Source organism: Drosophila mojavensis, unplaced genomic scaffold (assembly GCF_018153725.1).
Source record: "Drosophila mojavensis isolate 15081-1352.22 unplaced genomic scaffold, ASM1815372v1 contig_36, whole genome shotgun sequence".
In the NCBI taxonomy this organism is placed as follows: domain Eukaryota; kingdom Metazoa; phylum Arthropoda; class Insecta; order Diptera; family Drosophilidae; genus Drosophila; species Drosophila mojavensis.
This window is the reverse complement of record NW_025318858.1, coordinates 20,687,688-20,831,866: the sequence shown is the minus strand read 5'-3', so window position 1 is coordinate 20,831,866 and position 144,179 is coordinate 20,687,688. Positions and strand designations below refer to the sequence as shown.

Here is a 144,179-nt window from a genome sequence, read left to right as displayed (position 1 = left end):
AGCATGTGCGCAAGGAAACCTTGAGGCGGAAACCAAAAAAAAAAAAAAAAAAAAAAAAAAAAAAACTTTACGTAATTAAGCAAAGAACGTCGCGCTAATGTCGCACATAAGTCACACGGACAGCGTGGACAGAATCGCAGACAACGGACAAAACGGTTAATGTTTTGGCCAAATTTGCCTGGCAAGTACGAGCACAAATACCAGCAGCCAGTTGCTCGACAGTTGTTGCTGTTGCTGTGGCTGTTTCGGCTCATTCACGCGAATTTGTTTGCCAATTGAACTTGGCTCTTGGAACTTAACGTTTCGCCATCGATTTTTGGGGCCAGTCTGCATTGGTTGTGGCTGCGGCGGCGGTGGTAACGTCGGCGTCGCCGTCAGCGTCAGCGTCGTGGTCGCAACGCGTTTTTGATTAGCTTTCCGCATTTTAGCGGCATTTGTTAACCAATGCAGAGAGTTCGGACCACAGCGGCCAACAAATGATGCTTATCAGGAATCACGAATATTTGTTTGCCGCTGTTGCAAACAAACTCAAGAAGTGCTGTTCGAATGCTTTTCGTCGTATTCTCTTGAAACGTACCGAGCAAGAGAAAGATACAATGTGAGAGTGAGAGGAAGAGTGAGGGAGTAAGCATGATGTTTCCAATGGCTGTAGCTAAACGATGCAACCGAAATCCTAAACTTTACTCACGACGCATTTTCTATATGCACCCGTATATATATTCAATTTCAACGGACGGCGTCAAGTGTATCGAATGGCCAGAATACAGCAACAGCACAAGCAAAAATGCCAAGTATTATAAAATACTAGACGACTCAAGGATACACTGTAAAAAATTGGTTTACCTAAAAAAGAGAGGGAAGAAAGTGGAAAGCTGATTCTGATTTGAAGACTGAAAAGAAGAGGCAGACAATTTATAATTCTTAGAGGATAAAACAGAATATGATTAACGAAAATTGTAGAAATGAGGGAGACAAAGACAGAGAGAGAGAGAGAGGACGAGAGGGAGTAGCTGCCTCATAGAGCATGATGAGTTGGTAGAGAGGACGACAAGATCTTGAGTAGACAAATTGATACAATAACTACGTTTAAGTATCAAAGAGAGACGGAGAGATATCCTAGTTGAGAGGAAGTTGAAGAAAGCGGACATAACAGATCAGGGGAAACACAAATATGAGCATAATTGAACTCACAGTAACTTCTTGAACAAACAGTAAGAGTGAGCCATCATCACTTCTAATTAAAATAAAAATCAAATCAAAAATAGAATATACTGTCACTATTAGGCATGCTTCATCGATAACATCCTCATTTAGAACGTTGAAAGGCCTCTCCAGTCTCCAACAACCTAAAACCTGCAACCCATGCGGCTAGCAATTCACTGTGGCCCACTAGAAAGTAAGAGTATATAAACAGTTGCATAAACTGATTACAGATTTGGTATTTTTCTCTTTTTATTTTGGCGCCTGGGCAGCAACAGCTACCCACGCGATACGGGGGCCACTCAGCGGCGTTGTGAACGGCGGCTGTGGCGTTGCGGCGTTGCCACATCGTCGCAATCGCAGCGTGGGCGACTGTTGGGTTACAAATGATTTCGCCAAAATATTCAACGTATGCATATTTTTTATAATTTTCACAAATTGATAAACCAAATTGCAAGTGATTTTTCATAGTTGTCGCACAGCGAATTGTGGCCTTTCCTTCGCCAGAGCAGTGACTCACTCAGGCGCTGCATAATTATGATGCCAGATAATGTGATATTAAATAATTTAGCTTCGCCAAAAGTCTCTTTTCAGTTTATTTGCCACTCGGTGGCAATCTCTGACAGCTGCACATAGACACTTCGCCCAGGCGACAACCACAATAATCAAAACCGAAAAAAATACAATAAAAATCAAACAAAAAGCAAAAGTTGGACGCAAACACTTGAACAACGCCTCCCACCCCGTTTGTCTATTTCATTGGTCTTTCAACTTTTGTCGCACTGATTTGCAATTGCAAACGCGAGCAGGAGGCGCGAGGGAGCGCAAGTTGTCCACCATCTGCCCCAATGGGCATATGCTCATGTGGGTCCAGACTCGGTAAGTGCATAATGCGGTCCATTGTCTGCTTCGGACCTACTTTTTACGAGCGGCTTTGTTTGCGCTTTGAGAATTATTATGTCATAAATTAATAGGCGCAATGTTTACTACCATTTTGGCCCTCTACCCTCTCCCCTGCGGGTACCCACACAATGCTCACATTTAGCCTAGTGAAAAATGCGATGCTGGCGCTGCATTAGCCTAATGGCTGCTGATTTTGTTCGCGAACGTGTGTTAGATCTGCCAGATATAACCGAAATCATGTGGCCAGGATACCAGGCAGATAGATAAACTTGCAAATGCTGCCCCAGTTGCCTAAACTGCCAACTTTTTCAGCGATATCTCATAGAGTATTGGATTGATTGGATCAGACATCACGACTGCCCTGTATATTGTTTAAATAACTTGCGTAATTTGTATTGAATGTATTTTTTCTTTGGTATTTCCGTCAGACAGAAAAATCGATTGAAGAATAATAAGAGCGACTAAGAAATATAAATATATTTATAAATATTTTCCATGCATTTCACATAGCATCAAGCCATCTCAATATGCACTTTCATAGAAGTGTTCCGTAGAAACATTTTGTGTAATTCATTAGCCACATTCATTATTAAAATTCGCTTCACCCAGGGTTTTAATTAGTTGTGAGCTAGATGTTTTCTGACATCGTCGGCAGCAATGTAAAGATGTATATATCGCGGCTTTCGTTGATTCTTATACAGTTGTTGTGCCTGCTGTCGCCATGTGCTGCATGCAATGCTTTCTGCTGCAATTGTATGAGCGGCTGCTAACCGCGTGAGAAGTCCATAAGAAAACACTTTTTCCGAAAACATTTCGCAAAATCGCCAAAAAAAATAAATTATATATAAATATATTTTTGTATATGCTGAGCCCATTGGAAATGTGAATCCAGGTAATATTGTTTTCTTGAAATGTATACAACAGCCGGAAGGCGGCGTGGCAGTTCTCTTAAAATAGTCTGTATTTCCACCTCTAGAATTTTATTCTTCTCCAATAAAATGATCTATTAATTCCTTATTGAAGGAAGTACAATATTAAATTAACAATAATTTACAATAAATACTTTTCACTTGTCTGCAGCCTTTTGATTTTTCAACAGGATATAAAAATATTATTGATATTATTATTTATAATTATTATTTTTATTTATATTATTATTATTATTATTATTATTATTTATTTATTTATTTTTTTTTATTATATTTATTATTATTATTATTATTTTTTTTTTTTTTTTTTTCAAATATTTTTACATTTTATTCGAATATGGTTCTTCATTCTTCGTTTTGCAGCAATTGATTCGTTCTCACACTTTGATACGCTTCATTTAAATTAGTATAAATATTATTATATTTGCTTTACAGTTTCCGTCAAGAGCCAGTGCTAACTAGTTTAAGCTAAACATATATTTAAGTCGTCTGGCATTATAAGCATGTTCTCAACGTATCTTTTATTCCTCCTCATGCAACTTTTATTGCTGCTGTGGCACACCGAGGCGATATGCTGCAAAAGAGTTTTAATCACTTTCAATATACCACGTCCGTATACGTTGAAATGCGAGGATATCTACCCGGCCTACTCGAACGGTTACGACGAGGAGCACGCATGCAGGGCATATCTCTGTGGAAGCCTACATGTTCCGAAACCGTGCTGCGGCATCGGTAAATGCAATTATTTCTGCTGCAAGTGCGAGCGAGGCTGTTGGGAACCGAATGAGTTTATATACAGAGATTTTATGAGACGACGATTTCCAATAGCTTACGCAATGGACGAATTAGAAGAAGAATATACCATAACTACTACATAACTACTCTAACTTCAACTATGTTCTTTCTTTATTGACTATAATTAAAATCGGAGTATTCAATAATGTAAATAAATGAAAATGATCTCCAAGTAAATTCCAAGTGACTCTCTCAATCTCATTTCCGAAACAATCTGATGACGTTTGGATTGATCTCATCAATCTAGCTTAATATTCACTTATTATTTTATAAACTTCCCTTAGATTGTCTATTGTTTTTTTTTTTTATTTATTTTTTTTATTTTTTTTACAGCCAACAAGTCGTATCGAATGCTTCATCTAATACCTAGCTGGAGTACACATTGCTTTGCATGTTGTGTTTCGCTGTGGCAAGTATTTGCCTCAAAGCGCGCATGTTTGTTGCACATTTTATATAGCATACATATATATATATATATTGATATATATAAATATGTATATATATATATATTTTTTTTTTTGCATAGACTTTAAACACGCCCCGTAGCACCAGACAGACAGATCGCATGCACCAACTCCGCTTGCCCCTCTCCATCTGCCAAACTGGGCCGCTTAGTCTGTGCAGCTGTCTGGGCCAAGAGTGTTTGCCTGCTGCCGCATGACTCATTGGGGTCTCTGTGCTGCATACATATATGATTTTATTAGTTGCATGAATATTTCGTCTTGGTTCTTAACTATGTTTGCGCTGCTTTCGACTGCGAGTGCAACTACAGCAAAACGCCGCTGGTTGTTGGCCAGCCTGTCGCCGTCAGAGTGTGTGTTTTGTCAATTAAGCAGCAAATTGCTGAACAAATTCAAAAATCGCGTTTTACACACATTTTTCGAGAAAATCAAATCAAAATGTGTTCGTTATGAATGTGTGTGCATGTATGTGTGTGTGTGTACATTGCTCATGTGCATTCATAGCAACTAAAGGTGGCCCACTCTCTAATCAGAGCCACGCCATCGTCAAGCTAAATGACCATTATTAGCGGTAAATAAGCCAACCTACCCGGTGGCACCAGCTTCCAACCAAACACATAGACAACAGTAAGTACTCGCAATAAAAGATCATGTTAACACTCTGCTAACAGCAACAGCAACAATAATAATAATAATAAAAGAATAGTATAGAAGCACGGAAAATAGTCAAGTTCTTACATTGAATTTCAAATACGCTTTGATATAAAAATATTGAAAATTATATATAAATTTCATGCTAAAATAAATCTAATAGCTCCCTAGTTAAAGATCATTTCATGTATGACAAATGTTTTTACAACAAAGTGCTCTTATATTAGATTTGTCCAGACTTCTTGCCAAGCTTGTAGCATTCGCCATGTCCAAAGTAATATAACCACTGTTAGTGTATTAACACTGAATGGCAATGGTAAAGTCAAAGCCAATACGACCATGAAACTTACATCTGATAAGTGATATAGGAGCTCGCATTGCCAGCTAAGCAAACGCAGCGCAAAATATTGTCATAGAAATATACAGAGAGGAGGTAAAGAGGGCTCTCGCAGCTCGTTTGGGGGCAAAGCTGCCAAAGAGCAGGCCACTTAGAGGATCGTTCTATTGTTCTGCCGTTAGAAGGACCAGGTGAGCAGCGAGCTTATGGACTTATCTAGCTGGGCCTCTTTAAGCCCGGCAGCCAATTAGGCGACATTTCTGGCACCATCTGCCGGGGCAATTATGAAAATGGCAATTTTTATTGCAGCCAAAGCGCGCCAGGAATCTGAACTTGAACGGGAACGTTTGTTGTTGTTGTCGACCACATCGGGGGCGATCCGCAGCTCACATAGTAGAATCCTTATTATTTACGCTAATTGGCAGCCAGGTGCATAACTGAGAGATTTCGACTTACTCGTACGAAATTAATTTCGCATGCCGCTGCACGTTCCAGACCCGAGCAGAAATCTACTAATGGTCATGTATCAAACCGTGATTCACTTTGACCTCCAAGCTACCGAGACAGCAGATGCTACAGTCTCTTTGTCCCGTGCCCGTACCCGTACCCGTGCCCGTGCCTGTGCCTGTGCCCGTGCCGCGTGTGTCATGCTCCAAATTTACATAAATCTGTATCCGAATTTCGCCAGCCAAACGAATATGGATGCAATCCATGTCCAGGTGAGGAGTGAGCCAGGTTTCTGGTTCAACCATCCAGCTTTGTTCAAATCTCTGCCTTGTGCGCCTGCCGGCACTGTACGAGTAATGCGGAAGAATCCATGGACTGCATTTCGAATGGGCTTTGCTATTCGATTTATTAAAATGAATTAATTTGAAAATTTCAGCTAACTTTCTTGGCCAATGTGCGGCATTTTAATGATGTCGCCCAACTCCATAGAGTATGGGCATAATTTGCATTTGCATTCACTTAACCTTTCTGCTCTGCCCACAGAGCAAACAGAGCTAAATCAAGCAGCATAACTTTGCTGGCAATGATTACTAGAGTATATAGTCCCTATATTCTATGTATTCTTCTGCAATTGAAGAATGACTGATTGGAATGTTACCATACATAATCTGGGAAGGGATGGCATAGTTATTTAGATAACTGGATGACGCGATCTGCGTAAGATGTCTATTGAAATGAATAAATATAAACCTTCACAAATTAAAAACAAAATAATTATAAGATTCTAACATTTATTAATTCAATATCTGATAACTAATATTATTATTTTTTATATTTTTGAAAACTGACACTGTTTAGCAGAATGTCAAACATTCGGTGATTATATTGAACCAATCCCCAATGAAACTAGGACATCAACCTCATTCATATCGTATTAAGAGCATTCGTTTAATTAGCTTCACTAACATTGAGCCAATTGGTCTATATTCAGTTAACAGCCTTCTAATCTCACTCATACATATATAGCCTCGATCGTTTGGCCACTCCCATGGCTAATCAACACACACACAAATCATAATCCCCCCTACTAATTTTCGGCGAACACCTGATGCAATTTGCCAATAGCAATGGTCCAGAGCGAAGAAAAACAAAAATAAAGCCCCGAAAATCACATATAAAAGGAAACAACATATTCGACAGAGCAACAATCACAATTGCTTAGCAATTTCACACTTTCAATCGATACAACAACCGATTGCAACCGGCGGGCAATCGATTTTATTTTTGTCTTATTTTTTGGCTTTTTGGCTTTATAGCTCACAGTGGTTTTAGTTTTGGTGGTGCAGCACTACCCACTGTGCAATTAACACCTCAGCGTCTAGTTGAGTGCGACTAAAATTATATATACGGCTCTTAAACGAGCTGCGGAACGTTGCGGAGCGTAACGATTTTTTTTTATTTCTAATTAATAAATTCGCAAAAAACTCAGTCAATCCCCATGCAGAGAAAAAAATCGAAAAATTTAAATATAAAATTTTATTACTCAGACACGGCAATGCACTTTGAATTTGCTAGCCCAGTCATAAATACCTATTTGGTCGATACATAACTACATACATGCCACATATTTCTATTTCACCTGCAGTCCGAAACTGTTTATGAGTCCACTTTTTTAATACCCTGCGCTTAATTAGATTTGCTTTGAGGGTATATCACAAAGCTCTATAAGTTTGCCTAATAACTGGCATTCGAATAGCTTAAAATACTTTAATAACTATTTCTTAATGTTTCCTTTCTTATTTAGTACCTAAAACGCATAAAAATGAAAACTTTTTATAACAAAACATAAAAATAATTTTATATTTCAATTAAATGAAATAAATTAAGTTAAAATAAAATATTAAAATATATTTACTTATATAAATACATCAATATCTAAAACACTTAAACTAAATTAATTATAGCAAGTAAAAACATAATAATGATACCTAAAACAAAAATACAATGAAACAAAAATATGTATATTTCGTGAAATGAAATAAAAACAAAATTAAATTTAAACTTAAATTATTTTACTTATTTTGTTTCTTCCTCTTTTTTTAAATTAATAATAATAATAATTAATATTTAAAATATATCTCTAATCAAATTACTGGATATCTATTGGTATATATTCTCCTTCGCTCTTTATTACTCGATGTTTGGGTGCATTATTAATAATCACAATTTGGCCATAAATGTCGCCATGGATTGCTGGCCAATTGCCAGCCATTTGCCAATTGGCAGTTGACAATAATTCAATGCATGCGTTTAATGGCATTTCATTGGGCCTGTCGGCAATGGCAGCGGCAAAAGCAACGGCAACTCGCGTCTAATTGATTTTCAATTAATTTATGCCAGCCCGAGCGGCAGCTCGTGACACCTTTGTTTAGCTCTCTGTGTATAATTAAAAGTGCAACTGGCAAATTTTGCAGAAATGATTTATAACGCGCGATAATAAATCGACACAAAATAGAGTAACTAACTATGGATAACTTGACAAATATTTAATACGCTGGCAGACAAAATAATTGATTAAATCTATAAAAATATCTAGATGGACTTTGACTGGCCAAAAAGTACTAAGGCTTAAAACGTTATACAGTTAGCTTTTCATCCTAGAATATGTAAATATTATTACTTTGGTAAATCTTTCTAATGCCTGTCAAAATCTTACTAAAGAAAGCAGATAAATAGCCGACTCGACTTTAATTAACATAACTGAGTTTCCTCTTCAATTGATTCGATCGGTATTCATCATTGAAATTATCTTTAGTCTCTGCACATTTGATGACCAAATTGCAAATGCTTTTGACAACAGGCTATCGAAATTGAATAATGTGAACATGCTTGCAGTTTCCCAACTAGCAGGCCCCCAAGCTCCCAATGGAGCTCTACGACAGGCATCGATTATGGCATTGGGTAACCATTGTGTATATCCTTCTACATTTTTGTTTTTGTATTTTTCTAGCTCGCCCCTTGGCGCTGTTTCCAGAATCATGAAGCCATTGTCAGAGGCTGTTGCTCCTCTCACTTTGGCATATTAGTTTCAATTCATTTTAGTGTCCGCTTGTCCGATTTGTGGCTTTGTTTGCGCGTTGTAGTTTAATTTTTTTTTTCTTTCTTGGCTTCGAAGTGTTGCGCTCAATTGACAGTCCAACTGACAGAGCCGCCTGCAGGCCGCCAGTGCAGGACTTTTATGGTCGTCTGGCCGCCTGAGTGGGGCACAGTCTTATAAATTATAACTGCCTGCAACTTGGAACGCAGACTGACTGCAACTGCAGCGGCTGCCAACTGTGGCAGTGTGTGAGCTACTCTAGTGAGTGTGTGTGTGCTTGTGTGTGTGTGTGTGTGTCTGTGGCGCACTTGCCGTTGCCATTTGAAAATGAAAAGTGAGCTGCACTTGGACTGCGGCTGCATATATACATAAATGGCTTTTCTATATGGCCAGCTTATTACCTAATTTCATTTGGCCGCGACAATGCTTGAATCTCTGGCATTTTAAGTGCCTGCGCTTTTGACATTTGAAAGAGCGTTAGGGTTAGAGGATGTTTCTGTTGTTGTTGTTGTTGTTGTTTAACGAGAAAGTTGCTCATCGATTGAGATGTTGTAAGCAGCTATAGCACAAGTGCAGCACTTATACATTTGAGGCAATCAAATTAGAAATGAAGATGTATGATGAATGGCATTTTGGATGTAATTCATGTTATGCTAAACATGAAACCGTTCATAAGTAGAAAAAAATAAAAATAAAAATAAATGATTTTATATAGTAAATATTGAATTTTATAGATGATTAAAATGTGCATAAGTTTTGATTTCTATTACTTCGAGCAGTCAAAATAAATATTTAATCTAAGCAATCTTTTAGAAATAGGCTAGTCAAGGGAAAAATTTTAATTAAAACTCAACAGATCCAATTCAAACTTTTATTAATCTATATATAATGGGCTTAGAGCAAAGGTTATGGGGTGTTGTTGCCTTACCGTTTGATTGTGGAGAAAGTTATAAAAAAAAGAAATGAACTGAACAAAAAAGAAAAAAGCGCTTGAAGTTGTGATCCATTGATCACACAATCAGCAAAGGGTCTGGCCGCAGAAAGTGTTTTATTTATTTATTTAGATTTTTTTCTTTGGCGCATTTGCACGAGACGGTCGAAAATGCAATGCAATAAATTTAGTTTAATTTCTCATAAATTTGGGCTTTGCATATTTTGTTGGCCAGACAAAAGACAATAGGTTTCCTGCCTGCATTGGCTTTGGCTTTGGCTTTGGCAATGCGCGACTTGGGCGACTGGGCCAACACCCGCGCACATTTCCATGCAAATGAGATGGAGCCTGGATGGAGCCCTGTCTGGTCCATGGTGGGTGCCGCTAAGCACCATGTGACGCCAGCTACGGCTGGCCGCTCTTTGCACATGCCGCTAACTATAAATACATACATGTATATAGAGAGAAAGATATATACATATATGTGTATGGGTGTATGACACTTTTTGACTGGCCAACTGGCCGCAGACTAGCGACAAGATGTCCATCAACGCCTGCGTGTCTAACGAAGGCCCAAGATCTTGGCCGACATCACTTCAAAGCCTTTGGCGCCACCAGGACACGCGGATGCAGCAGGCGACGAGACGAGGCAACTTTATGGCTGACACCAATCAACTTTAGCGTCGCGCCAACTGACGTCTAATGCCTTTGTTTATGCGACTGCCCATGTCAGGCGGGAGTCCACTCAGACTGCCCTTTTGCCAGCTGCGCACCCACGTGGCCGGCGTGGCGTGGCGTGGCTTGGCCAGCTTGGCCAGCGCTCTGCATTTAATTTATTTTAATGATTTGCTGCCTGCCTAAATGTATCAAGTGCTGACGTCATCCGATACGCCTGACTCTGGCCACCAGCCCCCAGACGCCCACTACAATTTGCACTAATGCGGCTCATCAACTGCCATTGACAATCAAAAACTGCCACCTTTAAGTGGCCCTCATCGTTTTCTGCCCTATTCAGCTTTTGCCTTTGCCCTTGCCTTTGCTTTTCTTCTCTCTCAAATCTTTGACAAATCTGCACAGTGCAGTTTTATTAGTTGCCAGTTGCCATTTTTGGCGGCTGTCCTGACACGTGTCTCTAAGACGCAGCGGAAATGAGCGGCATTTGTTGAAGTCCGTACGGCAAGGGGGTCGCTTCACGAAATTGGCAAATATTTGCTGAAAGCTGTACACACAGCGAAATTACGAAGTATTCTTAAGAAATTGAATATATCTTGCATGGATCATATATTGTATATAATTATGCAGTAAAATTAAAATTCACTTTACTTTACTTTATACTTTAGATATTTAAATTAATTTGAAATAGAACGACTTAAGTTCTATTTAGTACCTGTCGATGAACTGTTAAATGTTACTTTTAAACTGCGATTACGGATTAGAGATCGTTGAATAAAGTAATAATTTATACTTTCAATAAATTCACGCTGCTATTTTAAAGTTATAAAATAATAAGATATATGGCATTAGGTAATAAAAGTCTAAAATTCTTGGCAAAAGTCTCTCAAGCTGAACTTAATATAAAATATGTTACTTCTCCTTACTACATGTGTACATGTAAACACATCTTCTTACCATCATTATCTACTCTCCCAAGAAAACCAACTCTCAGTGTATGCCGTGACATCGTTGCATCCCCCAGAGAGGCATCAAAAAGTAAAACCGAAATCTCGAATTCAACTTGAGCAATCGCATCAGCAAAATCCGAATCTGATAAACATACAAAAACCTCAAACGAGTTGGAGGGGAGGAGGCGAGCGAGCATTGTCTGCAGGGCGAAACAAATATTAATTTATATTATTTGCAATGCTGCAGCACGCCGCAAAGTGTGATTGTGACAGGTAGAGGACGACTGCCAAAATCCTGCCATGGCACGTGACCGACCCACAGCAAATATGCATAAAAATTGAAGATGCCAGCCGCCAGGCGAATTGATAGTGCAGCACCAGGCAGTGGGAGGGGAAGGGTGGCCTGTTTGGGTGGTTGTGGCATGGAAAAGCATATGCTCAGCTTCACATCGAACAGTTCCCACACACACACGCACACACACACTCACACACTGAGCACTTACCAGTTGGGCAACCAGTAGGCCGCAGGCTATTGACGACCAACCTAAAAATTCGATTGTAAAACTCAAGTGGTCCAAGGCACGCCACTCAGATAATAATAATAAGTGCCAGGACGTGGACCAGAGGCCAGGATAATGCGTGTATTGAGAAATTAAAGATACTCACGCAGACACAGGCGGCGCGCAGCCCACCCAACCCCTCGGCCACATCGACTGCCACCCCTCTGTGCAGGCATTACCAGCCAAATTGATGGCCAGCAGACGTTCGCTGTCTGCCACAGACTACAAATGTATCTTTTTCTCGGCCTAGTCAAACCGCCGACAGGCACTTCAGGTCTTCGGGTTCACAAAAGTTTCCCACGACCCAAACAGTGTTGCTTATGTCCTGCACTGTAACAACATAACGCCAAGGCGGCGAGGCAGCCGGAGGGTGGCAGGAAGCATATTGCGCTCCGTTTTAATTGCCGCCCCTGTTGCAGCAGCAGCTTAGCAGCCGGATCATCCCCTGTTGCCCTATGCGCTCAGCTTCTGGTTTAGCTGGTGCCACTGCCTCTGCCTCTACCTCTTCCTCTGCATCTACCGCTTCCCCTACCTCTACCTCTGCTGTCAGCTTCATTATTTGCTATTTTAGCAATTTGATGGTAAACTTTGGCTATGGCTGAATGCGCCGAGGACTGCCGTTGATAGGTTCAATATTTGCCAGCTACGCACAGGGTGCTGCCGGTGTTTTCCCTCCACTCTTCCCCTGTCTCACACTCTGTCAGCCCTCAGTGTGCAAACAATAACCCGCACCGATTGTTACAGTCGCATTGCTACTTTGAACGCTTTCTGTGCGTGGGAAGGGTATCCTTTAATTTGGCATGCCCGGGCCATTGTTAATTTGCTATGGACCAGCTCTATCTATCATAAATGATCACCTTGACCCCCGCCCACACAACCAGGCGAGAGTCTGGCTCTGGCCAGCTGACGCGCGTGCTAGGTGATTATTATAAAATGTTTCTTAGAGAATGCTTGAGTTATTTAATGTCTACATTATTATCTATTCGGTATTTGGGCTCTTATGGCAACAACTGGCCTTTCAAGGAATTGTTCATGGGATACAATTTATCTGTAGTAGATTCTATGCGAACGTTTAGTATGTGTGCTGGGGCTCTGAGTGATCAGCTTTTAATTAACATGATTCTAAAGTTACAAGTCCATCCGCTTTTATCTATTAATAAATACCAAAAAGTACTTCATTTTTTGCTTATCTCTTATTATTATACAAAATCTATTGATTATAAGTCAATTTGTTTAGATTAAAAATCTAAGGTTAGAGTTCATATCGATGCAACTTTAGCAAATCAAGTACATAAAATGTCAAGAAATTCGTTCTTGTCCATCCAAATTCTATTGCATTAATATGCAAGACTAGTTAATATTAGTCTTCAAACTAATTATAACAGAAAAGATTTCTCGACTGCTGTCGAACTCTTTGCAAAACTGTCAACATATGTACACACACACTTACACACGCACGCTCACACACTTACATCTAACTACAACGAAAAGAAACTCATCGTCACAGTTTGCCAATTGCTAGAAAATAAAACGTTGGCATTGTTATAGCATTGAGTTTATAGTGTGTGCTTTGTTGTTATGAGCAGCTATCGCCTTCATTCTCCAACCTCCCCCCGCCCACACCAGCAGCGTATGTAACAAGCGTTGTAAAGCAAACATTTGTTAACAAAACATTGATCATTGTTCAACATGTAAATTCACTAATTTGGCAACGAAAAAACCGCCAGCTATAAATGGTAACAGCCGCGAGACTGGGGACTGGGGACTGGAGACTCCTACCCTCACGACGGAGCCATAACAATTTTTTTCCTTCGTTTTTTTTTCTTCTTTTTGCATACAACAACGAAATGAATACGTGTTGTTATTGTTGTTGCCTGCACATTTTCCTTAACAAATAAAATAAAAATTTGCATAAAAATCAAGTAAATAAAATACGCATTGCTCTGGCCACAGTCTCGCGTCTAGAATCAGAACAGAGCTCAACAAAATCAGCGAGAGCTGCGAACTTATTAAAGTTGTTGGCGGCTGCTGGAGGCTGCTGTAGGCAGCACTTGACAAGGATCAAGGTTGTAGCATCGGTACTTGCAACCAGCAACCAGCAGCGAGCATCGAGCACAGAGTAACTTGCCTGGGTAGGGCAAGTTCTTGGCCGTTGCGTAAACTATGCTTCACATACCCTGCATGCCTTGAATGTGCGTGCAAATGGATATAACTCGATAGGAGAGTCGAATTGATTGAGTACATTTGTAAAATACATTTAAAGAAATGTCAAAAAATAATATACATTTTAAGCGCTGTTGATATATTGCTATTGAATATGCCTTAGTTTATTTATTTAAATCTATATATTAATGAAGAAATTTTATATTATTATGTAACCGATGTCTGTTATCAATTAATTAGCATAAGTATCGGAAATCGGATATACATAAAATAAATAAATAAGCTGTGGAATTTATTGGCAGTTTTTTTTTTTTTTTTTTTTCTTTTATCAATTTTTAATTTTTTTAAAATGTTTTAAAAATATTTTTGAAAATAAGTTAAAACTAGGAAATGACTTAACTGACTTAAATTTTATTGGTATTTCTATTAATTTGGGTTTTTTAGGTGTCACATTTTTTTTAATGCGTAAAATAAGCTGTGTATATTAAATACATTGACAATCATATTTTCTGCCTTTTTTAGGGTATCTTATAGTTCAGCTTAGCCTTTTATTGGCATTCGTACTTGTTTTGATTTTAGTGTGGGGTGTACGTAGAGCACGTCATTCTCCTTGCGGCTGTGCTCCAGCAATGGAAATTGCTTTATGGCTTGTATATGCAGATTGCCAGTCCGGCAGTCCTGAGCATTCGCAACTGAGCACTGAGAACTGAGAAGCGAGAACTGCGAACTGCGAACTGCTAGCTGCTAGCTGGCTGGCTTACTTGCCTGTTTGCCTGTTTGCCTGCAACCTGTCGCAGTTGCAAATGCTCTTTGTGAAATTTATGCGCAAGCGCGCTGATTCTTATTTTTTCGCCTTTAACAAGGCAAACGACAACAGCAGCAACAACAACGACAACAACAACAACAACTTCTTATACAGCCCCCGCCTCGCTGCCCGTTTTTGGGTTTTCTGCTGAAAATTCAATTTGCTACAAAATGTGCGCCGCTTTTGCATATCTGGCAGCAAAAATTCGTGATTTACAATTTTCGTTTCGTTTCGTTTGGTTTCGTTTTTGCCTGCGCCTCATCCTTGCCAACCAGGCTCCAGCTCCAACTCCAGCGTCAGCTCTGTCCCCAGCTCGAGCTCATTTGGCATACTCGTAGTTGAAACGTTTTGTGCTCTTCCCGTCTCTGATTTAATTTTGTTGTTGCTGGCCGGCCCTGGGTCTTCGGTTAGACTTGGTTCACCTGTTTATGCCAGATTCCTGGCATGCGATTAAAATCACCTGCGCAGGCATGCGCCCACGCAGCCTCACAGTTGCCCCAACTTCTCAGCTCGCTCAGTTCGCTCGGCTGAGTTGAGTTTGCCCCTCAGTTTGGCTTCTTCAGCTCACGGCCGTCGTCTTTGCAGCCTGCAGCTTCTCGTTTCGTTTCGCCTTGCTTTGATTTGGGGCTCGTTTCTTCTTATTATTTCTGTTTCTTGCTGCGGCTGCTGCCGCTGCTGCTGGTGCTGTTGCTGCCTTTAAAAGGCTGCGCCCGCGTCCTCGTTCATTTATTATGTACGATCTTTTTTTTTTGTGGGTTCTGGTTCTTTTTTAGTTTTTTATTTATTTATTTTTTTTTCTGTTTTTTATTTTTTATTTCTTTTTTTTTTTTTTTTGGTTACCTCTCGCTGTTTATTCAAACTAATTTAATTTGTGCTCGGCTTTCGTGGTGCGCCTGCAGGTAGGTTGGCTTCACGGACAGCACTGGACCCACTGGAAGCACTGGAACCGCTGGCAGCAGGTTGTTGCTGTATTATTTTGGCGTTTCACGCACTTGGCGCATGTTGCAGTCACGCCTTTTGTTGCTCGCTGTCCACTTGGACGGCATTCTTTTTTTGTTTTTTGCTTTTTTTGGAGTCGCAGCTAAAGCCAAAGCCAAAGCCACACGCAAAAAGTTGTTAAAATGCAAATTAAATTAGAGACAAACTGGGCAGGCAGACAACACACTCACTTGCACACACACACAATCACCTACACATCGAGGGGTGTGACAGTGTGTGTGTGTGTGGTTGCTTGTTGTTCGTGGGGTGGGGTTCGCCTTTCTGCTGTTGTCCACTGGATTAGCTGTCTGCAAATGACATGAACCATGCGGACAATGATTGGCGATATGCAAATACCCAACCAGGTGCAATATGTTGCACAGAGAGCCCCGCTAGCCACAAAAGTTGACAGCAATAAGCATTCCGAGAAAGCTTATATAATACCAAACGCTGGCGCTCAAAACTCATTTAGCAAGCAATATTTTGCGTTAGTTTTAGTTAGAAGTTTGCAAGATCTGCTTGGAGGATTATTCTTTTGATTGGGGCAATTCAAGTTTCCTGTCTTCATCAAAATTTCAAAAATTTATCATTACAATCTCACAATACCTTTATCTCTGTCTACCATGTCTCTCTGTCACTCTCTTGTTCACCCTCACTCACTCTTTCCCTCTCTCTTCTCTCACTCTCCCTATCTCTCTCTGTCTCTCTTCAATCACTCTCTTTGTCTTGCTCTTTTCTTTCAATCTGTCACTGTATCTTTCTATCTATCTCTTTGACAATGAGTCAAAATATCTGTCTCCTTTCCTCTATTTTATTTCCTATTTCCAATTTGAATATTCTCAAAATTGTCCATAAATTTTTTCGCATTTCCAGCTTCTAACTTTCTAACGAAACATTCTTTTCCTTGCAGTTCCTTAGAGCTTTCATCTGCATTGCCTGTTAGCCATTATCTCGCCGAACTGCAGATTATGCAACACCAACTGTTAAGCCCGCCTTTTGGCATTGCCACAATGAATCGGAGGCGAATCGTTAAGTCAGCCAGCAAACGCGTTATAAAACAAAGCAAAAATCGTCTTGCACAATGCAATGCGACAACGAAACAAAAAAGATGCTACCCAAAAATGGCCATAAAACAAATGCGGCAAATCGAAGAAAGAAGGAGAAAAAAAAATGAAAACAAACAACGAACCTTTGGCTTAACTTTGTTTTGTTTCTCACTTAGAGGAGCGGCAAAAGCAATCAGTGCACCCACTGCCAATGCCTGTCCCACTGTCTCCCCTACTGAATATCCCTTCTGCCCTCCTTCTACAGCGGCTGCAGCAGCAGCATCCGCAGCATCTGTGGTGGCTGCCACAACTTTAACACTTGTTTGCCCAGCTAATCGCGGCTGCATCGTCGCCTCGGATTTCAGAGCCAATATGTAAGGCATTTAAAAGCGCACAAAAAGGCCAGACAGAGTTTAAGTAGAATTAAGCATCCAAATTCATGAGTCAAGTTACCGCACGAAGGCTTCTTTATACATATATAAATAAATGTATATATCTACCTATATATTGTTTTTGTGTTTTTTTTTTTTTTTTTTTTGTGCTGAATGCCTTTGGTTTTTGATTTGTGTGGCTTAATAAAATACCGAGAAGTCGCCATCGTCGGCGACGCCGTTTGGGCTCCATTGGGAAACAATGAAATCTTCCGGCGCGCTGTCAATGATTCTACCCCAAAAAGCGCTGTAGCTCTGTATCTGTAGCTGTATCTGTTAGTGTGTGTGTGTGTGTTTTGGTGATTTATATGCCTCGTTTTTGGCCAATTTTCGTTTTTAGTTCAGTGCTGCGGTTAAATAATGCGCTTCCAAGAATATAAACACGCAGCAACAAAAACACACAAATACAAAAACTCAAAAGCCAAAGATACAAAAAATCAAGAAACAATAAAAAACTGTTGCACATTCCCATTGTGGGTTAGGAGAGCCTTGAATATGCATATAATGGTCATATCTATTCCATAATTCGTTATTTGTCATTGTTTGCCTCTTTATTTTCATTTTGATTCGTCTGTTTCTCTTTATACATACTTTTCAGTTGTTTTTTTTTTCTTTTTCGCTGACGGCTCAAATCAACATGTTGATTTTCTAAGCAATTAATTTGATTAACTGGCAAGCTGTGGCTGCGGTTTGGTGCGCCTTTGATCTGGCCACAGTAGAGTTCGATGTCAGTACAAACATATATCATGAGCATTAAGCATTAGGCATTAACCATTGAGCATTAAGCATTATTAATTAAAAGTTCTTTACAGCTAATTGCAGAGTATGATATAAGCCAAGGCAGCTGTCGACGATGAGCTATTGATTGTTCAACGGAATTGCCTGACTCAGTAGCTCCTTTGAGCTCACAAGATTGTGAACTTCATAAGCTTCTTATTATTTATGATGTCTAATTCATGTCAAGACAGAAACATAAAGGATAATTATTTTGTGGAAATTTCAATAATTACAGGGTATCAGAAAAATTTAATAAAAGCACAGAATCATATGCTATAGGTCACGCATTCATAAGTTTCAATTCGTTCTATTTGCAAAGAGGTGAAAAAAAAAAAATAATTTTAAACTTTCAAAAAAACAGCAGCATGCGGCAAGTTCGTTGCCTAAGTCTTTTGATTGCAATGGGATAGAAAAGTTAGTTCGTGGATTGCAAGTCATTTTTTGACAACAAACACATTGCAGCGATGTTATCAACAACAACAGGCAACAACAGCCACACAGTATGACCACCTGCCAGGCACACCTATGTATATATACATATATATTTTTGGGCGTATATGCGCCTGATTAGCTGTTACCAATATTTTTGTTAACGTTTTTCGCTGCACTAAAAATTAGTCGCAATTCACGAATATTTGCTCGAGTTTTTTTTTTTCGATTTTTTGGTTTTGTTTCTGTTTTTGTGGCACAACACATTTGTTGCATTTGCCACACATTTGAATGTTTTTCGGAATTGAAAACTCTTTCGACTGAGAGCTGCAACTGTCGAGGCACAAGCGGAGCGGCAACGTTAATTAATTACGATTTATTGACCAAATTTGTTGATTAGACAATTGACGTTTGCCGTTGTTACGGCTGTTTCAATTGCCGTTGCGCCTGATTTTGATGTTGCCACACAATTTGGCCACTTGCCACACAATTGTCGTCAATTAATTGCGCGCTTTGATTTCGTTGATTCGATATACCGCCCTGCACCTGCAGGTGGCATTTGGTATTTCGGCTAGATGTCAATACGTTCGCTGGCTAAATTTCATGGATGTCAAACAGCTTTATTTGGCTTTAAAGTTTTCTTAAAATATGTAGCAAAAAATAAGATTAGAAAGCTTACAGTTTTAGTTTTTAAATAAAAAATTGAATAAATGATACAATAAAAACTCTCTATATACTCCACATCAAACGAATGACTTAGGCAACGAACTTGATTATGCTACGCTTGTAGAAAATTGAATGTATAGAAAATGTGACTGACTGACAAGTGGCTAACAAAAAAATTTCCATAGATTACTGCTGTATATGTCATGGCTGTGGTGGCGGTGTTGGCGGTGGTGTTGGAGCTGGAGCTGGTGCTGGTGCTGGTGCTGCTTGGTGGTGTGAAATTCCTAACTGGCACTCTCTTGTGGAACGAACGCCGCATCAATCAGCGGCGGCAGCTTAAATGCTGCATCATGACAAAACCATTACACTTGACCAGAGAGCGCGCTCCGGGTACGTTGATGGCGTCGGCAGATGCTCAGATGACTAGGCGACTCGGTTCAGCTCTCGACGTGATTGATTGATTGGCAGCGTGAGCAGCGGGCACTGGGCAAATGGGCAAACCGGCAACGGCGGACAGGGCGATTGCACTGATGCTTTGTCTAAAAGCCGTTTAGAATAACACCAATCGACCAAGAATAACACCAACAACAACAACATCAACAACTGCAGCAGCAGCATCAGCATCAGCAGCCACATCCACATACTGCAATATAACGAGCCCAGCAGCGAGAAATTATGCATTGTGTTGGAAAAATGCTTAATCTGTGCAATGCCAATGCCAATGCTACATATCAAGGCACCCTCACCTGGCCATACACTCAGTGCGGCAGTCAGCCAGCCAGTCAGTCAGTCAGTCCGACAGTCAGCCATTCAAGCTGGCAGTTGGAGCCATCCAACGGCCGGCGGCCGTCAGTTGATTGCGCTTCATTATTAATGCCAAACTGTGCGCCGGCATTCGTTGAATTTGGCTTTTGCAATTTGCTCTCAATGCCGCCGCCGTCGCAGTTGCTCCAGACCCGCCTTGGCCTTCAGTTCGCTGCGGGGGCAGCGGAGACAGGCATTAAAAATGAGCTCGGCGTAACAGGTGGATGCCGCAGCCGCAGCCGCAGCCGCAGTCGCAGCCACGCCGATGATGGCGACGGCAACGTGATTTTCGCCAAATCGTTTAGATTATTTTGAGATTGCTTGCGCCAGTCGCTGCCAAAACAGTTGTCCGTCCGAGCCGTCCATACAGTCTGGCACTCCTTTTCACTCCCTCCCTCCCTCTCTCTTTCTCTCTCACTCTCTCGGTTGGCCAGCTCCGCACCTTGCATTTGAACTTGAAACATTTCATTTTGCTGGCTAGCTGGCTGGCGGCATCCGAGAGAGCTCGTAGTCGGACCGATCGATTAGTGGCATTCTATTGCGTTCAATTTTCATGTGCAACATTGAAGCGATCGCCGTTGGCACAATAAACACGCGATTTATTTCATGCCGAGCATTCAAGTGCCGCAGTCGGTCAGCTAAAGGAGGAGCAGCACCACCACCATCACCACCAACACTAACAACAACAGCACCACCAGGCAGCCTTGCTTTAGCTTGGCTTGGCTTGGCTTGGCTTGGCTCGGCTCGGCTCGGCTCGTCTTGTGGTATGTGATAATGGGATGATGGTATGATGATGCATGCGCGGCATACACAACATCCCAACAGAACAGCAACAAGTTGCGAAGGCTGAAACGCAAATAATACGAATTTCACATACTCTCTTATATAATGGGGATAAATCAAGCATATTTTTTAATATTACTGTATGTAGAATTTACTCCGGAAATCTGAAAGACCTACTTACAATTATAACATTAATATATTTCTTTTTGTTCAGATTGTTAATTTAAAATTGAAAATTAATATAAACTATTCGACTAGTTACAATACAAAAAAAATTGTTTTTAAATATTTTTTATTAAAAAAAGTAAATGATTTATAAAGTTTATTAAATACAAGATTAAATAGTCAAAAATGATTGTATTTTATGTTTCCAATAAAAACGAGTTTTTACTTGAATAATGAATAGAAATTATTGAGATGACAGTGAGCATATCATAAAATATTATTATAAATAACTTTTCCAAGATAATGCCAAATTGTTTAAACGAAAAAGTGAATTGGTTTGGCTTATATACAATAAAAAGTTAGTTTGTTGCAAAGATTTTACTATATAAACCAAACCAGTGTCAACTAAAGACCTTGTTCTACATTGAATCCCATAGAAACCCATAGAACTCTATGCTTATCGATATGCCTGGCAACTATCAAAGAGTATGAACAACAACAATAATAACAGCAACTTACTCTCTTACATATAAATATATATATATTTGTATTTTATTCGCTTTTTTTTTTTTTTTTTTGTTGGTTGCTTTTTTCCTCACTAGCGGCCAAGGTTAGTCGCTTGCCTTAGTCGTTGTCGAAGCTTACTCTGCCGCATTTTAGTCGGTAATTGCTTGTGATGTATGATTTTGAGTTCTAGTTTTGTGGCCTGGTCCAGCCTGGGAATATCTCACAGACAAACGCACGGACAGAGCGGAGCGGAGCGGAGTAGAGCTTTGTAGTCGTTTTGCTAGCTGATTGCTGACGATGCCTATATATGCGGGTGATGTATGTTATATAGCTACAGGTATAGGTAAAGGCCATAGATATTGATTTGACAGGGGGTATCGCATTGATGAGTGTGCTTTCGACCACTGTCACACTTTCTAAGCACTTTCACCCAATTAGGGCGATCAGTCATATCGCATATAAATATACATATATTTCTATATATAACTGCACACTTATATATTGCATGAGTGGATATATGCAGACTATCAAGGAGCTGCTGATCTTATGCAAAAACGAGAGAGCAATGAAAAACAAAAAAAATTTGAGTCTCTGCTCTCGATGACAATCTTTTGTTTTCACTTCTGCAGAAACAAAAGCCATAAAGGATAAGTTGTGAGTCGCAAGTCGGCTCCAATTCGACTTGTGCCTGCGACTGCGACTGCAACTCGGTTAGGTAGCCGCATTTAAAACAGTCGGCGGCAATCGTTGAACTTTTGGCTTCGACAAGTGCACAGCGGGGCGTCTTGGCCAGGAAACAAAAAGGAGGCGGCGCTGCTGGCAATTTTGTTTTCATTTCAGCTAAATGGAGTGGATGAGGCGGCTGCTGCTGCTCCTGCTGCCGATGGTGATGCTGCTGCTGCCTCTCAGCTGCTCTGGAGTGCTGCGATTATATCGAAAGACAAACGTAGGCCCATTGTTTGGCCAAGGCCCAATTGGGCCAAGTATTTAAGCTTCTATCGCATGATTGATTGACTGCATATACAACAGAACAAACACATTCATTTTACATACAATATTGAAAACAATTTCTCTCGATCTCCTCGAGTGACGTCTGCTGTTGCTGTTGTTGTTATTTGATTTGCTGTTGTTGTTGCTGTTGTTGTTCTTATGTGCCGTGCTTTTCATGCCATTTCGATACGGGCCTCATTTTTCTCGCCACAATTAAAGAAGAAAGTTGGCGGCGCAATTAGAAAACTCGCATCGATCAAATGGCCACAGACACAAACGTCATGGCTACGTAGTGTTTACTATCGAATACTGTGTCTAATTTTCAAGTCTTGTTCTCTTCTCGTCATCTCGTCATCTCGTCAAAATTATTTTAACTTTATTACCAAGAACTATGTCCAAACGATCCACCCAAACCGAATTGCCTCGTGATGCGCATGTGATGCAGGCACTGCGCCGCGAGCTCCATCGCAATTCTCGCCAGATAACGCAGACATTTTGGCAGGAATTTGAGCAGATACGTAATCGGCAGCGCAACCAGCTAATACAGGAGCGCAACCATCGCGAACGCCTTTCCCTGATGATGCGCGACGCGAATCTGGAGACACAGCAGCAGGCAGAAGCACTCAGTCGCAGCATCAGCTCCCATGGCGTTAATCCGATTGCGCCGTCGCCACGCATGTGCCGGGATGCACCTGCCATAATGCCCACGGCTGAGGAGATATCGAAAGAGCTAAAGAATTCACCAGTGTTTAAGCGGCCAAAGAGCCTGGCCAATGCGACGAACGATTCGCCGCTACGCCAACTACCTTCAACCTCATCGAATATGCCGCGAGCCCCACCCTCATCTAGGATGACCGTTATCCCGGACACCCCCAACATGCGTATGCCAGCCAGATCTGGCTCGACCATTTCCAAGCTGCAGTTGGCCTCAAAACCAAAGAAGTGAACGCTTATCGAAAACTAATTTTATTTTCAAATTAATCGCTATCAATAACCATTAAATAAGAGCTCATTATCAATTGCATATTGATTCTTATATATTGATTATATAGTGTTAATTGTTGATACACAAGCCAATCAAATTTTATGTAAAAATATGTCAAGAAATATTTTTTTGTTATAAATGAGCAATGCGACATTAAATGTAAAGTTGTTTGAGGCAGCAATAAATATATATTTCAAGCACATTAATTGCATAAAACATATCTTTACTGGAGACTAATGCATGACATGTATTTCAGCTTAGCAAGCAACGCTAAGACTCAGTTTAATATGAAGTACTTTTACAGGAAGCTAAGCATTTGACGCTTGAAAGAGCTCGAGCTCAAGAATTCATTTTTTACTCAAATCATTAATCAATTTTTAATACATATATATAAACTATTTAAATGCGATTTCATATATGTTTTTACACCAAATCATGTCTAATCACAATTTAAAGATTTCATCACTGCTAAACTCAAGTCGAACTGACCCCAAAAATTGAATGCTAGCGCATTAGCAAACAAATTCCAAAAAAAAAGAAACAACAAAAATAATAATAACAACAGCTTGCAAATTAATTAACGGTACACGGCCCTCATATATAAATAAAGACGATGCAAGTGTAAAAGAGAGAGAGAGAGAGAGATGGAAGGAGAGGTAGGGAGAGCCGGTGCCACACGCACCTGAGTAATCAACTTGATGTGGGCATGGCCAAGCGAATGTTACGTTACGTTAAATGATTCTGATGCTCGATTCCGCTGGTACAGCACAAATACGATAAATCACGCTGAACAACAACAACAACAAATGAAAACAATCAACAAAATGTAACGTTATTCATCACAGGTGGTAAATTTAACTGACAACAAACGCGCGCCGATCCCCCGACGCAGATTCGCGTTTTTTGTCTCCGATTCCGATACCGATACCTAATACTTAACACAGACACACACACATGGAAATCGAACAACGGCAATTTCTGGGTCAAAATAATTAATAAAAGCGAACGACTTTTCTGCGCATGACTTGGCCAAAATCAGGCGTTCGCCTTCTGCCAGCCGCCTGCTGCCTTGGTGGCCACAGAGTCAGACACCAATTTTGACAAGCTCAGCGCGAGGAAGCGTCGTGGCAGGAGGCGCAGACGTTCCAGCTTTCAGCTCACAACTGGGCAGTCGCAGTTTTGTCGTCGCTTTGGCGCATGCGCAAATAAAGCAACACAAGCCCAAAAAAAAGTGGAAATAATCAATCAAAATGTCTTAAGCAAATCACTCGCATTTCAACTACCCCCCAAAAAAAAGAGTAAGAAAAATTACAGAGCCGAGCACTAACTGATTAACTGAAATGGTCGACAAGTGCGTTTACACGTTGAGAAGTTTATGAAGTGAGGTATTAGGTATAGATCAATAATTCCTCGTACTCCTTGACATGGTGGAGATCGCTTCTTAACTTAGAGAGGGAGAAAGATAGAGAGAGAGAGAGTTTCTATGGTTCGATTTTTAAGAATCCATACTCAGAGTGATTTAGAGTGATTTAGAGAATAAGATCGAGCAAAATAACTATGAATTGAATTGCTGATTTAACGGGGTCCCTTGTATGACTCCCTACTCAGAGAGAGAGAGAGAGAGAGAGAGAGAGAGACAGTGCTAGAAGGGGAAAAGAGTCAAACTCATATATTGCATGTAATGTCCTTCATAGCTATGCAAACTATGCTCACTTGTGAGAAAGAGTCAGCATGCCTTATTCCTTTGGTCGACTCTCACTTCAATTCCGCCAGGCTTGAATCAAATTCATAAACGTTTCAAGCCTTATCGCAACAAGTTGCACTACATAAACGCCGCTTGGTACTAACTGACTGCCTGTGACTGACTGGCAAAGTTTGTTTGGCAACTTGTGATGGACGTCGGTTGGGCAACAGTCACGATTTGCATGTGCGACAACTGTTGCCAGCGCACAACAAACAGCAACAACACCAACAACAACAAAAGCAACAAATCGCGAGCACATTGAACTGTCATTGACACGGCAGCAACTGGGCACACGGACAGAACCAGGCTCAGCACAGACCATCAGCAAAACGCGAGACACCTGTAACTGAAGTTGAAAGGCAAAAGGCAAACGATGAATGCCTGGGTGGTGCAGCCGCAGCAGCAGCAGCAGCAACTGTTGCTGATGGGTGCAGCAAACAGTCGTCAGACGTTGTATAGTGTTTCGTAGTCCGGGTTCCCAGTTTTGCTGGCCAATTACTGCAAACAAATTCGAATGCGAATGCGCATTGAAAATTGTGGCAAGGTTGGTAATTTAAGACTCACGCCGCGAGACCGAAAAGCTCGAGCGCCGAACCGAAAACCGAGAATCGAGAACCGTATATTTTTGTCGCCATTCGCTCGCAGTTGTTGTTGGTGATTGAATTGCTGATTTAACGGTTGCTGTTGTCAAATTAATGACATTCATTCAATTCATACCATTGGCAAACGTGGCCAAAACGGTAGTTTTTATTGCTTGGCAAATTGCAATCACCAAACGGAGCGCGCGTGTTATTAAAGTTGTTGCTGCTTGCTGTTGCTATTGCCATTACTATTGCTGTTGTTGTCATTGTCATTGCGGCTGTTATTAATGTAGTTATTAAATATTTACAACTGCCGCCGCATAAAGCGTGCCAATAGTGGGTGCAGTACGGCGGCGGCGCTGCACCACCTGGTCCTGGGGGTTACCCAACCGATGTCAAAGTGCAAAAGTTTAGCGCAAAGTTCTTGTCATTATTTGCAATCGTTTCGTTTCGTTTCGTTTCATTCCGTTTCCGCTCCTTGCTGCCAACGCGCAAAGTGAAAGGCAACTCTAGTAGAAGTAGAATTGTAGCTAGACCTCGTTCTGTGCCGCTTTAATTAATGACTGTTTTATATAATTTAATTAGTTGTTAATGATTTGCTGATTGGCTGGCACGGTAGGACCATGAATCAAATGCTAAGTGAGTGTCGCCCACAACTCAGTTCAGTTTTTTTTTTTTTTTTTTTCGACTTTTGGCTTTTTGGCTTATGGGTGGGCTTGGCAGATGTCAGGGTTGCCGCCTGTCTCAAGATAGATAGCAACAGAAACATGGCGCTAACTAGTTAATTAGTTCGTGGCCAAGCGATACCAACTAATGGCCAAAAATAAATCTCTATATAATAGTTAAGAGCTTAACAAAAACAAAAAGCACCAGTGATATTGGATAGATCATTATTAGGATAGTGTAGTACATTAAGTTGACTCAACCTATGGCAACTTTTGAATTGAGTAGCTGTAGAATGGCTTTAGTAAGATATTGGCGAAGCTCCCTTCAGCCAAGCCAACTTAAAAGAACAAATCATGCTTAGACTATCTCAATAGCCCTTTCAGCATATCTTATCAGCAACTGAAAATATTGCTAAATTCTGTCAACTTCAATCATGACTCAAGCATTCTGCTTTTGCACAATCAATGCAAAATTTGGTCACTCGCTTCTAGAAGACATCAAAACCCCAAAAATTTCGATTTCAAGTTAAGGCCAAATCGAACATAACAGTCTAGACAAAATGCTTGTTGTTTCAGTACGAATCTTGAATCGCCCAAACCGAATAGGCGACAACAACGCCAACAGTCACTAGCCACAGCTTTGCAATTTGGCTATGTTGTGGCATGAGTTGCATATTTAGCATGCGTAAACTGCTCGATAAGAAATAATTTTAGAAATAGAAACCACCAGAAAAACCAACATCGTTTGCATGACCAAAATGCGAATCAGTCTCCAGCTTGGCGCCATAAATTACAATTACATTTAAGAGACGCCTTTATCGACCCTCGATTTACTCGCCAATTAGTCAAAGCTTATGGGAATGTAGGCGGACTTAGTTAAGTCCACAAATTTCTATGCCAGATGTGCCGATGATAGCGTCCATGTGCCGCCGCGATAAGGTGGATCCAAATTGTCGCCAGCCGGTGGCTTAACACATTCATGCGAACGACCTGCCAATGTTTGATTGATAATAGAGCACTAAGCCAACAAAGGCTAGCCGAAGCATATGCAATACTCCAATTCTCAGCTGTTCCAAAAATTACCTCAACATTTACTAATATTGTTGTGACTGTTGTATCTGTATCTGTATCTGTATCAGTATCTGTATCTGTATCTGTATCTGTATCTGTATCTGTATCTGTATCTGTATCTGTATCTGTATCTGTATCTGTATCTGTATCTGTATCTGTATCTGTATCTGTATCTGTATCTGTATCTGTATCTGTATCTGTATCTGTATCTGTATCTGTATCTGTATCTGTATCTGTATCTGTATCTGTATCTGTATCTGTATCTGTATCTGTATCTGTATCTGTATCTGTATCTGTATCTGTATCTGTATCTGTATCTGTATCTGTATCTGTATCTGTATCTGTATCTGTATCTGTATCTGTATCTGTATCTGTATCTGTATCTGTATCTGTATCTGTATCTGTATCTGTATCTGTATCTGTATCTGTATCTGTATCTGTATCTGTATCTGTATCTGTATCTGTATCTGTATCTGTATCTGTATCTGTATCTGTATCTGTATCTGTATCTGTATCTGTATCTGTATCTGTATCTGTATCTGTATCTGTATCTGTATCTGTATCTGTATCTGTATCTGTATCTGTATCTGTATCTGTATCTGTATCTGTATCTGTATCTGTATCTGTATCTGTATCTGTATCTGTATCTGTATCTGTATCTGTATCTGTATCTGTATCTGTATCTGTATCTGTATCTGTATCTGTATCTGTATCTGTATCTGTATCTGTATCTGTATCTGTATCTGTATCTGTATCTGTATCTGTATCTGTATCTGTATCTGTATCTGTATCTGTATCTGTATCTGTATCTGTATCTGTATCTGTATCTGTATCTGTATCTGTATCTGTATCTGTATCTGTATCTGTATCTGTATCTGTATCTGTATCTGTATCTGTATCTGTATCTGTATCTGTATCTGTATCTGTATCTGTATCTGTATCTGTATCTGTATCTGTATCTGTATCTGTATCTGTATCTGTATCTGTATCTGTAAATGTTCTCATTAAGCCAGAACATGCATGAAACACTTATTGCCACTGGCATATGCAAAAAAAGATGACAAGAAGAAGAAGCATCACAAGGAAGTTGACTTTGGCGTCCGGTTGATGTGACGTTGGCGGTAACTCAATATTTAAGCACTTATACGTTAATTTTGGCACAAATTGAATTAATAAACCATGTTGGACATTGTGTGCGGTCTCCTGTTACAGCATTCTCTGCTGTTGCTCCACAGCACACCGCCGAGAACGAGCTCCTGCTCCTCCTTTTCATAATTCATTAATTTATGCACGGAACGCGGCTCAATGAACCACGACAACAAGCGCAGCACTGACCAAGAGATTGGCAAAACGAACCACCGAACCGCCTCGATCGCCCCGAAAACAGAATTTGAATTTACAAGCACGTAACGTTGACCCGCTCGCCCGCTCTCCCGCTCGCCCCGCCCCATTCACTCCCCACTGTTGCTGCCGCCTCTCACGTGATTGGCTTACATTTGGCGCTGCTGTTGGGCTCCTTTTGGTGGTTCGACGATATTCGTCGCTCGGTTGTAAATTAGAACATGCTAAATGTAGTACCAAAATTGCGACCCAGCGGGACCCGTGACGAGTCTGAAATAATTGTTGTTGTTGCTGCGCATGTTGCTGTTCCGCGCCATAACCCACGGCAAGTGGACAACCACACAGAAAGAGAGAGAGCTGATAGTGTATGTGTATGGGCTTGGTAGTTAAAGGTGCGTAAATATTGTTTTCATTTACACCTTTGCTGGCCTCTTGGTACGTCAAATGCTGCAAGGGATGCGTTTGAAGTAGCCGATGCGATTTTCGAATTCCACAAGAGACGAATCCCGGCATGGACTAAGTAAGCTCGGGGAATGAGATTTTTGATATTAAAGCTTTTATATTTTGTTAAGGTGGGGAAACTAGAGGAAGAGCGAAGTAACAGAGAAAGAGCACATGAGAGAGAATGAGCAAGCGACTAAGACAGAGCTTGGATACTTACGACATTGTAATAGGGTATATCTAAGGCCATGAAGAACCATCATAATAATAACATCAAAATTTTCATTAAAAATAGGAAACGCACATTATGTATACGCCATGTATGCTAATTTATGCACAAATTGCTTTAAAACAATAAAAAAAATATGAAAAATAAGACAGAAGAACACCAAATTTTGATTTAAATCCATGCACACGAGTATTTAAAAATATATGAGGAATTCACTAAAAACTTTTGCAAACTTTCAACTTTTGTTGCTTTCAATGGCCGCCAATTGGAACTGCTTCCCTCCATTGCAGTGGCCGGTGCATTTGCATCGGCTGTGGACCATTTTCACATCCTTTTGGGTGCTCGTAACAACAATGCACCGACTCGACTCGTGCCATGCCAGCGACTTACATAAGGGGGTCCCAAACTCAAAATAAGCATATGATTTATTGTCATTTTGAGTTCAAGAATTTGCAAAAAGGTAAAGGTAATAAATTGTATGATTATTGTGCATTTGTGTTGTTGTTTTTCCGTTTCTTGTCTTTGTTTTTGTTTTGTGAACTGCCAGCGCCCGCTCACCCCTTTTCATTGGGCTGCCAAAGAAAGCAGGTACAACAAACGGTTTTAGCATTTTGGTAAATAAGCGATGGAAACGGCCCGGCTGTGGGGTTGAGGGGCAAACAGTTAACTTCATTCGCTCGTGGTTGGGTCAAGGGTTAAAATGTGGGAGTCACGATTCTGTGGGGCTAAGCGATTTTGCTCACTACGCGCTCGCATGAAATGAAGTTACCAAAAACAAAAATATCAAAAATACCTGGGAAGTACCGTTTGATACACACACACACAGAGGCACACCAACACACGTTAGCGCACACACATTAGCGTTTTAAGTCGACCTCTGCCTACAACTTTAACTGCAGCTATGGATTCAACATCGAAGCTTTATCAATAAATTATTGAGCCATTATTGTTATTACAATTTCTTTATAATGTTGGCAGCGTGCGCTGCAAGTTGCTTGTTGTTGTTGTAGTAGTTGCTGACCATTAGCGTGTAGTTGCTGGCCGCCAACGGGGCCGAGGTTTTAACCTCAACGACAGCCCCAACCTTACCAGAGCCTCATCATCATGTGCACAATGGAGAGCAGGTCGCGGTCAATGCGAAGACTTAGCTGCTAAGCGATGCCTCTGCCGCTGCCTGCGCTGCCGCCTCAGCTGCCACAGCCTCCACAGCTGCCGCCGCCTGGCAGGTTCATGACAAATGCATTAAAGCTTCAAACAGTTTTCCCGTTGCGAGTTCTATGGCGGCATTTTCTACTCAGTTTTCTTTTTTTCTGCCTTTTATTGTTATTGTATGAATATTGTAAATGATTTAATGAGTTTTAATTGAGCTGAGGCAATGGAAGAAGAAGAAAAGTAAGAAAATATTTAATGAGTTTAATTGATAGGAATAGACGCAGCTGAAACGAGGAGAAAGCCGGCACTCGCTTAACGGCTACGCCTGAAATTTCCCTTTGGGTAAGCAAATATGTACAAATAACACATATATACATATACAGGTGTTTGTCTGTATGCGTGTGAAAATATCTCTCTGCTGGCTGTCAGTTCACCGTTGTTAACCGTTGCACTGGCCGCTGATAACAGGCACGCGCCCCGCAAATCAAGGAATTGGCACAGCCTCTCAGATCGTAACTCAGGCCAATGAATCATGCACAGAGGCTTATTAAGAGTGCGGGGCTGACGGGTAGGAGGCACAGGCGAGGGTTGCCACAGAACGCAATCTCAGCTCTCAGTCACAAGTTGACCATTGATCTTTTGCCCAGCTGAGCAGATGCAGGGCAAAAGCAGCACAGACCAGCCAGCACCAACAACGTGTGGGCCATAATCAAAATCAGAAAAATAAAAAAAAAAATGAAACGTGTTGCTTGCCTTTTGACATTTTTTTGTTGTTATTTGCAGCTCGCGCTCGAGTGTTTTGCATGTTAACATTTTATTAGTCATAACAAACGGGCGAAAACAGAAAAAAAATCAACATATGCAAACAAACTGCAAACACTAACACAGTCAGGCTGACAGAGGTAAAGCAATTGGCCGTAGGCTTCATCATTGGCCAAAGTTGAGAAATTACCCAGGATCATAATATCCAAGTCGTGGTCTTGTTCAAATATGTTCACTCGAGCGATTTGTGTTTGCTAATGAACGTGCTAGCTATAAAATACATTTCTAATGAATTCCAACATGTTTATAGTCATAATTTCAATTGAAGTTCATACTATTTTATTTAAATAAAAATTTGTAATTTGAAGCTGGGTACAAACTGTGTATTATTATTAATTGACATAATTGAGAACCTGTTTTTAGCTGGTTTTCCTATTTAACATAGCTCAGGCGAAATATTTTAAGAATGTCGCCTCGCCCAATCTAAATATAACATATATACAATATACGAGCATATATGTATATAAATGTATTGTATATATAACTACTAATGATAATATTATCCGGAATTAAACCTAAGCTACCGCGAATAAGCTCATAGCCCCACTAAGGAGATATCGATTTAAGCCGTTTGAGGAGATAAAAATTTAATTGAATGAGGCCTGCATGGCCATTCAAGAACAATTTCTTTCTGACAGGATTCGAAGGCTGGAAAAATCAGTAGCATTGAAAACAATAATATATAAATATAATAATAGACTTGCTGGACAGTTTACTTCATACTATTTAACTTCTATGTTATATAACCAAATTTTCGTATGCTTTAAAAAAATATCCAAAATATAATTTAAAAAAAAAAAGAGGAAAAAAACAAATCAAAATTCTTTAGAAAGAAATGCAATTAATAGCTTTCTGAGCCTCGGTGTGTTTCATATGTGTTCATAAGGAAACAAGAAATTACAATTCTAAACAAAACTCATAGACTTCGTTTATCCAGTTAAACTTCACTTGCTAATCTATTGCGGATATGTAAATGCAGTTATTAATTATCTTGTTGTAAGTAAACAGAAGCATAAAATAATTTTTACTAAACAATGTGTGGAAACTAACAACTGGCTGGCTGCACGCTAGCAACGCATTGAGTCGAGAATCCGCATAAGGCGAAAACAAAAACTTTTTAATGGACTTGTCAATGGCCAATGCCAGCCATTAATTATATTTAAGCTGATTTCAGTCAAGAGTTAAATAATAAATACAAAATATATAAAAACGGTACCGTTGACAAATGCCCAACAACAACAGCAACAACAATAACGGCAAGAGCGACAGCAATGAAACACGTCACTCGATTTTAACCTGTTGCACATGCGGCGCAGCAAACACACCTTATAAACAAATGATCCAATTGTCTTCTGCATGACTTAATAATTTCAAAGTTTTTATCATCTTGTAGCTGTTGTTGTTGTTATTGTTTGAAACAAATTTTTCATAAGAAACCCTTGGATATCGAAAAATGAGACGGAGAAGTAAAAAAAAAAATGAGAAATAAAAATATTATGCGTGACGAAATCTTTTTGATGTGGGAAATGTCGCTTTGAGCCCCACCGACAAGTGTGTGTCCAGCAGCTACAACAACAACAACAACAAATGTTGAAGAACATGAGACACAAACGTTGCGCATGTCTCTGGGATTAGCCTGAAAGCATTTTCTCAATTTTGATTTTAATCCTTTTTAGTTTTTTTTTTTCTGTATTTTGGGATTTTGATTTTTTTTTTTTCTCGTTCATCTGGCAGCGAATTTCTGGCTTGGTAAATATTTTTTTAAATGTTGTTTTAGGTTTTTGTTAATTGGCGGCGACATGTGTTGTAGATAGGATAGTTTCGTCGTCTGATCTATGTTGTTGTTGCTGTTGCTGTGGTCTACTCTTTGGTCACTCAAATGTGCTTTCGTTGTAGGAAGTTTCTAGCTTGGAGATTTATTTATTGCGGTACAACATCAAAAACTGAACAACAAAGTTTTCTGTATTTTGTTGTTGTTGTTTATTTTTATTTTGAGTAGAGCTTCGTAAGATATTTGTTTGGACACATTTTGAAAAATGGGAGTATGTCGGCTTTGGGCCAGCAAATATACCGACGCAACGTTGTAGTCTAGAGATTTGGCTCAAATGTTATTTGGTTGCCGACAAGCCGACAAGTGATGGGAAAGTGACCAGAGATTTTGATCATTCGATGGGATTAGGGCTGCTGCGGCTGCCTAATTGTGTCATACGAAAGAGACCCAGCTTTCACGGCGAATGGTTCAAAGTTGAAACAATTATAGAGAAATTGTACCTGTTTGCCATCTGCCCTAATAATCGACTCGATCGCAAAGCTCGAAAATTTAGTACAACGTGCCACAAATTAAAACATCATAAAAATCAAAAGCAGATCCAACGGAAACGGACAAAAAGCCGCCACAAACAGAAGTTGAAGTTGAGCCGCGGCCACAAATTGGACACCGCCTCCAAAAAAGAAAAAAAAAAAAAAAAAAAAAAAACAAAACAGCCCAGCAAAACCAACTAACTAACTAACTAAGCCAACACACAGCCTGCCAATGGCTGTGCCTGTGCCTAATGATGACCTTTTCACTGCGGCACGACAACTTAAGGTCATAAACAATCAAAAGCTGCTCCAAGTGCTTCCAGTCCAGCCTCGGAGTCGTAGTCGCAGTTGCAGTCGCAAATGGTGGCAATTGCCGCACCGGCATCGGCTCCAAGCCTCATCTGTTTGGCTACCAGCCAACGCTAATAGTTAATAATAATTATTATTTCATTTCTGGCAAGCGCAACTCCCACCAGCTGACACCAACTGAAAGCCGGGCCAAAAACAATAAGCTGCCAAACGGCGCTGCCATCCATATGCCGACAATGGTATCAAAACTTTAGCGCATGCAACTAAAGCTTTAACTTGAATGGAGCTCATTTCAAATTTATTTAAAAATTTAAAAAAAAAAAAAAAAATATATATATATATATATATATATATATATATATATACATATATATATAAATAGAAATAGAAATAATTAATGCAGAAAAATGTTGCTCAGATATAATTTATTTCCATACGTATATAATTGAATATTCAAGTAAATAAATTACTTCTTTAAAAAATAAAAATGAAAATGTTTCTTAACATTCAATTTTAAAAAATATGTATAAAAATGTTTCAAATTTTGTTGATATAATATATATAATTATTGAATATTTACTATATGTCGATAAAAATATTTATATAGAACTAAAGAAAAGCTAGAATAAATTATAAGTAAATTATTTAAAATTATTTTTGCAACAGAAATATAATAATTATTGACAAATGTATCATTAACAAGTAAGAACGTTGCAGTCGGGCGTTACCGACTGCGGAATACTCATTCACATCCCATCAACAATTTAGTAGTTAAGTTTCGCTCTAATACTGTAGAATATACAGGGTTTTCCGATTTGCCACGCCCCAACTGGGCGTAGACACTTCATTTTTGGTCAGTTTTTAGAAAGAGATAACGGTACCCTAACTGCAAAGTTTGAATGCTTACCCTCAAAAAATGTGAAAATTACAGGGTATTTTTCAATATGCCACGCCCCTAAAGAAGCGTACAAATTATTTTTGGGGAATCGATAGAGGAGGCTACCAGTAACTCAACTATTCAAATTTGAAGCTTCTAGCTATTATACTTTAGGAGATATAAACTTTTGCGGTTTGCCACGCCCCCTGTGGGCGGACATATATCCGACAAAACTTTTTGGTCTTGGGTGATCAGTCCGAGTATATATACAAAATTTGAGGTCTCTGCCATCAATAGTGTCCAAAATATAGGAGAATTTAAAAAATCACTATATCTTCAGGTCCGATTTGCCACGCCCCCAATGGGCGTAGACTTGTAATTTATCTTCAGACTTTATAGAATCATACCATTAGCTGACGTGCAAAATTTCAGCATTCTAGGTTTACAACTTTAGGAGATACAGTTTTATCCGATTTGCCACGCCCCCAATGGGCGTAGATATATCCGCCATAGCTCGTGATCTTGGGTGGTCAACGCGGACCTACGTACCAAATTTCAGCTTTCTAGCTCTTCAACAAACATGATTTCTGGTATATCGGAAAATGCATTTTCCGATTTGCCACGCCCCTAGTGGGCGGATCGGGAAAATTTTAACACTTTATAAATCGGAGATATACACGAGTATGTGTTCCAAATTTCAAGTCTCTAGCTTCAATAGCGCCGAAATAGATTGCGTTCATACGGACAGACGGACAGACGGACAGACGGACGGACGGACAGACGGACAGACGGACAGACGGACGGACAGCAAGACGGACATTGCACAAAACCAATATACTGATTCACTTTCGTGAATGAGTATAAAAATGAACAAATAATAAAGTTCTCTATGAAATGATACTCAAATCTAATTTCTTTGCATCTGTAATCGAATTTCTGTTATGCGAAATATTCTATTATCTGTCAATATATAAATATAAAAATAAAGAAATTTAAATTTATTAACTAATGAATACCTAAAAGATTAACTCAATAAAATAAAAATTCTACTCCAATTGCAAAGACCTCTGCCGAAATCACACTCATTTTTGACTAATATTTAAGGAGCAGCATTCCACAGTGCTCTCGAATATCTCGCTCTCTCTCTCGGCTGCCAGACAACGGTAACGTGGCGTGTTTGTTTATTGCGCATGCGCGCCAATCGGCTTGCCAGAGATCTGCTGGAGCGGCAGCTGGAGCGTCGGCGTCGGCGTCAGCGTCGACTCATTACTTTAGCCCACTTAGCTGAGCGGAGCATCGGCAAGTCAGGATCGCTTGCCCTGGGAGCAGCACCCCACACACACCGTCTCTGGCCGCAACTCTCACGCGATAGTTATCCTAATGGTTGGGACTTTCGTTTGAGTCTTTGGCGGGCACATCTATCAGCTCGACTCGACTGCTGGCTCAGTTCAGAGAGCTCTTTTCGCTTGGCTTTTAAGTGAGATGTTGGTAATAAAGCCGCAATTTGTTAACTTTCGGGCAGCGGCGCTCATTTAGCTACCTCATTGGCGGCTGTGTTCGCTCGTTGCCACAAGATTCGTGATTGTTGTAGCAGTTGTTGTACGTTTGGGACATGAGCAGGCAGCTTGTTTGTTTTTTTCTTTTCCTTCGATTTTTTTCTTGTGTACTTTGGCCAGGGCTCAACTCATGTCCTGTGCACACATCGCAGTCAGAAATCTCACACACAATAAGAGGATTGGCGGAGGTAAGTGCAAGCAAGCAGTCAAGATTACATGCAAACAAACTATCCATTGTTCTAGCCAACAACAGCAACGATGTCTGAGGCAGCAAGTGCACAGTAGCCAAACTCCATAAAGAAATGCCCACAAACATGGCCAACGCGAAATGTGGGAAAAATGACGCTGCCTCTGCTGCTGCCGCTGCGGCTGCCGTTGACCACATGGCGGATGCGCATTAACACCCAGCAGCGAAAGAGACAAGGATTCTGTGCGATTATGACATAAGCTGCACGTTCTCAATGCCCATTTTGATATCTAGCTATATGTATATACATAGATATCTAAGAAACTGTGTGTGTGTGTGTGTGTGAGTGTGTGCCATGCGCATCTGGGAAATTGACACTTTACAACGTACAACCCATAAACGTGACCCAGCAGCGCATTATTTGCATAAACAGCCAGCAAGAATGGCCAAAAACAAATCTACTTTCTCAACTGAGAATCTTAAATACTCTAGGCTAAGCTGATGAACATTTGATGTATGTGAAATGGGTCAACTTATGTACTGATTGAAATGAGGAAGTTGCTGATAAGACATCCATAGGCCAAAGATGAAACTAAGACGATGTTGTAAAAAGAATTCTCACATTTAAGATAAGCCCAAATCTATAATTTAAATATATATATATAAATGTATATTTTAGAAATATTTAATTTATAGTTTTTAATCCTCTCAGCATAACATATCCTTCTTATAGAACTCGCATATATAAACAATCCTTACTTCATTAGATATCGTTGTCCGATTTCATTATCTTCACAGAAATCAAGACGTCTCATGCTGTCTTACGAATTCATAATACCTTCAGTTATGCATATAAAAAGATGCGTTATGCCAGCTACCAAACAAGAGTTTAAGGACACAGGCACGATCCCAGGCAAAAGAAAAAGAAAAAGAAGGAAAGAAAAACAAACTTACATTCTTTACAATGCGCAATGCGCAACAACAATAAAAATATGAAGCTACCAACGCGATCGCTCCAAAGTCGTGTAAAGTCAATGTTAATGTCGATGCCTGCCAATGTGGCTATTGTTCCACGCCAAGGAGTCTGGAGACGGAGTTGGGAGTCACTGCAGTTGCTATAGTCTCTCTCTATCTTTCTCTCTTTCCCCCTCTGACTACACTCTCTAGTGGCCTGCAGATCCACAGAGTTTTGGCTCAGAAATTATTGGCTCTGCGTGCGGAGAAAGTGCACGTTTTGCTTGTTAAAAAGCACGAATTGTAATGAAAACAACCTGTTAATCTAAATATCTCACTCGATTGTTGTTGCTGGCGGGGGCAACAACTATTATTATATATAGTCTAGTCGTGTATCGAGTGTATGGTAACTAACTCTGGTCGCATACATATTTGCCCAGCTTAACGGCCAATAGCCAAAACAAATGGCAAGCTTCTCCTATCTACCTACCCACCTCCCGCCCCCGCTCCCTGTCCTTCTCTTCACCTCTTCCGCTCTGCCAGATCTTATTAAAATATCATAACAGCGCACGAATCAAGCGTGACGCCCAGCCGCACAGCGAACAGCCACAGTAGACTCAGCAGAAAGAGAGAAGTTATTTGTACCTGTCAACTTGACCCCTGCAAATAGCTAAACTCCGTTGTGAATGAGTGCATTCTAATGCACAGCCATAAATGTTCATTTACTTTGTCGAATTTACCGCAAATTGCTCGAGGCTTAAGTTGGTTAACTTATCTGAGGAAAGTTTGTGATGCATATTTATTTATGGTTCTTTGCTCTATACACCTTTGATAAAGGAAATAATACATAAATAAGGGAAATTTATAAATAGTACAAATGACATTTAAACTTTAATTCTGTAAATAAAAAAAAATTATGTAAATAAAAAAATGTAATAACTAAAATAAAAATACAATTAACATTAGTGAGCTACACACACAGACCTGAAGCTTTGCTTCCAACTGCTTATCCAACTGCGTCTCCAGCGCCTTAAATTCATTTATCAATTAATTAAGCATTTTAACGGCATCTTCATATATCGCACAAATATATATCTCCTTCTCAGCTCAAAACTTGAGTCATATCATATCTAGGGCATTGACTGTCTCGACAACAATCTTAGCATAAATCAATCAACAGGATATAAGAAAGTCATTGAATACATTTGCTCTCTTCACACATTATCCACACTTAACAGTTACCAACACCGAAGACGCAGAATCATTCGAGAGAAGAAAAAAAAAACACCGTTAAGCGAATGAGATGAAATTAATGAGTTTTAAAGTGATTTAAACCGAAAACGAGGCGACAAAGCTACGGCTAATTGAGACAACTGGATCAACCGCAAGGTGACTCACACAATATGCTCCACATTCTCACACCAAGACACCTTCTTTTTCCTTCATATACCTACATATATTTTTTCGATTTTATTTTTAGTGCTTTTTTTTTTTTCATCCCGTGATTAAAGCGCTACCGAAACTCGGCCGCAACCCACCTTCCGGCACCCCCTTCTGGCCGACGGGCAACGCAATTATTATTGCCATGTCATAGTTGGAAAGTGAAGTGCCTGAAAGCCTGGCTACACTGACTACCAATTATATATGTACGTACGTCTACATATACATATATCTGTATGCATATTACTCTTTTACGGTGGCATTCAAACAATATCGAAATCTCTCTAATGAAGTTGAAGATCGGCCCGGCTACTGTCAGCGTTTGTAATTGTACTGCTGTATGTTGCTAGAGAAATCAAAGCAATTGCAGGGCAGACCGTAAGCCACGTCTAACACCGCACTTGAGCCCGTGCGCCCCAAGCATTTCAGTTGTTTTTTTCTCGTCTTTTTCCATCTCTTTTTTTTTTCTTCTTCTTGAGAGTGGAGCAGCGAGTGGAGTGCACTTCACAGCGCGAGAATCTCTCGACTCGCAGCAGGTTGACGTTTGCTTTGAACATTTTTAAATATCAGCTAAACTCGGTCAGAATTTGGAGCACTGGAGCTCAAGCCAGGCAATTAATCATAGAAATTTCATTCGCAGCACACAAATTGCCAAATAATTGCAGAATATTTCGGCTAGGTTTTACTTTCAAAAAAATGTCGAAAAGCCTGAAAACGTAAATCGCTCATTGGTCAGGTGAGATTTATGGCTTGATTATTTGCTTATGATGGCCAGGCCAATTGGCCAACGTTTAGGCCAGGCTAAAGCGCTCATAGTTGTTTTTGGTTATACTCTGATATTACATGGAGTATATCCTTGAGATGTCGGTGGGTTAAACTGGGCTCAAATTACCTAAAGACTCTTTCATTTTAAGACTGTGACAACTTGATTACGGAGGACTTATCTTTAGCTGTATGAACATCTTTTCCCAGTCAACTTCTAATCGAAGTTCTCATAGGTTTTCACAAAATCTTCTCGACTGCAACAACTTCCTTAATTGCAAGTGTATTTGGTATTCGTTATTCTTTATAGAGCCGCCTTTTTCTTTGCCTTGCTTACAGCTGGCAGTCGAGCAATGGCAACTTTAATTGGACTTATCATAGAGTCTGGGCTGTGACTCTGTCTCTATGTTGAACTCGAGACTCGCATCAGCGTCCATGTACTTAGCCTAGCTGCTTTCTTTTATGGCCGCTTGGTATAATGACTATGTGGATCGGTTCGGCTGAATTTATCACCCACTCAAATGCATTTTTCCATACTGCGAACTCGCCGAGGTCCACGAGTCGAGTGGAGCCATGTACCTGCCACGGTCAAAGCAATAATTCAATAAATCTATTGCACAAATCCATGCGTTATTGGCAATATGATGATGAGGCTGACTGCAACGATCCGACGCGACGTTCGTCTCATGACGATCGACGCTCGACGATCGACGATCAATGGTCGACGGTCGACGGTCGACGTTTACTTGCATTATGCAGAAACTGTCGGCCAGAACTTGAACTCCAACTTGACTTTGACTAAAGTCCATCAAGTGGAAGTGGAGTTGGCCTGTGGCCAACCGCAAAGTATGCCCGGTTTGTTTTTATTATATTTAGCAGAGAGCATAATAATTCTTACAGCCTCAAGTTGATAACGTTTGCATGGCCAATGATACACGCTACGTGGCTCGAGTGCCGGCCAAAGTTGGAAGTGGACGTGGAGGTGGAGGTGGTGATGGAGAGAGAGGTGGGGGCTGCTTGCCTCAAGTGGAGTGGAAGTTCAACTCGGAGTCGAATGCAAATTTGTTGCAACATATTGGCGTCGCTGAGTTGCTACAGAAGTGCGCATCAAAAACTACAAAATAAAGAAAAACATTTATAGATGTGACTACCCATTCGTATACCCTGTATATAATGAATGTATGTGCATGTGTTTGCAAGGGTCTAAATAAGAGTATACCCTTCTTCAGTCTATTGTGAGAAATTCCGCTACATGAATAATTTCATATCTGCCAATCACTTGCTTTTAAACATTTATAAAATATATCCTATGTATTTATTTAATATAGTTGTCAACTTAGCAATATTATAAAACTGACCTCTATACTCAGTCTCCAATACCTTTTACAGGATATCTTCCAGTGCAGCACTCTTCCTTGTTTATCTTGCGAAACTCTGTGAGCTCAGGCGTAGGCTAGACAGAATACCCAAATGCTCAGCAAAATGAAATATTATTCATGGCTTTGGCAACTTGTTGCAGCAGAGTTTCTGTAGCAAAATCTGCATATGAAAAATTATTATTGTAATCCATTTGGTTCTCTAGTTTTCTTTTTTTTTCTGCTTTTTTTCTTGCCTAAGAATAGCTCGTCTTGGTGCCCGGAAATTATGCAGCATTTTGTTTTTTCTGTGCCGTACCAAAACCGTACCGTTCCGCCCCCGAAAGAAAGGCGTCGGAAGATTTATGCCTGTTGCACAGTTTTTGAAGATTTGCGCGCTTTTTGTTCTGATTCTGCGTCGTCCGTTGGCGTTTTTGGCCCATCCGTCCCACTGGCCCGCCGTCCGTCGATCCATCTGTCTAACTGTCTGTCTGACGGACTAGCTGGCTGGCCGTCTAGCTGTTTGGGCCTCGTTGTTATTGTTGCTTGTGGGGGCTTAGAAAATTTGTACAACATGCGCTCGGTGTTTCCCATAACTCAGCATTGCCTGTTGTTCCTAACTGCTCGCTGCTCTCTGCCGCTGCTCGCTTCTCCCTGCCTTCTGCTAACCGCTCTTGGCGGCCTTTTGGTGTTGAAATCATTTGTAGTGCAAATTTTGCCCCATTGGCCGCTTGATATATGAGGCAAGTGTGAAAATATATTTGATCAAATAGCAAAGCTTTTCCAAATTGCCCAAGAGAGAGGTGAGATTTATGGGATTAGAGCTTAGAAAGGAACTTTGAGGTTACCCCTTAAGTGCGCTCCCCTCTCTTAACGTTTGTCAAGCAGAACGATAAAAGCTGATCTCAAAAGACTCAAATTTGTTGATTAGGTGAAAGCAGCTGAAAAGAAACGCATTCATTGAAGATATATGGATTAGGTTCAAAATGCTTCAATTTGGTTAAGAATATATTTCTCATTAGAGGTATTCCCTTAAGAGTATAATTAATTTAGATAAACAAAAAATAACTAATAATAATCAAATACTAAGAGCAAAGTAAAAGAGAAACCCGGAAGTACACTATAAATCATATGTTAATTTCCCATATATTATCTACTGTTATAATGTGTAGTGAATTTTCACCTCTTTCACCTCACACTCACATGTATGTACATACATATATTGATATCTATATTTTTAGAGACTTGAACAGACGCTCTACGCAAGTCTTATGCATATTTTTCTCCGCTTATTTTTGGCACTTCCATCTGCAAAATAAACACTTTGGGCAGAGCTTTTAACCCACTGTCATAACTCAATAAATCATCAACGATCAACGAACGGCTAACACCTACCCAACCCAAATATAAATATGTGTGTAGGTTATATAACTGGCCGAAAAAACTTCAGGTGAAATTCGCAGTTAGAGTGACAATAACAACAACAACAACAAATGAATATAGACAACAATATGGATGCCCGCATCCTCAAGCTAATCCGGCGCCACAAACCGCAAAAAACCGACGCAACAGCGACAACAACATTTCTCCAAGAGGAACTTGAAGATCGGTGCAGATGCCACAGCATTTGAGGGTCTTCCATGGCTTTTGTGGCTAATGATGCGACACATTTGCTAATTTCTATTGAAACCCACTTGCCAATGGAAGCTGTGTGTGTGCGTGCGTGTATGTGTGGGGGGGGAGGGATGCATGTTAATGATGCCAGGTCAATGAGTGCAGAGACCGCAAAACAGGTCTCAATCTCAAGTGTAGAGAGTTGAGTTGCAAATCGCATGGGCTAAATGCCAATACCATCTATGCCCATCTGCCACCCGAAGCTTTCTATTGTGCGTGCACGAAATTAGACCATGTTCAAATTAATTAGTGCCCCCCGAGACAGATACAAAGAGAGAGATAGAGAGAGATGGGCAGACATCAGTGCGGCGGCTGCTCATTGTGTTAATTAAATCGGGATAACTGGAAAGTGTGCAAAATGTGATTCACTTCAGGGAAGTAGCAGAAGGGGGCCGCCAGTTGGTGTAGCCAGTTCGTCAGTTTGTCAGTCTGTCCGCTCGTCTGTCAATCAGTCAAACGCGCCGTCATTCCCCAATCACTTTGCGCTCTCGGTTCACGTCTACATTTCCATTTCTATGTCTCAATGTCTATGGCTGATTTATGATTTGCATAAAAAATCATTGGCAATTCTTTTGCGGCTTTTATTTGTATATTTTCTTCTTCTTATTTTTCTTCTTCTGTTGCTGCTTACACTATTTTGGTTTTATTTTGAGTTTGATTTTTATTATTTACTTTTTTTCTCTGTTTGCATTTGTATAACTTTTACCTTTTGTTTGAAAGTTTAGCTGACATTTGAACTTTTCACCCACAATTCCATTTGCTGGCGTTGAAAAATCTTTTAAGGAAATATCGCTAACCGTAACCAAAATGGACATTTCTCGACATTTCCTTAAATGCGCACCAAGTGAAATTTGCTGTGCGCTGCAAGAGCAACAACAACAACAGCAACGGCAACAGGAAAAGGCTGCGCCTTTGCACGCGCCTCACGTGCAACATATCGACAGATACCCTGTAAGTAAACCAGTTCAGCTTGAGGTGTTACTGCTTCCATTGACTTCCGATCTACTTGATATTTGCTTCAAGTACAGGAACTAATGTACGGAAATGCATATTAAAATTTTCGATTACCGAATGAAAATGTACTGATATTTAGCTTAATGCTTTCATCTGAATTCTTGTTAACTGCATTTACACTACGGTATTCCTTAGTCGAGAAACGGTACTCAACGTAATGACATCACTTTCTTTTTACTTTGTATAGTATTCTCGCGCTGGGCCATATCAGTAGATCTCTCGAAGGTGATCTCAAAACATTTTGATATTTTACTTGACTCGCGACGAGCTACTGGGCAAGACCCTATACATATGTAGTATGTATTACACACATGTTCAGTTTTCTAGATAAGCCAATTAACGGGCATTTATATATTTAAATATTTTTAATCGAGAGTAATCTAACGATAGTACTCGATGTATATCAATATAGATCTCATAACTAAGTTGTAACAGAGACTTAAACTAAATTATTTACTATAAAATGGCTAGCATCCTGTCATACTGTTATACTGTAACACATATTATAACGCTAAACTATCCAATTGCTTTACTGCTATACTAGTATGCTAAATCCTTAATACTATTCTATTGCTATACTATTTTATAGTTAGACTGTTGTTTCGTTTAACTGGTATACTGTTATACAGTCAGACTGTTGCACTGATCTACATACTATTATTGTTATACTGTTGTACTGATATTGATACATGTCATAGTGTTATACTGTTATACTATTACTCTCATATACTTCTATACTGTTACGCCATTCAGCTCACTTAGCATTTACAGTGTTATACTGTTGTTCAGGTTTTCTATTATAAAACATATACAGTTTTACTGTTAAGATTTTATGCTATTACTTTGTCCTAATATATTGTCCTAATATATTGTTGAACTGTTATACAGTTTTAATGCTTTCTGGTTGAGCCGATCGCACTTTGTTGCCTCGTTGTTTGCGCTACTGTTATCTACAGGTAACTCGATATGAAATCGTCATCAGAAATACTTAAGGTAAGGCCCCCACCCGCTAACCCCAAGAGTCTTTCTCTTTATTCGAACCCACAGGGCTGTGCTGCAGGTAATCGGATAGGCCACAAAAGGCGAAAGTCTCGCGCATACCATTTTTTCCACCATTAGTTTATTATTGTTATAATTTCTTTATTGTCATTATTATATGCGAGCACTTTTTCAAAGCTGCTTCATTTGAGCCAACACATTCGTAATTACCATCATGCCAGCAGCAAACCAAACACACACACACACACACACACAGACAGACACACACACACAAAGAGACAGACAGAGAAAGACACCGAGTTGGAGTCGCAGCAACGTGTTGATTTCCAGGCAACCGCAAATCCACTTGGAGCCAGCCCAACGAGGGGCACTGAGAGCCACTTGAAATTATGCGGCTGTTAGCTACCAGATAACGCTTTTGATTATGACAACGGGCCATAACGACGAGATGAGATGCAGCCGAGGAGGCAGCTTTGGCATCGGCATCGGCTTTGGCTTTGGCTTTGGAAAGTGGCAGCTGGCTGGAAACAACTTGGCCAACTTGCTAGCCACGCGGGGGTGCCTGATGCGTGCCCAGCTGCCATGGCTGCTGTTGCGGCTGCATCTGCAAAGACAATCAAATCATTTTTCGGCTGCCTGACACTGATTCACATTCATGTCATATGGCCAACGGGTGCACACAGCAAATGAAATCTGTTTTTATTTTTTTTTTTTTTCTTTCTGTTTTTTTGATGTGCCACCGATCCAAGTGCTGGACTGCCACTTGGTGAACTCTTTTGGGGTATTGGCGCGCGCGGCGTTTGTTATGGTCTCTATTATTGTTTATGATGATGGAGTGGCCCGGCTATGGACCAGAATTCTATTCACCTTCTTTTGACTGCGGCCGGCTATTTGTCGTCCACTCTTGTGGCATTTATGAATTTCTCCAGCTTCTTTCGGTTACAGTTTTATGAAGTTATGTGCGCTACAAAATGCATAAACAATCGAGAAACCAATTTGAAGTCTTGCAAAGCTAGAGATTGAAAAAATATATATACAAAACAAAACGAAACGAAAAATGTCGAAATCGTTGCCCCCGGTTTAATTTCGGGAGTCTCTTTCTTATTATTGTTCTGGATTGAAATTGAAGCCAAAGTCAGTGTAAATACTGAAAATATTTGCGCAGAGTACAGTGTGATGGGAGCTAAAGGTGACCAAAATATAATATCTATATAAATAATTAAGTGAATATGAAATCATGATGGGCTACGAATTCTTTTATTATTTATTTTGAGGGTTGTAGTTTGATATATCAAGTCATTAGCGATATTATGCATATATCAGATTGTAACAGGAAGTTATATATTAAATATTATAATATATATTATTACGATTATATATATCTAATATGTAAGTTATTAGTTAGAGTTATTATTATTATTATTATAATTATTATAATAATAATTATTATGGATTAGCCTAAATTCCATTACCCTCTCAGTAATGCACAAGTCATTTGTCATTCTCGCTTGCAAACCCTTTACCATTTAGAACAATCTAATCTTATCCCACTGTGCGCGCACTCAACATATTTTCATAGCATTTGAATATCTTTGGGCAAATGACCGCAACTCCGCCCCACAGCTTTGCTAAATGAGTATAAAATTGAGGCAAAAAAGAAGACAATTAAGCTTAAGGAGCATTTCATTTGATCGAAGAAAGTTACCAGTTATAGAGAAACCCATAGGCATAGACATAGACAGAGACAATAAACCAACAATGTCTAGAGCCCAGAGCACTGCTGCAGACATGTGGCTGAGCACAAGCTCAGAGCGTTTTATTTATGGTCCGCAGCACGATAATGGACCTTGAATAGTGGCATAGTGGCCGCATGCCGCATACCTCATGCCGCTAGTAAGCGCAGAACAAGTGCCCCCCACATGAATCATATGAGTCGACGGAGAGGGCGGTCCATTTGAATTGCAAAACGACAAACATTGCGTACAATTTTGACATTTACGGATCATAACAATTTGAATTTACCGTTCGCAAATGAGTCCATTTTTGGCTATTTGGCCACTCGCAGATCCACGCACCGCAATGCCCTAGGGCATCAATTTGGACATGTGCCGTGTGTCCAAGCGATTGTTATTTTTCTTCTTTTTTTTTTTTTTTCTTTTTGCTTTTTGTTTTTGACTAGCAAATATTTTAAGTGGCTACCATTTGAATGGCCCACAAACAGTCCGAGAGAGACGGGAAGAAAGAGGAAGAGAGCTGAGATCTTTGCTGATCTTCCCTAAACAATTGATTCCCACAGCTGTCCCCGCAGCCGTTGCCCAAGGTGCGTTGCATTAATCAAAATTCCTGTTATATTTGTCCAAATGGAAATGAAAATTAACATAAATATGGAACAGCCAGACAATGCGAACGACATCGCGCTGCATATCCTGTATGTCGACCTCCCCCCCACTCTCCCCAACTGCAGCTCAACTTCCCCGTCTGCTCCACAAAAACGGTTTCACTTCCGATGCAAACAAATTTTCCCATGACCCCAAGTCGAATGTTGTCGAATGTTGATTTGCTCTTGTCAGCGTGTTGCCCGGGACTCGCCGGGACTCAAGACTCGGAACTCGGGACTCGGGATGGATGGATGTGCATGTGTGTAAGTATGTAGACAGGCAGGCAGGCAGGCAGCTAGGTAGGTAGATCCCAATTTTCAGCTTGTTTTATGTATGCATGCGCACGTTAGGAACCAGACAGCAGGAGAGCAACAGCCCGAAATCCATGTCGATGAACAGGTTCTTTTCCTGCTATAGTCATATGTATATATATATATATCTTTTTTTTTGGTAATTCGAGCCGTAGGAAATGGAGCAGCGGCATCTTTCTCATATGAATGCCATTTCGAATGTTTCGTTTTTTTTTTTTTTCTCTCTCGTATTATGAGTTCAGTGCACCTAGATGTGAGCATAAAAAAGAAGCGGGCGGTTCAGTCATGAGCTGTGTGGGAGCTAAGTTTTCAGCGCGATTCTGAAGAGTTGGGGGTCAAGACTTAGCCGTGAGAGCCAACCCAAGCCAGGTGGGCAAACCTCAAGATTTTTAAGGGCGGACTTTTCAGGGCAACAAACTAAATTATACATATGCTATACAATTTGATTAAAGCTCTAAACTCTGCTGCTACTTCTCTAATATAAAATGAAACCTATAACAAATAGCTACCACTAGCTACCCACGCACATACACACATACACGTGTCTGCTTATGCCCAGAAATATGTGAAATTATTGTCATAAGCAAATCTTATTGTTCATAGATAAGGCAAAATGTCCAACGCACGAAATACAACTAACAACAGCAGCAGCAACAACAACAACAACGGCAAACAAACACGACAACAATAACAACACGTTTTATTTATTTCCTGCATTTTGTTTGACAATTTTCGCTAATTTGTGCGAGTCCAGCGGGCTTACAAAAGCTGGACGAATATTGAAGTACACTTTAAATATATTTGGGATTTGGCTTATATAAGACAGCCTTATATCATATTTATTCCACTGGTCATTTAAATGGAAATAACAAGACTGAGACTGAAAAGCGTACAATATAAATGATAATTGATTTTTAAAAATTAAAAAGGATTTCATATTATATTAAAATACAAGTAAAATTATAAAATACTGATGGAAACTACAAATTAATTAATAATAGTCAATTTATGAAATTAATTTAATTTTTCATATTTTATTTATCTACCATATTTAAATTACATATATTTTTTCTTCCTCTTTAAATATTCCTTTAAGCTATTGAGCTAATAAAATTGCTTAAAATTTTTAAGAGATATTTTTTTGTTATATGTTATACTTAATTTATTAAATACCAAAAATATTTAGCATTATTATTGAAAACCTTTAATTAATCTAACTGCATTTAGAATATGTAACTAGAAATAAATTCACCAATTAATTCTATAAATTTAAATCAACTCTGCTATTATTCATTATTAATTATATTTTATATTATATATACATTTTTTTTTAATATTTTATATACATTTTATAAATATATTAAAAATTATATTATTATATTAGCTAGTATATTAAACAACAAACGCCTCAATACAGTTATCAAGCTCCAACTGAGAGTACGAGCCGTAACGCAAGTGTTTTGTGGGGGCTGCGCGCGTCGCTTTGGTTGGCTACACGGCAAAGCGCGTCAAAAAAGCTGCGAGAGAGCGATGAGAGATGCGAGAGTGTAAGTGTAATGGGGAGTGCGTGAGCTGAACGACAACACGATATCATCTTCGTACACACACACACACATACTAATACGCACACACACACTTAGGCAACCTGCTTGGCTATGGCTAGTTGGCGGCTTTTCACCCAATGCGGCTAAACCATTGTTGTTTTTGTTGTTGTTTATTTGTTTGTTTACTGTTGCTGTTGTTGTTGTTGTTGCTGCTGCTGCTGCTGTTTCGCCAATTAGTTAGCCGCTGTGGCTGCGTAGCGTGCAATATTGGCATTGGCTGAGCAAAGGGAGCGGGCGAAGCGGCGAGAGGGCGGACCCAAGCAGCAGACAGCCTGGCCAGACAAACAAAACTTGGCTCCCAGCCAACAATTGCGCAGGCAAACAGCAGTTAACGCGTTTTATTGTCTTCCAAGTGGCCACAGCGAAGTGTGCGTGTGTGTGGGGGGGGGGGAGGCAACATCAGCATGGCGCAGATCATTAGGCATAGATGAAGATGGTGTTATTATTTGCACGTTTTGTGTGAAATGCACTTGGCCCAGAGTTCGAATTTGGCAATTGTTAGATTTAGATTTAGCCAAGCCGGCAGCTAACTGTACTCCAAGTTGATAAACATGCTTTGATTATACAGAAGACTTCTAACTAAATGTGAGCCAGCTTTTAAGAAAATGAAAAGAGATGAATGTTTGACTAAGTGAGATTGTATAAAAGTAAATAATATTGTGTCTACAAGCTAAAATAAAAATCTCTTATATTAACTAAAAAACATAAAAAATAGTATAACAACTCACAGTTAGTTCTTTACCTGTGCATAGTTACCTATATTTCAAAATATATATTGCAGCTTGTCAATACAATAAACGAATATCACTTTCCTGATGTTTTGCAATTGCAGCTGGCACAATTTCAATTTCAGCTCCAACTCCGATTCCGACATCGTCTTCGACTGCAGCTCCAGCTCGCTGCCTGATAAACCTGACGACGACGTCAATTTTCGGATAATAAAGCAGAAAAAGTCACCAGCGACAACGCAAAATGGTAAACAGATCGAGCTTTATGAATATGCAAAGATAAACAACAACAATCGAAGCACCTACCTACCCTCGCACCCCCCACCCACTCAACCCCCACCGTCGCTCTACCTTTGTCTAGTGGAAGCCCCACTTGTCCCCTTTTGCTAAATGCTCGCGCGCAGTTTGTCATTTTGTTGGGGCGCAAAAGTTTTGTTGTTGTTGTTTTTTGTTTTTTTGAATTTCAAATTTTTTAACGAGCCAAAATAAAAACTTTCCAAACAAAAGGCTGTCCATACACAAAACACCCGCCGCCCAGCCTCTCTGGTCCTTAAACCTGCTCAATCCAGAGCAGATCCAGCCCAAATGAGGGAGCCACATCGAGCGCAGGCAACTTGCCTCAGCTGAATACGACAACAACAACAACAACAACAACAGCAGAATAGCAGACCAGCCGAATGAAATTTAGCGTAAAAATTGAGATCTTTTGTCTGCGATAAACGTGAGCATTTTGTTTGTCACGACGAAGTGTGCTTTTTTGCGCGATCGCTTCGTAGTTTCCAACTGAATTTCAAGCTGGAGGTTTTTTCTTACCCCCACAACAACAAAGCAGCTCCCCCAGTCGGCAGTCAATGGTAGAAAACTTGGCCAGTTCAATGCAGTTAATGAGAATTGGCAAGGAAAGAACTTGCAAGGATACGCCTAACTAGGTAAAATACATATATGAGATATTAGAAGACGATTGTGGAGCAATAATGGATCTTATAATAAAAAATATAAGTATTATTTTACTGATTTGTATTTTTTTTTTTTTTTTTTTTTTTTTTTTGTTGTAAGTATTTATTAAATAAATATTATATTTTAGTTCATCTGTTATTTAATATTGCTCTCAAAATTTTATCCAATGAGCTGATAAAAAAAATTCTATTGATTGCTAATTTCATAAATGTTGATTATGATGATGCTGATGATAATTATGACTAATAATAATGATAATTTTATTTAGTATTTCAAGATAGAACCATCTCTCTCTCTATCATCTATCTACATCTAGTTATTTATTTGATTTAAATAAAATCTGCTAGAAATTAGTTTAATATTTTATTCTCATTCTTGTATATTATATTACGTTTCAATATGAATAAATATATATATATATATACATATAAATATCATACTATATATCACATCATATCATATCGTATTCAAACTCTGCTACAGTCTCAATTTCCATTCTCTTTGCTCAGTTACAAATTAATTTCAGGCAAACATAGATCACCTAGGATTGTCTGTCCTCTCCTCGCATTCCCACATTCACACCAAATATTGTTGCAAATCTTTATAGTTTGCCAAAATTTATTATGGATGGCCATGGAAAGCCATGGGCAATCGTAAAAAAGCTATATTTAAATTTGCCGATTAGGCGCGAGAATTTGCACATATAAAATTCCCCACAAAAAAGTTCAGTAAAGAAGAAAAATAAAAGTAAAACCTAGTTTTTAGGTTCACAGGAATGGGAAGCGGGCAACAGTTGTTGCCACCTTTTGATACCCGCCGTTGTGTTGACCAGGTTTCATTTTTTTGCGCTTTGTTATCGCCAGCACATCGGCAGAAAGGCCCTCAGTGCGCGTCTATTTTGTTACAATTTAAGACGCTTATTAGAAATCGTTTGCAAATTGTTTGTGCAAGAAAGCAGCACGATCGGGCCGCGATACCCTCGCACCCGCAGCCCTACGCGATGGCAAGAGAAAGAAAAGCAGCGATAGAGAGAGAGCGAGAGAGAGATAGAGAGAGAGAGTGGGAGAAGTAAAGTGGAGGCAGAGGCAGGGCTAGCTTGTACTGTAGTGAAGTCGAGCCACGAAATGCGTGCATATTAATTTCATATATTTACGTCGAGTTGGCTCAACGATCGCAGCGCTGGGATCGCTGCACACGTGAGCCTCGACTCTCCACGAGACCTGACGATCCAGTCTGGTTTGGAGCCGCTGCTGCTGCTGCTGCTGCTGCTGATGATCTAATTTGGCAACAATTGTCGTAGTCGTGGCAGTTTGTTTACCATTTGGGTGCCTAGGGTTCGCTTCGTCGGGGGAGGGGGGGCCAGGGCCAGGTACAGCCGTACAGCCGTACAGTTGGAGGAGCGCAGATCCACACACATGTGGCCTGGCCTAACCTGGTCTACGCCTGGGCGATCAATTGATCTCGATAATGAGTTTGCTTAGCAGTCGAGAACGCACCCATATTTTGTACCCTATACGTATATTTAGGGTATTCGAATTTGGGCTGATGTTGTGGAACTTAAAAGTATGTATTGAAGAGTGAATACTTATATATTTAAATTAATCTATATATGGGAAACTGTTAACATTTGACTTCTTTAAAAAGTCTTATGCGGATAATTGATTGATTATGATTGATATATTTCCATGTACTCACATCGAACTTGTTCACATAGTCTTCAGCTTTAAACAATGGAATATCAGATTTGAATTGTGAATACATTTTTCTAAAATATTTAGGTATTTACAAGTTGAGTTATTTGAGTGATTGCTGTATTAATTGCTTGAGTGATTGATGGGGGATCAAATATACAATATTATATTTTTTGTTAAGGTGAGAAAAGCAAAGTGAGATCTATATTGAAGTCTATTAAAAATCGTGAAACCCCATTCTGATATGATGTTAAATATAATATATTAAAATAAAAAATAAAATATATAAAAATATATATACAATATTATATATTGTAGTGTATTTAAAGCAACTGCTAGCCGTATCATGCATATTCCTTACCAATTTTTAAAGTAGTTGTCGCCCGTGGAGCGTCGCCATTTGATTTCTCTTTCCGCATCACTAGATCGGGATCGACGTGGATCGTTTGAGCTGGGCTGAAAAAAAAAAAACTCACACACACACAAAATACAAAGAAAAAGAGGTAAATAAATAAATAAATATCTGCGTGTTTGTGTTGATCTTTTTCATTAAAATAGGTTTATGTTTAATAAGACGTTGATGGAGTTAGCTCTATGATCTCTGAGCGAATCTATTGAGTCGTGCTTGTGTGTGTGTGCGTGTATGTGAGTTTCGATTTGATTTAGTGACTGCCATTTTGTGAATAGCTCTACACACGCAAAGCACCCCAATCACCCAGCACCGCCCCTGTCCCCACCCCCCCTCCCCACGACCCATCCAGTCACACTCACATTGTACGCTTGAGTACGTGCACTGAAATTTAAATATAATTTATGAGCAGCGTTGCATATAAAAACTTTAATGTTTGAGCTCTCTGGCAATAAAATGTCGCGATTGGCTGATTGACTTCGATGCGAGCGAACAGATCGATCGATCGAACGCTTGTCGCTCTGTATGTGTGTATATACATATGTATTCGCAGTCCATCTGAAACTTACGAAAGAGGAGCATGACCTAAAAATAATCAAAACTGTATAAGGTAGTAAAGCGCTTAACAGTCCATGAAGCTGGCTATTCACGCACAATTTCCAGTACAATTAAGGTGGGAACTTAGCAAATATCCAATCGGAATCCAATTGAATTCCGCTAAGAATCCGTGTGCGCTGTTAATGAGAATTTTTGGTCAGATGGAGTTGGTATTGATCAAGATATTATAACAGTTTCTTATTAGCTAAAATTTTGAATATACTTAAATTCCTTTAAAGCACTCTAAATGTTCTATAGAAATTATCTCAACTGAATAATAAAAACTATTTATAGAATTTTTCCCAACCTATATAGCTGAGTTAGAAAATATTTTCAAATGTGGTAAACACTTTTTTTTTCTTTTCTCAACTTTTTACTTCTTTGAAACAGTCCAAAAGTCATCTGAAATCCTTTAAAAACTCCCAATATTCCCTTGCCTTTGCCCGCGCTTTGCAATTGAAATTGCTTTCAATTCCAAAATCAAATCAATAAAATGCTCATAAATTTTTTTTGTATGTAAATAAATGTATTTTTTTTTTTTTTTTCATTTTCTTCATTTTTTCTTCTTTTTTGTATTTGTTGCGGTTTTTTGTATACCGTGTAATAAATTACTTAAAATTATAAAACGTTTTCGTATCAAAATATTTGTTCTGTTTGCTTCATTTCAAGTTTTGTTTTCTTTAGTAAATCTAAAAATTTGTATGTTTAGCACATTTTCAATGTATGCAAAAAGTTTCTTCATTTATATCAAAAATATATATATATATAGGTGTGTATATAGAGAGCTATGCTAAAATACTATAATAGAGGAGATACAAATATATACGAATTCTTTGTTCTATGTATACAGAATTATAGTTTACAGTTTCTTGTCGATTGCTCTTAGAGGCTTTACAGTTAGACGCCGGAGCGTAATACCTATATGTACAGGATATTTGCAAATACTTTACAATAGATCGGCTTAGGATTGAGACACACTTAGGGCATGGAAACAAAATTGTCAGAAATTCATAAAATTAATAAAATATTTTCTTTCCATTTTTTTTTTTTTTTTTTTTTCTTTTTTTTTTTTTTTTTAATTTTCTCTTGTAAAGAAAATGTTGACTAGAAAATAAAAAATAAAGTAAAATAAAAATACAATTTTTACGTTTCACTGGATGCGTGTGTGTGTTTCTGGTTGTGTGTGTGTGTCTTGGATATTTTGTTGGAGCTGCCGGGTTGCGCTTACTCTCGAGCTAGGAACTAATTTTTGGTGGAATATGGCTTGGAACGGCGTTGTGTAATACGACGCATTGGATGCTGCGCCGAGCCTAGGGCTCGGCATAGCCTCCATAGGATAGCTCAGAGTTGGAGCCAGCGCCGGAACTGGATCCGGTGGATCCGGAACCACTGCCGCCCGGACAACCGCCCTCATTGTGCTTCGTCAGCAGCGACATCCGCGAAAATGTCTTCGAGCAATTGCCGCACGAATATTTCTTGATGTCCGAGTGCGTCTGGAGATGCGCCCGCAGATTGGAGCGATCTGCAAAGGCGCGATGGCAATGCTGGCAGCTGAACGGCTTCTCGCCCGTGTGGGTGCGAATGTGGCCCTGCAGCAGCCAGGGCCGCGAGAAGGCCTTGCCACACATGTTGCACTTGCAGGGCAGCGTGTGGGTGCGGATGTGCATCTTGAGGGCGCCCAGCGAGACGTACGTCTTGTCGCAGTCCTTGCAGCTGAAGGACTTCTTCACCTGGTTGCCCTCGGCGGCTGGGCAATGGAATTGCTGATGCTTGGTGAGGCCCGAGAAGGTCGAGTAGGATTTCTGGCAGTCGGGGCATTGATAGCGTGGCGGCGCCGACTTGTCCTTTTTGCTGGGCGAAGACGAGACCGAGGCAGCCGAGGAGGCCGAAGAAACTGACGCAGAGGAGGAGGAGGACACTGTGGCAACCGAGGAGGCGGAGCTGTTGTGCTGTTTGCCGCTGGCCACATCAGCGAGCAGCGCCGCAGTGCTCGTCTGTTTGTGCTTCAGGGAAAGATCCTCGGGCACCGAACAGCAACTCGACTCGGGCGTCAGGCTGCGCATCGAGTAGTAGGAGCTCTCGGAGTAGGCTGGCGAAATTGGCGCATGATGCTGCGGATGCAACGGCTGATGATGCGGATAGCCGAGAGCAGTATAGGCGGCAGCCGGATACGTGGGATAGGGCAGAAATGTTTGATGCTGGCGCACGCCCAGCTGCGGTCTGTGGATCATCTCGGAGCGCATCGGCGGCGACACAGAGCTGGCACGTCCGTGCAGATAGTGATGGGGCGGCGGCGACAGGGAGCCCAACGAATCGGATGGGGAGCTGGGCGAGAGCAACTCGGCACGCAGTGGCGCCGCATTAGCCGCCGCGGCCGACAGATGCGGCTGATTGATGGTGCGATAGAATTCGGCTGTGTAGGACGACATGTGAAAATTCCATGGCGGTATGCCATACTTGGGATAGGTGGGTGTGGGCACCACCACGGATGCGGCTACCGCAGCCGCCGAGGCAGCTGCCACAGCGGCTGCAGCGGCCAGGGCTGCGGCCTGTGTCTGATTGGGATCACTCTCGACATTAACACAATCGACATCGTCGTCATCCTCGTGCTCCACATCCATCTGCTCGGCCTCATCGTCTGTGTGATCCACATCGACGCCCTCGTCCTCACAGCAGTCGCTCACATTGATGAGCTCATCCTCTGAGGCGCTGGAGGCGGCTGATGTCGCTGAGTGATCAATTGTTGTTGTTGTTGCTGTTCCTGTTGCTGTTGCTGTTGCTATTGGCGTACAGACATCGCTGCTGCTGCTCTTTTTCAGGCACAAATCCTCGGGCTCGGCTTCGAACTGATAGTTGACCGGACGCTTCTTTAAAGGACACTTGCTGTAGTTCTTTTCCACTAGCATATGCTCGACGGTATGCATTTTGTAACTGTTTTTTGTTTTATTTCTTGCTATTTTATCTTTGATTATTGTCACAGTCGAAATATATCAACTGCTTCTGTTCTGCTGGCTGTTGCTTCACATAAACATCGCGTTGCGCACAAAACTTAACGAACTGAACGAACTGTGTGTGTGGACTTGCCGTCAATTTGATTTTGGTTTTGCTTTTGCTGTTGCTGTTGCAATGAACGAAAGAGAAGAACTGAAAACCAAACGGCGCTAGCAGCCTTTTTATAAGCGGCGCACCAGCGCTGCGCGCAGCCGGAGAGCCCGAGAGAGCGCTGTGCCTGTGTGTTTGTTTATGCGAGAGCGAGTCAAAGAGCAGCAATTACCTGCTCCCTTATGTATGCCAGGCTGGCTGGCGGCTACCTGACTGAGACTGTGTGCCTGTGTGTGTGTGCGTTGATGCGTTGTTTTGCGGCCAATCGCAGAGCTCCGCGCCAAAACCGGTTTTCACTCAGTTTATATATGTTTTATATACTTCGAAGCGCGTACACTTGCACCAATCGCTAACGCCGCCGCAGCAACAACAACGAAAAACCGACTGCAGCTAAATGCCGTTATGTTTGCTATGGTGTGCAGCGTGGCCCCAGCTCCCTCCGTAGCAGCGAAAGAGAGCGAATCCAGTGGCGCAGTCCGATCACAGGAAGACACATGCAGCCCGCAGCTCTTCTCTTCCAATCAATCGCCGCACGAGTCAACACGAAGTCCCGACAGCGGCTGAGGCAGCGGCTGCAAAGAGCGCCGGAGCGTAAAAAGTATTGAACACAATAATTATAAAGCAACAATAATGTGATATACTAACATGTAATACGCTCTTAGCTTTGCTATGGACTCTTTTCGGGGGTGGCAAATGGCTCTTGCGCAGTTTCTCTGATACGATTCAAGACGCGTGCGAATTCAAATAAAATTTCAATAATTAAGACGCATTAAAAATGACAACTCACGATTGACGAATAAACAGAGTTGCAAGCAACGAAACTTATCGAGCTGTGTGAATGGCACTTGACAATCGCACGGAATGACGACATTAATTATCGAAATCGAGCAAATACATTAAATTGCCTATATTGAGAAAAATGAAAAGAAGCTGATAAGATGAGGATGAGGCAGAGCAGATCAGGTGCAGTACTTGATAAGGAAAGGGACCTGGAGGTACACAAAGCCCAGGTAAAACCCGGCACGTGTATCAATTGACAAGGCTTCAGGTAGTGCTCAAATTGATTTGATTGGATTTGTTGTTGCCAAAGAAACAGAGATAAGTCAGAGAAGCTGACCTGCCAAATATTCATATATTTACATATATGTATATATTTTCATTCCAGGCTACACCTGGAGTTGCGTGTACATATGTACTTATAAATGTACATATGTATATGTACATACAAAGTGGTACATACATACATACACAGTGATCCACAGCGTATTTCAAAAGCAAATAAGCGCAGCTATCTATGAGATCTGAGCTAAGACATATCAACAAAATTAATGTAAGTTGATTGATTAATTATCTTTATCGATATTTTTAGTTATTTTAAAATATTTAATAGCTAAAAATCCAACTAAATCCAGCACCTCCACAGCTTATTTCACTTATGTATGCAAGTAAATGAGCTCTCACATAACGCTCTCTTAAGCTACCAAAAAAATTCACAGCTCTTAGCATTATCTTCGTTCCATTCCCACACTGTTCCGCGTGGCGCTCTTAGCGCTCTCTTAAAATGCTGCCCCATTAAACGGCGCATGCTTAGCCAAGTGTCGCTTGTTAATCGACTCCGACAAGGGTTTAACTCGTAAATCTAAATTTAGACGCACAAATCCTGCCACGCACACACACACACCTACCGAAACGCGTGTTGAGCAATTAAAAAACAACACATGCAGCGCTCTCAAGTGGAGCCACCCGCAGCATCGGCAGCAGCTGAAGCTGTCAAAGGAGCGAAACAAACAAACAAACACTTTCCATGTTGTTTGTCAGATAAAAAAGGTGTCAGGCTGGGCTAGCATTGGCTTGAGTTGCTTCATAAATCATGCTCGAGTGCAGACCTGTGCCAATTGCCATGCGCTTCTTCTTCCCAGAATCTAGAATCCTGCTGCCCACACAGGCGCACGTTTAACTTAATTAGCGCGCTTATCAAATGTTTTTTGCTGTTGTTGTCTGTTTTTGCTCTGTTGTTCGCTTCTGGGAAGTCTCAGTTGCAGTCTAGGGCAAGCGCAATCTCTCGTCAGGCCAGGGCCAGCAGCATAAATTAGTGAGATAAAACCCGGTGCACCATCCACATCCACAGCATCCAACTGACCACGTACTGTGCCAGATGCGATTTACATGCTCAGCGCCAGTCGGATCTCTCTCTCTCCCTCCCTCCCTCGCTCTTATCTTATCGTCGTGGCTTGGGCAACTGTTGTCCTCTGCCTCCTCCTCCCTCTCCCCTCTCTCTCTCTCTCTCTCTCTACTCAAATGCCTCGATAGACTGTTAACCAAGATTTAATGATCTTGTTAACTAATTTTTTTCACCAGGCAGGACCACCCAACAGGTGTGGAGTGCCTAACCGCTGCGCAAGTTAATTAGCTTACGCTGGCTACTGCCTTAAATCATCTAGGCAACAAGTTTATTGTCGCCCGTTGACAAGTTCTGCGCCAATAAGTGGAGCGTTTCTTTTTCTTCTAGTTAACTCTACTGGGTGGCATTGAAGTCTACGAGATTTATTGGCAACATTTTCAGTCGTCTTGTGCTCCTTGGAACATAATATCCTGCCTGCCGCAACAACAGCTACAGAGCTGAAACACTTATGAAACTTTCACAGCAACCAAAACAAAACAAAAACGCCGCGGGTGCAGATGCTCCAGCTTCCAGGTTCAGAGATGTCCATAAGCCGCACGCACTTTCATCGAGTGCATCGATCGCACGCAGATCCGTGTCGCCACATCTTTTTCTTTCATTTTTTTTGGGCCAGGCCCGTGAGGTAGAGTCAATAAAAATGCTCGATTGTAATTTTCACTGTGCTGCAATTATTGCCTCAGCTTTCAAATGCTGCGGTAGGGCCTGCATCTCTCCGGTGTCTCCTGATTCCTCCTGGTCTCTCCTGCTCTCCCCTCGAGTTTCGTTACAAAAGTAATTTTCAATTTTTACTGCCTGCTCGAAGCATAAAATATAAAGCACAACTCTGTAGAGATCTGCGGAGCTGTATCTCTCCACCTTCTCCGCTCGCTTCATCCCACACACGCACACTTGTAAATGGCACACGTTGGCCGCTTTGCTTATCCTCAACCTCAACAAGTGGCTGTGGCTTTTTTTCTGTTTCTTTTTTTTCTTTTTTTGCCTGCGTGTCCTTAAAACGCTTAAATGCAAAATGAAACACGAGTTTTTCATGTATTTCGGAGCAGACAAATCTCATTAAAAGGCGTCGCGTCGCGTCTTCGCTCATAAGGAAGTCTCAACAGACTCTCCCTCTCTCTCTCTCTCTCTCTCGCTCTGTCTCCCTGGCCTGCGCTTGACCCCTTTCGCTCTCGTGCTCAGGCGTTGTATTTAAAATGTCGTTAATAATTTGTTGCTCTGCCCCAGACACAGACTCAAACACACACACACACAGAGACACGTATATAGACGCAGTCGCAAGTTCCTTGGCCGCATTTGCTTTCTTCTTCTTCTTCTTCTGCTTCTTTTTAAAGCTTGTCGTAAAAGAGTTTTATTATTTCTGTTTCAGTGCCTTTAAATAGGATTAGTACCTTAAGAGCTGCTCATATTGTGCGGCTCTTGTGCCTTGTTTCATCTTGCAACAAATAAACTGAAGTAACAAAAATATTATATTGCTAAAAACAAGAGAAAAAACCTTTATCTTTTAACACGCTTTCCAATATTATGAAATTTGTAAAAATATGGCTTACAGAATTTTTTTGAGTATATATTTTTCGTAGTTTTCAATTTTTTTTTAGTTACAAATAATTCAAAATTGCTAAAATTGCAATAAAAAGCAAATAGTTTTTTTTTTTTTTTTTTTTTTTTTTTTTATAGAGATTTGAATGAATTCATATGCATATATATACATCTTATAATAGACATATTATATTCAAAACATATTGTCATTATGAATATAATATAACATATTCATATTATATCCATATCGTATGCCCTTAATATTCATATCATATTAATATTATATCATATTCATATTTATATTTAAGTCGTATGAATGCCATGAACTGAATTTAATGAGTATTATTAATACATAATGTATAAGTTATTATTTTTATTATAATTATTTATTTATTTATTATTAATTTAATTTATGTATGAAAGCATAAATTAATTTGACTTTACTGACATTCTATGATTTCGTTTCTTCCTTTTTATCAACTTCCAAGTCTCTGCTCGTTTTACAACACTAAAGCGTGCCATTAAAATCCCTGCCTACATGTGAATTCGCGCAATCAGCTATGTTTTCGTATGTAAATTGTAACAAAAAATAAAAAATGAAATACAAATAGCAGTAAGAAGAAGAGGTAAAAAAAAGTAAATAATGTCGTGGAATTGTAAAAGTTCAGTCGGGCAGTAACAACGTGATTTTCAAAAAAAAAAAAAAAAAAAATGCCTCCAGATGCAAATTGTCTGTGGGCAGCAGAATAGAACAAGAAGAACAAGAGTAGGCGGGAGGGAGGAGGAGTGGGAGATGAGGACGAGCGCTAAGCAGAAGTGAAGCTTTTTAAATTGGAGCTCAGAGATTCTCCCACAGCCCACTGCACTAGTTTCCCAATGCGCATTGATGCTGCGATGACAATAATGTTGTCTGCGCTTCGTTACGTGTTGCTGCCTTTGTTGTTGTTGTTGTTGCAGTTGCAGTTGCAATTGTTGGTGCTGCTGGTGCTGCTGCAGCTTTAACCATAGCCAGTGCATTGTCATTGTCACCATAACAATTTTGTTAGCCTTTTTCTGCATTGGCCAGTGCCTCCCGCTGTGCTGTGCATTGTTTGTGCCGCGCACGCTGCGTCGATTTCCCAGAATTGACACCTTGCTCTGTCTGCACTCTTCTTCCTCTCTCTCTACCTCTCCCTCTCCCTCTTCTTTTGCCTCTTCAAGATTTGCTACAGTTTCGTGTGCGACGCGCCAAGTTGTCTGCCCCGTGTTAGCTGGTGTAATCAGCCCGGGCACGGCGTGTGGAATCTTTTGGCACATTCATCATTCCAGGCTGCCATTGAAACAATTGTGAAGCACACACACACACTCACATATGTACAAGTATAGTATTTATAGTATGTGTGCCTGGCCAGGTGTTTGCCCAGGAATTTCAATTTGCATAAATTTGGTTCAGATTTGCGTACAATAGGACCTGAAGCAGCAGCAGGCGTAGCTGCCTGAGGATAAGCAGCCTCTACCTCCGCCTCTACCTTCAGTAGTGCATAATGATCGATGCACATTGGATTGTGCGTGGCTTCTAATGAAGATGTTGCTCTGATCTTCGCTTGTGACGAGCGGCAGATGCATATGGCTCAAGTTGAGTGCAGTCGGATCGTCAACTATTAATATTACTATGTATGTATACATGTATGTATGATCATGAGAATTGTAGTGCCAACTCTGGAATCTATTAATTCAGCTGTGCCTATTTGATCTCTGCAGCGATTCGGTTCCGACTATTCTACGACTACCTCTTCGGCTCTAAGACTATGCATACTCAAATTTCAAGCTTCCACAGTTCCAGAAATTGAAACACTTAAAAGCGTGGGAGTCCGTAATAGTAGTATATACTCTATAGAGCTGTTCCTTCTTCAAATGAGTGAACTCTCTCCTCTCAATTTTTGTTTTATTTCAATATTAGTTTTATTTCAATATAAGGGATCCACGCATTTAATCGTTCGAAGAAAAGGATCACATTTTGCTTATGTTAGTTTAATATAATATAAAATCAGTTCAATATATAGGTCAGAGAAAATTAAATTAAAAAAAAAAAAATATATATATATATATAAATAACAATAATGTTAAGAATTTTTCGATAAAGCATAATAAAAGCTTAAGATTATTCTTCTGTGTTCAGTCACATATAGATCAGTTATAAATCGAAAACTGTAAAAGCTAGAAATGCCAACTCTCGCAAGCAAGCTCTTCTAATAAACAGAATAACCATTTATTTTAATACACATTTAGTTATAATGAAGGTATCAATACTTGGAAAATGACATCAGAATCCTTCAAAATCGAGCGCATTTGTTTAGGAATTTATTTAACTTCGAATCGTATCCACAGCAACACCTTTAACTCAGTGAAAGGGTAATTCCTAGGCAATTCTTTTCCATTTAGAGCTTACTTCCTTTTATACAATTCACATCAGCTAGACAACCTGGCAGCCCGGCTGGCCCAGCTGTGCCGGCCAGATGGTGGTACAACTCACTTCGGGGCAGACCACCTGATGCCACCACCGAGGGCGTGCACGGGCAGCGCTAATGCACCACCTACAGCTACTGGCACAAGAAAAACAAAACAAGTGGAAAACAATGCACAGTTATATTAGGAACTGTGCAAAATCGAAACGCAATAGAGAAATAGAGAATTAGAGCATGCGGCGTGCGGGATAGACGCCTGCTAAGCAGTTCATTTGTTCGCAGATTAGACGGCAAGGCGGCAGGACAAAGCTAAACAGAGTCGTATGGCTTTCTATAGAGGGAGAAAGAGAGAGAGAGAGGGGCAGAGGGAGAGTGAGAGAGGTAGATCAACTGCACTGCAAAAGCCTACACGCACCGTGAGAAAGCAACAGGTGTGGTCGAGTCTCTTGACCAAATGCTAAGCCCGGCCAGGTCGCTTATCTGGCATAGTTTATCGGGCACCTGCTTGACCAGCAAATTGCCCAGGCAAATAAACCCATTCGGCGTGGTAAATATGCTCGTGTCATCAGAAATCACGATCACAACGCTATGAAACAGCCGTTGACCAAAGGCAAACAAATTCAGGTGCTAAACGTGTTGTGCGTGTTCAAATGACATTTCATTTATCTTTCATGTGGTCAGCTCAGTCAGCTCAGGCAGTCGACCCACGGGTCGAGCTTCTATTTGCTCATAGTTCAGGTATTTATTTACCGACAGCTTGGCAAACGCTTAACAAGTGTCTGCGGTTGCTGTTTGTTTGTATATGCATTTAGTCAGGCTCGATGACAAGATAATAAGAGAATATATATAAGAGATAATACGAAATAAAAAATATATATAATTCATGTTTTGTGTTTCAACTGGTTATCACAAGGGTTATCCTGTGCGGTTACCTGATTTTTCGAAAATTAATATTTTTTTATTTTCGTGAGATAAGTAAAATTGATTTTTAAAATAAATTTCTTTGGGATGTGCCTAACATCCCGTAGTATTTACTTATATATCTATCTGTAATAATAGAGATAGTTAATTATATTCGGTTTCAAAGAGATATTTTTACTTTTTTTAAAATAATTAATAGAGAATTTTTATATATTAATTTAATTGATTAATGAATCAATTAATCAGTTCCCCAATTCTCTACACAACACCTCTATTTTTCCATATTCCATGCATTAAATACAGCTCAATCTAATATATTATATTAGAAATTTATAGATATAATTCTAATATCTCTATCCTAACATATCCCATACATTACATACAGCACTATCTAATATCTCACTCCCCACAGCAAAACAGCAATGGCTCTTGAGCGCATCGTATTGGAAAACTTCAAGAGCTACTCGAGCTAAGAGTATTTCCATCAAATCTCGACTCTCTCTCATAGTAGTGCCAAATGAATCACTCGCTGCGCTACGCTTCAGCGTCCAATTTGCAGCGCAGGGCACATGCCAATACAAAAACTCAATTGCTGGCTGCAGGTCGACTTACCTACTGGATCAAACGCTAAATCCTCAAACAAAGGACAACATGGCAAAAAATAAAAAAAAAGGAAAAAAGAATAGAATGAAAAAGTATTATAGACAAATGTGGGCATACTTTTGCCTTTGGCACAAGGACAGGTGATGAGCGTCTATCCAGATTCCTCGTTTCTCATCTCGTTTTGTGTTTTCGTCGAATGCCACACAGGACTCGAAAGTCAGGTCTGGAACCTGTGCCTAGGATGTGCTGATGCCTATCGCTATTATTCGCAAAAAATAAGAAGCAGAACAAAAAGATGTGCACACAAAAGCGGGCGGCCAGACAGCTGACAAATCTGAAGAGCTGAAGATGCTATTAGAAAACCAGAGACGGAGCTAAGGAGAGAGAGAGAGAGAGAGAGAGAGAGAGAGAAAGAGAGTGACAGCGAGAGGGAGATAGGTATGCCAACCAGCTGCCTGGCCATGGCTTAGGACATGCACCGTCCTTTTTAACTTCGTTCGGTTTTTGGCAAGGTGCCGGGATTGCGTCATGTACAGTGCGCCCTCGGCAAGGTGGTCTGCTATGACTCTCGGTTTAGAGCGAACTGTCGACATAAATCTTGCTTATATATATTTTGTCATAATTCAGTGTGGAGATCTCGCTGGCATCGCTTATTATTTCGTTTTTAATTGATTGGGAGCGGAAGTGGCTGAGCATCGCTTCATAATGCCCTAGACCTATTATTAATTGTCATAAATCTTGATAAAGCAAAGATCGTACGAAATGAGTTCAAGCTGCAAACGAGGCTTAAACCCTTCATTAGGCAAGGCTTTGATTTGGTGAACTGTTTCTCGTTTATGTTTCTCGTCAAATTACATAATGATGGCCAGCCTACAGACCCAGGCTTGAGTCCTTGCCACGCCTTGCACACACACACACACACACACACACACATACCCATAGAGGCCGCACCTTTTGTGTGTGGGTGTGGCAGTCCAAATAAAGGCAATCCTTTTTATGGCCGCCGCGGTCCACTTGACAGTTTAACCAAAAATGCAAACCGTTGAAATTAAGTTAAATAGTTTCTTGTTAAAGCAAACCCTTTTCTCGAGTACCGTTTCTTTTCGGCTGGCTCTCTGCTGCAAGCGCGCACCTGCCAAATGATTAATCATTTTGTGGCCCCGAACTCGTCTGCCTTTAACACCTTTACCCTCTCTACCTCCCGCACTCACTCCCTCTCACGCTCTCTCTCTTTCTCTGTTAGTTGCACCCGTCGCCTCTTCAATCCATCGTTGAGTTTTCTTTGACTCTCTCTTATTCTTCTTCTTCACTTTTTTTTCTTTTTGTTAAATGCTAAAAGCTCATCAATTATACGGCATGCATCTGTCTTTTTAGGGGCTTGTTGCACCGTCGCTGCGAGGCGCCAAAGGTCGCGCTTTTCTCTTTTCATTTTGGATGCTAAGTCTCTAATCATGTCCATCAATTTGATGACTGCACATTCTCGTATAAGGGCTCACCTACATATGTGTCTATGTTGAATGAAATTGCCTCACTCGCTGGGCGATCCAATGCTATTTATTTGCTTTGTGGGCGGTCGCAGCGTGAATTCTTTTAATGCTTTACTCTAATTTAATCTTAATTACGCATTTTATATTATTTTAATTACATTTTCTATGGTATATTGTATTATGGACTGACATTATTGTAATCTTTTAGGATGGGCTTGACTCTTGAAGTGATTAACACATAAAACTGTACAGAACTTATTTGATTTATACATTTTTCTATCTATACCAATAGGGTTTAAGGTTGAGTCAAGAATCTGTAATGTTTTAGTTGGAGTTAAAGGTGATAAGCTGGGTGGGCTCTTTGGAGCATAGAGCAATATTCCTAAATCATCCTTTTGTTTTTTCACGAACATAATTTCTTTAGTTCTTATGCTCTTAAGTTTTTTCCTTAGCGTATAGAAACTCTCAATTTTTTTCATTAATTGAACAATGATCACAATTGTATAAAAAATAAATTTGTGACAGGATTCTATAAAATGAAAAAGTTATTAAGAGTATTATTATTAAGAAATGTAGTTGTTATCTTCACTTTGCTGTTCCTAGAATAGTCTATGTAGTCTTTCGTTCCTATAGAATTTAATGTACTTGCAAAACATATTCGTTCTTTTAATTGATACATATTCTTTATTATTATTTATATACATATTCTTTATTATTATTTATATTTATATATATATATTCATTTTTTGCACTCCCTTGAATAATCTTTCTAGCAAATAACCTACTTTTATATTCCAATATGCAAATAATATGCTATACCTATTCTAAAAATTTCCGAACATGATTCTATGGCCATTTTAATTGATTTTCATTCAAAATTTCTAGCATAATTTCTCTTCTGGCAATCTTTCAACAAAGTAAGGACCTACGCACTGTCATATGCAGACACGACTCATAAATCCAAAGGGAGAGAGACAAACGCGATGCACTTTAGGCGCACGCGCAGATGTTTTTACAGGATTTTTCATTAGTGTCAGCACTCGTTGCATGCAGCTCAAGCGCATTTGAATAAATAAGTGTGCATGTGCGAGTGTGTGTGTGTGTGTGTGCATACACCAAACAAAACATGTCAGGTCCCAAACATAATTGAAAAGAAAGAAGGAACGCGCGCGCGCGCGTCTATAAATCAACGCGGCAGGATAATGCATCCACGAGTGTTGAGCACTAATTTTGGCTCGTTGCGGCATCTGTCCAGGAGCCAAGGCAGCATCAGGAGGAGGAGGAGCAGCAGCAACAGCAGCAGCAGCAATAACAAAGCGGCCTCCATTGAACACATCGAGTGGCTTCTTCGCTTGAATGCAATGCGAGAAATTTAGATCCCTTACAAAGAGAGACTGAGCGCGTAATATGAGGCAGCCTGGCTAGCGCACCTGGCCGTGATTTGGAAACAGAGCTGAACACGGCTGAACTACTTAGAGGCAGACGTGGAACAGGTTGACGACTCACGAAGCGAGCCAACAAACCAGCTTCATAGCGGTCACAGCTGAGTAAAACAAAAAACTAACAGCAAAAATTATAATATTAAAATGTTATTACATTAAACAACGACAGCAACAACCACATCGCAACAACTACAGCAACTGAGTTGTTGTGCCTCCCTTTTTGGAGACGACACAAATCAGATCAACCGTTGCCTGAACCGTGATGAACCTGCCGCGCAGCGAGCCAGCTCTGGTCCCGTTGTGTGTGCTCTGCGCCGTCTGATGTTGCAACAGTGCCAGAGTCCACAAGCGGTAAGTGCCCCAACCATTAAACTTCCAGCTAGTGGCACGAGCTTAATGTTGTCGTTATACATTTTACAGGTTGACGACACACGAACCAGCGCGATTCACAGTTTGCAGCTTCAGCAACGTCAGCAACGTCAGCAGCGTCAGCTCTCCGTCTGCAGGGGAGAGTCGTGGACAGTCGCGCTCCCTTGTCCATGTGGGGGGCGTGCATCCAACACACATATATCCGTGCAACCACAGGCCATGCACGCCGCCGCCGGCGTGTTGCACTTTAAGTTTTTTTTTGGCTTAAACATTTAGCTCATTGCAAATGGCTGACAGGGTATATTAGTTCTTTGGAATGTGTCACATACTGAAGTAGGTCCAATCCATTAGCAATGAGAATGAACTGAAAGCATATATCTATCTCTATGTCATTTCCTTAAGATAATCGATCTGTGTGTCCTCATATCACATTGAGCCTGGGAAACATAGGAGATATTTGAACCTAGTCAAGGCAATGAGACTTCATCTTATATCAAAAATCATAAGATTTATGCTAAACATGTCAAACACCATTCGTAGAGCTCGAGCTCTGGAACAGTTTACACAACTTACAAATGTTTATCTCCTTTGTATATCCCCTAAATTACATACATTAAGTTTCACTTCACTTTATTAATTATGCAGGGTATCTCCCAGTCAATCAATCCCAACAGCAAATACCCTCAGTCGCCCGTCTGACTTCAGTCATCGGTTGGGGGCACAGTGCCCGACTGCAGCCTAACAGCTATTAAGTTTGCCCGCTTTGCCCACTTTGCATATGATTTTTGTTGTTGTGGTTTCATGTGTTGTTGTTTTTTTTCGGGGCCCTGGGGGTCAGCGTGGGGCGCAGGCACACGCGGGTTATCGTCCGGTTTATGGTGCCATCGAGGAACGCGCGTCATGTTTATAAAGAAATTCTCTGCTGTTCACATAATACGAGTAATTTTCTTTTGGCAACGTGTCGTCAATGGGCATCCATCGATGCCTGGCGGCTACTCCGAATGGGAGCTGCTTTGGCCAAGTACCCAGCACTGCGTCATGTGGTTCGTTCGCTTTGTCTTTAATGTTTTTATAAAGTGTTTGCTTCTTGTTGTGAGGCGAAGTTTTCTGGCGATTTTTTCTTTGTTATAATATGCGATTCAAATAATTATAAATGATTATATTTAAATAAATACATATAAGATTGTTTATCCCGATTAATGAGTTGATATATTCGTTTAGATTTGTCTGGCAGATCATGAAATTCACATACATAAAGCTCTTCTTTTTGAAATATTGTTGAAATACATTTAAATTTATATTTTTGTGACTCTTTAATAGACAAAGTTAAAGAATATTTTTTATAATTTCATTATAATTAAATTAAGTTCGATTAGAATTGGTTCATTTAGAGTCTTTCTTTAAAACTTTTAAGATATATTTTACTGGCTATCTAATATTGATTAAGGTCAAATTCCAGAGATTCATCGTTGGAGAATTTACTGCTTTTGAGCAAAGTTCGATGCAATTTCTTTTAATAAAATATTGATTGATTGTTAAATGATTTTTACAATTATACAATAAAGGAATTATGAAAAATATAATTTGTAAATTTTATAATAAATTTGTAATATTTTTTGTATATACAGCTAAAAGTAGAAGCTTGTTAAAAATGCTTCTTAATAAACAGTTAAAAATAGCAAGTGTTAAAAGATTCATCTAAGATAAAAATCTATTTGTCATTCTAAAATTCTTCAAATTCATTCAGTTAGGTATGCTCAATAGTTATCGTATTCCTGTTACCAATTTGCTGGAAACAATGCTCAATTTCAATTCTTCCCAGAAGCAAGCGGAAATGCGATGCTGTAAAAATAAATTAGATATGGAAGTAGCAACAATAATATTGTAGGTGTTTTGTCAATTGTCTACGTTTGGCAAGGCGTGTCATTTTCACTTCCTGCTGCTCAAAAAGAAAAACGAGACACACGTCAAGTTGTCCCTCTCTATGTGTGGGTGTGTGTGTATTGCAGGTGCACATCAGGTGCATTTTTGTTTCACTTTTTTTGCTCGTCTCACATCGAACTTAATAGCTAAGCAATGCAAACTGTAATTGAAACATTACCATCGCCTGTCAGCCGTTTCCATAAGCAAAATGAATCGTTTCCTTTCATATTTAAATCGGAGCAGGCCTGCCAGCAGCATATCAAGCTAACTTTTTCAAATGCCACCACGCCCACTTAAGTGGCGGCTGAAAACCAGTAGCCGCAGCCGCAGCCGCAGTCGCATGCAACTGCCACCGAGGGCAAACGTTGCCTGCAATCAAAATCTTCAGCCACTGCCGTCGCCGTTGCTGTTGCCGCCACCGCCGCCACTTTCACACGTCCACATCATCCACATCCATATCCACAACCACATGCACAACGTCATCATCATCGTCATAATAATAATCAACATTTAAGCTAACAACGTCAGCCTGCATTCGCAATAAACGTTTCACGTCAAAGATTGATCATTGCGGCCAGCCCAGGCTGTGGCTCAGACTCATCCATTTCGCCCAATCAGCCACACCCACAAGATGCAACACTGCAGTTAAAAGCCCTCACAGCGCTCCAGCTCCACCCGCCCCGCCTTCCCTGCATTAAAATGGCTTAAAAGTTGGGCAGAGGTGGCAAGAACAATAACCAGTAGGAGCGTACTGATTTGAAAGTACTTGAACCTGAGATATCCTGTAGAAGGGTATTTTGTTTGAATGTTTAAGTAAAGCACAATTAAATGAAAATAAAGGAATATTAAATAGAAATTTAATTCAATAAATTTTATACTAAATGCATTTTGTAAATATTGTATATATATTTTGTATATATAATCTACCTAAATCGGCTTTATTTCAATATGTGTTTTTATTTTTATAACGTTCTAGTACTAACTGCTTTTTTTAGTGGCTGCTAAGTTAAAGCTTTCTATATACAACTAGAATCCAATCTCATAGATATCTATCTAAGTATAGCTGCCAAAAACTTATAAACAAAACAATTTTATTTAAATTAATATTTTCATCTATATTTTCTTGAAATATTTCTAATCCATTTAAATACTAGCAAAGTAGAGCTTTAACACCTGCTCTCTTATATAGGTCTATCCTTAATAATTATCTATATATCAACCTGTCTATTTGTTTCATACAGTGAAAACTGCCGCAACACCCACAGTCCCAGCAAGCCCAGCTCTGCGAGGCAGGGCGCATAGGGTATATTCCTATCTATATATAGCAAAACAGTGGCTTTTGGCTTGCTGCTTCCGCTGCTCGACTGTGCTGCAAGGTGTGTGGCAGCAACAGTAGCTTCCACCGCTACTAAAAGCGCAACAATTGCCAATTTCGCTTGCTGCGCCCAAAAATACAAAAAAAACACAACGCAGCCAACCCAACAGGTACGCAAAAGCCTGGCTCAATGGAGGCGATGCCAATTGTTGTCTGTCTGTCTATCTGTGTGTGTGTGTGTGTGTGTGTGTGCGACCTGTGCCCGGCTGTCGCTGCACTCCATGTTGCCTTCAACTTTCTACAACTGCTGCCACATGCTGTGGATATCTATGAATGGGACGCAGCGTCCCATTCTCAACTCGCATCGCATCGACTTGCAGGCGGTGCTACATCATCGTCGACGTTTGCGACGTCAACTTGTTGCGATTTCGATTTCCTGTGCGCAAAACTTTGACGTTTGCTGGGTCACCTTGCCTAGGAGGGGGAGCGTGGGGTGAGGGGTGATATTCGTAATTGCTCTGAAAAGAAATTTCCATATGATAATATTTATTCGCTGGAATATGCCCACAACTCATCGGTCTAAACGTCTAAAAAAAAAAAAACAAAATACGTCCAGCTACGCCCGCGCTCCACGCAACACTCACTCTTCTTCTCGTTGTTGTCGTTATCGTTGTTGTTGTTGTTGTCTATTTGACACTGCGCAGGCGGCGAGGATGCACTGCAAACAGTGTGTGGGTGGTCGCCGCAACTGCAGCTCCAACTGCAACTCTGACTCGTCGTCTGGCAGCAGCAGTCACTTTTCGGGTTACCTTCGACTGACTGCGGCATTCGTGTTCGCATTTCTTATTTTTATTTTTGTATTTCCATTTGGCCAACTGGCTCTGTCGTTTATCGTTCAGCTCTACTCCTGCTTCTTCGCTTTTATTTTGCCTCTTTCTTTATTATCTAGTTGGCATTTTAGTTGAATTGTTAGCTTAGTTTATGTGCTGATCCCAACTGTGGCCCCCTCCTTTCCTCTGCTGCTCCCCTCCTACTGATCCTGCTGAATTATGCAAGCTGGCCTCGTATTGGCAATTGCCATTGCCAATCTGCATTTCTAAATACATTGGATTGAATATGGACCGTTAGCATTACGATTGATGCACTGACTATTTGCTAACTTATCGTTATTCAAATTTTTAGTGCTTTGCCGCAGTGTTGTAAAAGGCCAAGCGTAATCGATAGACGATTAAGACAATGGTGGATGCTTTTGCAAGCCAGTAAAAGATTCATTGCAATTCTAACTAATCAATTGTATTATTGAAGAGATAATTGAATGACTATCAGAGAGAGAGAGAGAGGGAATGAAAAATTTTCGTGTACAATTTTGGCTAGGAGTAATCGATAGGCGATAAAGAGAGTGGATGCTTTTGCAAGCCAGTAAAAGATTCGTTGCAATTCTAATTAATCAATTGCAATATTGAGGAGATTATAGAAAGAGAGGGAGGAATGAGAAAGAATTCTTGAAGAGTTTAATCATAAATTTTGCTCGAGTCGAGTGCTGTAAAATATTATGAGTAATCGATAGGCGATAAACACAATGGTTGCTTTTAGAAGTCAGTAAAAGTTTTTCTGCAATTCTAATTAATTAATTGCAATATTAAATAGAAAAAGAGAGGGAGACGGAATGGGAAACAATTCTTGTAGAATTTATTCATAATTTTCACTCTAGTGTAGTGCTGTAAAGGGCTCAAAGCTATCGATAGGCGATAGGACCAATATAGTACTTGGCTGTCAAACGAACACACTCTATGTAGGCTTCGATTTTCGTCACTCGACTGTCTGTATATTAAAACAGTATTTCTATTCTCAATCAACTTGCATCGAGCTCATCTTGAAGCAACTCGAATAATAATTATAAGAAAAGTCAAGCCAAGCGCACACCTTGCATCAGCCAACAACTCCAGTAAGTAAACCCGCATCTACCCCTATGGTTATCAGGCCAAGTTCTCAACTTGTAAAAACAATGATAATTAAAGAAAAGAAAATACATAATTAGGTCGACGCCTTGCGGCTGCGACTGCGCTGCGCTGCAATGCACTGCACTGACGGCACGCGTAATGAACCTGTTCGGGAGCAAGGCAACTCGTCCGGGCGACAACTCAGACAACAGGCGACAGACGACAGACGGTGTCGGCGGCGTCGGCACACGCAGCCAACAAAGCGACTGACGCACGCACACACACACAGACACCTTGACCAGAATTTCTAATAAATTTCTAGCTAGGGGTAACAACATGTCACAACACCAGCCCAGAGCTCAGGTAGTGCCTAGTTTAAGTATGCGCCCAAGCACCCTCATGACGGACTGACTGTCTGACTGACTGGACGAGACGGGACGGGCCTGAGCAGAACTGGACCTTCCACTCTGTGCTGTGGGAGTCAGTGGTGCGGGACGGGGCAGGCGAAGTCGACGGGCGACAGTCGCGCGTCGTTCTTGCTTAATATCCGCTTAGAGCATTTCGGGTTGGGCTCTGTCCTAGTTCTAGCATTCCATCATGTTCAGCTCTTTTGAATAATTAGTCGCTCGTGCCAGTCAGCACGCTGCCTTTTTGGTCTTTCGCATTCCACTGCACTTTGCATAACATGTCCTCGCTCGCTCCTGTTGCTGCAGATGTGAGCTTGTGTGGGCAGGTTGAGTGCACTGTGCACTGGAGAGGAACAAGTGCTGTCCGAGTGCTGGGCTGTTGCGGTCACTGATCGTGCACTCGACCGGTAAGGATCATGCTGGCATATGTTAGCTTCTATTAAAGCGCTTGCCTTGCACATGCCAAAGGTGCAGAAGCGTGCCGTAGCTTTGCTAGCGAGCAGCTGCCAGAATCAACTTGAACTCCCCTTCCATTTGTTTGCTCATTAGAATATGGCCAGCAAACCGATTGAAGTGCCCATGCAGCCCTATGCCGGCCGGCTGCTCATCATCGAGAATCTGATTGTGCCCGATCTCAGTGACGATGAGAAGCTGTCGGCGGGCAAGAAATCATTTGCGGGACCCAAGTTTTCGGACATGCCGCGCCCGTCGTTCTTCGAGCCGAAAGTTATTGAGAAGACGCTGTTCAAGTACTGCGCCGTGGAGGGCGTCACCAAGGACTTCAAGGACGACATTGTAAATGCCCTGCTCGCCGCCGTGGAGACCTATGTGAAGTATGTGATGCTCTCGGCCATCGAGCTATGTGAGCATCGCTCCGGTAACAATCTGTACAACGATCCACGCTGTGTGGTGATGCACAATATGCGTACCACAATGATGTTTCTCAACGATCGCGAGGTGGCCGACTACGGCTGCTCGGATGATGATTCCAGCTACGGCCATCGCAGGTAACACTTGCTAATTGAAATCTATTATAAATGTATTGAATTACAATTGCAGGCGCTGGATGAAATTGCAACGTAATCGCACCAACAATTCGGGCGAAAGCGAAATGCGTCTGGAGTCAACGAATTATACGGCTATGATGGCACTGGGCGCTCGCAAGCCACTTCGACCGACTGGCTTTACCGCACCCGGCGGACAGGCACCAGCTGGCGGTGCACAGCCGCCGCCGCCACGTTCGTTCATCATACGCGTCAAGCACATGAATGTAAAGGATATAATACAGTTCATGGAGACGGAGAGGCGCTATTACAAATCCAAGTTGCTCTACGATGCGTACTTAAACTATAAGTGGTAGACGGAGAGAGAGAGAGAGAGAGAGAGAGAGATAGAGGGAGAAGAGAGGAGGGTAGAGCGGCTTAGACATGTCGCTGCACGCGTACTGTGATTTCATTTATAATCATGTTCACTCTACAGTTCACTCTAGTTCAATGAACTTCCTTTTGAAATAAATCAGAACAAAAGCCCAAGGAAACAGGTGGTGTGTCCTTTGTTCCATCAGCTGCTGCCGCTCAGTGCTACTGCGGCTGCTGCTGCTACTGCACTTGGCATTTCAATGGAGCTCCATGAAAATTCATTTATTCCGTCCATGCACTTTGAACTTTTGTGCACTGATTGCAGACGCTGACGTAGACTCCGACTGCGACTGCGACTCCGACTCAGACTCAGACACAGACACTGAGCCGAGACATTCGATGACAATGCCTTCGAGTATTTAAAGGAATATCCGGCCGGCGGCCACTAAGGCAGACAGGAAGCATATGCGCATGCGCTAGTCGCCAACTGTCGGTGTCGTCTCTTTGGAGGAAACGTGATCTTATCGTGCCGCTCATTATGTTAAGTGTGCTGGCAATAAAATCAAATCACAATCTACGCGTCTCCAATTGAACTTCAATTGAAGCCGTGCGCCAACTCTCTAGCCACTCACGTAGCCAATCCCCAACCACACGGGTTACAGTTGGGCATGCGTGTGGATCGTGCCGTGGCCAGCTATTGTAGTAGCATTACTTTTCATGTAATTGATAGCATTTCGGAATGGGTTAAAAGAATGACCATTCCATACATACGTAATTAGAAATGCAATAGACACTTCTGTGAGCAGGTATAAAGTAGAGCTGAAATTTTCTGTTGAGGCCGACATTAGCATATGTGAAGTTATTGTTGTCGGAAGACATTTCGTAAAGTTTTGTGTTGTTTTTATAATGCTTTTTAAGTGCTCTGATGTATATTGGAAAATATATTCAGATAGAGTGAACTCCGACGTACATACCACACAGCACTTGTGCCACATTTTCACATTTTTTAATGACTTTAAAGGCAATCTGAAGATACTCAATTCATCAAGAACAAATTGAACATATTAAAAATATATATATTTTTCTTTATGTGTATGCATGTATTTCCATGTCTTCGCATTTGATAAGAAGCTTGTTTATGATACTAAAAATCCCACTTATATCAGCGTCAATTTGACAAAAATATTTAGTTAATAGTTTATTGGAAAAAAAAAAAATCTTTCAACTATATCTTATTCACTTACAATAATAATGCAAGAAATAGATTTTTTTTAAAATCTATCAAACTAAAAAAACTAGCAGAACTTGTTCGTTTCCTTTCTAAAAAACATAAAAAAATATTGTGTAAGAAATAGAAAATTTAAACTAAATTTGATATTCAAATAGAATCTAGCCTTAGCCTAGCAACAATCAAATATTTCAATGGTGTAATTCATAATCTAAATATTTGTCAACTTAAACTAACTTAATTCCAACTTCCTTAAGATAGTAGCCTCATCTAACCTTTCTCCTATCTTAATGGGTAGATAGGAGCATTTCACAATTTAATAAGCTTACTTAATCACATTAATATTAATTTCATTCCAATTCTATAGCATACTTTTAACATAGCACACACTTTCCTTATGCATACTAAAATTTGTGACTACATAGTCTTGATCAAACTGTACTTTTAATCCGATCGAAATAGTTTTATTGTTAGATAAGCATTCATTTGACGTCTAAACAAATTTCGAGTGCGTCTACTCTTCTTCTTCTCTTCTCTTCACTTTTTTTTTTGACACACCTGTCAGTTATCCACCCCTAGCTGAACCTACATGTTGCCGACTTTGCTCCTGCCCATGCTATATATATGTATATGTTAAGGACTCTTTCAGTCGCTCTCTCCCAGCTGCTTGCCCACTTATCGGGCGCTTGTGCCGTCAGGCGTAAACTTGACAGGTAGACAGGAAAAGTTCAGACCCCCTTCATGTGTGGAAACCACCCCAAACACAACATGAACTATCGCCACTTCAGTGTAGATCACTTTTCCGGCCGGAAGGAGGCGATTCGATAGTACGCAAGGTGTATTTGCATAGCACAACGCCAACGCTTGGCAGGAAGGCGAATGCCGACACACACACACACATACACAGACACATTGATGCACCCGACAACGTTCCGTTAGGGCGCAACTTCTGTGTGTGAGTGTGTGTGTGTGTCTGTCTGTGTGTATTATGATATATGAGTGTATTTGCTTAGCAGCAACAACAAAGAGTTGCTTTTGTATATGGAAAAGGTTACACCTTTTTTGCATAAGGTCGTCGGCTGTGTTTAGCCCTGTTCCGATCGCTGAAGTTTCTTTATAAAGTAGCAGCTGTGCCAATACTCCGATCGGCTCAACTATATAAAAAAACTGTGAAGCACCTTTTCATATGCTCGTGTGTTCATTTGTTTGCCTTGGCCCGGATAAAGCCTTACGGGAATTGTGTATTGATTGCTGCGCGTCTCCCATTTTATCTGTTGCTCGTATTTACACACTTGTGGCCCGATAAGGTGCCCATTAGCAACATGAAAACATCTTTCCTGTCGTCTATTTACATACATGACATACAAGTATACGAGTATATATACTCGTATACCTTTGCTTTAACAGGCATTAACGGTGCTAGCTGATGACGCTTCAATTTGTCGAAAGCAATTCACACTATATAAACTTGCCACACATTGCGCCACGTTTCGTGCAACGTGAAATGCGAGGGGAACTTTTATTCGTTATTTAAGGTGCTCAACTTGCAATGGATCAAACGAAACGTGAATCATTGATAGCTTTCAATTCGAATAAATCAATATAGAAGAGGTTTTGATTACTATATGAGTGAAAAATATATTAAGGAAGTTGTGAATTTATTCGATATATGTATATGTATATAAATAACTAGCTATACTAAACAAATTGATAATATGAAAAATATTAATTAAATTAGAATAAATATTACAATCTAATTTTATATAATATAATAATTTGAAAGCTTAATTATCTTAATATATTTTATTCAATTTTAAATATATTTTTGGTGTATAACTATCTAATATCTATATGAAATACATATATTATTTTAAAAACAAATTTTTTTAAATAGATATAAATAAAATTAAATTATATAAATATAAATTATTTTATTTAAATATACTTATAAAAATACAACAAATTAAGTACTTCTATATATTCTATTACAAATACACATAATGTAGTCATTCGATATGATCAAATAAGATTTTGCTAAGTCCAATTGAGCTGTTTAAAATGAAGTGCCTCTTTCTTATTCAGCTAATTGGAATAAAATTACATCAAGTTACTATTTTTACAACTTGGTCAAAATTATCGTAAATTCTTTTAAGCTCTAAACCAAATTTTACTTTCTTTTAAACCCATTTTTATATTTCTAGCTCGATTGGGTTCTCCCTCTCTCAATCTCTATAAAGTTTCCCTTTCGCACATAAATCGAATTTTCTGCCGCTTTCAAAAGTTCGTTTTCGTTAGTTAATAAAGTTAAGCTCCTCCCATGGACATGTTAAGTTTCACTTGCTGATGCAATTTGCTTCCTCATAAAATATATCAGCTCCGTTTCTAATCTGCGCCATATGCTACGCTACGCTACGCCTCTATGTAGACTGCTGTAGACTGGTCCACTGGCCACCACTGGGCACTCACAAAGGAGCCATAAAAAACTATCGACACGTAACGATTTGTGCCGCTCCAGACACGCTGCTGTTGCTGTTGCTGCTGCTCTGACTATTGCGTATTACGGCGTCTTACAGCGCAACCAAAATCCGTGCACAGCCCCCAAAGACAATATTTATGACTTTATTAACTTCAAAACGCAACAGCAGCAGCAGCAGCAGCGGCAGCAGCAGCCGGCAACAAAGTGTTAAGCCTTGGCCAGGCGATGAAGTTGTGTAAATGAAATTAATCTTCAATAGACACAGGGCAATAAAGCGAGCGGCAGAAGGCGTCCACATACATATACTACATCATTACATATACATATATACTCGTATATAGAGATGTATATGTCTGACTGTGTATCTGACTATATATTCCCCACCCCAAAATCTGAAGCGCGCTGCCATTAGTCATTAAACAATTTTCCACTGAAGCAGCCGCAACTACCAAACTCCAGCATCTGCAGCATCTCGGCTGCTGCGTATTTTGTCAGGTGTCATAAAAACCGAATTTATTGCGCATGCGCAGCCCGATGTTCCTTCATACGTGGCGCATTTTGTTACAGATTGTGTATAGTTGTTGTATCTGTTTTTGTTTTTTTTTTTTTTCCACTCAGTTTTATTATTTAATTTTGTTTGCAGCAGGATTATAAATCATGATGCGTGCGCGTTAAGGTGACAGCACTTTAGGGCACATAAACACACAAGCCCGAGCAGGTTGCTGGAATTTTAATTAAATGGAGCACGAAGCTGCCTTTTACCTTGGATATGTGAAAAAAAAAAATACTGTGAGGCAATTTGTGGATGCTTCATAACTATATAACTGGTTCATAATTGAATAAGGATGCGGTCTTGCTAATGTCACAATAAATATGTATATGTTGACATAAATATTCTTTAAGAATTGCAATTGGCTAAGAAGTGATTTATTTATAGCCGCGAGATCAAATTTTAGTTTAAATTTAAATTTTATAATATTTGCATTTAAATAAATTAATGAGCATATAGTAATAAATTTATAGATGTATTTGTAAAAAACATTAAACATTAATTTTGATTTAGCAATTTTTTTAGATATTGTATATTAAATAATATATAATGGTATTTTATTTATTTTTTTTTTTTTTCGAAAATTGCTGCTAATTTAGTTACTATCGCAATAATTTACTTTAAATACAAGGCGACTCAAAATAATTTTCGGTATTTTAAGAGAAATCGCATTCTGTTTGCCATTCGAAAATACATTATCAAATTTGTCATATATATTGAGATTCATTTCGGCTCAACACTTAATGAACAAATCTTGTTTGATTGCAAAAAAAAAAAAAAAAAAAAAAAAAAAACGGAGAAGACACATGCAATGCGCTAAAATGCAAAGTCAATTTATACATATAAATTGCAATTTGCACTAACTATGCCCAGAAATGCCAAATTATATAAAAAGCAAGTTAAACCAAAATTCACACGCTCTCGCCTGCGGGTGTTCTCTTCGCAAAGGGCACGTAACACACAGCGTATCCGTATATGTGTGTGTGCTGCACTTGTTCCCACAAATTCCAAGGCATAGGCAATTTCCATGAAGCAAACAACAAGCAAAAATTTCACACTCTTGCATACAAAAGCAGAAAGAAATAAAACAAACCAAAAAAAAAAAAAAAATACAAATTGAACACAAAAAAATGGTAAACGAGAAATTTGTACTCTGTCGAAAAATGCCACTGAACTGCGAGACGGTGAATGGAACCTGCTGGGGGCATGAGAAACTCGGGAACTCGGCGAGAGAGTGAGACAGATCACAGCCATCAGCATAATCAACAAGATCACGCATCAAACGAGACGACAGCGGCATAAGAATGCAAACATTAAGAGATTTTATGCGAGTTGTTCACATGCCAAAAACAGAACAGCAAAACGAAGATAATAATAAAGAAGAAGAAGAAAAAATGAGACCGCAGGCAAACAAACTGGCAAACAGGTACACAGGACGATTATCCTGTCATTCACTTGTTGCTGCATACACACACACACACACACACACACTCACACACAATATCTATATATATATTTCGTGGCATTAAACGAAATATATCTCACACACAGGTAGTTCCAGTGCTTTAACCCGTAGAAGGGCTGCTACACTTCCTGCACACTTCTCCTTCCCTTTCTATGTCTCTCTCTCTCTCGCATCGGATCATCAACGGGATCTTTCGATTCGGATTCTGGGTAGCGTGTGAACCTGTTTCGTTTCCCTGCTAGTTTCCCAGCCTCCAGACCTCACCTCATCTCATCTCAACTTAGTTTCATCGATGCTGCTTTTATATATTTTTTGTCCATTTTTTTTGCATGATTTCATTTTCGTTTCGATGCTAATCTTAAGCTTTGAATTTTTGGCACAAATCGCCCCTTTTCGTTATATTTTTTAATAGACAACTCGATTTGCTGTTGTTGCTTTTATTCCGGCCAACATTTTAGTGCGCATTTCGTGTTTCTCAATAATTTATTACAGTTGCCCAATAAATGAAGCTTTACTTTTTAGTGTTTTGTAGCTCGCCGCCAAAGTAACAAATAAAAAAATGGGTACAAAATTCAAAGCAAAAAATCGAAAATAATAAAACCTTTTTTATTGTCAAGCTCGCTCTTTATATTGCTATTAGCTTTTCAGCTTTTCTTACCTGCAATTTACATTCATCTTATTGTTATTTCTTGCTAAAAACCTGAAGACTTCATTCGTCACACGCAAAAATAAGCTATGGTTCCCACGCATTTTCAGTTCGTGATTATTTATAATGCAAATCGCTGTGAAATACTTGTTAAAATCGTAACGAATTTTTATTCTTATTGATGGCAGCTGATTCGAGGGCAGAGTAGTTGGCAACAAGTTTTGGAGATAGAGAGCACTCAATTGGGTGTAATACTGAAAGAGAAAGCATCTATTTCTAAAGTTATTTAATGAAATTCTTGATTTGGAATCATTTCTTAAAAATTAAACAGATTTCATTTACTATATTTTAAATACACAGAAATTTTCTTTTCTATTTTTTTATATAAAACACTAAACTAATTTATATTACCTCTTGAATATGTGCAACGTATCCAATCAAATGCGGAGCGGCATGAAGCCCATAGATATCTTCCATTGCGTCACTTTCACTTTTATTTTTTTAATTTTTAATGTAAAATGTTGTTAAATTTAAATAGTAAACTATTAATATATTTATATTAAATTATTGTATATATTTTGTATGTTCTAGTATTTTTATTAAATTTTAGAGTCCAGACTTCATTGCTTTTATTCTATTTTAAATTATTTTAGTGACATACATTGTGATAATGATTATCCTTTTAAATATTAACACTCTCCTATATAAGTTTCTTATAAGCCTACTCTGCTTTCCCATGATTCTATTATCACTCTACCTCAATGCAACATCTACATTTGACAAACTTTATGGAATTTTTATAAACTAAAATAGGTAATGCAAACCCTTGAAATCAATCATAGATATTAATTTCAATAAAGATGCATGATCATTGCCGCTTAGAAATGCAATTGCTGCAATTAAATTTCCAACTGCTGCCCCATTGCACAGACAAAAACAAAAAATATAAGTAGTTCAACTCAATAATTAACCAAATTGACTTTCATTTTTTCGATAGTCGAGACCCATAAATCTGCCGTCAACTGACAAATACTTGAGCCACAGTCAACAGTCAAATTATCTGCTATCAGTGACCGGGCGACAGCCAACAACTTGCCACAAATGACATGCAAAGCAGTTGTCATTAAGTTCAACAAAAAAATACTTAAATATACAAAATGAAATTGCTGAAATTGTTGGCCATAAATCAGCGAGGGAATACTGAAACCTCCCCCCCCCAAAAAAAAAAAAAAAAAACCATTAAAAGTAAACCAAATTTTGCGCTCGATTTCACTGCTCAAAATCGAAAAATAGCTTCACCTGTTCGCTGAGACAATGGCTGTGGTCACCTCTTGGTGACAGTTAAGGCAGTCAGTCACATATCCCCCCTGTCTCTCTCCCCCTCTCTATCTCTCGCTTGCTCCTACTGCTGGCTGGCCGTTGACAAGTAGAGGCGACTCAATTGCGGCACTTGTCGCATGGCACTTGAATCGAAGGCAGCAGCAAAAAAATATATATATGTATAAAAAAAAATAAATAAAAAAAAAAACAAATAAACGAAATGAAATGAGTTTTTGGTCAGACAACAAGTGACGACTTGTTGGAGCATTGGATCAGTGGAGCGTAGCGCATCCGCAGCATGACGTGACAGAAAAATATTTTGATTTTGATTTTTCACGTAGCGTGCGTTGCGGTATTTACTTAAATTTTGAGGATAAGCATATTGTATATGTAGGTTCGCTTCTTCTTCTCTTTTTTTTTTTTTTTTTGGAAACTCTGCTCTGCTCTGTTGTTGTTTTTATGGTTTAATTTACGGCACAAAGTTGACAGGCGCGTCTGCCCACTCAGGGGTTAAACGAGCCTCGAGTCTCAAGTCAGAGTCAGAGTCCGAGTCAGAATCCGAGTCTGAGCCTGAGCAGACGTGCAGACACAATAAGCGCTAAATGACATGAACAGAGCCTGTGCCGCCAACAACAACAACAACATCAACAGTAACAACAACTCCTCCATCACCTCCTCCCACCATTTGAGCTCCTGCTCCTGTTTTGTTCCATATGAGTTTGCAGTTTATGGCTTGTAAGAGATTTGGTTTGCCTGTCCCTGTCCACGCATTTTGATTTAATCACAGCGGACGCCGCCTTTAAACGCTGTTTTCGGTTTCTTTTTTATACCCTAACAAAGGGTATCCTAAAATGCGTAACTTATTTCAGGCGCGACCGTTTTTTTCTTTTTTTTACAAAATCCGTAACACATTTATTCTGCAGCATGAGCGAATGAATCAAAAAATGTATGAAAAGAGTTAAATGGAACTTTAAAAAAATATACATAGTTCCACATATATGAAAAGGGTATATTTACAGTTCAGCCTGTGTATAATTACAATATCTTTTAGGGTATTTAAGTATCACTGCTCAGAGGAAGCACTCTCATACTTGCTTTATGTTATTATATGTATATATATATATATTATTTTTTTTCGTTGAATGCAAGCCATCGGCTTAATTGTGCAGAACGAAATGCTTGCTCCACTAATTAAACGGACAAAAAATAAAAATAAAATAAAAAGCGCACGAAAATTGCATTTCATTTTATTTCATTTCAGTTTATTTAACAAATTTGCTGACAAGCGCGCTGACAGCGCTCGAAAAAAAAAGAAAGAAAAAAGAGGTAGAAATGCGAAATAAATAAAAATAAAACGAAAGACTTAAGCAACAAACTTGCCGGCGTGCCACTTGACCCCAACGCACAATGCGTTCGAAAATTTTATCCGCTTTCCCGCCGCAGAAATTAAGCCGAAATTTCAATTTTTTTCACTCAGCCACACACAGCGCACTGAGCAAGAGAGAAGGGCGAGGGGGCAAATAAAAGAATTGCCATGGATATGGTTATAATCGGCGCGCTGTCTTTCTTCACAAATGCCAAATCAATGGGGCGCAAAAACAGATTGAAAAGGAAAAGAGACAAAACAAACCCGAAAACAAAACCAAACAAAATACAACACACAAAATCGAAAGTAGCGATAACAGTTGGAATTTTCACTTACTACCTGTCTGGGTGTTCTGCAGACAATGAAATTTGGCTCTATTTCACTATGGATGAAGCCGTAACAATTATTTTCAAGCCGGACACAAAAGCAGCTCGTGGAATTTTGTTTTCTTCATTTTCGTAATTCTGTTATGTGTCGTGTGAATTTGAACGGTAGCCAAAACTAAATACGTTTGGGAAAAATACAAATCATTTGGAAAAGTTGTGCTAACGCCCACACATCAAGTGCCGCAGGGGCGTTTGTTTGTGTCTTGGGTTGAGAATTGACAGAGGTAGTTAGATAATATAATATATTTATATATTTTCATAAGAAAGCCCTGAGAATCTGTCAATCGATGGATTGCAAGTCAATGCTTAGCTCATCTAACAAGTGGCGCCATCTATCGATCAACTTTTAGCTTCAATTGCTGAATATTAAGACATATAAATCTCGGGAAAAATATAAAAATATACTTGTACGCCTTATAGATTGAGCATAATAATAATGAACTCATAATACGCAAGCATTATTCAAGAATTAAATGGCGCCATCTGTAAACAATTCTTAGAGTTTGTGAAATAAAAATTTGATATGTATGCGCCTTTAAAATGTATTCAACATATTCATTTATCATAATAATTAAATTTTTAAGCCAAAATCTGATCCCAAAATTAGCCAAGTGGCGCCATCTATAAGAATGTAAAAAATTCTTTGGCCTGTCACACATAAACCGGTAAATTATCATAAATATATATACCTGTAGACTGAACATCATTGTCATTATCTCGTTACACCAAAGCCTGACTCCAACATTTGCCAAATGGCGCCATCTAAAGCCATTCGCGCTTAAAGCATCTTAAAATCCAGTTCAATTACCCATTAATCAGGCTGATGCGTTTATAAACTTGGCTCACAGTCAAGACTTAAGGCCTATTTAAAATGCAAGCGTTATAAAAACCAAACACAACAACACACACACTCTATGCGAATCCGTTTGTGCTAAATTATTTAATGTGGCGCCATCTATCAAGAGGTAAAGGTAAAGGCATAAAGCGCTGAAAACTTTATCACTTGTTCAGTCCACACACACGCACGCACACACACACACACACGCAGAGACAGTCTGGATGCTCTCTGGCTCCCCGTTTTTGAAGTCACGTTTCGTGTATCTGCGCTCGCATCTCGGCCAATTAATTTAAACACACGCTGTAATATCTCATTTTTCGGCCTAAGCGAGCGCAGCGAAATTCATAGAAGCCATTCGGGCCATAAACCATTCCAAATCAGAACAAACAAGTAACTGGCCTCCTCAGTAGCCAGCTATATTGCATATAGCTGGAGCTGTTACTGCTGCTGCTGTTGTTGTTGTTGTTGAAGCTGAAGCTGAGGCCATAGCGATATCCACTTGTTACTCCATTTACAAGTTCCACAGAATTATGATTGAGATCGCGGGCCTATCATAAAAACCAAGTTTATTTGGAAATTTAGCTGTAAAATGTAGCCCCAAAAAAATAGCTATAACAAAACTTAGCACGCATTCGTATGTGTGTGTGTACGTGTGTGTGTCACAGGGGCAAGTGGCAGGCAGACGTTGACGTTTCAGTTGAACTAAACTTGAAGCATAAATCTCGACAACATTTTCATTTCCAAAGACGTGGCACGCCGCCGTCTCTGAATGAAATTAGACTAGACAAGTGTTGTTCTGGCCAGTGGCCAAGTTTTTGGACTTGGAGTTGGATTTGAATTTGGAACTGCAGCGGAAGTCAATGCCGTCAACAGCCACACGCCAGTAACAGCAGTTGCCCCACACCACCCCCATCCACCCTGCCACGAATACTGAGAAGTCAGACAAAGTTTGTCGCCAGGTCGTCCGTCTGTGGCTCCAACTCCAACTCCGATTCCAATTCCGATTCCCACTTGATGTTTTTGCCGCATTTTAGCTTTTGTTGTTGTTTTTTGTTTTGGTTCGTGCGTCTTTTGGGGCTTTGGCGCGAGTTTGACTAATTAAAGCGCAGACTTGGGCATTTTTAATTTGTACGCTTGTAAAATAAAATGAAACTTTTTTTCTGTCTCTCTTGCTTTTACTGAATTCGTCTCCATCGCTGACTTTGACTTCGTGCAGCTCGTTTCCTTTTGAACTTTGAAATGGTGCGTGTCGCTGTCAATACTCTTTATCAGTCAGGGAGCATTGACAAGCTCATGAAGCTTTAATATTATAGAAAATACTAGGCTCCATATACCTCCCAGTTCAGCTTATACTTAGTTTTCGGCCAATGAAGTATGGCCAACGAAAAATTTTTAAAATGTAAACAATTTGAAGGTAAAATTGCTTCAGCTTCAGCTAGCTCACATTCATTATAGATAATTTTAAAATATGTATATTTTATTCTACTATTCCCCTTTTAAATATTGCATAAATATATCTAATTCGCCTTCAATAGAGTATTTAATGTCTCTGTATTTCAGCTCATCCAACATATTTGGTTCTTTTTGGTTCTGTTTTTATTTTTTTTTATGCCGTTGAACTGGTCTTTGGTGCTTTATGGCCTACAGTTTGTCAGCGCTTGTAATGTCGTTGGCTTCCAAGAATCGCACGATGAGCGCTGACCTCCATAGCTCGTTTCGCTCTTCTACAAAAAGCAAACGTATATGGTGGCAGTTTGCAGGCTGAGTGGCCTGGCTTGGCCAATTGACGGGCCCCACAAGCTACACGTTTCACTTTCAGCAACAACAAGATGAGGAAGAACAACAACAGCAGTAACAACAACAACAACAACAATGCTGTCGACATCTTCATCTTTGGCGCATCCGAAAATGGCAGCAATTGTGAATTTGTGGACGGTGCGCAGGTGCAGAAGGCATAGAGAAACACATGTTAACTAGCCGGATTTGGGGACTGAGGATTGGGGCTTGGGGCAGGAGCAGGACTGGCTGCGGATACAACAGGTCGCGTCCATTTGTTTGTGGCCGCAAATGTCAGGCTATAAATACCGAATTGGTATTGCCATGGCAATTGCAATTGGCCAAAATGCGTTTTTTAGCTGCCTTTTTATTTGTTTGTTTTGGCCGCTACACATAATGCAAATATGGACATTTGTGGCTGTTACTGTTACTCTCATTGTGGTTGCTGTTGTTGCAGTTGCAGTTGCTTTTGCCAATTGCATGCATTTCGCAATCGAAATAAAGTTGCACTAAACGCACTTGGTGCGCCTGCTGCAATTGCCAATTGCATTTACATTTTACATATAAATTTACATTTGGTTTGGCGTATTTTGTCTTGGCTCTTGTTTACAAATGGTGTTTTGTGTCTATTTTTAGTATGCTGATTTTTCTACCCTGTAGGTCTTAGAATATATGGGGATAACTCTGAGAGTTCATTTGAGACTTGTTTGAGAATGTGACAAATGCAATATATACCAGATGAGATTTGATTTGAGTTGACTAAAATAAAATATAGGAAAAATATGTGAGCTAAATAGAGATACAAAATATGTATAATTATTATATTTCAATTATTTTTTAAACAGAAATTTTTCTTGACAAGGAAATAAATAAATAAATAAATCATAGTTATTCATATTTTCTAAGAGGCAAATGTTGATTTAAAAAATACAATATTTTATTTTAAATATGTACAATATGTATTTATAAGAATATTTAAACTAAATAGAGACAATAAAAATTAAATAATAATTTTCTCACTTTTTATGTTCCAAATCCAGGTTATCAACTTTGAAAAAAGTAAAATATGAAATGTTTTAAAAATTCATCTCAGTAAATATATCTCATGTCTATAGGGCGTCTCATGAGCCCTATTAGTTCACTTTCTTTGAAGCGCGTTTATATTTGCATTTAGGCACTTGATGATGTAATTTGGCAATTGTTTTGCTGGCCAGCAAACAAACAATTAACACACAATTTCCAATGGTTTATTAATGACATAGGTAAAACCACAACTACACACACATGTGTGTGTGTGTTTGGGTCGGTGTTTTACTGTACTTTCACCCACAATGCGCAGACAATGGGCATCAAGTTTTTTTTTTTTTTTTTTTTAAATAAAAGTTCGGTCATTTGATATGGCTAACAATGGACACATAAACACAAGAGACAGCCAGTCAGGCTCACCTGCAACGATATACATTTTTGATGTAATAAGCAGTGAAAAGTTTGTATACTTATATTGAGAAAAATGCTGATATAATAAGTGGATTCTGATCCGTTTGCTTTCGAAGCGGCGGCATGTGCCACACACACACACACACACACACACACATGTACAATGGGGAGAGAGAGAAAGAAAATGTAAGGTACAAGTAATTTCTATTGAACATTTAGCGCAGCTAATCGATTGTATAATGCAATGCAGCTGGGACAATTTATATATGTATATATAGCTATGAGATATGCATAGATGAATCATGGCTGGCACTTGGAAAAGATTTATGGGCACAGTGCAAGGCGTTAATCAATAGAAACGAAACGAATAATATTGAAATGAATGAGGCGTGCAATGATGCTGCATAGATCATGTGGCATCAGCTGCGGCTACAGCATAATTTTTAGGCTTAACTATATATTTATGATCATATAAATAGCTAATGATTAAAATGATCAAATGTGATGAATATTTCTATTTTTTTAAATTAACAATTTGCTGAAAAACCGCTAATACAATTACATATTTCTTATACAATTTTTGCCTTCATTATTTTGTCATCTTTCTTAATTTCATATATTTCATTTAAAAAGTAAAAGCAAATTCTTCTTTTTACGCTTGCTCAACTCATTGAGAACATACATTTCACACTTCACATTTGACATTCCCAACTCTTTGGCCCATAAATTTGAAATGTAGCTCACCTCGCTCGCATAATCCTTACATCAATAGTTTTGTGGCCCCTGGGGTGCGATCATAACACGTGTAGCCCTATAAATAATGACATTGTAAGACCTTAGGCAGCTACCGCACATCGAATGGCGGCTGCTCGTCTTAGCGCATTTCCCCTGCTCTATTATTATTAATATGCAATCGAATTAATTTATGCATAAAATGTTCAAATTTATATACAAGAGGCTCCAAGGCACGCTGAGTACAGCTCTGATGAAATGAGAGCTGAGCAAAGGGGGCGCTGTTGAGGTAGTCATAGACCATAACTCACTGGGACTGAGTAGCAGCAGAGGGTGGAAGAGGGTGAGAGACAACGAGATTTAGCCGCAACACGTGAACATTGTATTATATTTATAAATATTAATTATGGGCAACCAAATGTCGTTTTTTTCCGGGGGGAGAAAGTGCGGTTCATAAGTGGGAGCATTTGAGTGTGTGTGTGTCAGAGAGAGACTTTCTAGTCGATAATATTATTTTATTTCTCAGGATTGTCACCTTTCACCAACAATGCAATAATGAAGTCAGCCAATTGTTGTACAAATGTTTCGGCTTTCTTCCTAGATGTTTCCCAACTGAATTGGAAAAAGATCACTTATGGAAAACTCGAATCAATTGGTATTAGTTTACCTCTGCGCTGGGAAAATGCTAATCAGCGTGGGAGGTTTGTGTCCACACTATGTGGGATTCTAATTGGAATACTATGATAGCTGCTGTTGGACTAGTGGAGGAAATCAATTTATAGATGATAAGTCAGTGTGTGTGTGTGTATTTGGAATCTCTCTTAATCCCATTGGTTTCTCTGACGTACCTAGCTTATTATACCTACTCATAGTAGTTGTATTATGATTTTACATGTGTTTGTAGAGTAGATTATATTAAATACAAATTGGAATTCAAGATATTTTAATAATATTTTTGTTTTCTTCAAAATATTAATTTATTTTTAAATATAATATATGCTGTATAGTATTTTTATCTACATACAAAACTAAAATTTCTGATCATATATGTTTTAATTACTGCACCCTAAAATCTCTTTCTTCCTCTAAGATTTCTTTAATACATTTAATAAATTTCTGTATAAATGAAGTTATAAACAAGAATAAATATTTAAAAAAAAAGAAAAATTAAAAAATTTAAATGCTAGTTGGACCCATAATCTTATATGAATTTATGACTTATTTACGATGCAATTTTCAGTCATAAGCATCGATAGTTGTTATTACCACTCAAACAACTATTGAACAATTTTGCTACGACTCAAATATGTTGATTAATAGCCTTTTCGTTTAAGTAGACAAATAGACGCCAGTAAATTGCTCTACTTGAAGCACATGCGGCACTAGCTGAAGTTACTCCACAAACATTTATTAGACAGCAATCCAGTTCAGCCAAAAACTAACTAACGAAACCGCAAGAAAATGCAATTGAATTGAAGCAAACGTTTTGCTGGCAGTTAGAAAATAGTTTGAATGGTTTCTAGGCTGGCAAATTGACTGAAATGCCATTCATCAGTTGCGCTGAAATGAAAACATCAACATCCACAGACAGGCTGAGACAACAAATAACAAATTGAGGGTACCAAAAAAAAAAAACCAAAAAAAAAGAAATAGTACAAAAAATGTATGAAAAAGTGCGTGTCGTGCCAGACGCAAAAGCCAAGTTGGCCCAAAACGCATTTGGCACTTGGCTGGCAAGCGGCGTGACATTTCAATTAAAATGCTAATTTCGTAAGAGTTAGAGGAATTAGGTGGCGGCAGGGAGGCAGCATGGCAGAACATGGTACCAAACATCTTGTTAAAGCCTGGCCGAAAAGACATGCATTGGTGAAACGCTGCCGGCAACTATTTAGTAAAGTAAATTACTTTATTAGAGGCAGGCCGTGGGCTTGTAAAAGGCGTGCCATGCGGCTCAGTTGTCTTGCAAGTGCATTAATCAAGGCCCCCACACATACACACAGACACACACACACCGAGTCACACTTAACTATCGTCTATTTGGAACCCACTGTATCGGCTTAGATATATGTGCGCACTTCATGCTATTACACTCACGCCCTGACACTCGTGACTTTTCTAAGTTAATTTATCATATATATATGTATAGATATATATGTATAGGCTTTTTGTTTCTTTCACCATGCGAAGCACTTTCTCTACACCGTTCTCATCTAACTGCAGCGTATCTTCAACGGAAGTTTAAAAATAAAACGCTGTCAGAGCAGGATTGCCAGGCAGCCCTTCATTTTCACAATTTCCACTCCACTTTAATTGTGACACGTGATGCTGCTGCGGCTGTGGCTGAGACTGAGACTGAGGAAATTGGGAAATGGATAACAGTTGCCTTAGAAAGCTGACAATTAATCTCAGCAGTTGCAGCGTTTCGGTCTTTCCCTTTCTCTGCCCCTCTTTCTCTCTCTGTCTCTCTCTGTCTCTGTCTGTCTGCGTATGGGCGCACTTTCAATCTTGCATAGGTGGGCTTTGAATTGGGAATTAGAGAAACTATTTCCAATTGGAGTCTGCTGATAGCTGTTGTGTGCGTGTGGCTTTCTGTGTGTGTGAGTGGGTGGGCGAGAGTCGCAAAACATGCGAGACAATTAAGTTTATTATCGTCCTCTTTCTTTTTCACCAACTAATCAATCGATTTGCCAAGAGCTAAAACATGCTCATGCGTAATTCATAATAGAAGTAAACATGACATTTAATTATTAAATATCTAAAGTCCTTTCTAATAAAAACCAATTTATTTGAAGTATAAATAGTATTATTTAATTGTAAATGTTGTAAAAAATAAGTTGAAAACTAAAAATGTCTTTGAGGCGTGCCTTCACTTACTTTAAACTAATTAAAATATATTTAATTTTTTAAATATATGAATATATACAAATTACTATAAAAATATTTAAATATAAAAATAAATATATTTTAAATATTAATAAATTAAAAAAAAAATATTTAATGATATTTAATATTATTTAATGAATTTTAATATATTATACGTTATTTAATTTTATTTAACTTTATGTCGCATGCGCTTAAATATTTTAAACTTTTTTATGCACTTTCATTTATAAGAAATTATAGATGAAAATTGTATTTAAAATTAAATATACAAATATTTTTCTTAAATAAATATATTGATTAATTGCCAAAAAAAAACTCATATTTTTTAAAATAATATACAAAATTGGTTATTGAAAATCATATCTAAAAGGAAATCCACATCTAAGTAGTCAAATAGTTAATCTATTTCACTAAGTAAAATCTTTCTCAATAATTGACATATAAATTCTTTTCTTTACCCTCGATAAACAAATTAATTAATGCTTAGTCCCGCTAAGAGCGTCGACAAATTAGCTAAGAAATCAAAGCAGAACAAGCCATAAGAAGCATAAGAAGCAAGGCCCAGCAACCGGCTCAAACAGGCAACAATAGCCACAAGTTGCAAATGCAATTGATAAAAAGGCAACGAACGAAACGAAATAAAGCAGCGAAAATCCCCAGCGACAAAGCAAATGAGACCCACTGCGCCGAGAATCGGTGGCCCCAAACCGGCCGCTGCCAGGAATTGTAAAGGCGCCAGTGCAGCAGCAGCAGCAACAGACAAAGCTGTCCCAGTCCAAATCGAAGTTGCAAGTTAAAGCTGCAGTTGGAGCTGCGAGCTGGAGCAAACACTGTTGCAACATGTCAAAATAAATCAATTGATTGATCTTGTTTTATTTATGTCCAATTCAATTTCGATCAATGAGCAGCGCACACGAATGCAGAATGGCAATGCAGCCAGCAGAGCGAGAATGCAAGCACAGATAGTAAGAGGGGGAGAGAGAGTGGAGTGGAGTGAGTGAGAGGAAAATATGAGGAGGAGAGATAGGGAGAGAGAGAGAGAGACAGATCAGTGCGTGCTGCCTGACACTGGAACTTGGGTTGGGGCGTTGGCCGACGGCGCGCGTGCTTAAAAGGTTTCTTTTTGTTTTGTGTTTTTTTTTTTTTTTTCATTAAGACGTCACAGCTTTTGAAGAGCGAAAAAGAGGTAACCAGTTGATAAGACAGCAGTGTGAATAAGGAAATGCAAAGAGTGACAATTTTTTGGATTATATATAAATGCAACTGACTATAACGTAGGAATCTTCAGATAAGAACAAGACATGCTCTGTAATCAATAAAACAGAAGTTAGGGATAGAAAAAATAGAGAAAAATAAATTCTGCATGTATATTAAGAAAAAACACCATATCATTTTTGGTTATATGCATTTAATATGAAATTAAATTACGTACAGATACTAGAGAAATGTGATTTTTTGCAGTACATAACAAGAATTTTGTATTATTGCTAATACGAATATTTATCATTAAATTGAAAGACTATTAAAGAAAAGCGTATATTAAAAATTAAAAATAAATAAAGTAAAAAATGTAGGTTAAACATTTCATTTGTGTATAGAAATTGTGAAATTCAATTTTATATTTCCAAGGCTTTTTCAAGATAAACATATTTCAAAATATTTAAAATAATGTATTTTGAAATACTCATGCGCATTATTGGTTTATTTGAAAGTACCTATGTTAATCATATTGAAGAGCATGGAAATAAATAAATTTCATTTGATTTCAAAACACATTTTTTCATAAAAAGCGAGACGATTATCATTTTTTTGTGGTTTATTTTATCGTCTTATTTTCAAATATACTTGCATAGAATTATATAAATCATTTACATTTGCATAATTATTAGAATTATGACTACCTACATTCAATATTAGAAAGGAAAACGAAATCTCATGATTTTTTTTTTTTTTTTTTTTGTGGCAAATTAAATAACTAATAAAATTCAATTGCTATAATTTGTATCGTACCACCTTATAGATATCATAGAATTATAATTAAAATAACTTTAACTAGTCAATAATACTCAGAAATATTATAACTTAAAAAAAAGTTTCTTATTGCCTTTACTTACAAACTATCTAGCTTAAATTTGCCATTATATTTATTATACATTATTATATCATTGAAACATAGGTAATTTGTTCCATATTTTTTTATAAGAATGCGCCTAAAGCTGTGCTTTAATAACATTCCTCAAAATCAAAATAAATAAACTCAAATCGAGCGAAAAGTCGGCATAACTCACCCACCCCAGGTGCTTATAATATTATATGCAATTTGAAATGGAGATAGATTTAGAGCTCAGTATCAAGGAAGTAAATTAAATGCACTCCATCGTTGTATTTCCTTTAAAGAGCTTTGAACTCTGCAGCGGTAAACTCGCGGAGCAAAAACAAAGAACGGCAATAAAATAAATAAATAAAAATAACCAGACGCAACTTTTGTCATAATCATGCAAATTTCACCTGTGATTTTGGCTCTGTCCAATTGCATATTTTGTCATATTCAGAAAGTCTATTAAATATGTGCATGCCATGCAAATGCCCCAAACGATGGATAACCAAGAGTCAGCACAACACACATAGAATGGAGAGTTATGGACCATGCCGATACCCAGCAGGTCAACCACACCGAATGGGGTATGATCGATGGCACAGCTGCCAAATGAAACCATCAGCTGTATGGCTCGATTAGCATACAAATCAAGGCTTACAAAGCTGGCCTAAAGCTGTGGGGCAAAGGCATTTTAATGACCATTGTAGGGTAGTTATTGAGCCACTGGGGCTTAGCCAATTCGGTGCAGCAACACTCATAACAGCAACTACAGCAATAGCAACAGTAACAACAACTACAACTACAACTACAGCAATTCGACTGCAAATCCAACTGCATTTTTTTGCATTTCATTCGTAAATCAATAAAAATCAAATAATACACAAACTGCGGGATCAATCACATTTATGCTAATGCAACTTACATAATCTGCTCTGGTGTCTCTCTCTCTCTCTCCCACTCTCTCACTCTGTGTGTGTGTGTGTGGGTGGCTGGGTGGCATTTGTGCGGGTGTGTGTGTGTGTAAAGGGGGAGGCTGTGCTGTGCTGCGCTTTGCCATGACAAATTCAATTCAAATTTTGTTTTGACAAATTCGGCGCGTATTTGAAAATGCTTAGATAAGCTACATGCACATATATAGATATACATATGTATGCGTATATATGTACACATACTTGCTGAAGTATGAGTAGATATACACACATATGAGCTGCAGTCAAGTTTTGCAATTATAACAAATCCGAACGGGCACAATGAACGGCGCATATGTTTGGTTCTTGCACTTTCACTGCTTTAAAATGCATATCACCTACATTTTGTTGCTCGATTTGCTTTGGCGGTTGGACGGTTCAGTTGGGTTCGGTTCAGTGGCCAATGGCTGTGATGCTGTGATTGGGACTGTGGTTGATTTCAGGGGGCGATTGAACCACCGTTAAACATTCTGCATAAGTAAGGAAATTGTTACGGGAAGACGAGTTACTGATGCGGATGCTGTGACCAGCAGCGGCTAATCCCATTGTTCTACTGCTGAATTGCAAATCGCGCTCATAGCTCGCTCGCATACTGTTGCTCGATTCGGTTGCAATTTGCCGTTTGTTGGGGCAGGCAGCCAACCAACCAGAGGCAGAGCCATGCAGCCCCCAGTCAAGAGGCAGAGTCGGCATCAGAGTCTGAGCGTGAGCATCTGCTTCAGAATTTTTGCCTCAGGTTCAATCAACCCTCGTTCAGCGTTTAGGTTATTGACTTGCCCCACGTGGGTGTGTGGACAATATCGTGGTCAATGTGGCCTTGTCGTTTGCCCAGGTTGAATGTACCGTTGTGTCTTTGAACTCTCTCGATCTCTCTTTCTCATTCTGTCTTCTGTGCTGTTGATCAGCCACTGTCGACCATCAACTATGGCATAACGCAGCAGCCTCTGCCGATGTCGCCGCTGCCGCCGCAGTCGCAGTCGGAGTCGCAGTCGCAGTCGCCATGCCAGACACTCAGACGACGCCAATGAATGAGACAACGAACTCGCTGGGAGATGCCGCCGAAAAAAAAGGAGAAGCACATATCGCTCCAATAGGTATTGTAGAAATCGTCAGTCGAAATCGAAATATACCTGACACGATCTTTCGCATGCAAATCGCCCTCAGAGATCACTGAGTTCTCCCAAGAGAGCAATTAACATTACAAATTTTTGGCTGCCTGAGCAAAAAAAAAAAAAAAAAAGGAAGATGCTGCCAATTAGCATCATGTAGAGCAGAAGAGAAGAATTGATATGCACAGAGCGTAGACGAGACTTGAATGAAAGCGATCAGTGATCAGCGGGCTATGACAAAATCCTTGATGTCAACGTTCGTTGATCTCGCAAATGCGCTTGCGATTGCCATAGCTAGCCCGTAGCTGTTGTCAAGTCGAATTCGAATTTGAGGCTTCTAAATGGGAAAATACCTTAAATTGTTTTGAATGCAATGAGGGAAATTAATAAATAATTATATTATCACATAGTCGTGATAGAGCTACCAAAAATCAATAAGAATTAAAATTGGTTCAAAATTTTTAAACTAAAAAGTCATTCTACAACTGGTATTGCTATTTCCCTACTCTTCCTTTCTCTCTCGCGCTCTAAAGTTGATTTGGTTATAACTTATAAGTGATATTCTCACGATTACTGCATTGTGAATCAATAATCATATACTACAATGTAGTGACGTTATGATATTTGCAGTATATAATAATGTATGTAGTTAGAGTAGTTATAATGGTATTCCCACACCATTACAAATAGTCGACAGATGATCTCTCAATATCTTTTGAGAAAGAGCCGATATTATAATATTGCTGTTTTACTATACTTGCATAAAGTCGATAGATGATACCCCCCTCCACCATCGATTGACTCTATTTCAAGCAAAAGTTCTTCAAGAAGAAACTTGACACTTTTTAGACATACCTTTAACCAAGCTTTGCTTTTACCTTTAGCTAAGCTTTGCCAGCTTTGATCATTTCTTTTTTTTTTCATTTAACAGTTGCTTCATCATTCATTGTTCATCTTCAAATTTCGTATGCTCAACCATGTCCACATCTAATTATTTACAAACTAAGCATTGCCCTTTGACGCCGCGCAGTTGTAATCTAATGAAACTTGTAGACTCATATCGGAGTAGCGCTGCGGCTAGCTGCCTGGGAAGCGACATGGCCTGGCCTGGCCTGCGTTCAGGTGATAAATAAATTCAGGTATTAACTTGCCATATATTTTCATTATATGCGACACAGAAAGTCGTGTTTTATTTCAACACAAGTGGATTTTAATAATAAAATGTGTCTAATTTGGTACCCACTCGCCGGCGAGTGCAGCAAACCTGATTGCCCAACACAACACAGCTTTTTCCCAGGTGAGGCGGCGCGGCTGCCATGGATTGCCAGCTTGCCAGGTTGCCAGGTTGCCTGCCCACTGTCCAGATGCTAGATGCAACTTGTATCTGCTGTTGTGTGTCCTCTGTGGTACGTGCGAGGCGTCAATGCTTCATTTCCGCTGTCATCTTAACTTGATTGCAAGTTACGAGCGTGTTGACAACAACAACAACAATTGCAGCAGCAGCAACAACAATCACAGCAATAATAATAATAAGTGCAGAGTCTTGCTCCGCATGCTAACGGTAATTGTTGTCGCGCATGCGTATGCCTGCCTGAGGTTATGTTAAGGGGTTAATGCCGGACCCTGAGGCTATGCCCATGTGCGGGCGGCTTATTAATCAATGCTCTAGAAAATTGCGCAACTCTTGACAGTTAAGCCATGATTCATGCTTAATTGGAAAGGGGGATTGGGCTACTAACCAACAGGCCACCCCCCTGACCCTCCGCCAGCCCACTCTTCTATGCTAACTGCAACAGCCGTGCAAATCTCACCCAGTTGTCAATTTCACAGACAACACATTTCAATCAAACTTTGCCGTGCCATAAATAAACCAACAACTGGACAGAGCCTCCAGCTCTCGCTGAGCCCCCCATGCACTGCGCAGAGTTTTAAAGACTTGCGCTTAAATTACAGTTTTGGTTTGTTGTTGCTGTTGTTGCTGTTGCTTTTGTTGTTGTTGTTGTGCACGCCTAACGTTCACATTTTTCCACATGAAATTATGAAGTCTCCATGGCAATTAATACGCATGAGCCAGGCCCGAGTCTCAGCGAAGCTAGAGCTGGCTCTATGGCGGGTGTTGTCGTCTCGCATGTCAATTTGATGGCAATTAACTTCGGTTAGCGTTTTGTTTTAATAATAAATTTAATGAGCTGCCAAAAATGGTTGCAAATTTACGTGGCAATTAGCGAGCAAAGCGACACTTGGCCAAACAGATCGTGTGGTCGGCCGGACGGCTGGACAACTGGACGACTGGACGGTCGGTTGGTCTGCCGGTCGCTCGCTGGCTTGGCCTGCTCCATATTGCTAATGAGACGCTTTTTTTCGCTTCGAGGCTTGGTCACAGTTGGCTGGCATTTCAGGCAATCAGCCAGAGGAGCGCTTGGCATGTGCATTTGGCTGTTAAATATCAAATAAATTGAACTGCAAGGTGTGGCCACTGGCCAATGTTACACAGTGGACTTTCTGCACCGCCGCTGCACAGATTCAAGCGGAAGAAAAACAAGTATTGATTGCTCTTAGATGGATTACCATGAGGATCATTAAAGTGCAGATGGATGTCTATGTAACCAAAGGCGATGTTGGAAATTTTTAATAAAAATCTCTTTTTCAAGTCATTCAAACGTGTATAATATCCAAATTTTACCAAAGTGTTCTATATAAATTAATCGAAAATAAAGCAAAACTATAATATACGCAGGAATAAATCAGAACTAATTTATTATTAGAAAAATCAATTTCTATTATCAGACATTGATTGATCATTTAAACTGAGTCTGGAGATTTTCTTTTAACGTCTTCAGCAAAATATTTAATTAAATGGAAGCAGAATATTACATGATATAAATAAATATAATTTAAAATATATAGTACATATAATAGAATTAAGTTAATTTCCATTAGCATTATTCCATTCTCGATATCATTGCTCCACCTATAATTAGCCAACACTATAAATACGTGAGACTATAAGAGACAGGTTATCGATAATTTAATTTTTATCACTGAAGCAACGGTTTCCTGTTATAGTTTATAATTTAAAAGCAATTCGAAACATAACTCAGTAATTAAGGATTTGTATTCACTTAATTTAACTGAAGCTTAGGTCTTAGCTTTATCTACGCCTTAGTAAACAAAGCACGCATAGAACTATATTATTGAGAGAGACCAACAATTCAAAATACATACATATGTACATATGTCTAAATATAAATATATAATAAATGAGAAATACGACTACAATCCAACGAGCTACAAATGCAAGGTAACGTACATACATATGTAGATATTCCAGGCAAATGTTCAATTGAAGCTATTGTCCATCAATTATAGCTGTTATTGTAAATGCAACAAGATATCAGACCATATAGTGGAATAACATATATTATATGATTATCAAGAGTTATGCTCATTTATTTAATTGCATTTAGTTTCAGTGCATGTTATACAATTGGCAAGTGTATTTGGAGTGAGTATCATTCGTGTATGCTGACCTGTCTAGCGATCAATGTCTTGGTCAAAAAACAAATATAAAAAACTAACTCGATTATATATCATCTGATCATAATAAATATATATCCGAGCTTTTAACAACTTGCAGCAACAGCAACAACAACAACTATTAATTTCGAATGATGCCTTAAAAACTAATATACATACATATGTAGCTATAAATAAATATACATATTCATATAATATATATTATATATGTATATATATGAATATAGATTTATAATCGATGTATATGTATTGTGTTTGAAGTATGTTATCAATTGGTTCGCCATTGAGCCTCGCTCGACTAGAATGCCTCTATCGTCTATCGCCGCGCCAAGCATAAACACCGTCTCAGAAGAAGCTGTCAGGTGTATGTGTGTATGTGTGCGTGGGAGGATAAACAAGACGTTCGGATTAGTAATGAATGGCCACCTGCCATGTAGTCAGCTAGCCTCACCTCATCTGCGGATGATAGCCGTATTGCTCGAGCAGCTCGATCTTGGTTATGGTGCGCTCCAGATGCACGGGCAGCAGATCGAAGTGACGTGCCAGGATCTTCCAGTGCACCATGTTGAAGTAGTTGTACTCGCCGCACTCCTGATAATCGCACACCACGTAGTGTGGATTGTCAGCCTGACGTCGAATCCAGAGACGTTCGTATATGTGGAAACGCCAACCACGCTCGGCCAGCTCGGCAGCGGCCAGCATTTGCATCATGTCGCCCGGATATGTGTAGAAGAAGAAGAACAGCAGCTCCACTTCCATCTGTTCGATCTTTGGCTGGGGCAGCTCACGTTCGTTATTGCGTCGGTAGTACAACGGTATATCGTAGTTCACCTCGTGCGGAGCACAGCGTCCGCCCTCCAGCGGCCCGGCGAAACAGGCGTGCAGCTTGTTTGCCTCGCAGGCACAGCAATGCGCATCCACATTCAGGCCCGCCGCCTCATGACCGAAGATCTCCGAAAATAGATGCGGATTCTGTTGTGCCGCCTTCAAAGTGCTAGCCAATCCGCTCAAGCCATAGGCGCTCTCCATGCTGCTGCCATTGGAACGCTCTGAGCGCCTGCTATTCGCCTGCGGCGGCGTTATGTCGAAGGTCACGCCGCCCAGCGGCACGCCCAAACGATTCGTACGTAAGCGACTATAGAATTTCATATTCTCGTACCCAGGCGGTGGCCCAGTGTTCGGCATCGCATCGCAACTCCTCTGGCGCGACCAGGCACGCTGATGCACTCCCACGGCCAGGAACTGTGTGTCGAAGATGCTGCTCTTCACGTACTTCAGAAAGTTCGGATACACTTCGGTCTCCGGAGCGCGAAAGCTGCTATTGAAATCGGTGGTTGCAGCCACATGAGCCACCGCCGGCAGCTCCGGCTCCGCCGTTTCCGTCTCACTGGAATTGGAGTTGTTCTTGCAGCTGCTGCTGTTGCTGATGTTGTAGCTGTTGCTGCTGCTGATGTTGCTGCTGTCGGCGCTGCTGTGCAGCTCGAAGAGCAAATCTGGCACGGACACCGGCTCCGGCTCTGGCACTGGCACAGGTACCGGCTCAAGTACCAGCTCAGCCACAGGCTCAGGCACCGACACCGGTTCAGGCACCAGCTGCGGCTCCGGCTCCGTCTCGCTAACACTGTCCGGCGAGGGCGATGGAGGCGATGGCGTTGGTGGCGGCGGCTGCGACACCTTAACATCATCAACAACATCATTATTATTATCATTATTATTATTGCCAACGTCATCATCGTCACTGATGATGGCCGTCCAGTCATCCGGCACGGTGGCACTATTGCTGCTACGCAGATCGTCTTGAGTGCCCGGCAGAGCTGGAAAATCCTCACGCAAAATGGTGAACTTTGGCGGCGCCGGTGTCGCCGGTGGCGAAGACTCCGGCCGGGCCATATTCTTGACCACATCCACGTAGAGCGTCGACGGATTAAGAGTCAGTTTGGTCTCCGTTTTCTTTTTGCCCTCGGCGGAGGCAGCAGCTGCTGCAGCAATAGCAACCGCCGCTGCAATTGCCTTCGCATTATGACGTTTCATTTCTTTATGTTGTTTGATTTTTAATTAGACGAAACACAAAAATCGAAACTAATTTAAATGGATACAGATGATTTGATTTTAGCTTTCAAATGAATTATTTTCTCCAGTTGTCATCTGTTTTTCTCCCCTTTTTTTGACAAGCAACAAAGTTGACAAACAGAACTGTCACTGACAGTGCTGGGCGTTTGTGATCGATAGGCAGGAGCAGGCGATAACATAAGGTAATCCGATAGACTTGCGGCTCAAAGCTGCTGAGCCTTGCAGCGATTGGATTGGACATTAGCTTTTGCAAAGCGATCTCTGAACAATAGAACGAAACTGAAACAACTCTATTCTGAGTCCAGTACATATTAAGGACGTAAAGTACGGCTAGTTGTAAGTAACATAAAAATTCTTATATCGGCCAATGTAAAAGTTTTTCAAATTTTTGTTTGCTTTAAGCTATTTTCTATGCAGTTATTGCTCACGTAATCCGTTCACCGCTTATACTTTCCTTTTTAGTTTTATTTGCAAAACAAAATAAGTATTAAGAAGCAATATTAATAACCCATCAATTCCCATAATTTTATCAATATAATTTTCACCGATTCTGCCCGAATTTCTGGAGCTGTTTCAGGCATTTTTTATTGGGCTTATAGCTCACAATAGAGTCCATGCAATGGCACAGCCAGTTGCCTAGCCTTCTGAACCTTTTACCAATAGAACTTTACTGTAATATTCTACATAAATACATACATACTTATATAACAATATAATATTCAAACATTTATATTTCTTGAGAGAAAAAGGGCTGGGAAAAGGATTATACAAGCAACAAATCAAACATACATACAATTGATAAAATAAATGATTTACCTTAATATTTCGCTCATCTGACTTTGAAAAAAAAGCTGAAATGGCATCAGTGCTGGCCGTTTGCAATTTTAAAAATCAGCTGGGCACAGCGATCGATAGGCATAGCTGTCGAAAACATTCAAATTCTGAGCAAGTGCTTAACGAATTTTAACCCTTTATACGGCCTTGTTGCATATCTGCAACATACCGTTTAAATTGAGTTATTTCGCAATGGGTATCAAGAAAGTGGTATGGCAAATTTTTTTATAAGTCAGAAATATGTGTTTTTTCGATTTTTGTAGCTGGTTACACTTGTCCACATGTCTTGCCATACAAATATTAAAATTTCCCGCCAATTTAGTGAATTGTGTATATGGTGTCCAAATCAATTTTATATTTGCAAATTTTTCTAATAACAAAAATTTTTAATTTGCGAACAACTACTTTTTAAATAAGGTAACTATATTAATAATGCGTTTGTAATCAAGTTTTTGGGTTTGTTGTTGTGTATTGTGAGTAACTCTTGAATATCGGTATGTTGCAGATATGCAACAAAGTACTATTAGGACTTCTTTTTTGCACTCTCAATTTTGTTGCATTTATGCAACATACCATTTATTGTGCTTATGTTTTATATGTCACTATATACTTCTTTTGTTGTTTTGTGTCATTATGTGTTGCTATGAATTTATTTTGGATTGTCTTATGTGTTTTATGTTCTTCTTTGAGGCCGACCTACACATATTTATATTTTTGTAGACAGTATTTCTTACTTAGAAATAATGTCCGCAAGGGGATTGACACCTTCGGAAATCGCAAGATTTTTTAATAGTTTGGAGAGCGAGGACGAATTCGATTTTTCTGCCAATGAAGAAAGTGATTTCGTATGAAAAGATACAACCCGAACAAATCTCATAAATGGGGATATAGAATTTATGTTCTTATCGGTCATTCAGGCTTCTGCTATAAGTTTGAGATAGATTCAGGAAATGAAAACAAAGTTTTGCCTAACGAACCAGATCTAGGTGCGGCATCAAACTGTGTTGTTAGAATGGTCAGAGAAGTGCCCAGGCATCAGAACTTTCGAATTTATTTTTACAATTTTTTCAATTCATTGCCCCTTTTGAAATACTTAGCGGATGAAGGAATTTTAGCTTTGGGTACTATTCGAAGAAACAGAATTCCAAATAACAAAACAATTGATAATATTAATTTGAAGAAGCATCCAAGGGGTACGTCTGTAGAATATGTCGCTGATTTTGACGGAGTTGACATATCAGTAACATCATGGGTGGATAATAAAGTCGTATCATTGGCATCCAACTATGCTGGAATACTACCAGAGGACAAAGCACTTCGATTCAACAAAGCCAAAAAGGAATACGTAGAGATTGACCGACCCTTTGCAGTAGCACAATACAATAGCTATATGGGAGGTGTTGATCTGATTGACAGCATTATTGGAAGATATAAAATTTTACTAAGAAGTAGACGCTGGCAGGTTCGCATTTTTTACCATCTACTCGACTTGACAGTGAGTAATGCTTGGCTTTTGTACAAACGCGTTCATAAGGCGAATGCATCAAGCACTAAACTCTTAGGATCTTCCGAGTTTCGAATAAATATTGCAGAGGTGCTAACAAAAATTGATACCAAATCAATAATGGGAAAAAGAAGTTCTATGCTCGAGAACGAATTGCAGCAAAAAAAAAAGAGGTCCTACGCAACGCGTGCCAAATCGAATGGTACGGCAGGATGAATTTGGACATTGGCCTTTGTGGGGTGAAAAACGAATAAGGTGCAAGTACCCGAAGTGTACGGGATTCTCGCAAGTAATGTGTGGGAAATGTGAAGTGGCCTTATGTTTCAACAAGAGAAACAATTGTTTTAAAAATTTCCACTTAAATTAAAGTTTAATAAATATATTATTAAGATAAATAGTCGTATAGTCATTAAATAAATATAATAATATGTTAAATAGTTTAAGAAAATCCAAATTAAATATTACGTTCTTCTAAATACCCAGAGAACTATCAGTAATTTTTTTTCCCCTTAAGCACATCTGTTGCATATCTGCAACAAATCCTTTTTCCTTTATAAAATCGTACTGAATCAAAATTTTGAAAAACGAAATAAAGTGTATTTTTTATTTTCAGTTTTCTATCTAATAAAAAAAACCGCATCAAAATCGGACGTGGTGCCATATAAAGGGTTAAGCGTGCATGTGTGTGTGGGTGTGTGTGTGCGTGTGTATGTGAATGTGTAGGTGTGGGTGTATGCTGCGGAAATTGCAATAAACCAATTTAAAAGTCGAATCATAAATTTAGCTAGCTGCCTAGACGCAAAATTCACCTGCACTTGCCAACGAGGCAACGATCGTCATGTTAAGCAAAGAGTTATGAAAACTCTAAGAGAGCGAGAGAGCGCGAGAGCAAAAGGATGAAGTACTGCAGAGTGAGACAGCGTGTGAGAGGGAGAGAATTACAGGCCATTAACTTAAAATGACAACGGCACAACATAAATCTCTGGCCCAGCCGCACTTAAAGGCAAATGTCTGGAAATTGACAAAAGGAACGCCGCATAGCCATAAACTGAAGACTAAGATGCGCTGGAAGCTGATGCTGGAGCTCTAGCTGTAGCTGGAGCTGTGTGGAGCTGTGGAGTGTGGGCGGCTCAGGCGTTTGCATTGTGCGCTAATAGCCCAAGCACCACCAGCCACTGCCCACCAAACCTGACCTGACAGACGAAGAAGAGGTACCATAGCTGCTGCCACACCCCCTAGCCAGCCGCCTCAGAAACCCCCGACCGACCGCCTGGCACTTGGCAAAATTTATGCGAACGAGGTGCGAGCGTCAAATTAACGAACTTGTCTGCCAGCACGAAGAGGATCAGAGTATATATGTATGTTTGCAGATGCTGCCCGTTGGCGAAAGCCACAATCGAAAATCGTTCTCTCTCTCTCTCTCTCTCGCTCTCCGTTCCCTATCTGTCTCTTTTGCACTGTATAGTCACAACAGTCAGGAAATCAGGTGCATGGCCCGTTCGGCAAATTAAGCACAAATAATATAAAATACAATAATGCTAAATCCATGCTGCAGGCATGAAAAATGATACACATAAAGAGTCATAGACAACGATTGCAATTGGAGATGGAACAACAGAGATGCAAAGTAGGAAGTCACGCAATATTTTCAATATTTTCAATATATAAATTACTAAGAATATTTCTGATTAAAGATGGTTTGAAATAAAATTTGAAAAGAATAATTCAGATTTTGTTCTGACTTACGTTGCCAGACTTAAAGTATGTATATGTTTCATAGATGCTGTTTTTGTGCAGTTTTGGGTAAATAAGTATTATTGAGAATGAATGAGACCATCTTTGTAGTAATCAAAATAAAAAAAAATTTTTTGTTGTTGATTTTTTATCATGAATAAAATTAAAAATGTAGTCTTTTTTACGAGATCGACCTTATACTTATATGATTACACCAAATCAGTTCGACGTCCTGATCAAGATGATTTAGGTCTTATGGGGTCTACCACGTCTTCGTCTGCACGCTATATACAAATATGGTATGCCCAGAAATTCCATAGAAATATACTAACATACTAAAATACTAACAGAGCTCCTCCAAAAATTAGAATTATGATTGATAAGAGTATAAATAATGATTCCAACTTTAAAGACACTCAAATTATTTTAAGTACAGACTCTAATCCTTAAAATTTGTATTTCCGACTACTAAATTTCCTTTCAACACTGAAAAGTACTTGAAGACTTTATTTCCATTCCTTCCACATATTAAGTTAAAGCTTCCCTAGTTAATTCCTCCGATTCAGCTCACATCTTACTCAAACCAATTCACTCTACAATCACGACTTACATCGCCACAATCACGAAATGTCACCTGAAATAAAGCAAATCACGCGACCATCTTTAAGTCGAAAGCTAACGAACATTACGAATTACGATTTGGGTGCAGAGACTATACAGAAGCTGCACTCGGCTTGGCCGCATAAACTACTATAAATCATACTCATGTTGCGCTGGCAAAGACAACGACAACGCTCGATCCAAGCTGTATAGTGCTTTGTTTTTTTTTTTTTTTTTTTTTTTTATTTACTCCCTAGTTCCAGATATCAGAGAGTCCAAGCCAAGTGCAGCGCAAGAGCCAACGGCCACTTTGCAGCGAGCGACGGGTCAGCAATTGCTGAGCCATTAAATTGCCATTGCCAACAAGTGAAGCGAGAAGAATATGTTGGAAACTGGACAGGAAAGTTTACCTGTTGGCCGGTAGGTGTTAAGACCTGGCATTCACTTAAGCGGCTTTGTACTCTCTCACACACACACACTCGCACACACAGAGCATATGTACATGTGAGCTGCCCAGATTACGAGCACCAAAATTACTCGCATGCAGCTCGCTTTGTTTGCCGAGTGAATAAACTGTTCTAGTGGCCAGGCGAACATTATGGAAATTAGCCCCGGCCTCCAAGTGACGCCCCATCACCGACACAAATGACCCCAATGCGCATCACTCAACTGCGTGTGCGTCTTCAGTAGAGGTGAGGCTGTAGCTGAAGCTTGAGCTGTAGCTGGAATTGTCCTAATGACCACCATCAGGAGCAACAGCACGCAGAGCACTTGCAGCCGCGGTAGTAGTTGCTCACACGAGCGCCAAGTTTTACGAGTAGTTTTGTGTAGGCCAGGCAACCCACCTGTAATGTTCGCATTGGAGGCCCCAGTCCGCAGCACCCCCGCCCCACCACCGCATGAAACGCTTAGACCGGGCCATTAGCCGCAGCGTCGTAATGGCCACATATTTATGAGGTTTTTCGCAGCACTAAAAATTATGCATACATATGTTATGGGCGTAGTTCTCTCTTATAGCTGTGGTGGGCGTTGCGGCTGCAAAACGTTTGTTTTATGCTCCCTAACTAATTCCGTTGATGGCCTTGTCGCGCTTAGCTTAGGACCCCACGACAATGCCTTACCAGAGTCTTACTCAGAACTGAATGTTATCTATATTTCACTCATTCAGCGAAAAATTATGCAGCGCTAATTATAAATTATAATAGAAAAGCAAAATCAATTAAGGGCATATTTTCATGTATCCTAGTATTATATATATATTGTTTATATATTCATATTTTATAGTTAGAGTTTACTTGATTTTTCTTAACCTGCGCTCATCCATCTTTACTTGCAATTCCTAGTAAGGAATTCAAGCCAAACTATTGACCTTGTCAAGCCAATCAACTTGATATCATAATGGATTGAATTAGCAACTCTCATCAATCAATCAATAGCTGCTCAACGCATAAAATATATTCAATTGCAAGTCAATTTTTGGGATACTTGAACAATAATGTTGCATTGTCTGCGCCATTGTTGTTGTAACCATTCACCGAAATATTCACTGATTTCATAAAATATTACGATAAATGTCGTTTTCAACATTTATAAGCGCAGATTTTCATATTTTATTGCTTATAACTGCAAAGCGACATTAAATGCCGCTGCTTAAAGATACAAAATGCAGCGCATAATAAACCCAGCACACACACACACACACAGAATTCGATCCCTCCCAAAAAAAAAAAAAAAAAAAAAAAAAAAAGAAGAGAAAACACGAGCAATCCATACGAAAAGAGAAGAATAAAACAACCCAAATGAATTGTCTTCATTTTGTAATTTAATGGTATTTTATTGAATTTTTGATGCACACGGACAAGGCGAACAACATCCTTGGCTGCAGAGAGCTGCAGTAGCTGCCGCCAGATCTTCGCTTGCACGATCTTCGTACGGTACGGGGACAACGGTACCCGCCGCCTGTTGACATTTAAAATATGGCCGCGTGTCAGTGCGGCTGCCCTACGCCCATTTTTATAGCAGTCAGGTTTACATTTCGATTTCGATTTCAATTTTTTGGCACTGATCCCCCTTTACCACAAGGCGGCGTAAATTCAATTTGAAGGTCTGCCGCAGCGTCTGAATTCCCGAGATGCCAACCAAATTGTGCTTTCACTTGACCCGCAGTGCTGCGTAAATAAATTTTATCGCTCTGTTGACACGTGCGCGTAATATTTCATTAAATTTAAAATACAAAAAGCAAAAAAACTAAAAAAAATTAAAAATATTTATATATATATATATAAAAACAAGTAAGAACGTTGCAGTCGGGCGTTACCGACTGCGGAATACTCATTCACATACCATCAACTATTTAGTAGTTAAGTTTCGCTTTAATACTGTAGAATATACAGGTTTTTCCGATTTGCCACGCCCCAACTGAACGTAGACACCTCATTTTTGGTCAGTTTTTAGAAAGAGATAACGGTACCCTAACTGCAAAGTTTGAATGCTTACCCTCAAAAAATGTGAAAATTACAGGGTATTTTTCGATATGCCACGCCCCTAAAGAGGCGTAAAAATTATTTTTGGGGAATCGATAGAGGAGGCTACCAGTAACTCAACTATCCAAATTTGAAGCTTCTAGCTATTATACTTTAGGAGATATAAACTTTTGCGGTTTGCCACGCCCCCTGTGGGCGGACATATATCCGACAAAACTTTTTGGTCTTGGGTGATCAGTCCGAGTATATATACAAAATTTGAGGTCTCTGCCATCAATAGTGTCCAAAATATAGGAGAATTTAAAAAATCACTATATCTTCAGATCCGATTTGCCACGCCCCCAACGGGCGTAGACTTATAATTTATCTTCAGACTTTATAGAATCATACCATTAGCTGACGTGCAAAATTTCAGCATTCTAGGTATACAACTTTAGGAGATACAGTTTTATCCGATTTTCCACGCCCCCCATGGGCGTAGATATATCCGCCATAGCTCGTGATCTTGGGTGGTCAACGCGGACCTACATACCAAATTTCAGCTTTCTAGCTCTTCAACAAACATGATTTCTGGTATATCGGAAAATGCATTTTCCGATTTGCCACGCCCCTAGTGGGCGGATCGGGAAAATTTTAACACTTTATAAATCGGAGATATACACGAGTATGTGTTCCAAATTTCAAGTCTCTAGCTTCAATAGCGCCGAAATAGATTGCGTTCATACGGACAGACGGACAGACGGACAGACGGACGGACGGACAGACGGACAGACGGACAGACGGACGGACAGCAAGACGGACATTGCACAAAACCAATATACTGATTCACTTTCGTGAATGAGTATAATAAAAAAAAATTAATAAAAATAAAATATATATAAATTTGTACCTTTATAAAAGCGAGTTTTTAATACCCTTAACAAATTCGTTTTACAAATATTTCAAATAATTTTCCTAATCTACGGAAAACATCTTAGTAAAATTTAAAAAAACAATTACAATTAAATATTTTTTAAGCTATAAACAAAATGCAGAAAAAAATTAAATAAAATGCAATTTCTGAGGACTCAAATTTTAGACTATTTAAAAAATATATTATGTATTATATTTAAAAACTTCACGAAGAAATAACAAAATACTTATCAATATATATTTGTTTTTACTATTTATCAAAATTATGATTTTTATTAATTAAATATAAAGTAATTGGACTCAATGCATTTATAATGTAGTGAATTTATTTTGTATATGATGTGAATTAATATTCAAATTTAATTATATTTAATTTACGGATTAAATAAATAATCTTTATACATTGATAAATGAAATGAAGTGCAATTCAATTCAATTTCAATCAGCTTCCATCTAATCAAGCCTATATGTTAATAAATCTTACATCTACTTATATCTATACACATCCTTTTTGTATCATAGTCATATCGCATATTATAACCGTGTATGTATATACCCAATCTTAGTGTATCTGAATGTATGCAATCAGTTGAGCTTGTGCAGGGTGCATAAACAAATCGGCAGCCGCATCGTAACTTCGTTTTCAATTTGGCAAGTTTGACACTTGGCCAGTTAGTCAATTGGCCAAGTTTCACAATTGTCCAACGGGCGCGCATTTCAAAAATGTGTCCAAGTGCCACCTACGTTGCATAGCTGTTTGCAATTGGAATTGAAGCTGCAAATACAGTTGCAGTTGCAGTTGAATTTGCGATCGGGATTGCCGTTGCAGTTACAGTTGTCATCCGGGTGGGGGCAACCTGTCGCTACCTGCACCATTCACTTGCCACACAGCAGTGCAGCGGTGCGTGGCTCGTACATTTGCTCTGATTGCAAATGTCACGTAAACCAAAACAATCAGCATGAGCCATTTCCTTGGACCATTTTGACAAATAATTCAATTCGCGTGAGTTGCAGCCTTTGCCTAAAATTTTGCTTATTAATCAAATCGCTGAAAAGTGTCCTAAAAGTCTTGAAATTTGTTTAAGCTTTAGTTTTGCAGACAGTACATTTTTTGAAAATAGTACTCTTACTCTTGTACACAAAAAACGATACATAAATATAAAAAAAAATAAAGTAACTACAAATTATTCCAGCATTTAATTGCCAATTATTCTTATATTTAAAAAAAAGTGTTTTTTTTTTCTATTGGTACTGGAAGATAGGTTGTAGGTCCAAAATTCAAAAATCCGAAATTCTATAATACATTAACAAATTGGTGGATGTACTATCTCCATGATAGTACAAGTCTCTAGTAATTGAAATAAGCCTTTTACAAATACATATGTTGGTGAGAAGGTGAATGTAGGGGTGGGGAATAAATTTTGACAAAAACTATCCGCGTGGTATACGCGGAAAAAAAATTTCAAGTCTCTAGCTCTTATATCTTCTGAAATCGACGCGTTCAAACATGCTGACAGACAGACAGGGCTAAATCAACTCAGCTCGTTTCCCTGATCAAGAATATATAAACCATCATACCCAGATTTCCCCTTGAAAATGGGTTCAGGGTATAAAAAGAGCCATATTATTCTTTTACAAACACACATATAATTATCTGCAGCTATAAACAAACAGAATGTAAGCATTTCGCCCAGTCTAAGCATACAGTTATATATGTTTATGCACATACATGTATATAAAACCAATTAGGTAACTGTAAGTAAAGCTTAAAGCCAACAGCAAATTTATTGAACATTATCGAATTGTAATTGTGATTGTAACTAAAGTTGCTGCTGCGGCCCTTACCCTGCGGTCAGACATAATTTTTGCAATAATCGATTCGGCCGGGCTAAGAGTAATGGGCCAAAAGGGCTGCAGCCACGGCAACGCCCTCAACATACTACCGAAACAGACCAGCAACAAGCCCGAACATGTCTGTATTGGTTTCTGCTTTTTTGTTGCAACATTTTTCATACTTGCCTTCAACTTTGCACTGCCAACAGCCCAGGCAGATAAGAGGCTGCAAGCAGGAAAAAAAGAGAGAAAAAAATAAAAATAAATAAAAATAAAGCAACCAAGTCAAGGCGCACTTTCAATTAATCAACGAAATTAATTAAGGCCCCCACCGATCAGTGAGCCAGTGAGCCAGCGGAGTGTGTGTGTGGGGCTCTGGCCACCAGACACTTGAGCATTGGGCATTGAGAGAGGATTGCAACATAATTTTCATTTTGGAGCACAGCGTGCGTTTGTCGTCGCGTTGTTGTTATCATAGCAGGACGTGGACATCGACGCCATGTCCAGCTCCAGCTCCAACTCCAGCGCCAACTCAGTTGGTCAGTTGGTCAGTTGGCTGGCCGCACTCAATTAGCACGCATGTAGCGCAACGGTGCGACGATAATTAAGCCAATAGTCGCCGCAAGTTGAAGCCCCTAGCTGCAGTTTGGTAGTCCGCATCGGAGCCTGGTGACAATTGGCCCCGCACGATTTATGCTCGCGACTTGAAGTTTTTAGTTTTTTCCAGCAATTGCGCAACATTTGCCTAATAAATTTGCGTTTAATCATGGCACAAAATGCTACACGCTGTGATTAAGTCTGCGTTGACGTTGACCGTATGAACTACCGTTTTTCTTCTTCTTCTCTCTTTTTGTTAGCCGTGATAAGAGAAAACCCATACGGTCAGCTGAGCAGAGCGGTAAAGCTTCACAGTCTTATTTACGATCCGTCTCATGATAGAAGGAGAAAATAACTATCACAAAATACAGACTAACTGTAAATGAATGCAAATTTGACCATCAATCAATCAATATTTCTTTCGACTTACCTATAATTGAGGCCGCAGAGTATCCGACTAACAGTGGAGATGACAGACCAGAACTACTCATCAATAGGTAAAATGACAATTCGATAATTATACTTGTTAGTTTAACAACGATTTGTATGGGCAGCATATGGTTCAGCAGATGAGGCTGAAACAAATATATATATATATGTTTTGGGTATCTATTGCGATTGAACACTCACCTGGAAGGTGACAGCGAGCAGCAGAACGCCAGCAATGCAATTTAACTGCGATTGCAGAAACCATACCCAGACCATGCGCTTACAGAGCAGTGGGAACAGATAAATTACCAAGTAAACATTGCAAAAGCCGCGCACGAGGAAAAAGTAACCAATGAAAATGTTGCCCACCCGCAGGGGGATGCAAAATAAAAACTTCTTCATATAGGCAATCATGATGGAACAATTTAATAAAAACAGCAAACTACTTAAAACGAAAACTAATTAAATAATTGAATAAAATGTTGTTGAAAGTGTTTTCAAAGCAAATAAGCAATCGTGAATACCATTTGCTTAGATTCCAAATATTTTACAATAATATTAATATTATTTTATTTATTATACTATATTATAATAGTATACAAATTTAGCTTAACTTAATTTAACATAATATTTGCACAGGTTCCCATCCTATTGTCACATCCTTAGATAGAAAAAAAAACTTAAACACATATCCCATGTCGTATATTTCATATGCTTCACTATATGCTTTGTCGTTCAAGTTTTACAGTTTACAAAAACAGACTGTTGTACACATGTCTAGATTTTTCGGAATTAGTTTATCCCCAAATTTTTTTTATTATATCAAAATTTTAGTGTTATGCTACCAAGTGAACAACTACGCAACAAGAATCAACGTCTTATACCATTGACAGTGGAACTGATTCAAGATATGCTGAGGAACGAAGGCTTGGAATATCAGACGCCGCCTGGCGCCCGTTTATATACCTCTGAGGATGATAGCTTTGCGAGCACAAGTTTAGCCCACTGCACTAAGAAGTGGAAGGCGGAGAGTCTACATCTAAACTTGAATTCCAAGCAACACGAGCCACACACATCGAGTTCAATCGATCTTCGCTATAATAGTGAAAGCGATTCAGGAGAAGATAGCGAACAGGTGAATCTGATGGCATCGGACTCACTAGATACACTTTATTCAGATAGCCTAGTTGAACAAGCTAGCAGCTCGGCGGACACTGATTCAAGTGATTTGCAAAGTCTTGTCGATTTGCTGTGCTCGGTGCAACGGCTAAATAATGAAAAGGACGCCGAGTCCCGTGTCCGTAACACCATTCAGCTAGATGATACTTCCAATGCGATCGATAAGGAATGGCCTATACCCTCGAGACGACGGCTAAGCTATGCTATATCTGATAGTTCGATTCGAAAGCCCCCCGAACAAATTGAGAAGAAAAACGAGTATACCACCAATCATCAATTTAGGGCAAATCATCATTGGATCAATGTCTTGGTTGTCAACAAGTCGGAGACATCCTTTTTACTCAATCAATACAAGTTGCAGAATTTTAAAACCAATAGCTGCAATGCTTATTATAAGACCGAACCTAAGGATCTAAAACGAGATCAAGAAGCAGTTGCTTCACTATTGGCTGCACCCAGCTGCGAACGGAATTCTAGGAATGCGTATTGGTAGTGAAAGTGAAGTGACTTTTTAATGGTTATTAAAAAAAAAAAAAAAAAAAAACCTATATACATATATACAAATTTTCAAAAACCCACAACAACCAAAACAACAACAACAACAGCTGCAACAACATGGACAAATTGCCCGTCATGTTGTAAGCGTATAGAAATGCTTTTAGTTGAAAGTCTTACCCTAGACCAAATCGATCGAAAGAGCGAGGGAGCGAGACGATCGAACGGTCTGGGTTACCCTAAAACAAAAACTGTGTTCAAGCTAAACTTTTTCCCCATCAATTTTTGAGTGAGATCAATAGCTGACCAAAGTTTACATTTTCATCTTTGTCTTATTCTGTACAAGAATTTTTCCAGTGTTCACACAGTTTCGGTTTTAAAGTTTATAACAAATACAAATAAAGAATGACCTACTTACAACTGATTAATATCTTTAAGTAATCTTTTTTGCTAAATAGTCAGAATGGGATGAAAAGTGAGGACACTTTCAATCAACAAATCAAGATGTTAGGGATAGTCTATCATAAGATCTGGAGAAAATTAAGTGACCACTTATTATTTCGACTTCCCAATATTTAAAGTTGCTAGCAAGCAAGCAAAGCCCCAAATGGAGATATTAAGAATCAATACATAGTCAATGATCATATATTGGCCTCCCATCTGATTATGTTCAAAATATCAGGAGAATTCCTAGATTCATAGATCTTAAGCTGTGAGTAGATTCACAAAAAAAAAAACCTCAAAAGAGAGATATTAAATATGGAATGATTCATAGTCTATTCATAAATATAATATAAAGAAAAATGATTTTCCATTTTAATGGCTGTTATTCTCAATTCTTTAGTCGGCAGATTTACAAAAAAAGCCCGAAAAGTGTTTATATATTTTCGTCATTTCTGACTATCTTGAACAGGAACTGTAATACTCATATATGTCACTATTTGCATGCTCAAATGTACATTAAGCTCACATTATGGTCCACATATAAATCACCATTAATTTGACAGTAGATTTTACATAACTGCGGCCAACAGGTGAAAGCGAAAAGCGCAGCTGGCTATGGTCATGGCCATGGATATGGCTGTGGATGTGGATAAAACCCAGGAGATGCTGGCCCCGACACCAAATCGAGAGTCATGAAGCACAGCAGCCACCAACCACAACCACCAATAGCACCACCATCAGCACCACTTGCACTCGTAAAACTTTACTACCTGCCATGGCATGCAAAATCGAATTGTGTGCTAATATTTGGCCGCGAGATCGCCCGGGGCCAGCTTTTTGACACGGACATGACGTACTGACTGCAGTTGCAGTTGCTGAGTTTTCCCAGTGTCTTGCATTGACTTTCGTACAACAATAAAATCATTTTTGCATGCTCAAATTGCCAAATACCAGTTAGACGGCGATCCATTGGATGTCGAGTGCCTCCTCTGAAAGGTGGAGAGGGTGAACTGCGGCTATATGTGTGGTATAATCCATTGGAATGAACCATGTCGGCATTTGTCCACTTTACAAGTGTCTCCGTGATCGACATGCAACGCCAGTGAAATTGTTGTCAAATGAGTAAAAGTTGTCATAGACTCGGGTGCCTTAGTCTCAGCACAAAATAATAATAATAATAATGATAAATAAAACTTGTATTGGTCTGACCCAAAAGAAACTTCAAATTTGTATAAACCACTTTAAAGGTGGAATATTTGAGCTAATAACGGGATCGACTTGGGCCCTATTTAAGTGTTTACATGATTTACAAAAATCGAATAAATAGGTTTATATATTATATTTTGATTTGTGTTTGGAGCTATTACAAATGTGTAGAGGTAGATTGGTGTAGCTAAATTGTTTATCGTGTGAATGAAAAAGGTGTGAGTGATACCCCAGTTGATACACTCCGGTTGATCATCAGCAGCAGAACATTCTGATTACGTTTCAATGCGTTCTATGTAATCTATATGAAATATATAAAGTTTTCCCCAATTTACTGTCAGTGGGCGTGGACATATCATTTTTAATAAATTCTTAGAGGAGTATAGAGGTGTTTATATTTATTTTTAGCCAACGATAGAGAAGGTTCATAGTAAGTCGATTGTCGCATAAAAATATTTAATTATTAAAGATTAGAATAAATCTAATCTTAAGACAGGGGTCTTAAAATATAATATATAAAAATATATATACTTTAGTTAGTTTTATACTAGCATTTCATATACTTAGAGAAGACAGCTCATAACACTCATATGAGCAGCAGCTGACATTGATTGCCGAGACTCCATAGCTGCGACTGGTTAACATGATAATAGAGGTTGGTTGGCTATACAGATGAGCGCAGCAATCGAACGATCGAGCGAGTGACCGAACGTTTAGTCAACAATGCTGGGAATCTTAAGCCATGCACTTAAACTTAATCCAAGTCAAACAAAATGCCAACAAGAGGTTGCAGTTGCAGTTGCAGTTGCAGTTACAGTCGTTGCAAATGGTGAATCGCTGGCTGCGTAGCTTGTCAAAGGCAATTACGCGAATGATCACAATTGAGTGACTGATTGGAGGAGAAACAAAGAGCGGAAGGTGCACGCACACATGCACAGAGGCAGACCCTGGAAAGCTGGCGACCTGAGAGACACTGAAGGCGTCGCGACAAAATGACAAGCCACAGAAATATATATACATACATATATATATCCTCGAGAGACGCCGCCAACTGGCGACAATAAAAGTGCTCGAGCAATTTGGCGGACGCGTCGCTTTAATTGAGCCCAATGGCGGACCTCGTCCTCAGCTTCCACCCTCCCCCCTCTCACCCGTCAGCTCACCCACTCACCCCCTCAATGACGTTGCTCGGGTGTCGTTGACACGTGTGCGCCCAAGCGCTAGCACTGGGCTAAAATTTATTTGTATTAGCCATGGCTAAGTGTGTCTGGGCCGATAAATGGAGAAAGGTGCTTTGATTTAGAGCAAGGCGCTGGCAAAAAAAAAAGGTAAGGTAAGGTTTAAGTCGCTCGCCTGCCAGGTGACAATCAATTTGTATATTTTCGCTTGAAATTATTTCTTTAATTTTGTGCACACATGCAGTGTGCGAGCGAGACGGCATGCTAGCTGGCAAGCGAGACGGCATGCGATTGGAATTTCATTTAGAAAGTTGGCTATGGCAAAAAAAAACTGTAAGGCAGTGGAAATTTGCATTTGCCAAAGTCTGAGCGACATCGACTTCAGTCGCTGCTGTTGTGACATTCTTCTCGCTCACTGTCTGTGTGTGTGTGTGTGTGTATGTGTGTGTGTGGAACGCCTTCACTTTTCACTTGCCCGGCCTAAATGGGCCTTAACTGGGTCATTTAATAATAGTAATAAACGTTATCATAATTTTTCCTCGGTACCCGCACGATTTCATACGATTATTCTAATTCCGTCAATCATCTGCAACTGCAACTGTCTGTCTAGCCTAAGCAGTGCCAAGAGCTCGTCGTGTGCTCCATTGATCTTGTTTTCTCGATTTTGATCTTTAACTTGTCTTGACAGCCGTCGATGCTGTATGCTCTGTGCTGTGTGCTCTGTGCGTAGATATAGATGATTTTTGCCACTCCTTTTGGTTACTTCTGATGAAATGCTTTCTACTTTGATTCATTGTCTTTTGGGCCAGCTTTGTTTTCGAAAAACCGTTTGGCTTTAATGGCTTTTGATTGATTATCGCGTGCCACGCTCTGTGGGTGCTCCAGCTCCAACTACAGCTCCAACGTCAGCTCCAACTCCAACTCCAACTCCAGCTTCATGTGTGCTTTTTGGCCCACGTTTTCTATGATGTTTTTGTGGGTTTTTTTCTCTTATTTTTTACTTTATTGAAGTATGCTTAATTAGCTTGATGTGTGTGTGTGTCTCCCTCTCTGCTGCACGTGCTGTGTGAGTTCCTGGTACAAGAGTTGAGTGGGCATAGAGAAAAGCCGAAATGGAGCCCAAACTATGCAATAAGTTCAGAGTTGAGTCTTACAACAAGTTTACTTTACACGATATGCTTAAAGGGCTGCGACGTGACGTTGTCTCGACGATCATTAAACGCGACTCCAACTCCACAGAGCAGCAATGATAACAAGACTCGAATTTTAACTACTACATGCTTATCTCTATATATGATTAATAAATAAATTCTTTAATGTTTGTCGTTAAAGCAGAAAATACATTACCCAAAACAATAAATTGATATCTTTGCAGAGATCAATTTTGATGCTGCACTAAATATGATTGGGAACAAAAATCATATGAATGTGGGATGAATAAGAGATTTTCGTTTTGACCAAGTTAGTTGTTTAGGACTACGTTAAGGACTTGCTTACAAGTCCATATAAAACTAACGCATATGCATACATTAAGAATAAGCGGCCTAAAAGTAGCTGAACCGATGTTTAATAAAATTTCAAAATAAAAAATCATCAAAATATTAAAAATAAAATTTGAAAAAAAAATAAAAATAAAAATTAAATTGTCAAAAATTTAATACAAATTTAAGAACTAATATAACCTTTAAAAAATTTGAAGAAATGTGCCACCAGATTTTAAAGTAAGATTCTCTGATTTATAATACAAAATAATTTAAACACCTTATAAGGTAGCTTCTATGTATCCGGCATTAGCTCCACTCATTTTATAGACTATTTTCTAGTCGAGCATTTTCTCACTCCCGCTTGTTTCATAAACTTTTTAGTGACTTCAGTAGGGTTTCTCCAGTTGTGCAGCTTGTTTTATGCCGCTGCTCATTAGGCGCAATGTCCATGCGTTGACTGTCCTACGCACTCCTTTTAAGTCTTAGTAACAATTTTTTGTTTGTTTGTATTGTTGTTGCTGTATTGCTGTCTTATGGCGCATAAAAACTGTTGCATTGTCTCTCTGACTGTTTTTTTGTTGTTGTTATACGTTAACGGGGTAAACAGCCAACTCCTGGAGCCACAGCTTGTTTGGGCTCCTGGCCATGGCCGATGGTGGGTGATAAATGTTAAGAGGCGCGCGTGTGCAGGCAGCAGGCAGCAAGCAGCTTCCATTGAAATTAGTTATTCACGCGGATCGTTTAAGGCAATCCAACACCAGAAGGCAGCTTAGCTGGACTGCTGGCGTCGGCAACTCTGCCTCCGACGCCGACGGCGACGCTGACTGCAAGCTATTGCTCTTGGGCTGCTGCTGGGCTCTTTGGTCATGGCTTGTCAGTGATGGCTCCACGGCTGCTGCTGAGGCTATTGTCGCCGCGCTTTTGTTTTAATGATCGTGCCTCTTGGTGTCTACTGCCTGTTGCCAGCTAGCTCATTTACCGCTGCGGCAAACGGGATGACTTCAGTGGCATTGCCTTAGCCACCGTTCGCTTGGCTAGCTCACAGTCTGCCTGGCTGGCTGCTTGGCTGGCTGGCTTATCAGTGCAACATTTTGCATGTTGCAGGCAAACAAAAACCACGTTCAACTGCATGAGCATTTGTCACAGTCTCCCGCCACTCACACACACATTCGCACACAGCAGCAGCCAGCAGTCAGACATCGAGACGGACAGTTTACATGTGTCTTTGTGTCGTTTTTTTATGTGTGCTTTTAGCCATTTTATCGTCGCTTTTGGCTACCGCGGCGCTCTGAGCCTCTTTTTTTTTCTAATGGCTCATTTCCTAGCTGCAGCCACAACAGCAACAGCAACAACAACGGTAATTAACCTGTGCATGTTAATGAACTTCAAACCTGCCCCCAACAACAGCGCAGCAACTGCAAAGTTTATGCAGATTTTTGTCTAACCAAAAACTAAAGTCGAGTGGAGCGCAGGCTTCATGGTTGGCGCTAATGCAAATCTCTGGCTCTGTGTGTGTGTGTGTGTGCATACTCCGGCATTTTGAGCAAAATGAGGTTGTTGTCGTGCCGTTGACAATCTAATTAGAATACAAAATGCTTTTAAGCCAACTTGCAACTGGCAAACAGGCAAGTTTCAAGTTCATGGTGTTGACATATGTAGCTGGTAAACTCCACCAACTCCAACTCCAACTACAACACCAACAACAACTTCCAACCCTAGCTCCGACTCCTACCCGCATCTACAGCTTCATTGTCGTTCTGTTAATAGGCTCTCCACGCTAACAGCCTTAATACCTTACCCTTTCTTATTGATATCATATAAGGCAGCTGCCATACAAAGTTTGGCTTTTTCAGATGATTTTGATTTCGCCAGCCTAACGGCCTGCTCGGCCTTCTCTGCCTAACTGCCATTATTGTGATTAGATGGAAAGTGCTTTGGCCATTGAGATGCAACGATGAACCCAGTTGACATCGATGCCAAAAAACTGTCAAAGCCAATGGCATTCATAATGAGTGGAAAGTTGGCTGAAATTTTGCCTTAATTTTCGATAACTGTGCAACGATAAGCTAGTTGTATAACCACTACGAAGAAGAGTTCGTTTCGCGCGACAAGATAAAATTTGAGCATTAGCTTGCAGTTCGAATCTGTTTGCCTTTTGAACCTTTCGATCAGTTCTTATTGGTAATGAATGCCACTTGAATAAGACTGAAACTATCTCATAGGAGATTCTATTTTTAACTGAAAATCGTTATCAATAAGATGCCTATGACAGAAAGAACCTTAACATGAAGTTGCAGATCGAAACTCTTTGTTTTTAATACCTTTCGATCAGTAGTATCGTTATACCTATCGCTTGAATACGAAATTATCCAATACGAATTTTACCCAGCTGTCTTTTGTTTCGCAGTCTAATACTTTTCTATAAGTTCACATGACTGAGTCTACAATTTCTCCATAGGAAATCTTTTACTCAGCTGTAATTAGGTTGACAGCTTGCTACCACTTCACTCTCCTTATATACATGTCTCACTCTATCTCTTTCCAGATCCCTTGTTTAATACTACCTCCCACACTGCATAAAGCACTTTAGTTATTTGCTGACCTTTTTAGCTACGACCGCAAGCGTTGCCCTGCATATCAATTGGATGTGTAACCTATTTGAAATCTCTAAACACGGCACAAATTGCCGCTGTTGCACACTCATAAGCCATCAACAGGCTGCCGTTGCCACTGCTGTGGGCCGTGGACCGTGGACCGTGGACCGTGGACCGTGGGCCGTTGCAAGTTCACAGATTGCATCATGTGACCCCGTTTCAGTGCAGTTTGCACAAATATTGACTTGGGCTGGTTATTTTGGCAGACTGTCGGCAACGAACTTGGCTAAGTGGCACACTTGAAAATCCAATTGCGGCAAATTGGCCAAAAGCCAAAGAGGAGCACGCTGCGAGCAGGAGGCGCACAATGAGGTCAGTCTAGGGCGATGGCATTGGCCGATGCACAAGCTTCGACGTGGCCATGTTCTCTCTAATGTCAACCCATAATGCGAAAAGGGAAACAAGGCACACGAGGCCACACAGCCAAGGAGCAAACGGTCAGTCGAGTAGCTGCTGCTGCTGCTGCCGTTGCTTTGTTCTGCTTGGACTGCTGACCCACAAATGGGCAACAGCATTACTGTTGTTATTGTTATTGTTCGGTGTCACTGCAATGCGACGGCTCGACACGAACTTTGCCTGTGGGCCGCCCGTCTCAATCTCAATTTGGTCAAGTTATCATCCGACCTGCCCACGACAAGCCATAACAATTGGGAATTTCGAAGTAAGTCAAATACCAAATACATCTTATGGGCGTTACCACCTGATGTTACCCGCACCACTCCACCATAAGAAAAAACCACAAATGAAAAAAACAAAAAAAAAACAAGTAAAGAGAGACACGAGAAATAAAAAACTGTTCACAGTTTAAAGTTTGGAAATTGTCGCCGTCCTGTGCTGTTCATGTTGCAGCTCCTTGTAACTGTCAGGGCACCAAAAAACAATCATTAAATTGAAAAAATAAAACAAATGAAATCAAATAAAAGAAAATAAAATAAGAAAAGGGTACCAAGTGCAAAAGGTTACAGGTACAGCGAACACAAAAACAACCAACAAATCAACAAACAAATGAAATAAATGCTGAAGTGAATAATATGGCAACTTTGAAATGCTCTATGTTTACTATTGTTATATCTTATTATTACAATTTCATAGTGAATAAAAAAAGATAAATAAAAATGCATTAAATATATTTGTGTTCATTTTTATGAATTGCAAACATATGTATTTTTAATCAATTTAATCAATTAAATTTTGATATAAAACTAAAATACATCAAATATATGTAGTATATCATCTAAATTTATCAACAAAAAGAAATTTTCATGAACATCATTAAAATTGTATGACATATAACATATAAATAATTACACAAAACAATAATAAAATAAATAAATAAGCATCAAATGTTTTAAGTAATAAAAAAAAAAAAAAATAAATAAAAATATTAAAATAAATTTTAAAAATTAATAAAAAAAATTAAAAATAAGAAAAAAATAAGCAAAATAAGATTTAAAATTTAGAAAAATAATATTTAAAATTTAATTGGGTAACGCCAACAAAAAAAAATAAATAAATAAAAAAAAAATTTTTTTTTAATAAAAACTTCAAACAACTTTACATTACTATCGAGAGAGATTTATTTAATATTAAGAACACTAGCTCTTTAGATCATGGACTCTTTGGCTTATCAATAAAATTGTATACTCTCTTTCTCCTTTTTTCGTTATCTTTCTCCGCCTTCCTCTCTCCCTCCTGTCGTAAACACAAAGACAACAGAATAAATCATAAATGGTGTTTTGACAATCATCCCCTTCTCAGCAGAATGTTTCAACACACATATTTATTCCTAGCGCTACTGTTTCAACTGCTTCACACTGTTGACTCACCCATTGGGCAGTGTATTTCGGGCAACAGTACAACCTGGCCGCAAAGAAACAGCCACAAATAAATCTGACAAGAGCTGCAGCTCTAGCACCGCGCTGCTTCGGCTTTAGAATGCAGCGAAATGCCCGCCCGATGATGAAGTGATTTTCGGCGGGGCTTGAGGAGTGAGGGAACTGCAATGAAACGCCAATCGGCAGTCGAGATTTGGATTTTGGGACTTGCGCTTGGTAGCCCTTGCTTGTTGCTGGTTGCATTCGGCTGTTGAGTTGCCAAGGAGTCGCTGTTGGAGTTTGAAGTCAAAGTCGGACTTCAATGCGCACGCGCTGGCTGCCACTTAACGAGCGGTGGGCCCCAAAGGAGGCAGCGAAACGTTTGCCTTCGAGGGCGTTGCAAGAGACTCTTTGGGCCAAAAACAACAACAACAACAACAACAACAGCAGCAACAGCTACAGCAAAAAAGAAGGTGACAAAGTCACGAAATTCTTGTCAATTTTCAACTACAGACCAATTTGTTTGTCTTCCCCATTTTGCAGAGCGGCAGGCGCAAAAAATAAAGTCCAACGACAGCAAAAAAACAAAAGGAGAAGAAAAAGCAGGAAAAGCGCAACAAAAAAAAAACTAAATACAGGAAAAAATAAAAACATCGTGACAAATCAGGCTACCAAAATTGGGCACAAATCGTAAGGCACAACAAAGCAAAAAAAAGCAACAACAAAAAAACAAAGAGTGCGCTTTGTGTCGCCCTACCTATGCCAAGGCTAAGGGAAGCCCCCATATCAATAAGTTTTTCCCAGACGCCTCCATATCAACACCTTTTAGTTGAGCCATCCACACCTCACGCGGCTCTCGCGCAATTGTTTCCCAGGATGGGGCACAGACTTCTCAGCGGCCGACTGACTTTTTTTTTTGGCCGCGTATAAAGCCAAATGAAATTGTTTGGCACGCTAAGTGTTTTCTTCAGTTCAGCGTGCCTTATATAGCCGATTGATTGCTCCACTAACATAATCCATTCATGGCCAGGCCTAAACAGCAAAGGCAACAACAACAACAATCTTCTACTGCTGCTGCTGCTGCGGTAACATTCTCTCTGATCTTTGCCTGCAACATCAAACAAAATCATTTGCTCAACATTTTCATTCGGGGCACAAACATCTTGCCACAATAAATTTCAATTACTTACCTACATTTTAAGACACTTTTACCGCTAAAAGTATTTACTGTTGCTATTGTTGTTGTTGCTGTTGTGGCTGTTGTGGCTGATGCACAAACATTGTTCAATTTTGACATCAGACGTGAGAGGAAGATGCTGACAACAAATGCTGTGTCGCTCACCTCTTTTTTAGAGGAATACCATTTATGGAGGAGTTTCAGATATATTAGATAACATTACGGCTAAGTTAGGCTTAGTGTTTTTTTTTTTTTTTTTTTTTTTTTTTTAATGATCCAAAACTATGTATTTAGGATCTCAATAATGTAGTATTTTGTGCCAGAGAAATATAGTTATTGAAATAAGGATGCTAAGGATGCTAAATTTTATATGAAACAGCAACAAAAGTATTTTTATATATAAACTGAATTATGAAAAAATTATGCAAATCATAGATCATTAAAAAGGATATGAAAACAAAATATTTTTTACTTTATATATTTACTGCAATGAATCTATTGAAGTTTCTAATTCATAAATATAAATTTTATTTATTTATTTATTTTTTTTTTCATTAATTATTTCTCACGAATTCAAACATTTTGAAAGCTATCTATTATAAAGACTTTATTTACCAACATAAACAAATTTTTTTTTTTAAATAAATATATTTTACTTTAAGAATATAGTTTCCTTATCATCCTCAAACTAAGCTCAAACCTCGGCACACTCTCCACATATTTAAGCCTTACCAAATATTTTATATATGATTTTATCTTGTACAGTGAAACTCTTGGCATGGCAATTTCTCGCACAGTGTGTCATGGCATTGAGTGAAATATTTTTAGAAAGTCTTGAGCAACAACAACAACAACAACAACAGGGATAACAAATTTCAACGATGAAGCTGTAGTGGACAACATGAAAAATCAATCATGTCCGCAGCGGAATAAGATGTTGACAAGCGGCGCTCAGATCAAAGCTCTGGATGAGGCACATTACGAGCGTATTGTCTTGGGGCAGTTGCAGTTCCAGTTGCAGTTGCAGTTCGAGTTGCAGTTGTAGTGTCCAGTTGCAGTTACAGGTCTCTCTCTGAGGTTAACTTGAAAAATGCGTAACAATATTTATGTTGGCGAGCACTGGGGAGATGACAAATCCAAATCCATGCGCAAAGCCGAAGGCAGAGATCAAAACATTGACGCCATATCACATGAGCGACCACACCCAGCGTCGGCTTCCACTTGATCCTGGCTAGCGCCGAGCTGCCAAGCTGCCAAGCTGCCAACATGCCAAGCGCCCAGCCCCAACCCCAGCCCAGCTCCACTAGAAACTTCAACTTCAACTCCAACTCTAGCTCTAGCTCCAGCTCCAGTTCCAGTTCCAGCCAACGCAGCGCCACATGTTCGCCTTTCGTGTTTGTTGTTTTGATTTACTCTGGCACTGGCTTTATTTATAGACGATGTTGCTGCCTAGCCCCACGCCCCCATCTCCAGCTCTACCTCCAGTTGGGCACCCTGTTGCGTCATCCATGCGTCCGGTGGGTGGCTGCCTGCTCCGCTATCCTGCTGTCCCGCTGTCCCACTGGCTGCTGTACTCTCAGGCCTCTGTCGCTTTTTAATTTGGCAAATTTATACACACCACGTTGCACGTTGCACGTTGCACAGTAGTTCACAGTTGTTGCATTTGCTGTTATTATTATTATTATTGTACGCAATTGGTTTACTATAAATGCGAAACTTTGTAGGAGCTGCTGGACTGTTAAATACCCTGGTCATTAGCATACAATTAATGGAAAAGGAAATAGAAACACTTTATAAAATATAAAATATAAAATATAAAATATAAAATATAAAATATAAAATATAAAATATAAAATATAAAATATAAAAAATAAATTATAAAATATAAAATATAAAAAAACATAAAATATAAATATAAATATAAAATATAAAATATATAAATATATTTCTGAAACTGCACTTTCAAATACAAAGATTATAGCCATGTGTCCTCTTTTTTAACATCCCCGCTTTGCATATTTTACAGAGCATTCAAAGCTAATGTTGATTCATAAAATGTTTTTTTTTTTTGCGCTGCCAGTTGCTCATTTCCACTTTCAGACCACCCACTGTCTTAAATTTCAACAAATTTACACACCACAACACACCCGACACACACACACACACACACACACACACACACAGTCGCACAGCTGCTCAAAGTAAGCGCAGCGAATTTGTAAAAAAAGCGTTGCAATTTTTCAACTGCAAAATCCCCAGCACACACACACAGATAACAATAACAACAGGAGGAACAACAACCGTCAGCTTAATTAATAGATTTATAGCTATGACTGCATATTATAACAAATTGGTAACGAATTAATCCTTTCAGCCGTGTAAATCGGCCAACACAAACACACACACACACACACTCTCAGCAAGCAATTGCCGCACATTACTCATACGCCGTGATGCACCGGCAGCAGCAACAGCTGGGCATCGCAGCTCTCTAATGAGACGGCCCTCATGCTCATTGCCTCCTTATGGCTCACCCCCTCGGCGCTGGCACAGGTCAATAAAAAAGAGTAAAAACTGCATTAAACTGGCAGATCCGTTCGGCAGACCCCCAAGCTGGCCCAAACCATGGCATATTGCCAAATATGGCCCAGCAGCCCAGGCCAGGCCGGGCCATTGTTCCGGGGCGCGCGCATCTTCCTGGGCCCAAGTTGCGATATTTACAATTTATGTGCGCCTGTGCCAGTTCTTTTTTTTTTCGTATTTGCTACCAAATAACAGACAACAAAAATAAAAAATAAAAAAAAACGTATAGAAAATAAAGTAAAAGAGAGAATGCTTAACTGCGGAATACCCTGTATGCATGTAGTTAAATAAAATTTGCCTATGAGTTGAAATTTTTATCGATTAGTTATTAAAGAGAATTTCATAAGTTAAGTGTTTAAGGTAAGAACACTTATAACAACATAATATAAAATATAACTGTAGAGCAGACCAATTCTTTTTGTAGAACTTAAGAAGATGTCATGTAGTCGAAATTGTTTGCTCTTTAAATTTTGTTTTTTTTTTTACTAAATATATATGTAGTTACTCACATAAGTCTCAACAACTATTCACTCACATATCTATACACATCATTAACAAACTACCCTCTACCGTCTGCATTTCCAGGGTATCGCAATAGGAATAGGAACCTGTGGGTCTTTAAGTTTTGGCCTCGGCTCGTTCGGCTTCGACAGGCAACACATGTCCGAGCTGCGCCTTGGCGTGTGTTTATCTTGGCCAGGCTTTAATGATGATGCTGTTGATTCTGCTCGCTGACGTCTGCTCAGCGACTCCTTCAGCCAAGCAGCTACTGTGTGCGAGTGTATGTGTGTGTGTGTGTGTGCTATGCAATGTGGGCTACTGTATGGTAGCTGTCTAAAAACTGATGCTGGCCAGCTCTCCATACCATGTGGGCTTGATTTAGTGCAACGCTTTCTGACTCTTTGTTACTTATGCTGCTCACTGCTTGATGGCTATAATGATGCTGATGATGCTGCCGTTGCTGCTACTGCTGCAACAGATGATGATGATGATGATGGGGGCAAAACGACGAGTTATGACTTGAACTTTGCTACTTGAACTTCACTTGGAGCTGTGTGTGTGGCTACAGAAGCTTGGCCAACTAAATAGTTTTTCCAATGACTCTTCAAGCAAGGCTGTGAAAATTCATTACTTCAGCTTTACAGTTCAGAAGACCAATTTAAATTTTGCACTAACACAAATATAGATAATTATCTGACAAATTAAAGCCAATTTTCTTATCAATCAAGTGGTATAATTGTTTATCTAATTAACCGATTATCAATGTATTTGTAAATAATTTTTAGCTTTTAATACTTCTCAGAATGCTGGAAGTTGTATAAGTTCTAATACATATCTATTAGTATAGAATCAAACAAGGAGGCAAAGAGAGAAGCAGGGGACACTTTTATATTTTTTAGTTGATAACAAAATGTATGGGCTGTAATATGTGTAATCCCGTGATAAATACAATTTGCTATTCCTAATTTGATTAACTAACAGACTCTGAAAGTCTATCTATAGCAAACGAATTTTCAATACAAAAATTGATTATAGTACATACATATATTAACAACTATTTCATAATTATATCATATCATAATTTTTACTTTCCATGTTGATCTTTTTTCTAGGTTTTTCTTTCTTACACTGCCATAAATTCCGCTGCATATTCGAAAGTTTTTAACTCATTGGCTTTGCCCTGTAAACTAAATCCTGCCCGCTTGGTTAACTTTCAAATATATTTGAAATTTATTTGTTTTATACAATGTTGCTGTGATAGGGCAGGAGGAAATGCTTTTTTTTAATTACTGCAAAATCAAAGCACAGGCATTCTGGATCTTTAGACTGTAAGATACCCTGGGAGTGATGTATATTTATACATATATTAGATGTTGCACCTATACAAAATAACTGTCAAGGTCGAAATAGGTGTACTTAAAGTTCTTTAAAAAATGAACTCTAAATGAATAATTTTTTACAAAATTGCCCAGATTTTATATATATTTGTATATAATATAATATATATTTTTCATATGCCTGCAATAATGGTAATATGTAATAATACTATTATTATTTGTTCTTTTTTAATCCAAACGACTCGTATGTATTTTTTAATACTGGCAACTGGACAAACTAGCATACCCCAATGCGTACTTACAGGGTATGCCTCACATCGATATCCAAGCTCAGCTCTCAGCTCACCACAGGGGGACACACATGAGCTGAACTGACATGCAACTGCCACAGAGCGAGACAAGTGAAAATTGCACTTGGATCGTTGCATTTGAATTTGCAATGCAAAACAGTTGCACGACAGTTTTGCTGCTGGCCAGTGGAACAGATGGAAGCGTTGGAACGAATGGAGCGGGTGGAGCAGCTGGAACAGATGAAGCGGGCGTGCACACGCCCTAAACGCCACAAATGAAAACTAATGATTTTCACTTTATGAGGCAAGCGGGAGGAGAAAATCTTGTTGCATTGAACAAATGTTGCACGCAAAAAGTCGCAGCACGGAAGCGAGTGGAGATAGTTGCAATACATACCCACACATATACATGTATATATTTGGAGGTAGCATGGAAAATTTGAAATTTAATCGCTGGCAATTAATTTGGCCCAAATGCGGCGACGAGGCGCCCCCACAATTGGCAGCTGCGCCCGCTGTGTTGGCCAGTTGGCAAGTTGGCTAGTTGGGTCAGCTGTTAGCCTGGAAGCCACTCGCATGTCTCCACCTGTATCTGTGTCTGTGTGTGTGTGCTCTATGTGTGTGGTCCACGTTCGACATTTGGCCAGCGTCGCAGTCGGTGGTCAAAGGAAAATTGAAAAATTAACAAGTATGAAAACTGCAATTAAAGTGGGCCACAATCGATGGACAGTTGCTGGTAATTCGAGCCAGCGATTGCAGCTAGGCGAGAGGATGACAACCGCCAGCGATTCGAAGGCGTTGTCTGCACCTGAACCACCAGCCGTCACCAGACGAACCGCCAACCGCCACCACCGACGCACAGTGGGGCCTTTACTCACTTTAAGTAGAAAAAAACCAAAAATTTTAAATCAAGCTTAAATAAATCGACGTATTTAGATATGTGGGATATGAAAATGTGATTTTGATCAACATCATAAAAAAAACAATTTTAATTTTTTATTTTACAATAATTATATGTTAAATTTTTTTCTAGTAATGATTATTATAAATAATATGAAAAAAAAAATCAAAATTGGAGGTTTAATTGTATATCAAAAGGCATTAAAAAAAATTGGAAAAAAAAACATTCATCACTGCTCTGCTTTTTGCCACGCTCTGCAGGCAGGAGCCCCACTGTGCGACGATTGTTTGCCACTGGACGGCATATTAATCTGCTTTTAATTGCGGCCAATCTCCAAGTTAGGAGGGAGTCGGGCTTAGGTACTTGTTGTGGCATTCTCTCTCTCTGTGTGTGTTTGCTCCTTCTGTTGCAATTGCCATTGATTAATGTGCGCCAATTGTGAAATAAATGTGTTGTTGATATTTTTTTTTTTTTTTTTTTTTTTAGCCCTGGCTGTGCTCCATCCTCCAGCCTGCGGGCCCTGTTGCACTGCTCAGGCTGGCTTGGGTGTTGCAGGTTTCTTCTGCTGCGGCGCGGCCCATGTTAATTGAATTATTGGCAGGGGCAAATTTGTGGCAGACACACATCCATATGGCAGTACAGTGGGCAAACAGTGGGGCGTGACTGCGCACTAAAAATGTGTGGCTTATTGATTGCTGTTTGCTAAGAGGCGCCTTCTTTGCATTGGTAGCAGCAACAGGAGGAGATACTAAGTTAGATACATGAAATGTTGGATGCATCAAGAAATCATAAATCGAAAATATAATCTGATTACAGCATAGCATTTATCTTCAAATTTTTATGGAATTCAAGTCTTTCTTAATTTTAATTTAAATAAATTGTATGTTAGCATATTAATAGGGGTTACCAAGCTTAGAGTAGATAGCAGTAAAATCGATATTAAATTTCTAAAACATATATAAATTTATTTTGCTATAAATTTATATAATTTATTATTTTAGATTTCGCAGTTTATTATTTATTACAGTAACAGACAATTTACAGAAACTGTTAACAAGCAAGCGAACTGCAGCAGCTGTTAGAAAATCTCATTACAGTCAAATGCCATTCATTACCTGTTAACAGTGTAACAAGCACCAAGATTTCAAAATGTAATCTAAACGCAATGCCGAGCCACGCGAAGGAGGGCGAACTGAAGTAAATTATAAAAATAAAGCTTACCGTCATTTTATTGCAAATATAGATTTTTAGAAAATTTAATAAAACAAGCGGCGATCAATGTTTACGCAAGCACGCAAAAATTGGACATATGAACCGAAAGTTGAAAGAACGGTAAACTGCATACGAAATAAACGAAGCGAGGACAATAACCGACTGAGAGCGTCGCCGGACGAAGGCGAGCGAAATGAAGAGAGAGCCTAGCTCTGCTTATTGGAATGCTGGAAGACAGCAACAAGTGACTGTGCAGATTGCAATTGGAATGAAATGATGGGATTTGTGGAAAACGAAAGCGTAAAAGAGGAGAGAAGCCGAATCGAATCATATCGTTATTAATATACAAAATGCATATATAATACATACATATACATATATATAAATTTAGATATACAATTGTTTGTCCTCTAATTACAAAGTGCTATCTTAGCTATTTGCATTCTGTTCTGAGCCAAATGGCCGTGTCTGGATAAAGCCATAAACATAAATTCAAGTGCTAATAGGCAGGTAATTGAGCTGCTGTTGCTCCGCTGTTGCTGCTGTTGCTGTCATAATAAAGCCAACAATTACGCAGCAAATTAAAATCAAATAACTTAGCCAACAAATAGCCTAGCCATAAAAATCACATGCAAATTATAGTGGACGAGCAGAAAAGGCTGCGATTTACGAGTGAAGCGGCCAAGTGGCAGCAACTGTTGCTGCTGTGGCAGCTGCAGCAGTGACGCTGCTTGCGGCGCTTTAATGCAGCATTCACCTCAGCTCCACTCCCCCTCTCCTTCTTCCATCACTTAGCCTCTTAAACAAATAAAGTCATTCGAGTCGATACAAAATTGGAGCATCCGACGAGGCACGTCAGATGGAAAATGAAAAGGGAAAGTTGAGAAGAGGAAAAGTCTGAGAAGCGAGTTGCATAAATATTGAACTCCTTCTCGAATGTTGCCTGCCACTTGCCACTAGCAATTTGCAACTTGTTCTTCAATTGTTCTCTGTTTCTTCTACTGCTTCTGGGCCCTTTTATTGAGGTACAGCTTCCACACATCGCACAGTGGATCAGAAATCTGAAATCTTGGTAAAAATCGGAATATTTACTCAAAAGATTAAAATATTAGACCAAAATATACAACATTTTAGGATCAATCATTAAAGAATATCAGATTCATGTATAGCAAACATAAGTGAAACGGATGTATTATTCTTAGACCCAAGTATAACTGGTTTAAGTATTACAAATTTTAATGAAGAATACGTATTACAGATTACAGATTACAGAGATTTACGAGAATTAAGTTTAATCGATCATATGATAACAGATTTAGGTACAACAGTTTAATTAAGTATAATTTAAGTATACCATTAAGTATATATAAGTATAAATTTAGTATAGCACCTAACAGTAAAACAACAACAATTATAACAGACTTAAGTGTAGCATATAAAGAGATTTAAGAATAATTTAACAGCATTGAGCATAACAAGTGTTAAAATAATTAATTGAAAACAGAAATATAATTAAAATATTTTAAGCAATATCAAACCTAAGTATAGCAGATTTAAAGTATAGCAACCTTAAAATTTATATATCTCAGATTATTTATTTTTATAACATATGTATATAAAAATATTTGTAGCTCCAATATTTTCTGCTTGAGGTCCATTGTACAGGGCTGCCAATTTGTTATTCGGCTTGAATGTTAATTATATACTTTATAGCCAGCTTGTGGTACTCCGGCTTATTTAGAGCTTTATTTATGAAAGCATTTAATGTAAATTGTTTGCAAATGCCACAGGCTATCATTATCTGGCATGCGATATCTGGAATTATATATATACATATAGTATATACATATATGCGTATAAATCAATTTCTTTGCTTGGGCTAATTAATATCAGAATGTAGAACTGAATAAAAGTTTGATTAAGGCTGAAAGTCGACACCCACGAAGGATGTTTCGAAAATTGCTTTTTCTCTGATATTTTTCTTCTTCTTCAGGTATTTTATGTTATTTATTTTTGCGCATTTTTTATGGGCATAAAGTGGATCATAAAGTAATTAATGCGCTAAAATGCGACATTAAAATGCCGCAGGGCCAAAAGCAACGAAATTTTCTTCATGCATCTTCGTGGGCTGCATGAAGACAACAAAGCGGCTGCAATCAATCTCTTCCCCTTCTCTCGCCGCCTTCTTCACTTTTTGAGGGCAGGCGTCTTTTGAGGGCGTGTTCTGTGTGCTCTGCGTTGCACCTACGCCAGCCCAACTGAGCTCGAGCTGCGCCCAGACTCGAGCAGATTAAGACCCTAACCACAGAGCGAGAGAGAGAGAGAGAGAGAGAAACACAGAGAGGAAGGGAGAGGAAGGCAGAGGCAGAGAAAGATTCCCCTATAATAATTACAGAGCTCGAGACTTGACTTTTTGATTGTGGCATGCGTGTAGAAATTCTGCTGCAACGGTGCTTTCTTGTTGTTGGTTTTGCCTCACTGACAGCGACTGACAGACAGCAATTGCCAAATATAATAAATAATTAGCTGGGGCGATGTGGGCGTGGCGAGGTGACGTGCCATGCATTAAATCAAATATTGGTCGCTTAGAGAAAGCGATCTGACTGCGACCCAATTGGCCAAAGATAACACAGATTTAACATTGCTTATCTTGCAAAGGCTGACTCCAACTAGACTAATGAGACCGATTGAGCTTGAAAGAATATTTAGTGGAAATTTAACACAATTTTTCTATTTTACAGAGATGGTTAAAGCACAGGAGACCATTTGTTCGATAGTATTCGATTATCTTATAACAAAAGTTATAAATAATTAATCACAATTGTTGATATAAAATTTATATGTATAGAACGTCAGTATAACAGCATGCAGAAAAAGATTTTACTGGAGCGCTTCAAAAATACATGTCCGAATTCCACGATTAAAACAGATTATAAGAGATTTAACCTTAAGTCAAGCTAATAATAGAATATAATAACAGTTTACAGGCAAAATATTCCACTTGAGCTTTTTAACAATGCATACTCAAAGGTCACCTTAACTTTAACTGATATAGAATATAGCAGGAGTGAATATAACAGCACACTCTTAAAAGACTCAGTATTCCTCACTCAAAGCTAACGAGCCGAAAGCGTCAGAGCGAGAGGGCAATATGGACAGAGAGTCTATAAGCGATACCGAAACTTAACGCTGCAAAGTGCGTAAAGCACAAAGGCAAGCAAGCGAGAGCGAGAGAGAGGGTTAGCTACCGAGGGAGAGAGTGTGCAAAAAGCTCACGCTGATAACAGTTTGACAGGCGCTCGCCATGTCTAGCAATATAAAGCGAGCGCTGAGCGTCCAGTCAACTGTCAGCAGCCGCAGCAGGTGCACAAAGCAGAAAAGTTTTCGCTGAATAATTGTAGTTCTCATTAAAGGCAAAAGCAATGACAACTCTTGTGCGTAAACTAATTAGCACTGCAAATGCAGCAAAGCCGGTAGCTCCATACAAGTAAGTAGGAGAGCAAAGAGCAGGAGAGAGAGAGCGAACTGTCAATCATGTCTTTGTTGTTGCAGTCAAGCTGTTGTGGCCGATCGCACTGTTTATGTCTCCGGCTGTTTGGGCTTGGACAAGACTACGATGAAACTGGTGCCAGGTGGCGCCACTGAGCAAACAGAGATGGCGCTGCAAAATCTGGAGGCAGTGCTTAAGGCAGCCGATTCTGGCATCGATAAGGTGATCAAGAATACAGTTTTTCTTAAAGATCTGAATGACTTTGGTGCGGTCAACGATGTGTACAAACGAGGTGAGCAGTCCAATTGGTTTTATATTGTTTTTGCCGATAAGCCAGCGGCATCTGTCGTCTTATCAAATTTCCAATTGACGACGAGAGCAATAAAAACATAATCGATAACATTTTGCGGTTACAGTGTTCAACAAGGACTTTCCAGCACGCAGCTGCTTCCAGGTGGCCAAGCTGCCAATGGATGCTCTCGTGGAAATCGAGTGCATCGCCATGACGGGCCCCGTGCGCACAGTTCAAAGCGAATAGCAATCAAAGAACGCTAAACTTTGATCCGGAGTCAACGTAAATAAAAAATAAAACTAAATAAAATCATAAAAGCAACTAAAAATGAACACAAAACTGACTTTTACAACTTTTTGATATGAGTGCTAGAGATGGCAGCGTGTCACGATGAATGAGAGCAAATATATTTGGGCACATGTTGGCTGCTCGCCGGAACTAGCAACAATTGTTGCTGCAGCACAAATGTTGCTGCGTGCGCAGGCGTTGCTAATCGCCGTCTTATGTAAAAAGAGAAAAATAGAAAAACAGACAACAACTTTGCATTTAAGCCTTATATAGTTTACAATTTGCAGCGGCGGCAATTTATCTTTGTTTTTATAATCATTTTGTTGTTGCTGTTGTTGTTCGTTCAGCTGCGGCTGCTGTGCGCCTTTTGTATTATATTTCATCAAATGTTGCTGCATAAATCATTGGCAACATGCGGCACAACTTTTTGGCAATGTTGCTAACGGTAGCCGGTTAGCCAGCCGCTTAGACAAAGCGTTTATTTTACATTCAAATTTAAAAGTTATTCATAATGCCGACAACTTGCTTGCCGCTTGCCGCATGTCGCACGTTGCACGCTGCACGTTGCAGCGGTTGCAATTGCAACTTGGCTGCTCCACATTGATGCGGCTGCTGCCTTTTGGGCAATGCCATTTTTGGCTCTCAGCTTCGTTTTGTTTAGCATTTGTTTTGATTTTTTCTCATTGAAATGAATTTTCAGTGAATTTGTCTGCCACTCGACGCTGTTGCATGATTTATTAACCTTGTTGCAAGTTGCTGTTGTTGCATGCATTGGTGTGAATATGAATGCTGCACTGATGCACGATTATCGCAATTTATTTGTATCTCTCTTTTTATGTTTATATTGTTTCTGTTTTGTTTTCTGCTTTTTTTTTCTTCAGTCTTCACTTGGCAACATGTTTAGCACCCGCAGCGCTGGCAACATTCATGTTGATTTGGTTGGCGTGTAATTAATTCGTGGCACATCACAATTTACATGCATAAATATTGTAATAAATACGCATAAATTGATGACAACAAACTGCAACAAGTGATGGCCCGCTGCAGCAAGCCAGCCTGCCTACCTGCCTGCCCCCTGCTGTGCTCCATCTGCTCAGACATTTGACATAAACACCTACGCAGTCGCTGCTGCGGTCGCCGTCGCCGTAGCCATCGCCTCGACTTGCTATGAAGTGCGGCTAATTAATTTCGACGCACAGGCGACAAACAGAGCCAAAGGGACACCAATGGCAACACCAACGCGGTGAAAGTGCGCATAATTTACACGCACGGGCCAAGGCGACATGCCAGACAGACGCCAATTGCGACTGGGTTACTGGAAAACTGAAAAACATACAAATACACAACAAATGTACACCACAAAATTTTTAAATATTCGAAATTTTGGTAGTTAATTATTGTCAATTTACTTATCAGCTATATGCCTTTGATCGAGCAATCGCTAATTAAACAAGCTGCATGCGGCAGCAGACGAAGACGACCAAAAGTATCAAATTACAATATTTTGCAATTTACCAATCAGTCGCATGTTGTCATAATTAATATATTATGCGACATAATAAAACAGTTAACACATAACTAATTAGTTGGTGTACAAGGCAAGCTTTCACTTGTCCTGCAAAGTGTTGTTTAATCATACAAGTTAATATAGGTTTTTTTGAACTACAATTCTTGGCGCGTCATTTTAAATTTAGCATACTCTTGGGCGCGAACAAATATATCGATATTTCTTTAAAAATATAACCCTCTGTTAATATTAGGAGCAATAGATGGGTTTCCTGTTAACACTCATGCAACAGCTGTTGAATACTCGCGTATGATTATATTCATACTGTAAAGTTGAAGAAGCTTAGTTGCGCTTACTCATTAATATTATTAACACAGCTAAATACAAAATATTGCACAATTAACAGCAATTATTCCTTGTGTATTTTTAAACAATAAAAACTGCGGCGCAAATGTATCGATATTGCATGCAACATTGCCCTGTTCGTCGTGCTGAGCTGGTCTCTCTGTCAATGAATGGTACATAACTATCGCTTATCGACATGTCGGAATGGCAAAATTAGAGCATAACAACACAACAGCCGAATTTCTCATATGAATTACATATAATCAATATACATTGCAATGCATGATAACTTAACAAGCCCCAAAAGAATTGGTAACTTATTGCGGTAACAACGATAAACAAGTGATAAACCACAAGCCAGCGATATTTCGTTAAAAACAAAGTGAACGCCGCTTTGGCAAAAAAAGGTACAATACAACAACAAGAAGCAGCACACACACACACACAGACACAAAAACACACATACACAAGCGCATTTGGTCTCTTTGCCATGCATGAAAAAGTGAAATAGCAAAAAATCAACTATCCAATTTTTAACGAAACAACAAAATATACAAAGTTACCCCAGTGATTCATATTTATTAATGCGCTTGATTTTTAGTGCCACACTATTATAATACCAATTGTTGCTAAAGATTAATTATTTCATGTAATACAAAACAACGATTTTTAGCGCTCCGTGTGAGTTCATTTTTACATTTCTCTTTATGTGCGCCTGCCTACGTCTGTCACTGTGTTTGTGTGTGTGTATGTAACAAAATCGTTGGATTTCTGAAAGCAACAACACGAAAGATCATCACTGCGACAATGAAAGTCCCAGAGAGTAGGAAGAGGCAGGAGAGTGGGAGAGCGAACGAGACTCGCCGATTGCTATGGACAAAAAAAAAAAAAAAAAAAAAAAAAAAAAAACGATGCTGCTGACTTGCAATTGCAGCGCGAATGCAAAAAATAAACACAAGAAAAAAAAAATAAACAGAAATTTAACTGATCACTTTGTATATTTTTCTCTCTTTCATTTGCGCACTCCTTTATAGTCACCCGCCGCCCACAAAGCTCCTCAGTACAAAGACAACACCTGCAACGGCAACAACAACGACTACGCCAACGACGACGAGGACGTAACCGTTTGTTTATAAGAACAAGAGGAGCACGAGAAGCGCCGTTAGCAGCGTTAGCGTTGTATTAACAGCGCTGCCGCTGGCGCAGCCATCGCCGCGTCGCTGGTAAAGTGGATAAGAAGGAGGAGGAGCAGAAGAGGGGGGAGCTGTGCCGAAGACACCTAGAAAATATGAATCTAAGGGGAAATCCTCAAAAAAAGGAGGGCAAAATGCGCATACGCGCCTTCCCGGTAAGTCCCCCTCAAAGTATCGAAAATCGCCGGCTCAAGCATGAGCCAGCATAAATTTTGCGAAGTGATAAGATTTATATGTAGATAATATAGAACAGCCTCTTTAATAATGCACACACACTCCCACACATACACGCTCTCTCGCACTCTCACGTTGTCTGAGTGTGTGTGTTTTGTGTGTTTCGGTTTCCGTTTCTGTTGATACGGCCGGCCTTCACCCTCTCACTGGGGCGCTGGCTCAGCAGGCTGATCGACGCTGCCTAACACTGTTTCGACAAAGTTCTGTCAGGGTTGAAATTTGATGAAAAAGCTTCATCACATTTTAGTTTTTAAGTTACTTTCAATCTCAACTTAGTTTCGACAAATTGTTGTTGTTTTCCAACACACACACACATACGCAGAAGCAGAGACGCCAGAGTACCGGAAACGCATTGATGACGAGCGCAGACGACGTCATTTGGACAATTGTGGGACGCTAGCGCCAACTGGCGGATGTCAATAAGGCCTACAAACGGCAGCCGCTCGCTAACGGCACCAGCAGCGGGCCAACGCCAACAAACTGCTGCCCGAAGTCAACAGGAGCAAACACAGCCGGAACAGCTGCTGGCTACGTCTCAGTCCTACTACATAATTGGGGAGCATCGATATAGTTGGGAGCGCGCGCTTGGTTCCCATAGTGGAGCCGGCGGCGCGCGTTTGCCTCCCCCTCCGATGTACAGTCAAGATCCGAGGATCGGTCTCTTTGGTGCCGCAGCGCCGTCGCAGTCGCCGCAGCCGCAGCCACCGTCACCACCGTCACCGCCACCGCCGTCGTCCAACAATCGGCTAAACAGTCTGCTTAACCCAACTCATTATTACCCATCACCCGGACCCGTATCATCACCGCCATCCTCGCATTCACGAATTGTAGCCGGCTCAAATAATTTTAATCATCGCTCCCGCAATACACGCAATGCCCAGGGGCAGCAGCAGCACCCACGCATTCAGCACGCGAACGTGCCACTCAATGTGCCGCAGCAGCAGCAGCAGCAGCAACGTGGCTCGGCACGCGCTGCAACTAGCAATAATACGTTTGCCGCATTGGGCAGTGTGGCAGCACACGGTGAACATTCCGTAAGAGCGACAGCAGCTATGCAGCCAGTCGGAGCCGGTGCCTGTGCCGGTGCCACACAAATGCGCGAAATTGGACGCAAGTATCCATTGTGGCTGCCCGAGTATAAACGTCGCGCATTCAATGTTAGCCCCCCAACAAATCTGCCTTAACATTTAAGATGAATAATTCGACATCTGTGTAACATTTAATAATAATCAATTTTATTTCGTTCTTTTTCTTTCGCCCCATCTTGCAGGCCTCCATGGATGAGAAGTACGTGGAGGATATATGGGCCACACTGAAAAATGCTATACAGGAGATACAGAAGAAGAACAATTCTGGCCTGTCCTTTGAGCAGCTGTACCGCAATGCGTACAATATGGTGCTCCACAAGCATGGCAATCGTCTGTACCATGGACTGAGCGACGTCGTCTCGAAGCATCTGGAGCAGAAGGTGCGGCAGGAGGTGCTCGAGCGCTTGCACAGCAATTTTCTGCCGAAATTGAATGAAGCCTGGACCGATCATCAGACCTCAATGGTCATGATACGCGACATACTCATGTACATGGATAGAGTCTATGTGCAGCAACGCGGCTTGGATAATGTCTATAATTTGGGTCTTAATTTATTCAGGGATCAGGTATGTTGTTGTAGTACTCGAAAACTATAAATTTGATCTAAAATTAACTAATTCACAATTTAATCTAACTGCGCAAAGTTTAGTTTCGTTTAGTTTAATTCATTTATTTTCATAATGTCTTAAAATCAATAGTAATAATAATAGTAATAGATCCACTTAGATTTATTTATATATCACATGCAGACGCTCGTGCTATAGAAGAATGTCAAAAGCTTTAGAAGTCTTTTCCAAAGACCCTTATCTGTAGGGTATTCATTTCATTTGTTATCTTAATGAGGCTTAATTTTTTTAGAAATGTGGCTATACTACACTGATTGAGTTTTAGTGATTTGCAATAGTAAATGATAAAAATAACCTACTGTTAAAAAAAAATTGAATCGATTTTCAGGTCGTTCGCTTTCCGGAAATACAGAAAGCGCTACGAGAGAGGCTGCTGGGCATGGTTATGGAGGAGCGTCACGGCGAGCCGATCAACCATTTGGCGATCAAAAATGCCTGCACGATGCTCATTACGTTGGGAATCAATTCGCGAACCGTTTATGAGGAGGACTTCGAGAAGCCTTTTTTGTCACAGTCGGCGGCCTTTTACAAATTCGAATCGCAGAACTTTCTTGCGGAGAATAACGCTGGCGTTTACATCAAGAAAGTTGAGGCGCGCATCACCGAAGAATCATCGCGTGCAGCACTTTATTTGGACAAGGATACGGAACCGCGCATTGTGCGTGTCGTTGAGGAGGAGCTAATTAAGAAGCACATGCGCACCATTGTCGAAATGGAAAATTCGGGCGTGGTGCACATGATCAAAAACTCTAAAACCGAGGACTTGGCATGCACATATAAATTGTTCTCACGCCTCAAGGAGGAGGGCCTCAAAGTGATTGCCGACACAATGTCTGCCTATCTGCGCGAACAAGGCAGCATGCTGGTCAAAGAGGAGGAGAACGGCAACACGAATCCAATAACATTTGTGCAAAATTTGCTCGATCTCAAGGATCGATTCGATCAATTTTTGCTGCACTCATTTAGCAATGATCGACTATTCAAGAATGTCATCTCTGCTGATTTTGAGCATTTTCTCAATTTAAATAACAAATCGCCCGAGTATCTGTCGCTCTTCATTGACGATAAGCTGAAAAAGGGTGGCAAGGGCGTAAGTATATGATAAAATATGGAATAACTTAACATTTATTATATAAAATGATTTCCCTTGCAGATGAGTGAGCAAGAAATTGAAACCATTTTGGATAAAACTATGGTTCTCTTCCGATTTCTACTTGAAAAGGATGTCTTTGAGCGCTATTACAAGACGCATTTGGCCAAACGTTTGCTGCTCAACAAATCGGTCTCCGATGACTTTGAGAAGAATATGATATCCAAACTAAAGGTGAGTGACAAGAATTTGTAGTCACACTGGAAAAGCTTTCACTAACCTGCTTTCCCTTCACCTGTTGCAGACTGAATGTGGCTGTCAATTTACATCAAAACTGGAGGGCATGTTTAAGGACATGTCTGTGTCCAATACGATTATGGATGAATTTAAAAGTTATGTAAATAATAACAGTTTGTCATTAAGCGGCGTGGAGCTGACGGTGCGCATTTTAACCACCGGATTTTGGCCCACACAGGTGATTACTCAACTCTCTCTCTCTCTCTATCTGCCTCACTTACTCTGTTCATTAATCTACATATTCTATATTATGATTATTTATAGACGGCAACGCCCAATTGCAACATACCCTCAGCACCGCGCGAGGCCTTTGAGGTGTTTAAGAAATTCTACCTGGACAAGCACTCGGGTCGGCAGCTGACGTTACAGCCGCAGATGGGTATGTCAGCATCATTATAAATAACATCTGTGCAATTTGCGCTAACAGCTTGCTGGTTTTGCTACAGGCACTGCCTACATCAACGCCGTTTTCTATGGCCGCAAAGCGAATGACAGCGACAAGGACAAGGATGGGCCAAGCTCAAGTTCAAGTGGCTGTCCTGTGCCCACCACAACACGCAAGCATATATTACAAGTGTCCACCTATCAAGTAGGCAACTCAGCTAGCTCTTTATATAGTGCGCATCTAATTTTGTTTCTGCATTATAGATGTGCGTTTTGTTGTTGTTTAACAATCGGGATTTACTGACCTATGATGACATACACCAAGAGACGGATATACCCGAGCGTGAGTTGGTCCGTGCACTGCAATCTTTGTCCATGGGCAAGCCAGCGCAGCGATTGCTAGTGCGCAACTCAAAAACGAAAACAAAGGACATTGAGCCCTCGGACGAGTTTTATGTGAACGATGCATTTGTCTCCAAGTTCCACAGGTGCGTATTCTCATTTGTAATATAAATGAGGAAAGGCTTTATATTATTTTATATTTCAACTCTTGCAGGGTAAAGATCCAAACGGTCGCTGCCAAGGGTGAATCGGAGCCGGAACGCAAGGAGACGCGTGGCAAGGTAGATGAAGATCGCAAGCACGAAATCGAGGCGGCAATTGTGCGGATTATGAAGGCGCGCAAACGCATGGCGGTAATTCATTTAATCAGTGAACCATTTGCATTTGATGATTACAACTAATCACAATTTACAATCTTTTCATTTTGTACTATTTGTAGCACAATCTGCTTGTCTCGGACGTTACGTCGCAGTTAAAATCACGTTTCTTGCCTTCGCCTGTGTTCATTAAGAAACGAATCGAAGGTCTGATCGAGCGTGAATATCTAGCGCGAACGCCAGAGGATCGTAAAGTGTACATTTACTTGGCTTAAAAAGAGTGCTCACGTCACTCATCATTTTGCAATCGAAAGCCAACTATACACGAGGAACTGTGGCCCCATCATCACTCCTCAAATCCCTCCCCATCTAACCCGCTCTCCCCTCCAAACCCAACTCCCCTCCACCCATTTTCAACTTTTATCAATTCGCAATTAATCGGTAACACACAACTATCAACAACTTCAATTAAGCGCCAATGCAGCCACGAGCATCCAAACTGGAATCATATATTTTGACCAAGATGTTAAATAGAATAGACAAGTGCGAAATTTGTAAGCCTGACATTCAAAATTGAACAGTTATTGCTAATCTATAGATGGTTATGCAGCTCTCCTTCTTTCTCTCTCTAATGCTATTGCTATCCATAATATAATTTCGACTATTCTCTAAATTCTTTGCGATTTATTTTACACGAATTTTCATCCCACACACTCTATGTTAATTCTGTTGTGAGGCACAAAACATGCGCCAACACACGCTTACACTTTAGCTACAACAATATGTATAATATAAGCCCATAAACACACACTCACACTCACGTACATACATACTCACTCACTCAAAAACACACACTACTTGGATGGAGAAGCGTAAGGGAAGCAAACTTAAGAATTAATGCATAATGCAAAACATATTTCTAAGCAGCAGTATAAATATAGCTAAAATAATAAATTTCTAAATGAATAATAAATTTAGTAAGCGTTTCATGTACATTTTTACGCAACTTTCGCCTCTTCACGATAAAGTAATTAAAAAGTAAAGATAAAAGAAACATCAATACTAAATTGAAACCTTAAAAAACGCTAAATATTTGAGATTCATGTGAACAGAGTTTAAAGTTAAAAAAGACATTTTAAAATCGATTTTTATATATACATAACTGCTCATAATATACGTGAGCAGGCTTTATAAACAAAAAACAAAAACGAAACAAATAACTATATGGGTGTATTAAAGTTGTTTTAGTTGGTATAGCCTAGGAACACATGTCAATACCAGCCCCCATATATTCAGCAATGTTTTTTTTTTTTCCTTTCTATAATTTTAATTATGCACACTTCTGTGTTATTATTCATTCTTGAAAATATTAATAGTAAGAGAAAAAGTACGAAAAACTTACTTGAAATTGATGTGCGAGTCCATTAAATAAATAATATAAGCGTGTCTGCTTGAAGTGAAAAGAGTAATCAGGCGTATTAAAAACAATTGTACATAATTTTTTGTTCTGATGTATGGAAAAAATGAAAATAATATATATAAATTGATATATATATATATGCACATATGTATGTGTATATATATAAATAAAACGTATTTGAGCGTTGAAATGTACATTTGTACGTGTTATTTGTGGAATTACTGTAAAATAAGGCAATAAACTAGAATCGTTGCGGAAACTTCAACTGTCTGATCTATTCAAAATAGATTCACCTATATACATTTATATTTTAGCTCAGGAAGTATCAAAAATAGAATCTGTTTCATTTAGATTTGCTTCTCT

General features: G+C 39.6%; 8 protein-coding genes and 1 long non-coding RNA gene across 17 annotated transcripts; 5 read left to right on the top strand and 4 right to left on the bottom strand.

The window, feature by feature from the left end:
• Window positions 1-22,743: 22,743 nt before the first annotated feature.
• Window positions 22,744-23,668, top strand: LOC6577441. The gene has a single exon (XM_002003372.4). It carries the CDS (start codon window positions 22,869-22,871, stop codon window positions 23,421-23,423), a length of 555 nt encoding a protein of 184 aa, XP_002003408.1. The 5' UTR covers window positions 22,744-22,868; the 3' UTR covers window positions 23,424-23,668.
• A 19,758-nt stretch (window positions 23,669-43,426) lies between these two features.
• On the bottom strand, window positions 43,427-52,675 carry LOC122757125. Its single transcript, XM_044008461.1, has 4 exons — window positions 52,610-52,675; window positions 52,084-52,341; window positions 47,068-47,083; window positions 43,427-43,542 (listed from the first exon to the last, which is right to left on the bottom strand). The coding sequence occupies exons 1-4, from the start codon at window positions 52,673-52,675 to the stop codon at window positions 43,505-43,507; spliced, it is 378 nt and encodes a 125-aa protein (XP_043864396.1). The 3' UTR covers window positions 43,427-43,504.
• A 2,055-nt stretch (window positions 52,676-54,730) lies between these two features.
• Window positions 54,731-56,577, bottom strand: LOC6577440 (protein escargot). Its single transcript, XM_032729122.2, has one exon. The coding sequence runs from the start codon at window positions 56,533-56,535 to the stop codon at window positions 54,922-54,924; it is 1,614 nt and encodes a 537-aa protein (XP_032585013.1). The 5' UTR covers window positions 56,536-56,577; the 3' UTR covers window positions 54,731-54,921.
• Window positions 56,578-57,231: 654 nt separating this feature from the next.
• LOC26527269 lies at window positions 57,232-68,317 on the top strand. 3 transcript variants are annotated; one of them, XR_006357166.1, is made up of 6 exons: window positions 57,232-57,311; window positions 57,376-57,723; window positions 57,879-58,043; window positions 66,769-67,430; window positions 67,495-67,676; window positions 67,746-68,317. It is a non-coding gene; the product is annotated as an uncharacterized LOC26527269 (long non-coding RNA). The 3 variants fall into 3 exon arrangements; XR_001449458.3 differs by having other exon boundaries at window positions 57,376-57,761; XR_006357165.1 differs by having other exon boundaries at window positions 57,376-58,043.
• Window positions 68,318-72,690: 4,373 nt separating this feature from the next.
• On the top strand, window positions 72,691-74,816 carry LOC6577439. Its single transcript, XM_002003370.4, has 3 exons — window positions 72,691-72,877; window positions 73,829-74,286; window positions 74,339-74,816. The coding sequence occupies exons 2-3, from the start codon at window positions 73,832-73,834 to the stop codon at window positions 74,637-74,639; spliced, it is 756 nt and encodes a 251-aa protein (XP_002003406.1). The 5' UTR covers window positions 72,691-72,877; window positions 73,829-73,831; the 3' UTR covers window positions 74,640-74,816.
• Window positions 74,817-99,644: 24,828 nt separating this feature from the next.
• LOC6577438 (CCR4-NOT transcription complex subunit 3) lies at window positions 99,645-101,605 on the bottom strand. The gene is made up of 2 exons (XM_002003369.4): window positions 99,904-101,605; window positions 99,645-99,807 (listed from the first exon to the last, which is right to left on the bottom strand). The coding sequence occupies exons 1-2, from the start codon at window positions 101,481-101,483 to the stop codon at window positions 99,798-99,800; spliced, it is 1,590 nt and encodes a 529-aa protein (XP_002003405.2). The 5' UTR covers window positions 101,484-101,605; the 3' UTR covers window positions 99,645-99,797.
• Window positions 101,606-111,349: 9,744 nt separating this feature from the next.
• LOC26528567 lies at window positions 111,350-113,095 on the bottom strand. 5 transcript variants are annotated; one of them, XR_006357206.1, is made up of 4 exons: window positions 112,650-113,095; window positions 112,450-112,594; window positions 111,755-112,391; window positions 111,350-111,648 (listed from the first exon to the last, which is right to left on the bottom strand). XR_006357206.1 is itself a non-coding variant. In XM_044008871.1 (3 exons), the coding sequence occupies exons 1-3, from the start codon at window positions 112,860-112,862 to the stop codon at window positions 111,611-111,613; spliced, it is 396 nt and encodes a 131-aa protein (XP_043864806.1). In that variant the 5' UTR covers window positions 112,863-113,033; the 3' UTR covers window positions 111,350-111,610. The 5 variants fall into 5 exon arrangements, 1 of the variants encoding a protein (XP_043864806.1); XR_004363976.2 differs by having other exon boundaries at window positions 111,755-112,374; XR_006357205.1 differs by having other exon boundaries at window positions 111,719-112,395; window positions 112,650-113,011.
• Window positions 113,096-134,234: 21,139 nt separating this feature from the next.
• LOC6577436 (rutC family protein UK114) lies at window positions 134,235-135,017 on the top strand. Its single transcript, XM_002003367.4, has 3 exons — window positions 134,235-134,390; window positions 134,456-134,685; window positions 134,810-135,017. Exons 1-3 carry the CDS (start codon window positions 134,326-134,328, stop codon window positions 134,929-134,931), a joined length of 417 nt encoding a protein of 138 aa, XP_002003403.1. The 5' UTR covers window positions 134,235-134,325; the 3' UTR covers window positions 134,932-135,017.
• Window positions 135,018-137,004: 1,987 nt separating this feature from the next.
• LOC6577435 (cullin-3) lies at window positions 137,005-143,069 on the top strand. Of its 3 annotated transcripts, none has more exons than XM_015165668.3 (11): window positions 137,005-137,232; window positions 137,860-138,173; window positions 139,523-139,906; window positions 140,295-141,056; window positions 141,120-141,290; window positions 141,361-141,531; window positions 141,618-141,732; window positions 141,800-141,942; window positions 142,002-142,225; window positions 142,294-142,432; window positions 142,519-143,069. In XM_015165668.3, the coding sequence occupies exons 2-11, from the start codon at window positions 138,114-138,116 to the stop codon at window positions 142,669-142,671; spliced, it is 2,322 nt and encodes a 773-aa protein (XP_015021154.1). In that variant the 5' UTR covers window positions 137,005-137,232; window positions 137,860-138,113; the 3' UTR covers window positions 142,672-143,069. The 3 variants fall into 3 exon arrangements, with proteins under 3 accessions (XP_015021154.1, XP_015021153.1, XP_002003402.2); XM_015165667.3 differs by lacking the exon at window positions 137,005-137,232 and adding an exon at window positions 137,295-137,506; XM_002003366.4 differs by lacking the exons at window positions 137,005-137,232; window positions 137,860-138,173 and adding an exon at window positions 138,458-139,409.
• The last annotated feature ends 1,110 nt before the right edge of the window (window positions 143,070-144,179 follow it).

Bases quoted from the DNA above. Each gene is read 5' to 3' on its own strand.
- LOC6577435 (XM_002003366.4), top strand. From the start codon at position 138,666: ATGTCAATAAGGCCTACAAACGGCAGCCGCTCGCTAACGGCACCAGCA. The intron at 141,532-141,617 runs GTGATTACTCAA...GATTATTTATAG, and splicing joins CCGGATTTTGGCCCACACAG to ACGGCAACGCCCAATTGCAA. The intron at 141,733-141,799 runs GTATGTCAGCAT...GTTTTGCTACAG, and splicing joins GACGTTACAGCCGCAGATGG to GCACTGCCTACATCAACGCC.
- LOC6577438 (XM_002003369.4), bottom strand. From the start codon at position 101,483: ATGAAACGTCATAATGCGAAGGCAATTGCAGCGGCGGTTGCTATTGCT.
- LOC6577440 (XM_032729122.2), bottom strand. From the start codon at position 56,535: ATGCATACCGTCGAGCATATGCTAGTGGAAAAGAACTACAGCAAGTGT.
- LOC122757125 (XM_044008461.1), bottom strand. From the start codon at position 52,675: ATGTATTCACAATTCAAATCTGATATTCCATTGTTTAAAGCTGAAGAC. The intron at 52,342-52,609 runs GTGAGTACATGG...AGACCAGGTTAG, and splicing joins ACTATGTGAACAAGTTCGAT to GCCAGGCCACATGTGTGTGG.
- LOC6577436 (XM_002003367.4), top strand. From the start codon at position 134,326: ATGACAACTCTTGTGCGTAAACTAATTAGCACTGCAAATGCAGCAAAG. The intron at 134,391-134,455 runs GTAAGTAGGAGA...TTGTTGTTGCAG, and splicing joins AAGCCGGTAGCTCCATACAA to TCAAGCTGTTGTGGCCGATC. The intron at 134,686-134,809 runs GTGAGCAGTCCA...TTGCGGTTACAG, and splicing joins CAACGATGTGTACAAACGAG to TGTTCAACAAGGACTTTCCA.
- LOC26528567 (XM_044008871.1), bottom strand. From the start codon at position 112,862: ATGATTGCCTATATGAAGAAGTTTTTATTTTGCATCCCCCTGCGGGTG. The intron at 112,595-112,649 runs GTGAGTGTTCAA...TATTTGTTTCAG, and splicing joins TGCTCGCTGTCACCTTCCAG to CCTCATCTGCTGAACCATAT. The intron at 111,649-112,449 runs GTAAGTCGAAAG...TCCTGCTTGCAG, and splicing joins CTCTGCGGCCTCAATTATAG to CCTCTTATCTGCCTGGGCTG.
- LOC6577441 (XM_002003372.4), top strand. From the start codon at position 22,869: ATGTCCAAACGATCCACCCAAACCGAATTGCCTCGTGATGCGCATGTG.
- LOC6577439 (XM_002003370.4), top strand. From the start codon at position 73,832: ATGGCCAGCAAACCGATTGAAGTGCCCATGCAGCCCTATGCCGGCCGG. The intron at 74,287-74,338 runs GTAACACTTGCT...TTACAATTGCAG, and splicing joins TCCAGCTACGGCCATCGCAG to GCGCTGGATGAAATTGCAAC.